The following is a 121,896-nucleotide window of genomic DNA, read 5'->3' as shown; positions in this document are numbered from 1 at the left end:
CCTCTCAGGTGATCTACCCACGTCGGCCTCCCAAATCTGAAACAACAGCCCTGGGCAAAGGCCCTTTCAAAGGAGTTGGTAAGGCAAAGGCAAGACAGAGGAAGAAGCTGTGACAGAGCTTAGCATCTTGTTCAATTGAGTAATTGTGTGAGATGATTCCAAATTGTATCTCTTTGCTATTGGGAATGATGGTCACTGGTGATTTCCAGGGTAAGATGTTCTAGGATCAGGTACACATTGTGCACCATCTCCCAGCACAGCTCTTTCCACAGGTGCCCTCCCCTTTCACATCTCTTTCCAAATGCCACCTCCTTAAACAATCTTCCCCAACCCCATCTCATTCAGCTTTTTAATTTTCTTCATATCACTACTGCAATCTTTTCTTTTTCCAAAAATTGTTTTTTAAAAAACAAAAACATGAAATATAAATATATAAAATAATATTTACAAAATATATGTATGGCATAAAAAGTAACGTTGCAATGAACATTCTCCCATTTACTCCCCAACCCCTCCCCTGCGTCTGACCCTCTGCCATTTCATGTTCTTCCTCCTATTGGAAAGAAACCACTATCCTAAGTTTCCATTTATCATCTGCTTTTCTTTTCTTTCTTGATTTTTCTTTTCTTTTTTTTTTTTTTTTTTTTTTTGAGACAGTCTTACTCTATCACCCAGGCTGGAGTGCAGTGTCACAATCTTGGCTCACTGCAACCTCTGTCTCCTGGGTTCAAGCTATTCTCCTACCTCAGCCTCCCCAGTAGCTGGGATTACAGGTGTGTGCCTCCACACCCAGCTAATTTTTTGTATTTTTAGTAGAGACGGGGGTTTCACCCGGCCTATCATCCTCTTTTCAATATAGTTTTACCCTGTGTGTTTGTATAAGGTAGGACTATATTATTTGTACTCCTAAATAATACACTGTGTACTTTTCCATATTTTAAAACTTTAGGGCCAGGCACGGTGGCTCACACCTATAATCCCAGAACTTTGGGAGGCCGAGGTGGGTGGATCACAAGGTCAGGAGTTCAAGACCAGCCTAGCCAAGATGGTGAAACCCCTTCTCTACTAAAAACTACAAAAATTAGCTGGGTGCAGTGGCAGGTGCCTGTAATCCCAGCTACTTGGGAGGCTGAGGCAGGAGAATCGCTTGAACCTGGGTGGCAGAGGTTGCAATGAGCCAAGATGGTGCCACTGCAGCCCAGCCTGGGCGACAGAGTGAGACTCTGTCTCAAAAAAAAAAAAAAAACAACAAAAAACTTTAGGCAAATGGAACCATTCTGTATGGTTCCCCCCGCCCCCACATTGAACTATTTGTAGCTCTAATTCTTTCATTTTCCCTGCTGTAATATATTCTTCTATATGCATTTACTCTCTTTTTTAAAAATCTACTCTTCTGTGTATGGACAGGTTATTTCTGCTTTCTGCCATTAAGAACAATGTTGCAGCACCTTACTGTAAACACTTGTTAATTACAAAAGAAAACAAATGAAGTAGGGAAAATAGACATCACCGTAATAAAGTGATCAAAATTAACACAGACAAGGGGTGGGCATTGTGCTATTTAGATTTTACCCTGAGCCAGATGGCACATTGCTTCTATGGCATTCTAGCCAAAGAGCTTACTCTGAATCTAGTCATGAGGAAACATCAGGAAAACCTCAAATGAGGAAGCTTTTATAAAGTTAACTGGCCTGTGTTCTTTAAAAAAAATAAATAAATAAAGGCCAGGCGCTGTGGCTCATGCCTATAATCCCAGCACTTTAGGAGGCTGAGGCGGGCGGATCATGAGGTCAGGAGTTCAAGTCCAGCCTGACCAAAATGATGAAACCTATCTCTACTAAAAATACAAAAATTAGCCTGGCGTGGTGGCACTGACCTGTAATCTCAGCTACTCAGGAGGCTGAGGCAGGAGAATCACTTGAACCCCAGAAGTGGAGGTTGCAGGGAGCTGAGATCGTGCCATTGCACTCCAGCCTCTGCGGCAGTGCGAGACTCCATCTCAAAAAAAAAACAACCAGAATTTGTTTTTTAGAGTAGTTTAAGATTCATAGTGAAACTGAGCGGAAAGTACAGAGTTCAAATATACTCCATGACCCTACAACATGCGCAAGCTCCCCCACTGTCAATGTCTTGTACTGGAATGGTACATTTGTTACAATCAATGAACCTACATCAACACATCGTTATCACCCAAAGTCCACAGTTTACATTAGGGCTCACTCTTAGTGTTGTACTTATTATGGATTTTAACAAATGTATGGCATGTATCCACCATTCTAGTACCAAATAGAATAGCTTCACTGCTCCAAGAATCCTCTGCCCTCCACCTGTTCATCCCTCCCTTTATCCTCAGCAACCACTGATCCTTTTACTGTCTCCATAGTTTTGCCTTTTCCAGAATGTCATTTGGCTATGTAGCCTTTTCAGATTGGCTTCTTTCAACCTAGTAACATGCATTTAAGACTTCTCCATGTCTTTTCACGGCTTGATAGCTGATTTCTTTTTGGCTTGGAATAAAATTCCATTGTGTATATATACCACAGTTTATGTATCCACTTACCCACTGAAGGACATCTTGGTTGCTTCCAAGTTATGGTAATTGTGAATAAAGTTGCTACAAACATCCATTTGCAGGTGTGTGCATAAGTTTTAACCCATTTGGGTAAATAACAAGAAGTGCAATTTCTGGATTGTATGAGTAGAGTATGCCTAGTTTTGTAAGAAACTGCCGAACTGTCTTCTAAAGTGTATGTACCATTTTGCATTGCCACCATCAACGAATGAGAGTTCCTGTTGCTCCACATCCTTGTCAGCATGTGATGTCAGTGTTTTGAATTTTGTAGTGGTATTTCATTGCTGTTTAGGCCTATATTTTTCAAAAATGCTAATGGCATGACCAGAAAAGCCGAGGAACCAGTTTAGATTAGATGATATGAAATAGACAGCGATCATGGATGGACTGCATCCTAAGAGAAAAAAGTGCTATGCAAGACACAATTGGAACAGCTGACAAAACTGGAAATGGAACATGATTAAAGTCTTCTATCAGTATTAAATTTCCTAAATTTGATTGGTAGTTTCATTCTAAGGACATACATACTGAAAGACTAAGGGGTTGGGCACGGTGGCTCACGCCTGTTTAATCCCAGCACTTTGGGAGGCCGAGGCAGGTAGATCACCGAAGGTCAGGAGTTCAGGAACAGCCTGGCCAACACAGCAAAACCTCATCTCTAGTAAAAAACAGAAAAATTAGCCAGGCGTGGTGGCACATGCCTGTGATCCTAGCTACTTGGGAGGCTGAGGCAGGAAGAATTGCTTGAACCCGGGAGGCAAAGGTTGCAGAGAGCCGAGATGGTGCAACCGCACTCCAGCCTGGATGACAGGGCGAGACTCCGTCTCAAAAAACAAACAAACAAACAAACAAACACCAAAATAAAACGACTAAGGGACAGTGGGCATGATATATGCAACCTATCTCAAATGGGTCAGAAAAAAATGTAAACATAGAAATGTGGTATAACATTAGCAACTTGTGAATCTTGATGAAGGGTATACAGGAACTTTTTGTACTATTTTTGCAACTTTCTTGTAAATTATTTCAAGATTAAAAAGTTTAAAGATTTTTTTTTTAAAGTGCTGCCACTAACATTCCATCCATATTTTTTGATGCACACGCGCAAGCTTCTCCAGCATATTCCACAGAATGGTGTCGCAGATTCACAAGGTGTGCACATCTTCAACCTGACTAGCTATACAGTTTACAAAGTGCCACTGACGTCCTTATTAATTTTATTTTTGCACTGTCTTTTTCTCTCACTAAAATTTAAGGTTGGGCAGTGCTATTAAAAGTGCAGCCCGTGAGCCCGCAGCATTAGCCTCACCAGGGTGCTGGTTAAATATACAAATCCTCAGACCTCCACCCCACACTTTCTGAATCAGAAACTCTGGGGGCACAGCCCGGGAATCTTCGTTTTCACAAACCTTCAAGCGACTATAAAGATTGTAGATTATATAGATCGTAGGGCCGCGTCGGCCTTGCAGGCGAGTCTCCAAGTGCATGAGCGGCGGAGCCCCATCACACGCATCAGCCTTCGTGAACCAGTGCGCAGCGCGCCTTACACGCGCACCCTCTCGGCGCTGGCAGCTGGCGCCCAGATCCCCCGCCTGGGTGGGGAGGGGCGGCCGGACGGGGCGGGCCGGCAGCTGGCGTCCCCGCCCCGAAAGCATTCGGCCCGCCGCGTCGAGCCGTCCTCTTTCCTTTCCTTCTCCCTCCCCTTTTCCCTTCCTTCGTCCCTTCCTTCCTTCCTTTCGCCAGGCGCGATGGAGCCGGGGCGTCGGGGGGTCGCGGCGCTGCTGGCGCTGCTGTGCGTGGCCTGTGCGCTGCGCGCCGGGCGCGCCCAGTACGAACGCTACAGCTTCCGCAGCTTCCCACGGGACGAGCTGATGCCGCTCGAGTCGGCCTACCGGCACGCGCTGGACAAGTATAGTGGCGAGCACTGGGCTGAGAGCGTGGGCTACCTGGAGATCAGCCTGCGGCTGCACCGCCTGCTGCGCGACAGCGAGGCCTTCTGCCACCGCAACTGCAGCGCCGCGCCGCAGCCCGAGCCCGCCTCCGGCCTCGCCAGCTATCCAGAGCTGCGCCTCTTCGGGGGCCTGCTGCGCCGCGCGCACTGCCTCAAGCGCTGCAAGCAAGGCCTGCCAGCCTTCCGCCAGTCCCAGCCCAGCCGCGAGGTGCTGGCTGACTTCCAGCGCCGCGAGCCCTACAAGTTCCTGCAGTTCGCCTACTTCAAGGCAAGTCCGCCTCGCCCCGTCCCAGGCCCCGGCCCCGCCCCTGACCCAGCCCCCAGGCCCTGGCCCCGCCCCTGCGCCCGGGACCGCGTTGCATCGCCAGTTCTAGACCTGGCTCCCTCCCACCCAGCCCTGCCAAAAGTCTCCCTCCAGATCCTGCCTCCTTCTTCATCTCAAGTAAAGATGAAAATGCCTTTCTTGAACGCTAGCTCTAAGGCAGAGCATATGTACACAGAACGCAGCACAGCGCCAGGCACCCAACAAAGTGCCTGATAAATGTTCTCTGTTATTTGAGGGCAGACGCCTCTTTTCTGTATATACCATTAAAGCCAGTCGCCTTTTTTCTGAGCGGTGACTTGCGATAATAAAGCAGAAGACCTGAGGAGCCGACGAGTACCTTTTATTTTTATTTTTAGTTGAGACGGGGTCTCACTGTCGCGCAGGCTGGAGTGCAGAGGCACGATCATGGATGGCTCACTGCAGCCTTCACCTCCTCAGGCTCAGGTCATCCTCAACCTCAGCCTCCTGAGTAGTTGGGATTATAGGCGCATGCAACCCCACCTGGCTAATTTTTTTGGTATTTTTTGTAGAGACAGTTTCGCCACGTTGCCCAGGCTGATCTCGAACTCCCGGACTCGAGTGATCCTCCCACCTCGCCTCCCAGAGTTCTGGGATTACAGGCGTGAGCCATTGCGCCCAGCTGACTAGTTATTTTTAAAGAGAATGAAATTGAGGCCAGGGAAGAGCAGGGACTCCTTGCAAGGACACATCCCTGCTTGAAGGCGAACTCTTGCACCGTGAGTCATCAGGATTGGCCCTCTCCGCTGTTTCTTTCATCTAGAATTTAACACAGTTCACTGCCTCCTTTTAATGGCTGCTTAAGTTCTCTCTGTGATTGCTGACTAAAAATAGCCACAAATTGCAGTTCTCTATCCTATGGGTTCTTACGCTGAGGACCCACAAGTTTTAAGAATGGGTCGAATTCCCTGTCACTAGATAAAGAGGCTCTAGCTTGGTGGGTCTTCACAGAGTTTGGCTAAAAAAGCCCTCTCAAAGCCCAGGTTCTACTTCCTCTGAGAAAGATTTTAAAAGGAATATATTGTGTTTATTTTAATAACTACAAAAATAGATTCATGGCATATCCTAGACTCTTGAGGTAGAAGATTTTTCTTGTTTTTAAACTTTGTTTTCAGTCTCTGGACTGCAAGATCTGTTTTTCATATTTCCACCGAGACAGAGCCACGTGTATTTTGTGTTTATATGAGCAATAAAATAACACAAAACCCCAAAGAGGAGAAAAGCTGGGTTACTTCTATACTTCTATGCTTAGTTACAGTTTTATATAAAATATCAATTTTGTGAATGTTTGTTCTGGCAATTAAAAAATAAGCAGTTTTAAAATAGAAGCAGGGAGTGGGATTAATAATAAAATTCCAGACTGTTGAAAAATGAGGGCTGGTTCAAACGAAGCATCATTTTTTAAGCTAAAAATGACTTATCTAATTCTTTTTTTGTATAGCTTTTGGCAAATACAGTCTGAACCAAATTTAGGTCACATAATCAAGAGGAAAACATTTTATTTTTAAACCTAGAGAATACTAGAAGCTCTGATTTCTTTAATATACAGATGAATTTGAACTGGTGATACAGGGAGGAGGGGAAGAACATTTTACTCAATATGACCATAAGGCATGGGTTTTCTCCTTCATGATGGTGGCCCCAAAAAGTTAGGATGGTCATAGCTTCTCTTCAAAACCCTTTACAGGTCTTGTAACAATCACTTAGTTGAAGGTCTGTAAAATATCCCCTTTTTTTGAGACACAGTTTCACTTTGTCACCCAGACTAGAGTGCAGTGACACGATCTTGGCTTACTGCAACCTCTGCCTCCAGGGTGCAAGTGATTCTTGTATCTCAGCCTCCTGAGTAGCTGGGATTACAGGCATGTGCCACCACGCCCAGCTAATTTTTGTATTTTTAGTAGAGATGGGGTTTCACCATGTTGGCCAGGCTGGTCTCGAACTCTTAACCTCAAGTGATCCACCGGCCACCCAAAATGTTGAGATAACAGACTGGGATTTGAGCCACTGTGCCTGGCCACCATCTTAACATTTTGAGATCTCTTAGAGGGCAGGAAAAAGCTAAGAATTTTATTGATAAACATGAATGTTACTTAATTATTTCAGTGGAAGATATAACTGAAAAAGTTATTTTTGGTGGAGATATTGTATGATTTATTTTTTCTCAATGATGTTTATGGCCTGGCATGATGGCTCATGCCTGTAATCCCAGCACTTTGGGAGGCCAAGGTGGGAGGATCTCTTGAGCCCAAGAGTTCAAGACCAGCCTGGGCAATATAAAGAGATCTCATTTCTGGCCGGGCGCGGTGGCTCAAGCCTGTAATCCCAGCACTTTGGGAGGCCGAGACGGGCGGATCACGAGGTCAGGAGATCGAGACCATCCTGGCTAACACGGTGAAACCCCGTCTCTACTAAAAATACAAAAAACTAGCCGGGCGAGGTGGCGGGCGCCTGTAGGCCCAGCTACTCCGGAGGCTGAGGCAGGAGAATGGCGCAAACCCGGGAGGCGGAGCTTGCAGTGAGCTGAGATCCGGCCACTGCACTCCAGTCCGGGCTACAGAGCAAAGACTCCGTCTCAAAAAAAAAAAAAGAGATCTCATTTCTACAGAAACATTAAAAAATTAGCCGGGTATGGTGGCGTGCCCCTCTAGTTTCAGCTACTCAAGAGGCTGAGGCTGGAGGATCGCTTGAGCCCAGAAGGCCAAGGCTGCAGTGAGCTGAGATCTTACCACTGCACTCCAGCCTGGGTGACAGAACAAGACTCTTGTATTTAAAAAAAAAAAAAAAAAAAGTGATGTTTACGTGTTTAAACTCTGTTTATGGATAGAGAGGAAAAGATGGGTGGCAGGCACTTACGTTCCACCTGGCACCTGAAGACTGGAGATCGATATAGAGGTAGCTAGTGCACTGTGGTAGGACATGGGTAAATGCTACTCTGCTGTTGGAGTTGCAGTTCTCTGTTTCGGTGATTAAGGAGAAATGCCTCAGTTGATAACCGCAATAGCAGTGGTGGGTTCCGACTGCCAGAGGGAGGCGAGGAGGCTTGCATGTGTGCTTTTGTAGAAAAGGGCCGGGCTACTGGTGTGCAGCCTCAAGGGCATCATAGGTTTCTCATCACCAGCCTACTCTAGTCGTTAGCTTTCTTTGGGTTCTCTTCATGACTATCATCTTCCATGAAAAACTAATTTTTTCCATAGGCCAAGTAAAAAGTAGGCCCAAGCACTTCATCAAATCCTTAATGACTGTTGAGCTCTGACCTGGACAGAGAACACTGACTCACAGGCCCTCTTACCCCAGGCCTTGCCTGGCAGTGGCCTCTAATCTCCCCGGAACCACAGGGCCTGCCTCTGTGTCATGGCTGATTTAGGGTGGCTCATGCTGGTGACTGTCTCAGGAATCTAAGGCAGGGTGGTTCCCCACATCTCTACCGCCTTCTCCAAAATCTGCCTGGGGTCTGTCAGAGGTTTAGCCGCCAAGATGTGTCTCCATGTTCCAGCTGCAGAACCTGAGTTGAAGTAAATAAAATCACACTTTTCTCTTCAGGAAGAGTTTCTGTTTTGTAAAACTCACATCCTAAGTTAGAGGCCTTAAAATCCTACTCTGTGCCCGTCTTTCTTTTCTTTCTTTTTTTTTTTTTTGTGATAAAGTCTTGCTCTGCCGCCCAGGCTGAAGTGCAGTGGCGCGATCTCAGCTCACTGCAACCTCTGCCCCCCTGGGTTCAAGCGATTCTCCTGCCTCAGCCTCCCGAGTAGCTGGGATTACAAGCACCTGCCATTGCGCCCAGCTAATTTTTGTCTTTTTAGTAGAGACGGGGTTTCACCATCTTGGCCAGGCTGATCTTGAACTCCTGACCTCGCGATCCACCCACCTCGACCTCCTAAAGTGCTGGGATTACAGGTGTGAGCCACTGCTCCCGGCCTCTGTGCCCCCTTTCTAAATGCTCTTCTGAGAATTAGCAACTCTGATTTCATTGGCAAATGCTTTAAAAGGCAGCATTCATACCCTCTCCCTTCCTTCTAGCTGAAATCCAGCCTTTTTCCAGCCAGGAGTATGAAGCTTTCTGTAGGGCTGTTTTAAAGGCAGCCCTGCCACAGACCACTAATTGGCATTCCCAAAACATCAGCATTGACATCTGGGAGTCTGCCCTCATCACCACCCACCACTTCTCTGATGTGGCCACTGCTATTGTCTCAAAATGACGTGGTTCCAATTCTGGGGCAATTCAGTACAGATATATGCCATCCTATGACTCTTAGAAATCTAGGGTATACCAAATATTCCTTTATTTTCTCTGTCTAAACCGAATTCCCTAATTCCTGCCTTGGAGCGTCCCTCTGGATTGGCTGAGTCTCTGTGCACATGCACAGGTGCCTGCCCTTCTCCCTAGCAGGTTGTGCCAAGAGTCCATCAGTGTGGGGGGCCCTCTGGTTGGTGGTCATGCGTCCCCACAGGGAGGCCTCTGCATCCCTATTTGCCTGCCCTCCTGAGGCCCCCCCATAACATACCTGTTCTCCCTGAGGACTTCTGCTCTCTTGGACACTGCCGATAAGTGCCAGCCCTGAAGCTCTGGGGCCCACAGGCCTGCTGCTCCCACAGATCCCAAGGGAAACTTTTTTCCTAGTCTGGGAGATTCCCTTTCTCCCTCTTCTTCCTCCAGGCCAGTCAGCTTCTTCCTGCAGCTCCTCCCTAATTTCTTTCTCTCCTCAAACCTGCCAGGTTCTTTCGGGAGGACAGGCTTTTTTCAAATGAATAATTTGCTGGTTCTGACCAGACACCTACCTTCCCTGAGGCAGTGAAACTCAGAATCATTGGCCCCCATTCAATGGAGAGAAGACTGAGGGGAAAAGAGAGGAAAATATAAATTAATTTTATTATATTTTATTGTCGTAATGTCATTATGTTCAAATCACAGACACTCATCGTGTCCTGCCTTGTCCTGAGGACAGTGTGAGGCCCTGGGAATCCAGACAATGAATGACACACAGCTGGGTAGGATCATAGTCTGATGGGGGAGATAGACATACCAGCTGAGATTGCAGGGTGGCGTAAAACGTGGGAAGACAGAACCCAGAACTAATACAATAGAGAGGCTCTTAATTGAGGCCACTAGGAGACAGGGAGAACTTAACAGAATATATGGTCCATGCAGGTGGGGATTTTTCTTTTTCCTGTTTTGCTTATTGTTATAGACCCACATCCTAGAAATGGTGCTCTTGTAATATGACATTTATTTGCTGCATGAATGGATGAATAAGTGAGGAGGTTAGCAGAAGGTCTGTGGGGGATTTGGGAAAACAATGTATTTGTCAAGTTTCCAGTGGGAAAGATTTGGTGCAGTCACACTGGGTAATTGGAGGAAAGTTTAAGAAGGTGGTTATTTATAAAGGCGTGTGCGGTACATGGGGAATCCACAGGGATAGTGTTGTGCCCCAGGGCTGGTAGCAGTGGGATATGACCACCCCTAGGCCAAAAGGGGCAGGGGAGAGAGCAATGATTGAAACCAGGAAGGAGGGAGACTCTATGGAGAGGGTCACCTTAAGAAGAGCTGTGACCTTCAATTAGGGGACTTAGCAGCCCAAGTTGACTGTGCAGCGAGGGAACCAGGAAATGAAATAATATGACCTTAATCTCTTCCCTTCCTCAGTGTCCTGTTGGGGCTCCTCATGGCTGAATCTCTTTGGAAGCCAGAGGGCGAGGGAGTCTGTTGTTAGAGTCCACACAGGCCAGCCTCCTGGGGCATGGACAGGCATAGCCAGCGCAGAGTAGATTGGGAAAGGCAGACCGAGGCCATCTAGACAGTCGCTTTTAGGAAATCAACACTCATCTCGCAATGCCTGGACTTGGTCTTGAGGGTCCCTGGAAGTCACGGAACCTTTAGCTGGAAAAGTTATAGCAACACAAAGTTTCTGAAGGCCTGAGCAGATATTCTTGTTTTACAAAAATTACCACTCAGCATCCATGGAGTAGCTTTTATGTTCTTCGTCCTTTTAGGCAAATAATCTCCCCAAAGCCATCGCAGCTGCTCACACCTTTCTACTGAAGCATCCTGATGACGAAATGATGAAGAGGAACATGGCGTATTATAAGAGCCTGCCTGGTGCCGAGGACTACATTAAAGACCTGGAAACCAAGTCGTATGAGGTATATTTGGATTTTTACGTGGCAATTAGTGGCAACCTGGACTGTTAAAGAAATGTCTCTCCATAAGCAGCTACTGATAGCTAAGGACCTCTAGTGATTTTTGGTGACATTTGCTGAATATTATGACAATAGAAATGATTGACTTTTAGCACAAAGTGATCCATTTAACAATGACATTTTGTATTCCATGATGATTTTAAAAGCCATGTTCCCTTTAAATGCTACATTTTAGAAATATGGTCATTTAATCATTTAGTTTTAAGAGAGTAAAGACATCTTGGAAATCATCTAAAAATGACCAGGAACACAAGAAATAGAAACATAAATCTCCAGTTTTGATGAAGATTGAAATGAGAAGGCACATGTTTTTATATACACATGCACACAAACATGCCCCAAATATATTAAAGTGGAAAATAAAGACGAGTTAGGAAGGCTGATGTGATAAGAGTAGAGGATACTTAAATCTGCGCATCTACGAAGAAGAGTTTTGATGAGAATTAGTCATAAGAACAACAATAAGAAAGAAGGATCTTGTCCTTTTGAGCACTCACTATTGTCAAGGTCTTCTGGAACTCAGGCACTGGGGGCCTGGGTAGCAAGCAAGGGCAGGGCATGGTTGAAAATGGGAATTTGGCTGGGCACAGTGGCTCACACCTGTAATCCCAGCACTTTGGGAGTCTGAAGTGGGTGGATCACGAGGTCAGGAATTCAAGACCAGCCTGGGCAAGGTGGTGAAACCCTGTCTCTACTAAAAATATAAAAAAATTAGCCGGGCATGGTGGCAGGCACCTGTAATCCCAGCTACTCGGGAGGCTGAGGCAAAGAGAATTGCTTGAACCCAGGAGGTGGAGGTTGCAGTGAGCTGAGATCGCGCCACTGCACTCCAGCCTGGGCAACAGAGTGAGACTCTCTCTCAAAAAAAAAAAAAAGAAGAAGAAAAAAATCCGCCCTCTTTATCTGAGGCCTTAAGCTTGGTGAAAATTTTAGGTCCAAGGGGGGCCCTCAGATACCCCCATTCAGGAAGAGCTGAGAAGGAACTCCAAATGGAGGGTCTCATGCTTATTCAGGGCCTTTCCTGGCCTCTGCAAGTTAGCAGGTTTTGTGTATATCCAGGATCTCTACTTATTTCTTGGAGACTAAGTTGCTTCCTTGGTCCTATTTATTTCTCTCTCTTTTTTTTTTGAAACGAAGTCTCGCCCTGTTGCCCAGGCTGGAGTGCAATGGCATGATCTCGGCTTACTGCAGCCTCCACCTCTCATGTTCAAATGATTCTCCTGCCTCAGCCTCCCTTTATTTCTCTTCTAATTGAGTCTAATTGGTCAACAATTAGCAGAAAGTCCTTGAAGTTTCCACTATCTGGCACATGGTTGCCCTTCCTAGTAACTAGTGCTGAGGTATGGTGGCATTTCTGTTTAACTACTAATTAATTGTTGGAGGAAGTGGGGTGACAGACAACTGCAGATGTGGTTTGTATCTGTGTCTCCACCTAAATCTCATGTTGAATTGTAATCCCCAGGGTTAGAGATGGGACCTGGTGGGAGGTGATTGGATCATGGGAGTGGATCGTTTATGAATGGTTTAGCACCATCGCCTCTGGGCTGTTCTCATGATGGTGAGTGAGTGAGTTATCATGAGACCTGGTTGTTTAAAAGTGTGTAATACCTCCCCCTCTCTTTCTTCCTTCTTCTCTGGCCATGTGAAGTGCTGGCTGCCCGTTTGTCTTCTGCCATGATTGTAAGTTTCCCGAGGCCTCCCCAGAAGCAGAAGCTGCTATGCTTCCTGTATAGCCTGCAGAACCATGAACCAATTCAACCTCTTTAATTTATAAATTACCCAGTCTTGAGTTTTTTTGTTTTTTTTTTTTGACAGAGTCTCGCCCTGTCACCCAGGCTGGAGTATAGTGGCACGATCTTAGCTTACTGCCACCTCTTCCTCCTGGGTTCAAGTGATTCTTGTGCCTCAGCCTCCGCAGTAGCTGGGACTACAGGTGTGTGACCACACCTGGTAATTTCTGTATTTTTAGTAGAGATGGGGTTTTGCTATATTGGCCAGGCTGGAGGTATTTCTTTATAGCAGTGTGAGAACAGACTAATATACCTGCTCTCAAACTTATATTTTTATTTTCGTTCCATTTTAAAAACCAGTTTTATCGAGGTACAATTTATTTACAATATATTTATCAGTTTTTAAGTGTATAATGCAGTAAGTGTTGACAAATACATCCAGTCCTGTAACTGCCACCATAATCATGACATAGAATATTTTCATCACCCCTGAACAATTTCCTCTTGTCCTTTTGTAGTCAAATTTTTGCTGTAACCCCTGACTCCTGGCAGCCGCTGATCTGATCTCTGTCATAGTTTTCCCATTTTCCTTGATTCAGATTATTATCAAGGGCCTGCTACTTTTTGAATTGAACTAAATAAGAAGTGTATCTATCATAAGCAGAGTAGAAAAATCTAGATATAAAGTAACTCACTGGTTGACTTCTTTAAGGGTCAGTGTGGCTTCAGAGCTAATGAGAGCAAACTTGGTGGTGGTCTTGGTTCCCTTTGAGAGCTCATGACTGTCTCCCTTCACACCAGGAGCGAGCTTCACTAGCTTCTCCGTGCTTTTCAGAGCCTGTTCATCCGAGCAGTGCGAGCGTACAACGGTGAGAACTGGAGAACATCCATCACAGACATGGAGCTGGCCCTTCCCGACTTCTTCAAAGCCTTTTACGAGTGTCTCGCGGCCTGTGAGGGTTCCAGGGAGATCAAGGACTTCAAGGATTTCTACCTTTCCATAGCAGGTTGGTGGTAGGTCAATAGGCTCGCTACTCCTATGGAATAGTCTTCCTTAGATGTCTGCTCTTTGCCTGCATGCCTTCTAGATGCCTGGAGTGGCCTCTGAGGAACTTTTGAGCATATTTATTAATGGGTAACTGAGGGTAGTCACCACCTGCATAGATAAACCTTTGACTTGGCAAGGGCTTCTAGTGAAATCACTGAGAGAAGGTTCAAGCACAGGCCTGCCAAGGTAGAATTCTGTGTCTGCCCTACTTACAGATTTCCTACAGGCATTTTGAAAAATAAAAATGGCCCAGGAGCACCTCAGTGACTTACATTACTGAGATAACTTTGACGATGGCAATTTTCCAACACATACAAAGGTAGAATGAACCTTTAAGTGGCCATCACTAAGGTAGCTTTTTGAAATTTTCTTCTCTGGTTATAAAACAATGTGTGCTCATTATAGGAAGTTTGGAAAACACAGAAAGGAAAAATGAAGAAAGGAAGAAAACATAAAACTCTACGCATAGGTAACCCAGATTTCTGTATAGTGCCTAGACATTTCCCAAGTGCATTTACTGGGCAGCATCACTCCAGAAACTGGGAAATGGCTGAGGGAGCTCTTTCCCAAAGTGGTTTGAGAACGCTGATCCTAGAACTGTGCCTCCCTGAAACAACTAGATAAGTAAAATCTGGACTGTACCTTGGATAAAGGCATCGTATCTATGCACTTGTTAAATAAGTCTGGGAATGGGCTGAGCACTGTGTCTCCTTCTTCAAGAGTCATTGTGCACTTTGATGGTTAAAGGCCCTTAGAAATCCTGCAGTAGAGAAGCTCGTTTAAAGTTATTGAATCCAGGGTTTTCGGTTTTGTTTTTTTTTTCAGTCACTTTTTATTCATTAATCTCTTTCTACAAAGTAGAGTTTTTTTTGTTTTGTTTTGTTTTGTCTTAAGAAAACTTTTTATTATGGCAAATTTCAAACATATACAAAAATCAGAGAGAAGAGTAAATAAACCACCATGTACCCATGACCCAGCTTCATGATTGTCAACTCATGGCCACTTGGGCTTCATCTAATTCCCACCTATTTTTCCTCTCATTTTTTTTTTTTTTTTTTTTTTGAGACAGTCTTGCTCTGTCGCCAAGGCTCGAGTGCAGTGGCGCCATCTCGGCTCACTGCAAGCTCCGCCTCCCGGGTTCCCGCCATTCTCCTGCCTCAGCCTCCTGAGTAGCTGGGACTACAGGCGCCCGCCACCGCGCCCGGCTAATTTTTTGTGTTTTTAGTACAGACGGGATTTCACCGTGTTTGCCAGAATGGTCTCGATCTCCTGACCTTGTGATCCGCCCGCCTCGGCCTCCCAAAGTGCTGGGATTACAGGCGTGAGCCACCGCGCCCGGCCTCCTCTCATGTTATTTTGAAGCTAATTCCAGATGCCATATTATTTCATTTGTAATATTTCAGTATATACTTTTAGAAGGTAAGGACTCTTTGTTTTTTAAACATAACACCAAGCTATTACCCCTGTAACAATTTTAACAATCATTATTTGATCTCATCATTAAATACCTAAACAGTATCCCAGTCGTTTCAGAAATGTCATAAATACATGTGTGTGCCTTTAATTTACCATTTGTTTGAGTCAGGATCCAATTAAGGTCCATCCATTGCAATGGGTTATCTTTTGAAAATTTTTATAGTGGTAAAATATACATAATATGAACTTTATTATTTTAGCCATCATTCAATGTACACTCCATGGCATTGACTACATTCACGTGATTGTGCAACCATCAGCACCATCCATCTCTAGAACTTTCTATGTTTCTCCAAATTGAAACTCTGTATGCAATAACTCCCCATTTCCCCTTGCCCCTTGCCACTGGCAACAGCCTTTCTACTTTCTGTCTTCAAGAATTTGACTGTTCTACATACATTACATAAGTGGAGTCATACAGTCTTTGCCTTTTTGTGACTGGCTCATTTCACTTGGCATACTGTCCTCAAGTTTCATCCATATTGTAGCATCCATATTGTAGCATCCATATTGTGGTTACATTTTACATCTCGTTTAATCTGTAGGGCCATATCTTTTCCGCCTTGCTGTTGAGGAACCTGCATTTTTGTCCTGTAGAGATTCCCATGGTCTGGGTTTTGCTGACTGTATCCCCATGTTCCTCTGTCTTCTGTATTTCTTGTAAATTGGTGATTGGATGTAGAGGCTTGAACAGGCTCAGTTTGATTTTGTTTTGGGGGTTTTTTTGATGGGAGTCAACTGCTTCATAGCTGATGCTGATGTTTCATCAGGAGGCACATAATGGCTGCGGTCTCTCTCCATCTATCTTTGATATAGCTAAGATATATGTGTATTGTAAATCAAAGACTATCTGAGACAAGTCTCAATCAATTTAGAAAGTTTATTTTTGCCAAGTTAGGAATGTACTTGTGACATAGCCTCAGGAGGTCCTGACAACATATGCCTAAGGTACTCAGGGCACAGTTTGGTTTTAAACATTTTAGGGAGACATGAGACATCAGTCAATATATGTAAGATGTATATTGGTTCAGTCCAGAAAGGCAGAACAACCTGAAGTGGGAGGGGGTTTCCAGGTCATAGGTAGGTAAGAGACAAATGGTTGCATTCTTTTGAATTTCTGATTAGCCTTTCACTGAATATGCAATTTAGAGGAATAGCCATTTATGCTTTAGTCTGGCTTAGTGAAACGACTAAAGGAAACAATTATATGAAAAGGAAACAATTATATGTACATTTGTTCCACATGAGCAGAGGGATGACTTTGAGTTCTGCCTTCCTTTGTCCACAAAACTTCCTTGTGGGCAAATTATAAGAGAGGTTTGTGGCTTTTTTTTTTTTTAATCTTTGTAGCTATCTTATTTAGGAATAGGATGGGAAACAGGTTTGTCCTACATGGTTCCCAGCTTGACTTTTCCATTTGGTTTAGTGATTTTGGGGTCCTGAGATTTATTTTCCTCTCACAGTGTAGATATATAGATATTTAGAGTTTCTTTAGTTTTTATTTTTTTGTTTGTTTGTTTTGTTTTTTGAGACGGAGTCTCGCTCTCCCCCAGGCTGGAGTGTAGTGGCTCCATCTCGGCTCACTGCAAGCTCTGCCTCCTGGGTTCACACCACTCTCCTGCCTCAGCCTCCTGAGTAGCTGGGAGCACAGGCGCCCACCACCACACCCGGCTAATTTTTTGTATTTTTAGTAGTGATGGGGTTTCACCGTGTTAGCCAGGATGGTCTCGATCTCCTGACCTTGTGATCCGCCCGCCTCAGCCTCCCAAAGTGCTGGGATTATAGGCGTGAGCCATCGCGTCTGGCCTTTAGTTTTTATTTTTAAATAATTTCAAACTTGTAGAGAAGACGGAAGAATCATACAAAGAACTCTCATGTACACCTTACCTAGATTCACCAATTTGTAACATTGATTGTCCCACATTTACTTTATTGCTCTCTCCGTATGTGCTGTGGGTATAATTATTATTGTTATTATTTTATTTATTTATTTATTATTATTTTTTGACATGGGGTTTCCCTCTTGTTGCTAAGACTGGAATGCAGTGGCATGATCTCGGTTCACCGCAACCTCTGCCCCCCAGGTTCAAGCAATTCTCCTGCCTTAGCCTCCTGAGTAGCTGGGATTACAGGCATGCACCAACACGTCTGGCTAATTTTTATGGTTTTAGTAGAGACGGGGTTTCGCCACGTTGGCCAGGCTAGTCTCGAACTGCTGACCTCAGGTGATCCACCCACCTCAGCCTCCCAAAGTGCTAGGATCACAGGCGTGAGCCACCACGTCCGGCCTATTTTATTTTGTTTTCGAGACAGAGTCTCGCTCTATCACCCAGGCTGTGGTGCAGTGGCGCGGTCTTGGCTCACTGCAACCTCCGCCTGCTGGGTTGAAGCAATTCTCTTGCTTCAGCCTCCTGAGTAGCTGGGACTACTGGCAAGTGCCACCACGCCTGGCTAATTTTTTGTATTTTTAGTAGAGATGGAGTTTTGCTGTGTTGGCCAGGCTGGGTTTGAACTCCTGACCTCAAGTGATCCGCCCGCCTTGCCCTCCCAAAGTGCTGGGATTATAGGGTTGTGCCACTGTGCCCGGCTGTGTATAATTATTTTTATTTCAGAACTATTTGGAAGTATGTTGCACATGCATTATTACTCTTTACCCCCCATAATGCTTCAGTTTACTTCCTAAGAACAATAATACTATCTAAATATCCATAGTAATTAATTTCACTAGATACTAGATACAATGCTTGTATTAATCTGTAGTTCATATTCCCCTTTTGTTAATTGTCACAATAATGTTCTTTCTAGCACCATTTTTTTTCCTGGTATAGTTTCCAGTTCAGAATCATGTTTCCTATTTATTTTATTTATTTATTTATTTATTTATTTATTTATTTTGAGACGGAGTCTCGCTCTGTTGCCCAGGCTGGAGTGCAGTGGCCGGATCTCAGCTCACTGCAAGCTCCGCCTCCCAGGTTTACACCATTCTCCTGCCTCAGCCTCCCGAGTAGCCAGGACTACAGGCGCCCGCCACAGCGCTCGGCTAGTTTTTTGTATTTTTTAGTAGAGACGGTGTTTCACCATGTTAGCCAGGATGGTCTTGATCTCCTGACCTCGTGATCCGCCCGTCTCGGCTCCCAAAGTGCAGGGATTACAGGCTTGAGCCACCGCGCCCGGCCAGTTTCCTATTTATTTGTCATCTTCCTTTCGAATTCTTTAATCTGGAACAGTCCTTTGGCCTTTCTTTGTCTTTTTATGCCAATGATATTTTTTAAGAATATAAGCTAATTACTTTGTAAACATTCCTCAATTTGGGTTTCTATGATGTGTCTTCACAGTTACATTCAGGTTATGTCATTTTGGCTGGACCGGTATATAAATGTCCTCCTCAGGATATCACGTCAAGATATGTATGATGTTTGTTTGTACCCTTATTGTTGATGTTAATTTTTTGTTGGTGGTGGTAGTAAGTATGTAAGACTTTTTTGTTGGTGGTGGTAGTAAGTATGGAGGTGTGTTTTCAAAGTCAACCAAAGTGGAATTAATAGTTCAAAGAGTAAATGTTTCTGTAAATTAATTTTAGTGTTTTAAGGTATCATTTCGTACTTCCTACCAGCAATGTTTGAAAGTACCTGTTCCTCCACAGTCTTACTTACAAAATGTGTGCAACCCTCCTGGAGTCTTTTGCTTCTAGCTGCATAAAGGGAGAAAAGGGAGGGAGCCAGGGATCATGTGGGAGGTCTTAGGGGTTAAGCCTGGAAGTAGCATTCCTTAATTGTTACTCTCAACATGTCATTGGCCATGACTAGTCATATGGCCCCAACCTAGCTGCATGGGAAATGTAGTCTTTGACTATATTTAGGTTCACCTTACTCTCTTTCAAAGGCTATATAGATTCTATTATTTTTATATACTGTAATTTATTAATCATCCTATTGACTGGCATTTAGGTACTTTCAAGTTTGTTTGTTTGTTTGTTGTTTTAAACAGTGTTTATGTATGCCTATGTCTAAAGAAAATTTCCTAGAAGTAGACAGCTGGGTTGGAAAATATGTGTATTTTAACCTTTGATAAATTTTACCAAATTGTTCTCCAAAAAGTTTGTTCCTGTTTTGCTTCCATCAACAGAATATGAGAGTGTAAATTTCACTGTTCTCTTCTTCATACTACATTATGAATTTTTAAAAATTTTGCAATTTAGTAGTTTAAATTATTTTGGGGGTAATTGTATTTCTTAATTACAAAAGAGGTGTAGCATCTCTCACAATGTTTTTTAGACATTTTAATAATTTCTGTTAATACCGTTTGGCCATTTATATAGTGGATGTTCATCTTATTGATTTGAAACAACTTTGTATATTAAAGATTTTCAGCTCCTTGTGGGTGTTGCAAATATTCTTCTTTTACCTTTTTCATTTGGGCAGGAGGCAGAAGTAGCATATTAAGAAAATAATGGATGCACTGCTCTGAAAATTTTACGTTTTGTTTCAGATCATTATATAGAAGTTCTGGAATGCAAAATACAGTGTGAAGAGAACCTCACCCCAGTTATAGGAGGCTATCCAGTTGAGAAATTTGTGGCTACCATGTATCATTACTTGCAGTTTGCCTATTATAAGTGTAAGTAATCTTCTGTGTCATTTTGGGTGAGTCCTTCTAAGACTGTAAAATAGAAGTAATAACTCTTAGCTATGGCTGTTGAGAGTTCATCGAGGTCACACTGACAACTCTGGTGCCATGCTTTGTGCAAAAAGGCAGCATGGCTTAGTGATTCAGGGCAGAGCCTGTAACCACACTGCCTGGGTTCGATTTCAGCCTTATCACTTACTAGCTTCTCTGTGCTTTAGTTTCCTCATTGTGAATACAGATTGTAGTACTAACCTTATAGGATTGTCATGAGGACTAAATGAATTCATAGATGTGAAATGTCTGGGGTATTCCCCCCACACTGGCACATAGCAAACTGTGTGTTTGTTTTTGTTACCATTATTTGCCTTCCTCCTCATCACTGGCTTTACTTTTCAGACTGTTTGAGTTTCTTTTCTTTTCTTTTTTTTTTTCTTTTGAGACTTGCTCTGTTACCCAGCCTGGAGTGCAGTGGTGTGATCTTGACTTACTGCAACCTCCACCTCCAAGGTTCAAGTGATTACCCTTCCTCAGCCTCCCGAGTAGCTGGGATTACAGGTGTGCACCACCACACCCAACTAATTTTTTGTATTTTTAGTAGAGATGTGGTTTCACTGTGTTGGCCAGGCTGGTCTTGAACTCCTGACCTCAAGTAATCCACCCACTTCAGCCTCCCAAAGTGCTGGGATTACAGGTGTGAGCCACTGCACCCATCGCCCTCCCTTGATCTGAAATGGGAGTTTCTCAATCAGAACGTTCTAGTGGACAATGGGAGGCAAACATGGGCGAGAAGGAAGTACAGAGTTAGACTTCAGAGGCTGTGTGTTTCGGCTTTTCCTCCTCTCCCTGTACCTGACTTTGCCAAGTGCCACTTGTTCAAGCAGTGTGTCCCTTGGCAGTTCAGTTCCAAGCATAGAAGAATTATTAGGGACAGTGGCAGCAGGAATGCTTCTGCCCTAATGAAGTGCCAGGGTCTAGTGGTGGCAGCTTTCTGGCTAGAATAGATCCCCCGGGTTGCCCCTTCACTCCCTTTGGGAGTGGCTGGTCTCAGGGTGCCGTGGGAAAAGTGAGAGAGGTGATCTTGGCTTTAGCCCTCCTTTCCCACTGTGATAATTGTGTTTTTTGTTGGGATTCCTCATTATCTCACCTCCCATCCTCTTCAGAACACAGGGTGAGCCTTGCACCCTGAAGGTCAGAAAAAGAAAAAGAATATGTATTATATAAATATAAAAAGCCATAAGGTCTTCTAGCTCACTGAGCATGGCTTGGTTCTAAATGTATAAAGCTAGAACACTAGGAATTTAGAAGTATTCTGGACACATCCGGGCTCTGGCAGCTCCCTGGCCCTCTGAAATCCTCACATGCCCTGAAAATCGCCCTGCATAACGGAAACTGGCAAACACTTATCAACACTGGTAGACTGAGGCCTCTAGCCATGCTTGCTGCTTCCCAGGAAATCTGCTTTCGGGGATCAACAGTATGAATGAAATGTACTTCCTGAAATGAGATTCCTGAAAATCTGCCCTGTTTTGAATTTTTCCTAGACCGTCTACCACACTACATTGCTTGAGGGCAGGTGCTGGTGTTTATATTTGAAGAGTAAATGCCCCTAAAGGCTGGCTTTAAAGTAGTCATTACAGGAAACAGTCACTGGGTGGCACAATTTATTCATACCCAAGCTTTGGCTACTCTGGCCAACCACAGCTTTAGCAGAGGTACTGTTGTGTAAATTAGAGTGGAATGTGCCGGAATAAATACGAGGGGCTTTGTGTCTCATCACCTCTTCCTCCTTATCCTGTACTCCCAAGACAAATCCCAAGCCCTGCAAAATCCCTCTGCTGAAGGTACTGTCTTAGGTGGGCAACACCAAACAGAGAGGTTGGAGGTGGGAGTTCTATCCTCAGGAGGTGTCAAAACCAGGCGGTTTTCCAAATCCCCTCCAGCCCAGAGGCTCCACCATCCTTTGGGTTTTCCAGGTCTGGTTTAGCCGTAGGGGAGCTAACCTAGATCTGGAGACTGTGGCCCCATCCATATGGGATCCAGATACTCTAGGCCCCAAATGAGAAACCTGTTTACTGAGCACATCCTCCCTATCTCCCTCAGCCCCAGGACAATCCAGCTTTTTCCAGCTCCTTCCAGGCACCTGAGACCAGCTCGGGTCACCAGAGCTGGAGGTGGAACATAGGCATTTCTCCGTAGGTATGTGCCTAACTAGAACTAAGTTTCAAGCCTGGCTTCTAGGCTACTGTGGAGACCCCATCTGTGGCGTGCCCACCCAGGGCTGCCAGTCGGCCCCAGGCTCTCTGAAGGAAGGACAGTGGAGAAGGGGCTTGTTCATATGACCTTTTGTTTAGAAGCAGAACCAGTGAGAGGAATTATAGGGCGTGGTTTGCTGATGTCTTCATTTGTCTTTTCTTCCCAACCCCAGTGAACGACCTGAAGAATGCAGCCCCCTGTGCAGTCAGCTACCTGCTCTTTGATCAGAATGACAAGGTCATGCAGCAGAACCTGGTGTATTACCAGTACCACAGGGACACTTGGGGCCTCTCGGATGAGCACTTCCAGCCCAGACCTGTAAGTCTGGTGCACCACACCTTCCCTTTTCTCTTCATTCTCGCCTTCTGGAGACTACCTTGTACCTTAAGAGAAAGGGTTATTTTGAAAATAAAGGGGCTGGGCACGGTGGGTCACGCCTGTAATCCTGGCACTTTGGGAGGCCGAGGCAGGCAGATCATGATGTCAGGAGTTCGAGACCAGCCTGGCCAACACAGTGAAACCCCGTCTCTACTAATACAAAAATTAGCCAGGCGTGGTGGCACGCGGCTGTAGTCCCAGCTACTTGGGAGGGTGAGGCAGAAGAATCACTTGAACCCGGGAGGCAGAGGTTGCAATGAGCCAAGATTGGGCCCCTGCCCTCCAGCCTGGAGATAGAGCGAGACTCTGTCTGAAAAAAAAAAAAAGGAAGTAAAGGAAAAGTCATTTTTTTCTGTAGTTTTGCGCGTGTGTGTGTTGTAACATTTTACTGCTTCATTCTGATTTCTGAATCTGTAAAAACTCTACAAATTTCGATCATTGCAGAAATATTTTACTTGGAAAGCAAAATTCTCTCATAATCCTACACCTTCTCACTCTCTCTCTTTTTTTTTGAGACAGATTCTTGCTCTGTCGCCTAGGCTGGAGTGCAGTGGCGTGATATCGGCTCACTGCATCCTCCGCCTCCTGAGTTCAAGCCTCCCGAGTAGCCTCCCGAGTAGCTGGGATTACAGGCATACACCAACACATCAGGCAAATGTTTGTAGTTTTAGTAGAGATGAGGTTTCGCCGTGTTGGCCAGGCTGGTCTCGAACTCCTGACCTCAGGTGATCTACCCACCTCAGCCTTTCAAAGTGCTAGCCACTGCGCCCAACCTGTGCCATCTCTTTATCCCCTGCTTTAAAGGTATATATTTACTCATATATATAGTAAATATTTGTGTATTTTTATAAAAACAAGATCATATTTACATAGTCTTACAACTTTTTGCAACTTTCTTTGTCTTTCTAACAATTAGTCGTGAATATTTCTCCATGTCACATCCATGTAACTTCTTAATTATTATCCTTTAACAGCTCCCTGGTAGTCTCTTTTGTGGATGGACCATCATTTAATTCCCTTGATAGGCAAACTCACCACTTAGCATGTGTTGTTAGCAAACCCCATTCATCATATATTACTTTCAAAAGATTTTTCCTAATTGATCTTTGCTCTTTACTTGTATTTTCATTGGGATTTCTGTATGCCATCTTGATTTTCATAAATTTGTCTTCCACTGAGGGCTGGCCACTCTTTTTTTTTTAAAAATCGAGATATAATTTATATAGGATAGAATTCACCATTTTAAAGCATACAGTTCACTGGTTGTTAGTATATTCAGAGTTGTACAGCCATTACCACTATCTAATTTTAAACATTTTCATCACCTTAGAAAAACCCCATATCCTGTTCCTCCCTCCTCCCAGTTCTAAGATGAAAACGTTGGTCCTATAAACTGTTCTCTGTTGTGTCTGAACAGGAAGCGGTTCAGTTCTTTAACGTGACCACACTCCAGAAGGAGCTGTATGACTTTGCTAAGGAAAATATAATGGATGATGATGAGGTGAGTTTTCATGCTTAGCACATGTCTGGTGGCTAAAAGAAAATATTGCTCACATCTTTGCTAAAAATCACTGGAAGGCCGAGTCCTCCCTGAAGTAAGAAACAGAGGGGACCTTGAGAAGAACAGTTACTGTGGGTGTTTCAATGACAGCCAGAACGCTGGCATGGGAAAGAGCAGCTTTCTAGGAAACCCAGGCAGGAGTGCCACATTTCCTGATAGTGAAACGGGTGTGGGGCGACGCTCCAGGAATTCACAGTGGTCACTCTTCATCTTTGCACTTTATATAAAAACGGTGAATTTTTAATTGCTCAGCACTCTGAAGATACATGGATACTCCCACCCCAATTTTTCTATTAGACTATTGCTATAATTATTTTTTCTAAATTGCATCTTTACTGTAAGCATTTTCTCATTCTCTAGAATTGCTTGAAATTCCTGATTTCACCTTACTCAGCTGACCCGTTTTCTGACCCCGATTCATCTGGTTATGGAGTGGTCATTTTGTGGTGGGGCAGCCTGGTCACAGAAAAGCCATCATTAGCGGTAGTATTTAGAGAGATGTGTTTGGAACAAACAGGAAAATGCTTACTGAGAAAGCTGGGGACGTGTCAGCTATTGGAGCTCTGAGAGAGCTGTGAGCTTGCTCTGGTCTGATCCTTCGTTTTGTAGATGAGGAGCATGGGGCCAGCAAGTTTCCTGAGCCTCCAGGTCTGCTCTTCCTATACCCTGGTTTTAGGTGAAGCACCTCTGAATAAGACATCTTCATGGAATTTGTTTTCTGTCTACAAATATGTGTGGGATGAACTCATCACTGGTATTAAACAACTGAGCCTCAGTTCTTTATCCATAAAATGGGAATAATAATACTGCCCTCCCAGGGTTGGAGAATAAAATACTGTGTTGCATGTGGAAATGCTTTCTAAACTGGAAAGTGATGCACATGCCTGTGTCTTGGGTTGTGTATCCTTGAAGCAGAGCCTGAGACAGGATCCCAAGATGCCACCGGGGCCATTCCCCCACTCCCTAAAGGGAGGAACACCAGCCAGATACCAACAAGATTGGCCACTGTGGTTTGGAAAGTATAGCAGAGGTTGGGTGTACTGGCTCACGCCTGTGATCCCAGCATTTGGGAGGCCAAAGCAGGTGATTGCTTGAGTCCAGGAGTTCAAGATGAGCCTGGGCAACATGGCGAAAACTTGTCTCTACAAAAAATACAAAAAAATTAACTGGGTGTGGTGGAGTGCACCTGTAGTCCCAGCTACTTGGGAGGCTGAAGGAGTCTGGGGAGGTTGAGGCTGATATTGCGCCATTGCACTCCAGACTCGGCAATTGGAGTAAGACCCTGCCTCAAAAAAAAAAAAAATAAAAGGAAAGTATAGAAAAATATATTTAGAGGCAGGGCACGGTGGCTCAAGCCTGTAATCCCAGCACTTTGGGAGGCCGAGATGGGCGGATCATGAGGTTAGGAGATCAAGACCATCCTGGCCAACATGGTGAAACCCCATCTCTACCATCTCTACTAAAAAAATACAAAAAAACTAGCCGGGCGAGGTGGCGGGCGCCTGTAGTCCCAGCTACTCGGGAGGCTGAGGCAGGAGAATGGCGTGAACCCGGGAGGCGGAGCTTGCAGTGAGCTGAGATCCGGCCACTGATCTCCGGCCTGGGCGACAGAGTGAGACTCCGTCTCAAAAAAAAAAAAAAAAAAAAAATATATATATATATATATATATTTAGAAAAGGTAGGAGGAGTTGAGTTCCCAGTTATCTAGAGGCAGGCTACTATGGATGTTTTGGTATATATCTTTCCATTGTTTTTTATTATTAAAGAAAAAAATTTTATAGTTTTAAATTTATGTTTTTCTATATATTTATTATAAACTCAGCTATAATTATGTCTCATGACTTTTTCACTTGATATTATAATATGAGCAGTTTCTCTTGTTATATTTTTCTAAACCAGCTTTATTTAGATGTTATTCACATACAGTAAAGTGCTCCTTTTTAAAGTATATAATTCAGTGGTACTTACTGTATCCACAAAATTTTGCATCCATCACTGTTATTTAACTTTAGAACATTTTTATCGCCCCCAAAAGAAACTCCATCGCTAAGTCACTTCCCATTTCTCCTTCGGGCCAACGTTCCCACTCCTGCCTCCACCTCTAGCCCCTGGAATATCCTAATCTACTTTCAGTTTCTGTAGATTCGCCTGTTGTGGCCGTTCTATATAAATGGAATGTGGTCTTTTGTGAGTGGCTTCTTTCACTGAGCATATATTTTCAAAGTTCAGCCATGTTGAACATGTTACCTGTAAAATTTCCTTTGTACTACCAAGTAATATTCTTCTGTATGGATATATCACATTCTGTTTATACTTTCTTCAGTTGATGGATGTTTGGGTTGGTTCCACTTTTTGGCTATTTTGAATAATGATGCTATGACCATTTGTGTACAAATTTTTGTTTGAACATAAGCTTTCCAGTTTTTTTTTTATACCTAGGAGTATATACATAGGTATCATGTTAGGCCATTTTTGCATCACTGTAAAGAAATACCTGGCTGGGTGCAGTGGCTCATGCCTGTAATCCCAGCATTTTGGGAGGCCAAGGCAGGAGGATTGCTTGAGCCCAGGACTAGCCTGAGTAACATAGTGAGACTCTGTCTCTACAGAAAATTTAAAAATTAGCTGGGCATGGTGGCACAGGAAGTGTGGCAACGGCATCTGCTCGACCTCTGGTGACGTCTCAGGAAGCTTATGGTCATGGCAAAGGGGGAGCTGGCATACGTCACATGGCAAGAGCAGTGCCACACTCTTTTAAACAACTAGATCTCATGTGAACTCAGAGTGAGAACTCACTTATTATCATGAGGAGAGCACCAAGACATTTTTGAGGCATCTGCCCCCTGACCCGAATACCTTCCACCAGGCCCCACTTCCAACACTGGAGATTACATTTCAACTTGAGATTTGGAGGGGACAAATATCCAAACCAAATCAGGTGCATACCTAGGAATGGAATTGCTGGGCCATATGGTAACGGTTTAACCTGTTGAGAAACTGCCAAACTGTTTTTCAAAGTGGCTGTACCATTTACATTCCCATCAGCAGTGTATGAGAGTTCCAACTTTGCAATGTCTTCAACAAAACTTAATATTGTCTTTTTTATTAATAGCCATGCCAGTGGATGTAAGTAGTATTTCATTGCGGTTCCAACTTGCACTTTGTTTGTTTGTTTGTTTTGAGACAGAGTTTCACTCTTATTGCCCAGGCTGGAGTGCAATGGTGCGATCTTGGCTCACTGCAACCTCTGCCTCCCAGGTTCAAGCAATTCTCTTGCCTCAGCCACTGTAGCTGGGATTACAGGTGCGCACCACCATGCCCAGCTAAGTTTTTGTATTGTTAGTAGAAATGGGGTTTCACTATGTTGGCCAGGCTGGTCTCGAATTCCTGACCTCAGGCGATCCACCCGCCTCAGCCTCCCAAAATGCTGGGATTACAGGTGTGAGCCACTGCGCCCAGCTTGATTTGCACCTTCTTAGTGACTAATTATGTTGAGCATCCTTTCATGATTGGCCATTTGTATATCTTTGAAGAAACGTCTATTCAAATCTTTTGTCCACTTTAAAATTGTTATTTATCTTTTTATTATTGTGTTGTAGAAATTCTTTAGATATTCTAGTTATAAGTTCCTTATCAGATATATGAATTGTAGATATTTTCTCACAATCTGTGGGTTTTTTCACTTTCTAAATGGTGTCTTGAAGCACAAGTTTTCAAATTTGATGAAATTCAATTTATCTGTTCTTTCTTTTGTTGCTTTTGTTTTGTGTGTTATATCTAAGAAACCATTGCCTAATCCAAGGTCACAAAGATTTACTCCTGATTTTTACTGCTATGATTTTTATAGTTTTATCTCCTGCATTTAAATTTACAACCCATTTGAGTTAATTTTATGTATGATATTAGGAAGAGGTCTAGTTTCATTCTCTTGAACGTGAATAGCCAGTTGTTACAGCACTATTTGTTGAAAAGACTTTTTCACCATTGAATTGTCTTGGTACCCTTGAAATAAATCATTATTTTGTCAAATGCTTTTTCTGCATCTATTGAGATGGTCACATGATTTTTGTTTCCCTTATTAGTTAATATTCATTATAAACATGACTTTTCAGTGACTACTATTATATGATATAGAATTTTTAGAAATATAGCCTTTTTGTAGGCATTTAGTTTGCTTCTAACTTTTTTGCTTTTACAAATAGCATAGCAGGGACTAAATTGTTTACTTCTTCTCTAATCATTTCCTTAGAAAAAATTCCCAGTGGTGAAATTCCTGGTCTAAGGCTGTGAACACTTTGAAGACTTCTGATGTATAAGAACAACATATATAGAAAGCAAATCGTAGATATTAGAACACGAAGAGATTTTTCACAGGATTCAGTAAAGCTCTCTCATGTCACAGATAAGGAAACAAACTCAGAAAGATAGAGTGCCTTGCTCATAGTCACACAGAGGGTTAGTAATCATCTAATGAACACACCAAGCTTATTGCAGGCTTTAAAATTCCTAGGATTCTTGGATTTGGCACTTTCAAGATAAAAGGACTTTGTTGAAGGTTCTGGAGTAGTTTGCTTATTAATTGAGGCTTTAGAATTGTGAAAGAACTAATCCATCTCTAAAGAATGAACCATTTTCTTACTATATACCAAATTATGGCAAGTAATACTCTGAAATGAAAATATAACCAAAATCATAAAATTCTTAGTTTAATCCTTCCATTTTCCAAAGGACATACTACTACTTTACCTGCTGATATGTGTGGCATTCTTCCTTATTATCTTTCTGGCATTGAAATGTGTATAAGCACTCCTGAAAGTCTACACACTGGTTCAAAATTTTGCAGAGGTTTATTACAGTTTCAGAAACTTTTTAAAACAGGCTGAAATAGATGCTTCAGGTTTCAAGTTCTGATGGTTGTTTGCTTCAGGAAAGTCCAAAGAAACAGAATATAATTTGTTGGAAGGATTTATTGAGGGAGTGCTCTCAGGTAAGAACAGAATGAGGGTCAGAGGAAGGAGCTCAACAAAGATGTGGTCTCAGCTGGAGTCAAGCTTCGCCTGCTCCCACGGGGGACTCTGGAGCATGAATTGCACCGCAGAGTTGTTCCTGCCTTTTGTAGTCCCCCTTATCAGTCTGTCATTCATTCTTTGTTGTCAGGAGGGGCTGGTGTGTAGCCTCTCTGGCAAGACTGCTGTTGTTTTTTTGTTGTTGTTGTTTGGCCAAAAGCAATTGCCCAGAGATGGGGCAGCTGCCAGCCATTAGCAAACAGCCCTTGCCGGAGTTGGGGATGGGTGCGCTGGGAAGGAGATCTGAGCGAGGCCCCAGCAGTATTCACTACAACAGCCATGCAGGGGATGCAGTTCTTTCCTCTGTGCTGCCTCGGGCACTCGTTACTAGTGAGCTAAAAGCAAGTAATACCATCATCCCACAAGTCACAACAGACACACAGCAGGATATAGTAACTCCCTAAGCAGAAGTTGTGGCTATACACATAATCCCTCTACTATGCTGTGTTTTCCTTTTGGGGTCTAGAAAGCAACTGAAAAACACTTTTTCCAAGCCATAGTGTTCTACTGTTACAATTTGAGTTTCTAATCTCAGGCATGACATAGTAGAAGTATTTGATGATAATACTAAGACTCCCATTTGTGTCTCATGTACTTGATAGGTTTTCCAGTTATTCCCAAATGCTGCAAGATTTGTATAAATTTCTCTGTGTTAAAACATCAAAAGGAGCCAACTCTGGCCTGGGATGGTGAGCTCAGTGAAGGGGTCGAGCTTTAGCAGGGGTGGTGGGGCCGGTCTGTGCTGACTCTTACGGAAGGTGCCTCAGCCTTGGTCATTCACTCATTCTCTGCAGAAAAGAGAAAGGGTGTCATCAGCTGGTGGTCCAGGAGGGTTATAGGAGAGAAGTCAATGCGGAGAAAGAAATTGGGAAGGGTGCTGGGCTGCTTCAAGTTGAAGTGTAAGGCTGATTGCAGGAGGGAGCAGGTGAGCTCCTGGTACCGACACTGGGCAAGTGGATCCCACTGTCCCTGTGTGTCTCTCCTGTAAGAGGGGTGATTGCTTCAGTCATACCAGCAATATGTATGCATGCACTCAATCATTCATTCTTCAACATATTTATTGAGCACCTTCTGTGTGCTGGGCTCTGGAGAAGAAGAATCAAGCCAGGCCCTGGTCCTTGAGAAGTTTGTGTTCTGGTGGTCAAGGCAGAAAGGGAACAGATAGACAGTGTTCCTGTGGGAGACCTGCACGTGAGAGGGGAGGAAGAGGAGTAGGCACAGATGCACACAGGAGGGGCACTTGGTAGAGCTGTTCACAGGCTGGGCTGTCTGCCTCACACAGCATGTTGGCGGATCTCGCAGAGCACTTGTTAGCAAGTTCAAATGGAGTGAAAGCCGAGGTCCCCTCCACAGGGAGAAATCAGGTCCTCTGGGCCCCAGACCAGCAGAGGAAACCTGTTTCAGCCAAAGCAGACAGTGGCAATGGCCTCTCGGGATACTCTTTCTGCTCATCAGCACTTTTAAAAGTCCAATGAGCCCATTTAACAAAGTTGTCCTGTTGTCTCTCACAGGGAGAAGTTGTGGAATACGTGGATGACCTCTTAGAACTGGAGGAGACCAGCTAGCCCACAGCAACCAGACTTCCTGTTGACGTTCAGGAAACACAGATTCTTCGTCCTTTTCCCAACAGCCCAGGCTGTTGATACCTCAGAGCCTTCCCTTTACTCTCCGAAGTGAACGGGAAGCCCCCATCTCTCTCACTACATGTCACCAGGGGTGAGCCTGCCTTTCCCGTCTTCACACCTGCCACCTCGTGTTCACACCTATCTTTCTTACCTTCTTTTTGAGATGGAGTCTCGCTGTGTCGCCCAGGCTGGAGTCCTTTGGCACGTTCTCGGCTCACTGCAACCTCTGCCTCCTGGGTTCAAGCGATTCTCCTGCCTCAGCCTCCCAAGTACCTGGGATTACGGGCATGTACCACCATGCCTGGCTAATTTTGTATTTTCAGTAGAGACGGGGTTTCGCCATGTTGGCCAGGCTGGTCTTGAACTCTTGACTTCAGGTGATCCACCTGCCTTGGCCTCCCACAGTGCTGGGATTACAGGTGTGAGCCACCGTGCCCGGCCTCTTTCTCACCTTTACACCTGTCTTCTTATCCTCACATCTGTTTTCACACCTTCACCCCTGTCTTTCTCATGTTCACACTTGTCTTCCCTGTGTTCATGCCTGACTTTCTCACCATTTTGGTTTGAAGGACAGTCTTCTCTGGCTTGTATTTTTGTTTTGTTTCTTTTTTTTTTCCCCAGAAAATCAGTATTATTTTTTAAATAAGAGAAACCTTCCTAAAAGATGATAATTGTGAAAACCTCCTTTGGCTTGTTTGCTCTTCCAGATTTTAGTCTCCTTTCTCCCCATCCAGGAAAGATGGTGGAAGACAAAGGCTAAATTTCTCCAGCCTCACAGTGGTCTTCACTTGGTCTGACTTGTACCAGTTCTAGCACCCACTGAAAAACAAGTTGAGTAGAGAGTGTAGAGTACAGAAATGTGGCTTTTGCCCCACTTCGCAGCTCCAAAATTACAACGGTTGGCCAATCCCATTTGAGGACAATGCTTAGTTATAAGTCTCCGACATGGAAAAAGAAGAAAGTCAGAGCTGTCTAGTTTCATTTATTCTTTCAGTAAATGTTTATTGAGTACCTACTGTGTGCTAGGCATTGACCAGGGAACTACAGATACTTCACCGAATAACGGGAAAGTTCCCTGTGCTCATGGAGCTTACATTCTACAGGGAGAAAGAGATAGCCAATACATAGGAATAAATATATACAAGGTATCATATAGTGATAATTGCTATGGAGAAAAATAAAGCAGGGGAGGGAGTAAGAAATCCTAGAGATGAGGCTGCAGTTTTAAATGGGGCCTCACTGGGAAAGTGACATTAGAGCAGAGACGGGAAGTGGATCCTGGCCAAGGCATTCAAGGCAGAGGAACAGGATGTGCAGTGCCCCTGCTCTGCATGGTCAGGGAAGAGCAGGGAGACCCAGCAGAGTCATGGGCAGGGGAGAATGGAAGGAGAGACGGCTGGGGAGGAGGTCAGGTGGTGGAGGGCCTTGACTTGGCTTCTGCTGAGTGAGATGGGAGCCACTGGAGGGTTTGAACAGAGGAGTGCCTTGATTGATTTATATTTTGCAAGGGTCATTCTAGCTGCCATATTGTGAAAAACTTTAGTGGACAAGGGCAGAAGGAAGAGGGAAGACCTGTTAGGAAGCTGCTGCAAGATTCCAGTCTTGGGCCTGGGCCACAGCAACAGAAGTGGCCAAATCTCTAGATTTATTTTGAAAGCAGAGCCAATAGGATTTGCTGAGAGGTTGAATGTGCAGTGTAAGAGAAGGAAGAGTTAATGATGACATTAAGGTTTTCGGCCTGAATAGCAGGAAAGATGGAGTTACCAGTTACTGAAACGGAAGGATGGGCTGGGTAAGTAAGGAATTTGGTGCAAAGCAGGCTGTCTGTGGTTGGAATGGGAGGTTCTGGCTGCAAATCAAAGTGGAGAGTTTTCTCAGGTCAGGTCTGCAGCAGAGCTCGAGACAGGGATCTTAATGCACTTGGTTTATTGTGGGGGGTGCTCTCGGAACCTGTGAAAGCCTCTATCAGTCATTTATTGGCTGTGAGAAGTTCTCTGGGAGTGCTGGTACATTTGAAGGCAAGTGGCTTCAGTTGAGGGCAAGTCTCTGGAAAAGAGGCTGTAGGCATCTGGCGGCTACCATGCATGGTAGTGTGTTGGTGGGTGTGGGGTCCTGGGAACTGGCTCTGTGAAGGGATCTGGAGGGCACCACAGCGCCCCCTACTGAACCATCAGCATGTCAGTGGCCTTTAAAGCCATGCGGCCGGAGGGGCCACTGAGATTGTCTCTGAGTATTACGGAGAAGCAACAGAAAAGAGCCATGGATGGAGCCCTTGGGCTCTCTGGGAAATCGGAAATCAGCCAAAGAGACTGAGAAGGAGTTACCTTAAGGTCAGAGAAAACCAAGAGAGTGTGGTGTTCTGGAAGCTGAGCTTTCTTTATTCAGGCTCATTCCCTTCCCCAAAGAAGCCACTTGCGTAGTTGGGCCCCTCCAGGGTTGAAGGCAAGAGGAGAAAGGCACAGCATTTGGGAAACAAGACTTTTCCTGCAATAGCCTGGGAAGGAATAAAAGGATAGAGTGTTTGGGTTTTTGTGTAATGGTGGTTAATTGGGGTGGAACACTCACACACTGTGCTTTTTCTGGGCTTTCCTTATCCCTCAGAACACTACCAACCTCGGGGAACTTGGGCGCATCCTTCTGTTTCTCCTTCAGTTCTATCCTGCTTCCCTCATCCCTCTGACACCATGTCCTCACTCACCTGCACAAGAATCCCTGCATCAGGTTCTCTTTTGAGGGTGGCCAACCCAGGACAGTCCCCTACCACTTCTGTCTTGGGCTGAAGTTGCCCATGTCCCCAGAGTCTGTACTCCCAGCGGGGGTGTTTGACCCGAAGAGTCAGTGTTATTACTGGTGGATGCACCATGTCCACAGCAGCCCCCCAATCCCAGCGATGCGTCAGATCTTATGTGGCTTCCTGCTGGGGGAGATGGCCTTTGCCCACGGGATGCCGGGTTCTCCTTTATTTCCTCACCCCACCCTCTACTCTACCAGAGAAACTTCCTTTTGAACTCAGTGGGGAAGAGGGTGATGAGACAGGACTAGAAAGTAGTGGAGGACCCAGCGAGTGGACGCCCTGTTCCGGGATTCCTGAGTCTGTAGATAGTGTGCCCAGCAGCTGTGAACTCCCCTTATAGCCCTGGGCTGCAATGTCCTTCCCAGCTGTGTGAGACAATGAAAGCCGACGTCCACAGGGACCCAGGCTGGGTTGGGTGTTGTGACTTACTCCACCTCTGTGCCCTGCAGAGGTCCCGTTGGGTCCTTGTCTTGTGAGCTTGGGGTGAGCTTTCTGTACATGATGTTGTTCCACATATGGGTTGAGTTGGCATGGTAGGGGGTCCTCGTTTACTCTCTGAAGTTGGCCTCCTTTCACTGGGGATTGAAAAGCACCTCCACCCCTACCCTAGCGATGTCCCCTGAGGACCCTGGTGATAGTACAGTCAATATTGTCAGTACTTTGCTTTGATTGAAGGCTGTGGAGCTGAGTTACCAAAATTTCTATTTCAAAGGAAACCAAACCTTAAAAAAAAAAAAAAAAAAAGTGGGCTGGTTCTTCCAAACCTACCGTGAAACCCTGATGTGCAGGCTGCACTCAATGACCTCAACCCAACACCTCCCTGTGTTTCTTGGAAGAGCCTAGAAGATTCCTGGATTGAGACCCCATTGGTTCAGCCTCAGTCTGGCCTGTCTTGAAAAAAACAAACACATTTGTAAGCTTTGTGGGAGCTTCCAGGCCCGCTGTAAGATGCCTCGCTTGTCCTTTGGCCCATCAGCATGGAGTTCAGTGGTTGCTCTTTGGTTCTGCAGGCTGGTGGGGAGGCCGCCCATCGTGGTGGGGCATCTGTCCAGCCCCATTGCCACTCAGGGCATCCAAGCAGGAGGCACCCGCTGGGAAGGGTCTAAACATACTCCTTGTGGCCACTGCTACTGTTCACATTTGACTTGCGGAGAAGTGAAGGGCTGAGGGGAGGTTTGTGTACACACATGTAATTAAAAGTGACTAACTGACCGAAGTGAGCACATACCAACATACGCAACATACTAATATCTTCCTGATTTTTGAGACTTTCTAATTACTACAACTAACCTGTTGTGCTCACCTCTGGAATTCAGAAAGAGAGCCACTGCGAGCACTGACCACAAGGGCTGCCTTAGGAAGGAAATGTGTGCTTTCAGTTCTTATTAGGGGAATTTTAAGAGCACAAAAATTTTATTGAACCCACCTCAGTGGCAAACAGAAAATGATTTGTTAGATTGTCAGTGCGAAGGGGTTTATTATGACTGCTGGTGGAATAAACAGTGACCGGTTTCTGCCAACATTTATGGAAATAACGTTTCTAAGTTTTAAATGTGAGCTGTAAACCGAAGCCACTTCAGTTTAAAAAAAAAAAATCAATACTTAAACTGTAGGGAAAAGGTGGATCGGTGCCAGAGAAAACATTATTTAATAGTGTCGGAACATGGAACTGCAACACAGTTTGTAGCAAGGCACTGAGAAAAACCCACAACTAATCCTTCATCGCAGCTGTCTGAACTCTTGATCATCTGCCATCCCCCAAACAGGGACTTCTTTTTTTCTGGTGACTCCAGGCCTGAATGACCTAGTGTGGAGAGTTTAAACTATGTACAAGGGAGCAAAGAAAAAACGGAAAGGAACCTTAAGTAAGCCTCAGCCAAAGGTTTTATGCATGGGACTTCCTGTGCCTGCAGCCAGGGGCAAGACCGATCCCCATGCCTGTCCCCATGACATCTCCCTGAAAGAGAAGACACCATGACAGCCCGGCTTTGCCTTGACTGACCCACTCCTACCCCAGAAATAAGAATCAAGAGCAGCCATGGTTATCCTTAGCCGGCCACATATCCTGGCACCTGACATTGTCCCCACACAAATAGCTGACTTTCGTTGCTTGTTGAATGAATGAGTTGGCTGTATATCCTCTTGGAGCTAGCAGGTAAGATATTAGTGCCTCATTTTATAAGAAGAGAATAGGAAGGAAGTAAGCAATTTGGCCAACAGACACAAGATAAAGATTCCAGAGTTTTATCTCCCACTTTAGGGTGGCAGTCAGTAGGCCAAACTCCAAAGGCCACTGCTGATGTCTTTCTCTGCCTCCTCTCTTTGGGTTAGTGTGGTATGTACAAGCTCACTCTTGTTGAAAATTAGAACTCAGAAAATAGTTGAAAACAAAAGCTTTTTGTTTTTTTACATCACATTAAATGTTTTACTTTGCTTATTCTCTATTTTCTGTTCTATCCACTGGACGGGGATGTCTTCACCACATTCTAGAAGCTGTGTTATAATGAGCTCTGTTTTCTCAGGTCTGTGAAATTTCTGACATTCATCTAACAAAGTAGAAACTTCACACCAGGGACTCCTGGATCTCATGCAGGAGGACTGGTCCTTGCTAGCCATGAGCTGGCTGAGGTCCTGTCGGGCAGTAGAGGCTCATGCCTCTCCCCAGGAAGATTGTCTTTCAGAGGAGATCTGGAATCCCACTAGGAAAAACATTTGGAATCTGTTTCAGACAGGGACCCAACACATCTTCAGGTGTGACTGTCAACAGCAACTATGCTCCATGCATGTCACTAAGGGGCAGGCAGGAGAAAGAATAGTAGAAGGAGGCAGGTGGAAAGAGTGAGGAACCAGCCAGCACAAAAAGAAGTCCACGTTATGGAGAGTTCAAACAGCTGTCTGAAGAAGAGGTGGAGGACATGGAGATGAGCCCAAGAATTCCAGAGGATGTGGTGAAAAAATCTGGACTGAGGAGGAGAGGAGGTGCAGGGAATAACAGTTGAGTTGATGGATGTCTTAGGTCAGAATCCTTTGAAGCAAGGGAAGTGATGCGGTGCTCTCAAGAGAAGGGGTGTGAGGGAAGCAGGAAGGAGCTAGTAAGGATGTGTCTTCAGTTGGAGACTGGCTTCAGCCTGATCTTATGGGAGCTCTGGAGCATGAATCACATTGGAGTTGGTCCCACCTTGAGGCAAGGAGGCCAGCCTTTTGCATTCCCATGACAGCTGGTCATTGGTTATAGGCTGCCCTAGCAGAGTATAAGGTGGTCTAACTTCTTGGGTGAGGGAACTCCCAGTAGGCCAAGGGCATTTCTCTGCACTGGAAGGGTACACTTATGTGCTTATGAGCATTTTAGCAGCCAACACTCAGGGCAGCTGGAAGATGGGTTCACCTACCTAGCAAAGGGGACCTGGGAGGGGCATCAACAATGTCCACAACATTGGAAGGCTTGGGAGGCATGGATCTGTGGTGGTCATGGACGTGAAAATGGACGTAAGGCAGATGGGATTGGTGCTGATGGTGTCTGAGCTGGATTTGCTAGTTGCCCTTCCACATCTCTTCCAACATGCCCCTCCAACATGCCTGGTGTCCCAGGAGCCTGACCTCTATGGTTCCATTGCCTGGACTTCTTCACCCTCTGATTTCCAGTTGCCACTGGGACATGCCAGCAAGAGATGGCAGGGTGAGACAAGGTCTGGGTCCTTAAAATCTTTGCTTCCTCCAGGCCACAGTTGGACACTGGCTGCATTCTCTTTGAGGCCAGAGCCCTTGTCCTGCAGGGCCTTTCCTATTGCTGAGCTCTTGTTGGCTCCCTAACAGGTCCCCACCATCCCTTGATGGTTCCCCTAACTCTCCCCACACCTTTGTGAACAGTCCCTTCAGCTAACCCTCTAATTACTCCTTTGAGTGTCCTGTGAAGAGAAAGGGGATAATCAGTTCTCTCTTAGGCCAGCGCTTCTCAAGCTTTACCATTCATGCCCGCCACCTGGGCATCCTGTTAGATGCAGATCCTGATTCAGCAGTCCTGGGGTGCGGCCTGAGATTGTGTACTTGCTTGCAGTGCCTGGGCTACCGGGGCAGGAGCCGCACTTTGAATAGTGAGGTCCTGGGTGTTTCGTTGCAGTGAAGTGAGTGGTCTCTGGTTGGGGCAAGGAAGAGGGAAGTAGGGAGGGAGGAGGGGCAAGAGTGCCACAAACTTCCCTAAAATCCTGCTGCAGGAGGTAACATAGCTGAGAGGTAGGTTTAGAAAGGACAGTCTTAGATCTTAGATATAGTAAGTATTAAGACATTATTTTCAAGATTACTAGAGAATTTTTTTTTTTTTTTTTTTTTTTTTTTTAGATGGAGCCTTGCTCTGTCCCCCCAGACTGGAGTGCAGTAGCATGATCTCAGTTCGCTGCAACCTCCACCTCCCCGTTCAAGCAGTTCTCCTGCCACAGCCTCCCGAGTAGCTGGTACTACAAGCGTGCACTACCACGCCCAGCTAATTTTTGTATTTTTAGTACAGAAAAGGCTTCACCATGTTGGCCAGGCTGGTCTTGAACTCCTGACCTCAAGTGATCTGCCTGCCTCAGCCTCCCAATGTACTGGGATTACCAGTGTGAGCCACTGTGCCCAGTGAGATTTTTTTTTTTTTTAAACCATGGTGCAGTAGCCTAGAAATAAAATACATTCAGCAACTGTTGGGGCAATAATTATTTATTTTAAATATCTCAGAAGCTTTGTGTTAATAGAACCCCCTCCCCCAATTTTCATGAGCATTAAACATTCACCATTCTCAAAACATGCATGATATACAATTTAGATTTATAGTATTTTAATCATTCCCTTTCAACATGCAGTTTTAGATTCTATAACATTAATTTAGAGGATACCACACCAATAAGATCTTAAAAACTGATGTGTTGGGTTTATTTCACAGTTCATGTCTACAAATAAAACATTTACATGTATTGATAATTTGTAATAAATTTATTAATACACATGTATTAATATTGCCTATTTATTTGTTGGTATAAATTCAATGTTTTGGGTTATTCCATAATAATAGTTACTAACACAGTCCCAATGCTGGAACAGAGGTTATTTTATATAGTTAAAAATAGAAAAGTTTTCTTGCAGTAGATTAGGATCTAATTTATAAATATATACAGTCTCTGGCTTTTATTCTATTATGTTTTGCTTTGGCTACATGCAGAAAGCATTTTATTCCTATTGTTCTTGACTTCATCTGATGCATAGGTATTCTAGTTGGTGCCTTCAGGCTTTATTTTACCCAACTATGGGGACTAAGATCTTCGATTATGCTGCTTTTCTTTATGGCTACTTCACCTAGTATTTTTCCAAAGCTTGCTGAAAAGAGGTGGCAGGGTAGAAAGCATGTTGTGAATTCTTTTTTCCTTAGGTAAAACACCAACAATTTTTCAATCATAAAAAAGATCAGGATTTCCCTCTACCACACAAAAACACTTAGACTCCTATGGTGTCTCAAAATAAATGTATTGTGTTCACCTTTTACCACTGGTAACTATTTCCAAGAAGGTGATTCATATTAGAAAAATATAACATGTTTCATTTCTGTGCCAACATACAGGAGACTATTGCAGGTAGCATTTGGGCAGCTTCAAATGCCACCTCAGCTGCACACAGCCATGCCTGACTTCCACACAACACACACCACATACTCATCTTCTGTGCCTTTAGGAGTTCAGCTGGCCTTGAAGTTCACATTTGAGCTTATTATAAACCAATAGGCTCTCAAACTTGAGTGCACATCAAAATCACCTGGAGGGCTTGTTAAAAACACAGAGAACTGGGCCCTACTCCCAGGGTTCCTGTTTCCTGAGTCTAGGGTGGGACTAGAGAATTTGCATCTCCAACAAATTCCCAGGTGATGCTGATGCTACTGGTCTGAGGACCACACTTTGAGAACCACTGCCATAAACCATACTGGCTGAGCCACCCTAAGAAATGATTTAGATGCCATGAAATCGGTTGCCCAACAGACAGGATGGATTCTGTTTCCACAGAGCTCCCGGTTTCCACACTAGAGAACAGACCAGCACAGATCATTTCATACTCTTTTACAGATTCCTCTGCTTCTCCATCAAATATGTGCCCATACTTGATATCCTGGTGTTCGGCCCTCTGAAAACATTTCTTTTTTTTTTTTTTCTCCCGTGTCATTCCCTCTACTGGAGTTCAGAGAAATGGTTAATCCTGAGAGAGGAAACCAAGGACTGAGTTTTGTTAGTCCTGGCAAAAATTCCAAGACATTCCTAGGCACAGACTGGTCAAGGACAACTAGGCCACTGCTTCTGAGAGGAAATGGTACTTACTGGTACAAAGCTAACTTTGTTTTTAAAAAATAATAGCAAATCCTTAACCAGGAAAGATTGAAAATAAAATATAATAAATGATAGGCTGTCCCACAAAATGGAGGGAACAGAGGGGGATGTGTGTTTCTTCATTCCTCACCTCCCCCAATAAAATGTCAGTCTTAAATTCCCTCTAATTTCAAGAAACAATGAAAAAAGAAACCTCAGAGCTTCTGGACTGTGTCCTGGCTCTTGGTTCATCTGCCCTCAGCAACATCACAACATTAAAAGGAAACAACCCATTATTCTTCCATATTCCTCTCCCAATAATTCAATATCCATGTCCTAAATAATACTGCTCTCATACACTTGGTTTATCATGGCTATTTATAAAATTTCAGGGCATGAAGCTGGTGATCTTCTTTCTTCAAAAAGGTAATACTGTCATGTGGCCCACACCTGGAATCCTAGCACTTTGGGAGGCAAAGGAGGGTGGATCACTTGAGGTCAGGAGTTCTTGACCAGTCTGGCCAACATGGTGAAACTCCATTTCTACTAAAAATACAAAAAAAATTAGCCGGGCATGGTGGTGCATGCCTGTAATCCCAACTACTTGGGAGGCTGAGGCAGGAGAATTGCTTGAACTTGGGAGGCAGAGGTTGCAGTGAGCTCAGATTGTGCCACTGCACTCCAGCCTGGGCAACAGCATGAGACTCCATCTCAAAAAACAAAAACAAAAACAAAAACAAAACAATAATAATAATAATACTGTGATGAAAGAAGGGGCGATTTTCAACCTCACACTGGAAGCAGGGCCCAAGCACAGGTCTGGGATTAGTGTAGTCAATTCCACGGCAGATGGTGAAGACACTGATGTGAGTGATGATGCCACCAAAGCCTCCCTGCCCTCCTAGGTGCTCCAGAGACACTTCTCAGCCTTTAAAACAAAGGGCTGAGGAAAACATGATGAGCCCCAGTCCACCTGCGTCATGCTCTAGTAAATTATCAGTGTGATGTGTCACAGTTATTTTCCTCCCCAGTGGCTTTGGGAGAACCCACTCCGAAGGTGCCTAGACCTTCTCCATCTCGATCTGCTGGTGGTAGTGCCGAGCCTGCCGCTGGCCAACATTCAGCTTGTACACGGAGCTCTTGTGCTGGTACTTGCGGTAGCCCCACACCATCCCCACACCTGCCAGGAGCAGCAGTAGGCACAGGACGGTGACAATGGTGGCGATCACAGGGCCTCTACTGAGGCCAGGACATCCGCCCCCCACACAGGACTCCAAGGTGGGATGAAGCTCCTCGCTCGTACCCGGCCCGGGGCCTTCCTGTCCGAAGAAGTCTTCAGACAGCAGGTATGGGAAGCTGTCCTGGATCTCAGGAGCAGTGGTTTCTCCTGGAGGCTGGGTGGTTGCCATGATCGTTGAGGGGATGTGGTTAGGTGTCTGCTTGACAGTGGTCGCTGTTAATATCTCCAGGGTGGAGCTGGTAAGCTCATAGGGCAGGGTGGCCATCGGAGACTCCTCTGTGGTGAATCTCCAGGATAGAGTTGACTGGTACTTGGTCAAGTCACCATCCCCATTGCCCTCAGTCTCGGACACACTCACGGGTCTGAGCGCCAAAGCTTCCACATCTAGCATTTGAGATGGAAGAACTGAACTATGGGTCATGCCCTCGCTTGGTGTGAGGGTGCTACTCCAGGGCTTCTTAACTTCCACAAGAATGGGCTGATCAGGAGTAAGTAGGATGTTTTCATCTAGTCCTACTGACCCATCCCCTCTGTCCCCATCTTCTTCCTCTTCTGCCTCTGTCTTCCTCCAAGCCCCATCTGTCACAGGGTAGCCATCTAACCAGGACTCATCACTGCTGCTCACCACTGGATCCCCTGCCTTGCTATCATTCTTGCCCACAAATGGCCCCAAGGGACCATCAGTGTTGTCATAGATCACCTTAGTTTCAGGTTCACCTGGGACCAATTTTACACCACTGTGGTTGTCTCCAGCAGAAAACTGCTTTTTGGTGTCATCATCCACCTCCTTTTCCAACCCAGGCTTGTGGAAAGCCTCAGCAGGAAACCAGAACAAGTGCTTCTGGAGCAGCCGCGATCCTGGCGAGTCTGCAGAGACACTGCTCCCAGCGCCAGGCAAGCCTGTGGTTGGCACAAAGCCTTTATCCTGGGCTATGTTTTCTCTCCCCACAGAAATGGAGACCAGATGGTCCTGTTTTGGAGCCTTCTCAGACGAGTCTTCCTGACTCCTGTCCTCTTCTGCCTCTGTCCGGGAATCCTCCATGAGCTCTCTGAATGACACAGATCTGTCATCAGGGAAGTTATCTTCATAGTCAATGTGTGCCTCAGCCTCATCTGGAAGGAAAGAGGGAAAAACCTCATTAGCTCCAAAGGCACAGAGCCAGTACAGAACACAAGAAAAGGAAATTAAAAGCATAAGGGCTGGGACAGAATAAATAATACTGTTATTATTCACAGATGATATGACTGCATATCATAGATAAACCCAAAGAATCTACATATGAACATTACAATTAATTACAATTAACATCTGAGCTTAGACCGGGCATGATGGCTCACACCTGTAATCCCAGCACTTTGGGAGGTCCAGGCAGGTGGATCACTTGAAGCCAGGAGTTCGAGACCAGCCTGGTCAACATGGCGAACCCCCATCTCTAATAAAATACCAAAAAAACAGCCAGGCATGGTGGCATATGCCTGTAATCCCAGCTATTCAGGAGGATGAGACATGAGAATTGCTTGAACCGAGAAGGTGGAGGTTGCAGTGAGCCAAGATCACATTACTGCACTCCAGCCTGGGTGACAGAGTGAGACTCAAAAACAAAAACAACAACTCAAAAACAACAACAACAAAAAACATGTGACTTTATTAGGGATACTAGGTCTACAGTAAATATAAACATCAATTGAATTTCTAAATCTTGTCAATAAATAGAAAATTAAAATTTAAAAGGATGCCATTTACAATAACATTAAAAAAAACCAAACACATAGGAATAAATCTAACAAAAGATGTGCAAGACTTCTACATGGAATTATATAAGACATTGCTGAGCAAAATTAAAGAAGACTTAAATGAATGGAGGAATAGATCATGATCATGTAGCAGAAGGCTCAAGATTGCTAAGTTGGCAATTCTGTCCAAATTGATCTATATAGATCTAATACAATTCTAATAAAAAATCTCAGACATTAACTGAATGCTAAAGTTTATGGAAATGCAATGAACCAAGAATAGACAAGGCAATATTGAAAAACAAGAAAAAGCTGGAAGACATATGCAAAACATTTCAAGATTTACTATAAAACTGAATTACCTTTTAAGGCTGTGGTATTGGCACAAGGACAGATAATTAGATTACATTAAAATTAAGATCTTCTGTTCATTAAAAGCTACCACGAAGAGAGTTACAATGCAAGGCAGAGTTAGAGAAGATATCTGCAACACATATAACTCCAAAGGGCTCGTATCCAGAATTTAAAAAGGACTCCCACAAATCTATACTAAGTAGATAGACAAACCATAGAAAAATTGGCAAGATATTTGAATTGGCACATCATCAGAAACATATCAGACTAGTCATTAAACGTGGAAAGAAGCTCAACCTCACTAGTAAGATAGTCATAATGAGATACCATTGCATAGCACCAGAATGGCTAAAATTAAACAGATCGACAATATCACATGTTAACTAGGATATACAGCACTGTTAGTGGGAGTGTGAACTGGAACAACCACGATGGAAAACTGTTTGTGCATCTCTACTAAAATTGAACATATGGATGCTCCATGACACAGCAATTCCACTCCTAAATATACACTTAACAGTAATGTGTGCATATGGGCACCAAAAGACATGCCTAAGAATGTTCATAATCGTAAAAAACTGGAAGCAATTCGAGTGTCCATTAACTGCAGAACCGGTACATCAATTACAGGATACTCAAACAATGCAAATCTGTACATCAATAAACATGAACCAACCACTGCTTCCCACAACAAAACAGATGAATTGCATGGCCATAATGTTAAGCCAGGCACAAAAGAGCACACTCTGTGTTGATTCTATTTATATAAAGCTAAAAAACAGGCAGAATTAATCTATGGATGTCGAAACTCAGGATGGTGGTTACACTTGGGTAAGAGAGAAGGGGTGATGATTGGGTCTGGTACAAACAGGACTTTTAGGGTGCTGGCAATATTTGATTTCTTCATTGTGTCAAGGCCTAAATATCTGTGTTTATGCTTGATAAACACCTGGTTTGTTGCCTTATGGTTTGTATGTATTTTATAATTAAGTTAAAAATGCATCTTTTTTTTTTTTTTTTTAAGACAGAGTCTCTCTCTGTCTCCTAGGCTGGAGTGCAATGGCGCAATCTAGGCTCACTGCAACCTCCACCTCCCGAGTTCAAGTGATTTTCCTGCCTCAGCCTCCCGAGTAGCTGGGATTACAGGTGCACACCACCACGCCCAGGTAATTTTTGTATTTTTAGTAGAGACAGGGTTTCACCATGTTGGTCAGGCTGGTCTCAAATTCCTGACTTCATGATCCGCCCATCTCGGCCTCCCAAAGTGCTGGGATTACAGTCATGAGTCACCACGCCCGGCCCCCAATGCATCTTTTAAAACACTGATTTGTTCTTTGTAAAACTTCCAAGTCATGGGATGATGCTGTAAAGTATTCTGAATCCAACTGAATAAGTTTCAATAGAGCCCCACAACTAGGAGCCCAGAATGTAAGGACAGTCCGACGAGAGGGGAATCAACTGGTCAGGAAAGCTCAAGAAGCTGGTGTCCTCAGAAGACAGCAGCAGCCCTTTGAGCTTCCCCTCTCTCAATGGTCTTTGAAAGCCAAGTCCTGCTGGAAGATACACTTAAATTATTAAAACAGACTGGTTCTCCCACTTAACTTTCAACTTTGGAAGAACAAAATGCACAGAGCTCCAGAGTCAAGGTCTAGATGGAATGCTGAGGTGTCATGTGGTGCACTCCTGGGTTCTGAAACTAGATTTGTGGGTATCTGGCTTATTTCTAAAGGCTATTAAGAGAATAAGACTCTGTATCTTGCTTATTTAATGACTGACAGAGTTATACATAAAATTTAACAATCTTTTCTGATCTGCTCCTGAAATGTAAGCCCATTCACTTTACATGTGTCCTCAGTCAGAAAAGGGAAAGAGTGGATGAAGAGCAAACATCACTGATAAATATCAAATGCATGTGTGTTTTATGCTTAGAAAAGGATGGCCAATGATTATACCCCATTGTGTCCTATTCACAAAACCTCACACAAAAAACACATCAGATGGCTGGACCATTCTTATCAGCCTTGTAGAATTCAAATACAGGCTCCCAGTGCTCAACCAGGCGCCTCCCTTCACATTCCCTGTTATATCCTCATTTCAAATTCTGCACTGACCCGCTCCTTCATTCAACAGACCTCACTGAGTGCTGACTATGTGCTAGAGCTTGGGATCACTGGTGAATAGGATAAATACTCCCTTCCCCCTTGGAGCATATGGGACAGAATCTCTCTTGCATCCTATAGGATTGAACTTCAATGATTTTGTGTGCACAAATTTTCACCCAATATTCTGAACGAACATCAGGTTTTGCATTGAAGTACTGTCCTTCCTTCAAAAACAACAAAATGAAATGAATGTCACTATGACAGAACTTTTCTCTACAATTTACCCAAAACATATAGACAAGTCACACTGAGATTTAACGTCATGACTTGTATCTTTGACCTCAGGATAAGGGAATTAGATTGCTTATGCACATGTGTGTCCTTACTGGCTGTGGAAGACAGATTGCAGTAATGGCCACAAATCTCCACTTTTTCCTGCATCAAGTCCTTTTGCAATGTGCCTTTGCATGACTTCCCATGAAAAGTTTGGGCCTGTTTTTCCATCTCTAGAATCTGGGCTGACCTCGTCCTTTGTTTTGACCTACTGAATGCAATGAAAGTGTTGCATGCCTTTGCTCTCTGCCTTGGAGCCCTGCCAGCTGCCATGTGAACAAACCGGGATGCTGAAAGATAAAAGACCCCATGAAGGAGAGGCAAACGTCCCAACTGAGGCCACCCTAGATCAGTCAGCTCTGGCTGACCACATTCACCTGAGTGAGCCCAGCCCAAACTGCTGACTCAAAGAACTGGAGCAGAATAAATGATTGTTGTTTCATGCCACTAAGCTTTTTGAGGATGGTCTATTATGCAGAAAAAGCTAACTGACACACTAGCAATAGTAATGAGCTGCTTGCGGGGCAGGGCCCAAGGCACTGTGTCCCTAAAGTACAACAGTGCTTATCTACTATAGGTATTCTTATAGGTATTCTTGACTGAGTGAAAAAGTAAATGGTTCCGGGAGGAAAATGGGGAAAATCTGCAACAGCTCAGATCCCAAGCTTCTCTTCATCCCTACCTTAAAACTGTTCCGCACTGAGATCAATTTCCAGGAGCACAGTCTCCCAAAACACAAGAGGACTATAGGCCCACTTCTAAATTACATGGAATGAATTACTTGTACCCATAGTCTCTCATAACACCCCAAAGACCCTCTGAAAAGACGCCATTGTTGAAGGACCAATTGAATACAAAAACACACACGGGTGTGCACCACATACATGCACACAACACACACCCTCACATACTGGTGAGCAAATCGCTGTCACAGCCTAGCTGGTGAGAGCATCTCTTCTCATCCCAGCCTCTCCTTGGTGCCCATATTCTTATCCATTTAAAACGGTGGCCTAGTAGAACTCCCTCCCCACTGCTAGTCAGTTTCAAGCAGAGTGGTGATCCTGCTCCATCAAAGTTTGCTCCTAATGCATAGAAACTTGGCATTCCACACGTCTGACCGGTCATTTTCGCCCCAAATCTGCCCCAACCAATTTGTTTTTAATTAAAGAAAATAATATATTCTGCGGTACTGCAGAAGAAATTATCTTTGCGAAACAATACACATTTGCCAGTTGTCTCCTAGAGGTTCTGCTGTTGAGGATGAATATCCCTGTCCTCAGCCAGAACCCAGCCCCCTTTCATGAGGGGATAAGGTAGGAAGCAGTAACTCTCCAAGATCATTTTTCCTCAAGAAGCTTCCACCCACTTGAAAGCATAGGTCACACTTCATGCACCAGCTGTAATGCCAGGCCTCTTTCCACATGTTATTTTACTATGGAATATTTTTTGTTGCCTCACTGCAGCCCCAAGACATCAAACCGTGAAGGACCCCAGATTCTATTTTATTCCATGGTATTTTTGTCATTTCCCGTTCTTGCTTGCACGAATCTGGACAGTGCATTAATTTTCTTTCAGGTCATCAACTCACTGACTTTCAGTTCACTGACTGTCGGGAGTAAACAAGCTGTTTGTGCTGAACTCAGTCAGCATGATGAAAGGGACCAACATCTGCACAGAGCTTTACCAAAGGCAGTCCCGGCTGATGGGAAAGCCAGCGGCCTGTTGGTGCCAATGTGGGTGCTGAGTCTAAGTGCTTCCTCACTGTCCTCACAGACCGCCATCTTGTCACCTCTGCAGATGCCAAGACTGATACGGTCCATAGGAAGGCAGAATTCTACCCAAATAACCAACAGCCAAAAGAAGTGTGACTGTAGGGATACTCAAAATCTTCCAGCACCTCAGAATATCTGTGGCCCTGATAAGTCTCGCTGTAACCTCTGTTCCGGCTTCTTCCCTGTCTCTTCTGCTCACACCCCACATTTCACTTCCATCCGCCCCAGTGCCCCCTGCTTTTTTGTTCTTGCTTCTGACTGCCCCTCCATCTGCTCTTCTTCCTCCTTCTTCTACCTCATCACTTATGTTCCAGACCACTTGAAAATGTACTGGGGACACAGGCCAAAATTGCCTTATGAACAGGGTGCATTACAGGCCATGCTTGAAAATATCTAAGTGTTCCAGTTGAAACTGTATCATATATTTTTCCTCCCCTGTACCTACCAAAATGGGAAAACACCACCAAACACACACACACACACACACACACACACACACACACACACACAAACACAAAACTAGGCTTACTGAATGTGAATTTCTAAAAATGAGGAAACTATACTAAACATCAGTAAAAACATTTTACCAATAGCAACCTCACGAAAAGGGAATAATATATTGCAATGAATTTCATACACTAGTTACCAAGAGGAGAAACAGAGGGTTCTAAAGAAGAGTAGAAAAGCATGGCCTGCCTTAGCTCCTCACCCACCCTCATCCTTCAGAAATGGTACTGGGAGTCAACAAATCCTAGAGAGAAGCAAAGTGGATGGAGAGAACCAGTAACCAGGAGGGCTGCTTCTTCCTGACAGAATAAAAAATGCCAAGACTTCACATTGTTCAGGGGAAGGAAACTTTGATATAAAACATTTAAAACATTTCTGAGGAAAAAGGAGAACCCAGAGTTTTAAATAAAATTTTTTTATGTTTTGTAGAGACAGCATCTCACTATGTTGCCCAGGCTCGTCTTGAACTTCTGGTCTTGAGCAATCCTCCCACCTCAGCCTCCCAAAGTGCTGAGATTACAGGCATGAGCCACTATGCCCAGTCAAGCCCAGATATTTTAAAGACAAACAAACAAACAAACAAGAGTAAATATCCAAGGCAGGGGGATCATTTGAGGCCAGGAGTGAGAACAGCCTCGGCAACAAAACGAGACTCCTTCTCTTAAAAAAAAATTAACTGGGTGTGGTGACACACACCTGTAGTCCTAGCTATTCGGCAGGCTGAGGCAGGAGGATCACTTGAGCCCAGGAGACTGAGGCTGCAGTGGGCCATGACGTGCCCCTGCACTCCAGCCTGGGCAACATACTACTTCAGTTGACTTGTCCCCTTACAGCCACCATTCCCTCTTCTGGATTAAAGGATTGTTTCACAATACAAAACTTAATAAGAAAGTGAGTGCAACAAAACAAAGCTCAAAGGTAATGTGTAAAATAACAGAATGTTATGAAAAGGGTGGTTATAAACTTTAGGCATCAAATTGAGGACCAATGTAGCATCATGACAGAGCTAAAAAATCAGTTAGAAACTTCAAAGAACAGAGCAGACTGAGAATTTTATAAAACAGAAAAAAAAGACAGAAGACATATTCAAGAATCACTACAAACCTCAAGCAGAATAAATTCACATAAATTGCCTATAGCCATACCAAATTAAAACTGCTAAAAACCAAAGACAGAAAAATGTAAAAGCAACCTGTGAAAGCAAATATATAATGTTTGATAAAGCAACAATAAGATTGAGAGGTGACTTTTCAAAAGAAACCATAAAAGCCAGAAGACAATGTGATAAAATCTTCAAAATGTTAGAAGAAAAGAACTGCCAATATGGAATTTCTTACTCTGAAAATGTCATAAATGGAAGCTCAGAGATGCAGGAAGGAAAGAACAATGAAATAGTAAATATGGAGGCAGAGCCAAGTGAATGTTGACTGCATAAAACAACAATATACACACACACACACAATATTCATTCAAAACATTTGACAATAGCATAGAAGCTGGGAGGAGGTAAATGGAGTCAAAGTGTTTGATGGCTTTAAATTAGCGAGGAAATGGTGTAACTATTCATTAATATTAAACTTGTATATGTCAAGGGTGCCTGTTATAATTTCTAGAGTAACCACTAAAAGGAGAGTAAAAGACGATTAGAAGGTAATAGAAGGGGTAAATACAGTAAGTAAAAAATGCTTAATTGCTTCAAAAGAAGGCAGGAAAGCAGAGAAAAAGGAACAAAGGACAAATAAGAAAGAGAGAAAACAAAAACAACAGTAATTTTAAACCCAAATCTACTGATGGTTAAATGTAAAATAGATTAATGCTACTATTAAAAGACAAAAGTTGTCAGCTTGGATAAAGAAACAGAACCCATGTACGCGGTACTTATAAGAGACACACTTTAAATATAAGCACACAGATGAGTTGAAAGTCAAAGACTTAAAAAAAAGTCATGAAGAGGCTAACCAGCAAAAAAGACTTTAAGGCAAAAAATACTAGTAGAGATAAAGAAGGTTCTTTCATAAAGATAAATGTTTCAATTCACCTGGAAGATATTAAATTATAAAATTGTATGTACTTAAAAATAAAGCCTCAAAATATAGGAATCTAACAGATATGAACTAAAAGAAGACACTGATAAATCCATGATCATAATGAGATATTTTAAACATCTCTATCATTAATAATTATAACAAATAGAAAAAAGGTAAGAATACAGATTTGAACAACACACTTCATAAATACGACTTCTTTGAAATACATAGATGACATCCAACAACTATAGAATAAATGTTCTTTTCAAGTGCACATAGAGTAATTTTTACAAAATTGACCATAAAAGAAGTATCAACAAACTTTAAAAGACTGAATCATACATACATTTTCTGGTCATAGTGAGATTAATTTAGACAAAAAATTACTTTAAAATTCCCCCCTATGTATGGAAATTAAACAAAATACATCTAAATAACTCATGGGTCAAGGGAGAAATTACAGTGGAAATCAGAAAACATTCTAACTGAATGATAATGGAAATATGACATATCAAAACATGTGGGAAACAGCAAAAGCTGAGCTCGGTGGAAGTTATATCTTTAAATATCTATGTGAGAAAAAAAGAAAGGCTGAAAAATCAAATTGATTTCTGGAAGCTGGGTAAATAAAATTAAGTTAAACACAAAGAAATAGAAGAAGGAGATTTTTAAAAGAACAGAAATAAATACAAAAACACACAATAGAGAAAATCAACATAGTCAAAAGTTAATTATTTGAAAAGACTAGTAACATTGATAAACTCCTAGCAAGGCTAATTAAGAAGAATTTAAAGAAGATGCAAATGAAAAACATTAGGAATAAAAGGGACATCATCACAGATGTTTCAGGTATTAGAAAAGACAATAGCAGGACCTCATGATAAAAATTTATATCCAGGAAGTTGGCTGGCCAACGTGGTTAAACCCTATCTCTACTAAAAACACAAAATTAGCAGGGCGTGGTGGCACATGCCTGTAATCTGAAACTGGGAGGCAGAGGTTGCGGTGAGCTGAGATCCTGCCATTGTACTTCAGCCTGGGAAATGATAGCAAAACTCCATCTCAAAAAAAAAAAAAAAAAAAAAAAAATTATGTCCAGCAAACTAAACATTCTGATGAAATAGAAAAATTTCTAGAGAAATACGACTTACCAAAAGTGACACAAGAGGAAATAGAAAATTTTTATATATACATCAAATGTTTAGGAGCATAATTCCAATCTTATACAAACTCCTCCAGACAACAGAGAAAGAGGAAATACTTCCCAATGTATTTTATACATACAGTGTAACCTTGGTACCAAAACCTGGCAAGGATATGATAAAAAGGAACTATTGCAGACCAATCTCACTGAACATAGATGCAAAAGTCCCATATAAAATGTTGGCAAACTGAATCCAGCAATAAGTTAATGTCAGTAAGCTGGGGTAAGCTTTAATATATTAAGTATATGTTAAAAGTTAATATATTAAAAGAATAATACTTATACCTAGTTAGATTTATCCCAGGAATTCATCATTGGTTTAACGTTTGAAAAAAAGGAGTTTCAGAAAAGCACCTGACAAAAGTCAACAAGATAAAACCCTTAGAAATTAGGAATATGAGGAAACTTCCTTAACCTGATTTTAAAAATATACCTTTTTGTTTCTTTTAAATATATATAGGCTGGGCCAGGTGTGGTGGCTCATGCCTATAATCCCAGCATTTTGGGAGGCCAAGGCGAGTGGATCACTTGAGGTCAGGAGTTCTAGACCACCCTGGTCAACATGGTGAAACCCTATCTCTACTAAAAAAATACAGAAAATTACCCAGGTATGGTTGCACCTGCCTGTAATCCCAGCTACTCAGGAGGCTGAGGAAGGAGAATCACTTGAACCCGGGAGGTGGAGGTTGCAGTGAGCCAAGATCTTCCCACAGCACTCCAGCCTGGGTGACAGAGCAAGACTCTGTCTCAAAGAAAAAAAAGATATAAATATAGATACATAGTTTCCTTTATATAAAGCCAGTCACAAAAATGAACCTAATACAGTGTGATTCCACTTACATGAGGCTTCGATAGTAGTCACATTTATAGAAACAGAAAGTAGAATGGTGATTACCAAGGGCTGAGGGAAAAGAGAAAAAGAAGAGTTTTTGCTTAATGGGTATAAAGTTTCAGATTTACAAGATGAAGAAGTTAGGGAGATCTGTTTCATAACAATGTGAATATACTTAACACTACTGATCTGTACACTTGAAGATGGTTAAGATGGTAAATTTTATGTTATGTGGTTTTTATCACAAGTTTTTTCAAAAAAAGGGAAGGATTAGTAAGTTATACTACATTAAAATTCTATTTATGAAAGATACTATGAAGAACATGAAAAGGCAACTTACCTAACAGAAGACATTTGCAACATAAATAACCTTGAAAGTTCTGGTATCCAGAATAATATAAAGGACTCCTACAAATAAATATAAAATAAACAGACAGCCCAGTAGAAAAATGGGCAAGATAATTGAATAGGCACTTCACAAATAAGGTATTCTAATAGCCAGAAAACATATGATAAGGTGCTTAACATCATTAATCAGGGAAACTCAAATTAAGTGATATCACAACATACCCGTCAAAATGGCTAAAAATTTACAAGACTGTCAATACCAATTGTTGGTAGGGAGGTAAGGCTCCTAGAACTCTTATACATTGCTCTTCAGAGGGTAAATTGTTACAACCATTTGGGCATTATCTTGTTGAGTATTATCTACTAAAGTTGAACACGCATATGTGCGTGTGCACACACACACACACATACCCCTGTATGATCCAGCAATTCAACTGTAAATTATTATATAGACAAAATTCTAGAAAACGCAAAACTCTAGAGGAATACGTGTAACATGGTCACCAAAAGACCTGTGCAAGAATGTCCTTATAATAGCTCCAAACATGAAACAATGAAAAATAATCCTAACGGTAAAATGGAATACCCCACAGCAAAGAAAAAGAATGAACAGCTCACAGAGCAACATGTATGTGTCTCACAGATATAACGTTGGGTAAAGGAAGCTGTATACAAGAGTACATAATGTATGCTTCCACTTAAATAAAATTCAAGCGAGGGGGGTGAATGTAATTTATAGTTTAAGTAGTGCAGATAGTGGTTACTCTAAGGGACGCTGGGACTGAAAGGGAGCACCAGGAGTGTTTCTGGGTGGCTGGTGAAGGTCTATTTCTTGACCTGGGTGCTGATTACATGGGTGTGTTTATGGTATGATAATTCACTGAACTCTATAATCTTTAATTTTGAAATGTTCTGTATTTATCTTACTCTTAAGTAAAAATATGAATAGACAATCAAAAGTGGACACCACGTACCAGGAAAAACTGGCCCAGTATTTGGCTGCTGAATGCCAAGGATGAAGAAACAATTTAACTGATATTCAGGAAGAAAAGGCAAATCCCATGCAAGAACAAAATTAAATCAGGCTTGCCTAAAATTTAACCTCATCATGTTCAGTGATAGAAAAGAACAATGACTATAATCTTTGAGGGAAAGAAAATGTAATTCAACAATATTGTACTTTGTTAAGATGTCATTCGATTTTATATTAACAGTAGGCATTCATTCATCTTAAGATGTCGGTGCTATCTCAAGAATAATATACTGTGTGACCAGGTGCAGTGGCTCATGCCTACAATCCTGGCACTTTGGGAGCCCGAGATAGGAGGATCACTTGAATCCAGGAGTTCAAGACTAGCCTGGACAACATAGTGAGACCCACTGCATTGCAGCCTGGGTGAGACAGTGAGACCCCCATCTCCAAAAGAAGAAAAAAAAAGAAAAAGAAAACACACGGTGTAATATTACGCATGTGTTACTTATATCACCCTGTAAGCCAGCTGCTGCTGGTATTCCAATTAAGAATTCACTCTGGGATGGACAGTTAGCATTCCCACTAGAAAAATTCATCCTCCATATGTGGCTAATACAAGTACTTCTTTATTTGTACCTTGACCAAAAACATTGCTTTGCTAATTAGTACCCTGAATATCTGAAATGGCTTTCTATTGGTAAAACTAGTGACCTAGGCCGGGTGCGGTGGCTCAAGCCTGTAATCCCAGCACTTTGGGAGGCTGAGACGGGCGGATCACAAGGTCAGGAGATCGAGACCATCCTGGCTAACACGGCGAAACCCCGTCTCTACTAAAAACACAAAAAATTAGCCGGGCGAGGTGGCGGCGCCTGTGGTCCCAGCTACTCGGGAGGCTGAGGCAGGAGAATGGCGGGAACCCGGGAGGCGGAGCTTGCAGTGAGCTGAGATCTGGCCACTGCACTCCAGCCTGGGCGACAGAGTGAGACTCCATCTCAAAAAACAAAAACAAAAACAAAAACAAAAACTAGTGACCTATTAACTACCAATAATAAACATTAGAAATGGGTTTTCACTAGTAAAATGAAAGGTATATATGATATGGGGATTGGGTAAAGATACCTTAGAAATACTTCATGCCCTTATACGGACAGGGTAAAACCAATTTAGATCTTGATGGTGCTTGACACTTGAACCCTAAAAGGTCTCATTTTGGGACTAATGTGTTACTCACCAGAACGTGGGGAACAGCATCCATCCAGAACAGAGTTCGCCGCTGTCACCCTGCGCGGATCGCACCACCCTGCCCTCGCTGCACAGCCTGCCCAACTCCCCACTAGCCCAGGCACTTCCTGAGAACAAGGGCATGTCCCCCCTGCCTTTGTATCCCACACACACACAGCGTGGTGTATGGCATATAGTAGGCACTCCACAAATGTTTGTTGAATAAATAAATTAGTGAAGAAATGAATTAGTGGATGTGAATTCCAGTTTTTACAAAGCTTGATGCATTCTGGAAGTCCATCAGCCAAGGCATCATTTGATTCGTGAGAGAGGCAAAGAATGATAAATGACTTTTGAGTTCCAGTATTGGGGATAATCAGTGTCCGCTAACTTCCACCTCCTGTGTTACCCATCCCATGAGCTTAAATACTGGTGGCTCATGCCTGTAATCCTGGCACTTTGGGAGGCCAAGGCAGGTGGATCACCTGAGGTCAGGAATGCGAGACCAGCCTGGCCAACATGGCGAAACCCTGTCTCTACTAAAGTACAACAATTAGCTGGGCGTGGTGGTGTGCGCCCGTAATCCCAGGTACTCAGGAGGCTAGGCAGGAGAATAGCTTGAACCCGGGAGGCAGAGGTTGCAGTGAGCCGAGATCACGCCACCACACTCCAGCCTGGGCAACAAGAGTGAGACTCCAACTCAAAAAAAAAAAAAAAAAAAAGATATATATATATATATATATATATATATATATGTATATATAAAAAACATAAAGTTAAAAGGTACCTGGAACATGGGCAGAAGATGAGTATGTTCTCCTCTCTCACCTTTTTTGTGCAGGAAACACTGGCCTAGTGTTTAATGTTAGAGCGAGGATTTGGGAAAGGTCAGCTCACCCTGGCTGTGGCCTTGACCTGGACACTTACAGTCTGAGCTGTGTGTTTGTGTGTGCGCATGCATGTGTGGGTATGTGTGCATGCATGGATTTGCACGTGATTGTGTCTGTATGTGTGTCTAAGGTTCTGCCTCCAGAGCTCCCTCAGGCTACAGCAACCCTGGGCAGAAGCCCAGGGCCCTGAACTAAGTTCTTCCTGTCTCCCCGGGTTCGCAGGTCAAGGTCCTGACTTAAAAACAGGTTGTCAGTATATCACAGTTTCCCCAAAACCTCAAATGAAGACAAGAATGAGTGTTTACAAATAGCCTACTTATGAAGAAGTATCCAAAGCTTATTTTTCTCCCCATGGGGAACAGTAACATTTGTTATTCATCAGAGTTCAACCAACAAGCACATTCTGCCCACAAGATGGAGAAGCCCAGCTCCGTGCCGGTGGAGGTGCTGTATCTCTCACCTCCGCTCTGCTTTCCTGAGTCTGCGCTCTGACTCAGATCATTCAGCTATCCTTCTAGCCCTGCCCTCACCCGACCCTCTCTGTGAAAACCTGTGCTAACACAACACGGGGCTTTCTGATTTAGACAAACAAGTCTAGGAAATGTAAGCTTTGTGGCTTCTCCTGGCAAAACCCAGGTCATTCACTGAGCATTTATATTTAACAGCTACTTTTGGAAAACAGAAGAGCAAAGAAAAGCACACGTCAGGACTGAAAAGCGCAGGCTGGCTTGCGCGCTGCTTGTGTCTCTTATCAGAGTGGGATGTGGCTGGGGGCTGCAGGAGACAGGCCAGAGCCCAAAATCCAGGGTTCTCCCAGGGCTGCTACTTTCCATCTTTTTTCACTTTGCTGCCTTTCTGGAAGCCCCACACGTACCCTCTTTTTTTTCCCCCTCTGTTCTTGGCTACACAGCCTTTAAAAATAGTAATTTTAAAAAAAGACAACCAGACAAGCCAGAAATAACCACTGGTTCAATGAACCTCTGAACAAATATGGCAATTTTTGTTCCTGACAAGGAAATTCTAAATTCAGTTTCAGTCTCATGCATTCTTCTATGAAGGAAATTAAGTCTAAAAGACAGAGAAAAACAGAAAGAGAAGTTAATTTAAGAAAACAAAATAATACCTGCAGAAATCAGAAAAGAGCAAAGGAACTGACTGAGGGGACAGCTAGTTTGCAAGTGGGCAGGTGTGCTGCCCCGAGGCCTCGCTCTCCTCCCCATCTCAGAGCCCCTGGAGGCAGCACATTGCATGATGCAGATATCAGGATAGGACATGCCTGGTTTTATTTTTTATTTTTGTGGTTTTGAGACAGAATCTCACTCTGTTGCCCAGGCTGGAGTGCAGTGGGGTGATCTTGGTTCACTGCAACCTCTGCCTCCTGAGTTCAAGTGAATTTCATGCCTCAGCTTCCCAAGAAGCTAGGACTACAAGCATGTGCCACCACACCTGGCTAATTTTTGTATTTTTAGTAGAGACAGGGTTTTGCCATGTTGGCCAGGCTGGTCTCAAACTCCTGGCCTCAAGTAATCAGCTTGCTTCAGCCTCCCAAAGTTTACAGGCATGAGCCACTGCGCCCGGTCAGACGTGCCTGGTTTTAAACCCTGGCTCTGCTTCTTTCTGGTGTCTGACACAGGCAAGTCACTGAACTGTCCTGTATCTCGGTGTTCCCATCTGTAAATCAGAACTCGCCATTTCTACTTCCAGACTTGTGAAGATTAAATGAGATGAAGTGTGTAAAACTATGGTAGAAAGGGGCACAAGGAAACTGGGGAATGATGGAAGTGTTCTATATTTTAGTTATAATGGTGGTTTCATGAGTGTATACACTTGCAACAGTTCAGATAAATTTATTTATTTATTTATTTTTTGAGATGGAGTCTTGCTCTGTCACCCAGGCTGGAGTGCAGTGGCGCGATCTCAGCTCACTGCAAGCTTTGCCTCCCGGGTTCACGCCATTCTCCTGCCTCAGCCTCCCGAGTAGCTGGGACTCCAGGCACCCACCACTATGCCCGGATAATTTTTTTATATTTTTAGTAGAGACAGGGTTTCACTGTGTTAGCCAGGATGGTCTCAATCTCCCGACCTCGTGATCCACCCGCCTCAGCCTCCCAAACTGCTGGGATTACAGGCGTGAGCCACCGCGCCCGGCTGACAGTTCAGATAAATGCATACTTTAAATGAGTACAGTTTACAGTATGCAAATTAAACCCAATAGAGTTGTTAAAAAAGCAGGCCCAAAAAACAACTCCCAGGAAAGAGACAGCATGGAGTGAGTGAGTGGTTTATAACAGCTTTGTTCTCAATGCCTAACTGGGGAATGTGTTTTGTTTCCATGGCTGTGTCAGATCAGGGAAGGGAAAAAGAAAAGTTGTGCATTTGCTACTGGACTCAGAGGTGGCGAGGCTGGTGGAGGGAGGTGCAGCTTAGGGTCAAGCACTTTCCTGATACTGCAGCCCAGAAAGCAATAAACAGAACCAATGGAACTGGGAGTAGGGGTAGGCCTTTCTGAGCCTGTCTTTACACGTGGCGGCAGATAGCCCTGCGGCATCTTTTCTTTTCCTTCCTTCTTTCTTTCTTTTTTTTTTTTTTTTGAGACAGAGTCTTGCTCTATCGCCCAGGCTGGAGTGCAGTGGTGTGATCTCGACTTGCTGCAATCTCTGACTCCCGGGTTCAAGCAATACCCCTGCCTTAGCCTCCTGAGTAGCTGGGATTACAGGCACACGCCACCACGCCCAGCTAATTTTTGTATTTTTAGTAGAGATGGGGTTTTGCCATGTTGGCCAGGGTGGTCTTGAACTCCTGACCTCAAGTAATCCTCCCGCCTCAGCTTCCCAAAGCGCTGAGATTACAGGCATGAGCCATCGTGTCCGGCCCCAGTGGCATGTTTTCAAGGTGTAATAAGGGGCAAATTATAGAGAAAGTCTATGACTCTCACTTCCTGGGTTCTCTGTGTTAGGCTACTGTTGCCAGCAGCTGTTCTCTCCCACCTCAGTCACAGAAAGAGGATAAATGGCCTCATCTGGAACCAGTAGCAGAGGCCATGGAACCCCTGAGTCCTGAAGTTAGGAGAGAGCAGAGGTGTTGAAGGCAAGGCGAGGCCAGGCTGGGAAAAGGGTCAGCATGTCCAGGGGACCATGAGGGCTTCTTAGGAAGGCCAACACTGGGAGCATGTGGCCAGGGGTGGTAATTTGGAGTGCTGGGAGGTCAGAGACTGTTGTTAGGATGCAATTGTCCAAGGAGAAAACATGGCCTTGAAGATAGATACGGGACTTGGCATAATAAGAAATAAGAGGCCCGAAGGAAAACACACCTAGCACGACAATCTGCTGCATTCATGCTTAAGGAGCAAAGCATGAGGACTTTTCTTTTCTTTTCTTTTTGAGACGGAGTTTTACTCTTGTTGCCTAGGCTGGAGTGCAATGGCACCATCTCAGCTCACCGCAACCTCTGCCTCCCGGGTTCAAGCAATTTTCCTGCCTCAGCCTCCCAAGTAGCTGGGATTACAGGCATGCACCACCACGCCTGGGTAATTTTGTATTTTTAGTAGAGATGGGGTTTCTCCATGTTGATCAGGCTGGTTTCAAACTTCCAACCTCAGGTGATCCACCGGCCTTGGCCTCCCAAAGTGCTGGGATTACAGGCGTGAGCCACCGCGCCCTGCCGCATCAGGACTTTTCTGTAATTAGGGCAACAACCAATTTTATTCAGATTATGAGTACATTAGAGAGGGCATGACAGACATTTCCTGCTGCCAGACTGGGAATGGAAACCAAGAAGAACATGTGTGGATTTTGACAGGAGTATGGAAGACTAAACGGCCAGAACCAGACCTGAACTCTAGGGACCAGGGCTAGGAAGTACCAACACACAGAGGGGAGAAAGTGGCAGTTAAATAAGTCCTCATCCATTTCAGTGAATGGTCAAGACGAAAGTCCCTGTGCTTAAGTGAGAGACTGCATCCCCACCACTTAAGCCTGGAATGTTGCTTGTGAACACACAGCCTGGGCGGCGTGTGGCTGAGGGACCCTCCTACACCATCCACTCCCTCACCTTTTGCTACCCACCAGGTATGCACGCCACACACTAGGAAGCTACCAGCTGCGTGGGTCTCTATCAAGTCCGAAAGTCACACTGGCCATGCCTTTCTGGAAAGACCAGCTGAGGCCGGGCGTGGTGGCTCACGCCTGTAATCCCAGCACTTTGGGAGGCTGAGGCAGGCAGATTACGAGGTCAGGAGATTGAGACCATCCTGGCTAACACAGTGAAACCCTGTCTCTACTAAATAATACAAAAAATTAGCCGGGCGTGGTGGCGGGCGCCTGTAGTCCCAAGTACTCGGGAGGCTGAGGCAGGAGAATGGCGTGAACCCAGGAGGCGGAGGTTGCAGTGAGCCAAGATTGCGCCACTGCACTCCAGCCTGGGCGACGGAGCGAGACTCCGTCTCAAAAAAAAAAAAAAAAAAAAAAAAAAAAAAAAAAAAGACCAGCTGCCGGTCTCCAGGATCTGAGAAGCCTGCTGGCAGAGATTAACTTCTCACCCAAGTAACAGACGGTTGAAGTCACAGGCTGCTGTTAGTTATTCATGGTAACAGGGGCTAGAGTTAATACACAAGGAAGCGAGCAGCCAGTGTCATGGTGCCATGCACAAATCCCTTCGGATACCTTAGGTGAAAGGGTCTGAATGGTCTCAATGATCAGCATAGAGGTGAAAGAGAATGAACATTTACTGACCCCCATACTATATTGTAGGTCCTGTTCTAAATGATGTATTCACAAGAACCTCACCTCTAAGGTAGCTCTGTGATAACTAGTACCTATTTTTAAATCATGGGTACTATGGGCAGTGGCTCACACCTGTAATCCCAGCACTTTGGGAGGCTGAGGCGGATGGACTGCCTAAGCTCAGGAGTTCAAGACCAGCCTGGCCAACATGGTGAAACCCCATCTCTACTAAAAATACAAAATTAGCCAGGCGTGGTGGCGCATGCCTGTAATCCCAGCTACTCGGGAGGCTGAGGCAAGAGAATTGCTTGAACCCGGGAGGCAGAGGTTGCAGTGAGCCGAGATTGTGCCACTGCACTCCAGCCTGGGCAATAGAGAGAGACTGTCTTAAAAAAAAAAAAAAAAAAAAAAAAAGGGAAAAAAAGGGTATTATGGGCAAATTAAGGCTCAGGAAAGTAAAGAAAATAGTTTTCTCTTCTCATCCTTTCTGTCATTGTTTAAATAAGCTCACATCACTTGTTGTAGGAAAATTTTTTTAAAAGTATCTTAAAAGAAATCACCTTAAAAATAACAACAGCAAGCAAGCAAACAAAACAAACCCCCACAACCTCTTTGGACCTCTGATCTTCTTCCAGCTCTATCCTTTGTGTCTTCCCTATTCCTCTTCATGAGCAGCAGAAATTTGAACCTGAGTTGTCTGTCCTTGGCCTTGTTCCTCCCTGCATCTCATTCCTGTATGCACTGCAGTGTGGCTAAGGTACATTCCCCACCCCCGACATATACACTGAAAACACAAGGCTGCCAGAACCTCCTTCACACAGTGAAGCCAATGCATACATGTGAGCTTTCATTTACTTGTTTTCTATAGCCTCTGGATTTACTGAGCACTTCCTCTATCTGGAAACACACTTCCTCTAAAATGTCACCTTCTGTGACACCTCACTTTCCAATCTCTATCTCATCATCTACTGCTTTTCTGTGTCTTTGAGGAACCTAGTTTACTAGCGTTTCCTTTAGGGTTGAGACAGTATTTACTCAACTTGTATAGACAGCACCTAGGATCCTGCCAAATGCTGGGATGTGGAATGAATGAATGGATCAATGTCCAATCAGCCAGTACAACAAAGAGTGATTATCCAAACCCAGATGGGTCCAATTCCAAAATCCTTGTTTGACCCACTCCCCCAAATCGACTTTTCTCCAATCTGAAGCAATTCATCTGGTGAAGGTATTCTTGAAATACACACACACACACACATACACACACACACACACACACACTCTTCTTACAATGACACAGATAGCTTAAATGTTAAATCCACAGACACTGTAACAATCTGTATATCCAGCCCAAGCGTATAAACCAGAATTCCTGCCCAGCAGCTTAAAGCTTTAACAACTGCATTGCAGTAGGAATAATCATTTTAGACCCACAAAACCCACATTTAGTGCTCATTCGACTAGAGCTAGCAAACAACCCATTTGGCTGTGGGCGTGGCTCATGAGATGGTGCAACTTCAGCACCTCATCGGAACATTAACAACTCAGGGTGGGTATGGGCCTGCTTCAAGGCAAAGCTTGGTGCTTATGCTTGATTTTCTTGGGCAGGTGAATGATCAGAATTGGCAAGTAGCTCCCGCCTGGCACAAAGCAACAGCAACAGCAACAGAAGAAAGATAAGGAAAGTTCTAGAAGATTGCTCGAATTGTGCTTTCAGTACTTGTCCCAGTCTGTAACTTGTTATTAGGTATGCAACAAGGCAAGCAGAAACACCCAGAAAGTTTTTAAACACTTCTGCAACAATTTGACAGGGGAATGGTATGTCTATTTAATTCAACAAAAATTGCATTTATATTTGGAATCTATTTTATTTTACATTAATTCATTTTTATTGCATTTTACTAAAGTATTAATCAGCTAATGACTAGAAAAAATGGGTAAGAGTCCACAAAGAGGCCGGGCGTCGTGGCTCACACCTGTAATCCCAGCACTTTGGGAGGCCGAGGCAGGCAGATCACAAGGTCAGGAGATCGAGACCATCCTGGCTAACATGGTGAAACCCCGTCTCTACTAAAAATCCAAAAAATTAGCTGGTCATGGTGGTGGGCGCCTGTAGTCCCAGCTACTCGGGAGGCTGAGGCAGAATGGCGTGAACCTGGGAGGCGGAGCTTGCAGTGAGCTGAGATTGTGCCACTGCACTCCAGCCTGGGCGACAGAGCGAGACTCCATCTCAAAAAAAAAAAAAAAAAGAGTCCACAAAGACTTTGAAAAGTAGTGAAATAGAAAACAACAAAACCAACTCATTAAAAGACAGTGCAAGTGTGAAAAGATAAGCCACAGAATGAGAGGAAATGCTTGCAACACATTAATTATGAATATTTCATGTAAAAAATTCTATAATATTTAAATCATCAAACTCAAATCAATTAGAAAAATGGGAAAAGTATCTGGACATTTTACACAAAGAAATTCTAATGCCCTATTAACATGTGATAAGTGCTTGACCTCACTATTATTAGAGAAATGAATATTACAACTACAAGTCACCACAGAGCCATCACCAGACTGGCAGTCCTAAAGCTGATGAGGTGCTGAACGACAAGGACTCTCAGACACAGCTGATGGGAAAGCAGACTGGTCAAATACTTTAGAGAACACTTTGGCAGCATCAGCTGCAGCTGAACACACACATACTCCATGGGCATCAATTCTACTGCTAGGAACCAACTGAAATGTGTTCACATGGGAACCAAAGGAGGCTGAGGACAATTATAGCAGCATAGTTTGTGACAGCCGCAAAATGTCCACCAACAGCTGACTGAATAAATAAATAGTGGCGTATTCACATTGCGGATAGTAAATACCAGTGAAGACTATAGTAGCAGTGAAACCACAGCTTCAGGCAACAACGTGAATGACTCTCACAGTCGTGACAGTGCCCTAGGTCTCATCTGAGTTCCCTCATGGGATCTGCAGGACATTCCAGGGACAAACTGTCCTATCAGTTCGGTAACATCATGGTGTGGAGTTATTTCCCTCCGCAGGACCAGCCTCCGCTTGTTACCTGGATGTCATGGGAGGCCAGGGCGGGGGTTCTTGAAAAAGTCTTGGAGTGAGAGGAGCACTGTGAGATCAGGGAACAATTCAGGGTTTGGCATGAGGTCCAAGGTATAGGAGTCACAAGCCAGGTCAGCCACGGGGCTGTCCCAGCCGCCTGCTGGCTGCTGTGTCCCTGTGGGGGTGGGGAGGCCAGGACTGGGTGTGGCTGGACACAGTGATTTCTGCTGCTGGAAAAATTCCCCAGGGGCTGGGCAGCAGGGGTTAAGGAGGCTGCAGTAAACTAGGACTCCTAGAAATGTGATGTTGATGGAATGGGGACATCTGCGGAAATCAGATCCGGTTTGGGGGACTCTGTCCACTAGGACTCTTTTTAGTTTCAATTAACTATTCAGACTCCACAGGTCACACCTGGCATTCAGAAGGCTCCAGGCCAGGGAGCAGAGCAAGGCCGCCAGGAAACAGCAAGCAAGTTTCATCCGTGGGAAGAGCCCTTGTATCAGTTCCATACAGCTGTCCTGGAGTTCCTCTCCTTGCTCCACCCCTCACCACCCCAGCCTTCCTCCCAAGATTGCTCAGGTGGATCAGAACTCATATGTGTGGTGTGGATCGATGATGCTTGGAAGTCCCATGCCCCATAAGAGTTTAAATGTCTTGCAACAACCCACAGAATAGTTCTCAGGGTCCCCACACAGGCCATGCTCAGATACAAGAATCACCACCCTCAGAGCAGCACAGAGCTGGGCTTCCTAACATGTGCGCATTATAGTCTTCCCAGCCCAGTTTACCAACCAGGGGTCATTTTCCCCAGAAAAATGCTGCTTTGTACCACAGCTGATGTTCCATCTTGAGCAGATTTCCAGGGAAATAAACTAGAAAGTTACCTCAAGGTCAACTGTGTACTTAGAGAAGAAGCGGGGATTTTAACTTGTTAACCCTTTACTCCCAGCACGGAAGATGAAGAGCTCAGTTGCACATTTGAAATGCTACAGGAATCCCCAAGTGGAGATGTTGCTAGGTCCAGAGCTCAGCAGAAAGGTCTGAAAGCCTCTTTTCAAAGGCACCTTGGTGGAGAAGAGCCCACGGCATGCAGCCAGCAGCCGCGGAGCCCTCTGCCAGCACTGTGTGGGTACGTGAAGGTGGCCCATCCCTGGGCTGCTTACCTTTCCCGCAGGCCTGCACCAGGCCGTACCACTCCCCACAGCTGTTACATAGCAAGGTGAAGGCGGTCTCCCGGTGGCCCGTGATGTGGCCTGGGGCGCACACGTACAGCAGTTCATCCCCCATCTCCAAGCCGGTGCGGCCCTGCAGGATGGTGTGTGGGAACGAAGGCGGGTCTCCACACGGCTTCTCTGAGGAGAAGGAATCACAGTCAGCTTTTCCAAACTGTGCGGAACTTTTTCAGCCTGTGAGAAAACAGACTTAAAACACAGCTCTCCCCTGCCGCCCACCGCACCCTCAACTGTGATCACAGGGGCTGTTTCTTGGTCACCCTGGCAACTCCAAGGCCTGGCAGAATGCCTGGAATAGAAGAGGCACTCAAAAATAATTGTTGCATGAATAAATGCGACAGAAAGTGCTACAACTTTGCATTTTTAAGCTGCCAAACAATGTTACCTTCTGATGTCTCCTTGAAAGGAGTGTCTGGAGATACATACCTAGCAGCAAGCTCCCTTTTGCCGTATTTCGATAAGTGAATAGGAACTCTGACAAAGGCTAAATGGTACAGACTACAGAGCACAGCAGAGGGTACCTTCCCCCCACCACCCTGCTCACAACCTCAACACCAACGGCAACAACGTCATCAGTTTGGTAAATATAAAAGTGACATACACGCATGCACACACTCACATACCCTGTATATACAAATATATATATACACACACATATATAAATACATACATATTTCTGTTTGTTAAACATAAATGGGATTTATATCATATGCATTACTGAGTACCCTGCTTTAAAAAAGTTGATAAACTACTTTTTAGGTTCACATCAAAGCTGAGCAGACAGTACAGAGAGCTCCCCATACCCCCGACCCTTCCACGCACACAACTTCTCCCACTATTAGCATTCTGCACCAGCGCGGTCCATTTGTGACAACTGATGAAACTCCACTGATACCTCATTATCACCCAAAGTCCATAACGTTGAGTGGTTATGGTAACCTTGGTCTTGTACATTCTATGGGCTTTGACAAATGCACAATGACACGTGTCCACCATTATTGTACCATACAGAATAGTTTCACTGCCCCAAAGTCCTCTGTGCTCTGCTTATTTATACCTTCCTCCTCCCTAAAGATTGCAACAGTTGATCCTTTTGCTGTCTCCATAGTTTGCCTTTTCCAGAATTCACATAGTTGGCATCATAGTATGTAGCCTTTTCAGATTGGCTTCTACAACTTAGTAACATGCAATGAAAGCTCCCCCATGTCTTCTTATGGCTTGAGAGCTCATTTCTTTTTAGCACTGAATATATTCCATTATCTGGAACTATCACAGTTTATTTATCTATTCACCTACTGAAGTACATCTTGGTTGCTTCCGAGTTTTGGCAACTATGAATAAAGCTGCTATACACATCCATTTACAGGTTTTTGTGTGAACGTTAGTTTCTGGTTCATTTGGGTAAATACCAAAGAGCATGACTGCTGGATTGTATGGGAAGAGTATGTTTAGTTTTGTAAGAACTGTCAAACTGTCTTCCAAAATGGCTGTACCATTTTGCATTCCCGCCAGCAGTGAATGAGTGTTCCTGTTGCTCCACATCCTTGCTAGCATTTGTTGGTTTGTGTTCTGGATTGCAAATATTTTCCCAAGTCTGTGACCCATCTTATTCTCTTATTGTCTTTTACAGACCAGAAGTTTTAACTTGTAATGAATCCCAGCTTATCAACTGTTTCTTTCATGCATCTTGCCTTTAGTCTAAGAAGCCATTGCCATACCCAAGGTCATTTAGGTTTTCTCCTATGATAACTTCTAGCAGTCTTACAGTTTTGGGTTTTACATTTAGGTCTATGGTCCCTCTCGAGTTAATTTTTGTGAAGGGTGTAAGGTCTGTGTCTAGGTAATGGTTTTTGTATGTGGATGTCCAATTGTTCCAGCAGTTATGTAAAAGAGACTATCTTTGCTTCATTATATTGCCTTTTCTCCTTAGTCAAAGATCAATCAATTGTATTTATGTGGGTCTATTTCTGGGCTCTCTACTCTGATCCCTTGATATTTCTCAGCTCTTTTACCAATAACACACTATCTTGATTGCTGTAGCTTTATAGACGTCTTCAAGTCCAACAGGTTCAGCCCTTTGACTTTGTTTTTCTTCTTCAATATTTAGTTGGTTATTCTGGGTCTATTACCTCTCCACATACACTACAGACTTTGTTTGTTAACCCATTTATGCCAGAGGTTGCAAATTTTTTTTGTGTGAAAAATCAGACCTTGGCAATGACCTGGAGCAGTAGGATATAAATAACTGCCACAAGCTTAGCATTCCAACAATGGAACACGAGGCGTAAATGGGTTAATATCCGTAAAAGTAACTTGCTGGGATTTTTATTGGGATGTGTCAATCTATAGATCAAGTTGGGAAAAACGGACATTTCACAATCCATGAACATAGACTATTTCTCCATTTATTTAGTTCTTCTTTGATATATTTCATCAGCGTTTTACAGTTTTCTTCATCTAGATATATAGATCTTGCACATAATTTGTTAGATTTACACCTAAGAATTTCATTTTTTCTTGGGGTGCTAATATAAATGGTAACGTGGTGTTTTTGACTTTTTTGTTTTTTTGAGATAGGGTCTCACTCTGTTGCCCAGGCTAGAGTGCAGTGGTGCGATCATGGCTCTCTGTGCAGCCTTGACTTCCTGGGTTTAAGTGATCCTCCCACCTTGGCCTCCTAAAGTCTTGGGATTATAGGCATGAGCCACTGCACCCAACCGGTAATGTGTTTTTAATTTAAAATTTCACTATTTAATTGCTGGTCCACAAGAAAGTGATTAACTTTTGTACATTAACCTTGTATCCTGCAATCCTGCTATAATTGCTTCTTTTAAAAAAAATTATACTTTAAGTTCTGGAATACATGTGCAGAATGTGCAGGTTTGTTACTATAACTCCTTATTAGTTCCAGGTTTTTTTTGTTGATTCTTTCAGATTTTCTATATAGACAATCATGTTATCTGCAGACAAATACAGTTTCAGTTGTTCCTTTGCAATCTATATTTTCTTTTCTTGTTTTATTGTATGAGCTGGGATTCCCAGTACAATGCCAAAAAGCAGTGGTGAAAAGAGACAGCTTGCCTTGTTTCTGATCTTAGCAAGAAAGCCTCAAATTTCTCACCCTTAATCATGATTTTAGCTGTAGTTTTTTTGTTTTTGTTTTTAGATGTTCTCTATTGAGTTGAAGAAGTTCCCCTCTATTCCTGATTTGTTAGGAGTTTTTATCATGAATGGGTGTTGGATTTTGTCAAATGCTTTTTCTGCATCTATCAATATAATTATGTGATTTTTCTTCCATAGCCTCTTGATGTGATGGACCATATTAATTTTGAAGACTAGCCTTGCACACCTGGGATAAATACCACTTGGTTTTGGTGTACACATCTTTGTGTACATTGTTGAATTTTATTTGCTAATATTTTGTTGAAGATATTTGCATCTATGTTCGTGAGATACATTGGTCTGTAGTTTGTTTTTTTGTTTGTTTGTTTGTTTTTGAGATAGAGTCTCCTCTGTCACCTAGGCTGGAGTGCAGTGGCACGATCTCAACTCACTCCAAGCTCCAGCTCCCGGGTTCATGCCATTTCTCTGCCTCAGCCTCCCAAGTAGCTGGGACTACTGGCGCCTGCCATCACGCCTGGCTAGGTTTTGTATTTTTAGTAGAGACAGGGTTTCACCGTGTTAGCCACGACGGTCTCGATCTCGTGACTTGCCTGCCTCAGCCTCCCAAAGTGCTGGGATTACAGGTGTGAGCCACTATGCCTGGCCCAGTCTGTAGGTTTTTTTTGTAATGTCTTTGGTTTTGGTGTCAGGGTAATACTAGCCTCATAGAACGGTATAGAAAGTATTTCTTCTGCTAACTTCTGGAAAAGATTGTAGAGAATTGGCATAATTTCTGCCTTAAATGTTTGGCAGAATCCACTAGTGAACCCTCTGGGCTTGGTGCTTTCTTTGGAAGGTGATTCGTTATTGATTCAATTTATTTATTTAATAGCTATAGGCCTGTTCAGATTGTCCATTTCTTCTCTGTAATGGACGATTTAATCTAGGTTATCAAATTTGTGGGCATAGAGTTGTTCATAATACTCCTTTACTTTCCTCTTAATGTCCATAGGATCTGTAATGATGTCCCCTCTAATTTTTTTTAAAAAGCATAACTAATTGTTTAATCAAAGTTTTATGTGACCTCTGAGCCTTCAGAAATAAATACCCAAAGAACCAGGGAAAACTGATTTTTATGTTTAGATTCAATGAAGAATGGACAGCTGTGTAGAAATGTGATTGGACAAAAAGTGTATGATCAAATGGTAATATACTGAAGGGGGAAACCCAGCCAGGTTTGTTTGTTGGTCTTCTTGTTGGCCTCTCTGTGTAGCATTCTTTTCTCCGAGATACAGGCAGAACTCCTCTGGAAAATAGGTCTTATGACCTATTACCAAAAGGTAGGTCAAGTTATTTCTTTCTGGCTAGGTGCTACACAGAAAGGTGGGAGAAAGTTAGAATAATATTTCTAGGTTTTACAGCTTGCTTTGGGGTTTCATTTTCAATATTAGTAATTTGCATCTTCTCTTATAGTCTGGCTAGAGGCTTATCAGTTTCAAAACGGTTATGCTTTCAAAAAACCAACTTTTTGTTCCATTGATTTTATTGATTTTATGTTTGTAATTTTACTGATTTCTAATTTTTATTACAGTCATGCGCCACATAACGACATTTTGGTCAAGGAGGAACTGAATATATGAGGGTAGTCTCGTAAGATTATAATGGAGCCGAAAAATTTTTAACACCTAATGATGTAGCCATTGTAAAACCATAGAGCAATGTATTATTTATGTGTTTGTGGTGATGCCAGTGTAAACAAACCTATTGCACTGCCAACTGTATAAAAGATAGCACATAAAATTATGTACAGTACAAAATAATAATGATACTAAATGACTATGTTACTGGTTTACATATTTACTATTCTATACTTTAGTCATTATTTTAGAGTGTACTACTACTTATTTCTAAAAAGTTAACTAAAGCAGCCTCAGGCAGGTCCTTCAAGAGATATTCCAGAGAAGGCATTGTTATAATAGGAGATGACAGCTCCATGTGTGTTACTGCCCCTGAAGACTTTCTACTGGGACAAGATGTGAAGGTGTCAAACAGTGATGATGGTGATCCTAACCCTGTGTAAGCCTAGGCTAATGTGCATGTTTGTGTCTTAGTTTTTAACAATAAAGTTTAAAAAGTTAAAAAAAATTTTTTTTGAGACATGGTCTTGCTCTGTCACTCAGGTTGGAGTGCAGTGGCATGATCACGGCTCACTGTAACCTTGAACTCCTGGGCTCAAGTGATCCTCTTGCCCCAGTTTCCTGAGTAGCTGGGACTATAGGCACATGCAACTGTGCCCAACTAATTAAAAAAATTCTTTTTGGCCAGGCGCAGTGGCTCACACCTGTAATCTCAACACTTTGGGAGGCCAAAGCGGATGGATCACTTAAGGTCAGGAGTCAAAGACCAGCCTGGCCAACATGGTGAAACCCTAAAATAACTTTTTATACTAAAAATACAAAAAAAATTATCCGGGCGTGGTGGTGCATGCCTGTAATCTCACTTACTCAGGAGGCTAAGAATAGCTTGAACCCAGGAGGCAGAGGTTGCAATGAGCTGAGGTTGCCTCAGTGATGGAGCAAGACTTTGCCTCAAAAAAAATTTTTTCTTTTTGTAGACATGGGGTCTTACTATGTTGCCCAGGTTGTTCTTTAACTCCTGGCCTCAAGAGATCCTCCTGCCTCAGGCCTCCCAAAGTGCTGGGGTTGCAGGCATGAGCCAGCACACCCAGTAAATAATAAAAATAATAATCATAATAATAATCATAAATTAAAAAAATAAAAATCTTATAGACTAAGTATATAAAGAAAATATGTTTGTACAATTGTACAATGTGTTTTTGTTTTAAGCTCTGTTATTACAAAAAAGTCAAGTTTTAAAAAATTAAAAATTATAAAGTAAAAAAGTTACAGTAAACTAAAGCTAATTTATTACTGATGAAAAAATATTTTCATAAATTTAGTGTAGTCTAAGTGTACAGCGTTTATAAAGTCTGCAGTAGTATACAGTAATGTCCTAGGCCTTCACATGCACTGACCATTCATTCACTGACTCACCCATGGCAACATCCAGTGCTGCAAGCACCATGCGTGGTAAGTGCCCCATATAGATGTATCATTTTCATCTTTTGTTTTTTTTCTTGCATTTGTTTGGTTTTTGTTTTGGGGGTGGGGAGATTTGAGATAAAATCTCACTCTGTTGCCCAGGCTGGAATGCAGTGACATGATCGTGTCTTACTGCAGCCCTGAACTCTTGGACTCTCAAGCAATCCTCCTGTGTAGCTGAGACCAAGAGCATATGCCACCCGGCCTAGATATATTTTCCCCCGTTGGAAAGACGGGAGCTCCTTATGTTGCCCAGGCTGGTCTCAAACTCTTGGGCTCAAATGATCCTCCCTCTAGGCTTCCCAAAGTGCTGGGATCACAGGCATGAGTTACTGTGCCTGGCCCATTTTTTTTGTTTGTTTTACCTTTTACACTATATTTTTTACTGTACATTTTCTGTTTAGATACACAAATACCTACTATTGTGTTACAACTGCCTACAGTATTCGGTACAGTAACACACTTACAGGTTTATAGCCAAGGAACAATAGGCTGTACCATTGCCTAGGTGCACAGTAGGCTATACTGTCTAGGTTTGTGTAAGTGCACTCTATGATGTTCACACAATGACAAAATCATCTACAATGCATTTCTCAGAATGTATCCCTTCTGTTAGGCAATGAATACTGTATTTTTTTCTTTTGTTTAATTTAGATATAACTTGCTCTTCTTTTTTGAGTTTTCTAAAGTGGAGGCTAAGATTACTGATTTTAGATTTTTCTTTTTTTCTAATATATGTATTCACTGCTATAAGTTTGCCTCTAAGCACTGCTTCTCACAACTTTTGAAAAGTATTTTCATTCTCATGTGGTTAAAAATGTTTTAAAATTCTCTTGAGATATCTTCTTTGACCCACGCATTATTTAAAAATGTGTTGTTCAATCTCCAAGGACTTTGGGATTTTCCAGCTATTGTTCGGTTATTGTTTTCTACCTTAATTCCACCGTGGTCTGAGAGCAGATGTCATATTCCTATTCTTTAAAATTTGTTAATTTGTGTTTTATGGCCCAGGATGTGGTCGATCATAGCAAATGTTCCACATGAGCCTGAGAAGAATGTGTAATCAGCTGTCGTTGGATGAAGTGGTCTAAATATGTCAATTATATCTACTTAACTAATGGGGCTGTCAAGGTCAACTATGTGATTGCTGATCTGCCTGCCAGATCTGTCCATTTCTGACAGAAGTGTGTTTAAATCTCCAACTACAACAGTGGATTCATCTATTTCTCCTTGTAGTTCTATCAGTTTTTCCTCATGTATTTTGGTATCCTGTTGTTAGGCACATATACATTAAAGATGGTTATGTCTTCTTAGAATATTGCCCTTTTTACCATTACGTAATTCTTCTCTTTATCCCTGATAACTTTTCTTGATCTAAAGTCTGCTCTGTCTAAAACTAGTATAGCTACTCCCACTTTACTTTGATTAGTGTTAGCATGGTATATCTTTCTCCATCCCTTTCCTTTTTTTTTTTTTTTTTTTTTGAGAAGGAGTCTCGCTCTGTTGCCCAGGCTGGAGTGCAGTGGCATGATCTTGGCTCACTGCAAGCTCCGCCTCCTGGGTTCACACCATTCTCCTGCCTCAGCCTCCTGAGTAGCTGGGACTACAGGTGCCCGCCACCATGCTTGGCTAATTTTTTGTACTTTTTTTTTTAGTAGAGATGGGATTTCACCGTGTTAGCCAGAATGGTCTCGATCTCCTGACCTCGTGATCCACCTGCCTTGGCCTCCCAAAGTGCTGGGATTACAGGCGTGAGCCACCGTGCCCAACCCCCTTTACTTTTTATCTATATGTGTCTTTATACTTATAGTGGGTTTCTTATAGACAACATATAGTTGGGTCTTGTTTTTTAATGCACTGTTATAATACCTGTCTTTTAATTAGTGTATCTAGACCATTGATGTTTAAAGTCATCATTGATATAATTGGATAACCACTATAATTGTTATTGTTTTCTATCTGTTACCCTATTTTCTGTTTCTATTTTTGTCTTCCGTTTTTTAAGTCTTTTATGGTTTTAATTGAGCATTTTATATAATTCCATTTTCTTTCCTTTCTTAGTATATCAATTATACCTTTACTTTTTATTTTTTATCTTTTTTAGTTGTTGCCCTGGTGGTTGCAATATACATTTGCAAGTCCAACTTCACTTTCAAATAACACTATACTACACTTCACAGGTACTGCAAGTACCTTATAATAACAAAATATGCCTAATTCCTCCCACCTGTCCCCGTATCATTGATGTCATTCAGTTCACTACTGAATTGCTGCTATTATCTCTCTGATCATTAAGAATATAAAAAAATAAGTTTTTACTTTACCTTCACTTATTTATTCTCTGATGTTCTTCCTTTATTTACATAGGTCTGAGTTTCTGACCTATATAATTTCCCTGCTTCCTAAAGAACTTCTTTTAACATTTCTTGCAAGACAGGTCTACTGGCAACAAATTCTCTCATTTTTTGTTTGAGAAAGTCTTTATTTCTCTTTCACTTTTGAAGGACGATTTCTTAGGGCATACAATTTTAGGTTGGTGGAGTTTTCTTCCTCTTAACACTTTAAATATTTTACTACCCTTTTTTTTTTTTTTTTTTTTTTTTGGAGATGGAGTCTCGCTCTGTCTCCTAGGCTGGAGTGCAGGGGCGTGATCTCAGCTCATTGCAACCTCCACCTCCCGGGTTCAAGCAATTCTCCTGCATCAGTCTCCTGAGTAGCTGGGACTACAGGCATGCGTCACCACACCCAGGTAATTTTTTTGTATTTTTAGTAGAGATGGCGTTTCACCATGTTGGCCAGGCTGGTCTCGAACTCTTGCCCCAGGTGATCTGCCCACCTCAGCCTCCCAAAGTGCTAGGATTAAAGGCTTGAGCCACCACGCCTGGCCTTACACTCTCTTCTTTCTTGCATGGTTTCAGAGATGAAATTGCAAATAATTCTTACTTTCGCTCCTCTGTAGATAAGGTAGTTTTTTTCCCTCTAGATTCTTTCAAGATTTTAAATTTATCTTTAATTGTTTTGTGTTTTTTAATGATATGCCAAGGTATAGTTTTTTGGGTATTTATCCTACTTGGTGTTCTCTGAGTTCCCCGGATATGTGGTTGGTTGTCTGATGTTAATTTGAGGAAGTTCTTAGTCATTATGGTTTCAAATATTGCTTCTGTTCCTTCCTTCTTTCTCCTTCTGATACTTCCATTATGTGTATGTTATAATTTTTTAGTATCCCATAGTTCTTGAATATTCTATTCTCTTTTTTTGTCTTTTATTTCTCTTTGTTTTTCAGTTTTTGGAAGTTTCTATTGCCATATCTTCAACCAGAGATTATCTCCTCAGCTGTGTCCAGTCTACTGATGAGCCCATCAAAGGAAGTCTTCATTTCTGTTATAGTGCTCTTGATTTCTCATATTTCTTTTTGATTCTTTCTTAGAATTGCCACCTCTCTGTTTCTATTACCCATCTGTTCTTGTATGTCATCCAATTCTCCCATTAATGCCCTGAGCATAGTCACCGTAGCATTTTTAAATTCCTGGTCTGATAAATTCAACGTCCCTGCCATATCTGAGTCTAGTTCTGATGCTTGTTTTCAGTCTCTTCAAACTGTATCTTTTGTCTTTTAGAATGCCTTGTAATTTTTGTTGAAAAGTGGACATGATGTTCTGAGCAAAAGCAACTGTGGTAAACAGGTCTCTGGGAATGTGGTGGGAAGGTGTGGAGGGGAGAGGAAGTGTTCTAGAGTCCTGTGACTAGGTCTTGGTCTTTTGTGAGCCTGTGCCCCAGGACTGTGAACTTCATCAGTGCTTCTCATTTTTTCCCCTCCCATCTAGGTGAGAGAGGATGGCTACAGGGAGCTGGAGTTGGGAATTTCCCTCCCCGCAGTAGGTTAGGCTCTGAAAAAATATTTCGTTCCTGACCACAGGCCTTGTTAAGAACAGAATATTCTGGGGTATTTTAAAATGGTTATTTTTCCTCTCTCTTCATTGAAAGCACGAGATTTTTCTCTGATATTTTCAGTAAGGACCTCATAGAGCTCCTGGAGGTAAAACTTTCAAAAGCATGGGGGCCCCTTGATGACTGGGTCCCCCTGGAGTTTTTAACTCACAAACTTGTCCACCCTGAGCTTCCAGCAATTCATCAATTAAACAGTTTAAGTTTTCCTACCCTGGCATTGGTTTCTTCCGATTGTTCTGCTTAGGTAACTTGTGATTATCTGTTTTCACCTGTGTCTGCAATTCTAGGGACAGCAGTTTGCCCTGTGACCTCACTTTGCTGATGGATCTAAGAAGAGCTATGGATGTGTCAGTTGTTTAGTTTTTTACTTATTATGATGGAGCAGTAACTTCTAAGCTCTTGACATGCTGGGCCAGAAACCAGAAGTCTTTTTTTTTTTTTTTTTTTTTTTTAATACTACACTTCTTTCCACATTAATACTATAATCTACTTCAATCTTTGGTAGCACACATTATTTAATCATTAGATATTTACGTTGATTCCAATTTTTCACGATTATAAACAATGCTTCAATGAACAGTCTCACATGCACATTTTTGTACCTATCTTATTTCTTTAGAATAAACCTCTAGAAGAAGAACTCTGCATCAAAGTAATGTCACAATTAAAAAAAATTCAAATTCAAATTTCCTCTTCTAATTTTACAGATTGTTTTCCTTTAGTCCATATGCAGTCAAGTTACCTAAGAAGCATATTGCTTAAAAGAAGATAGACTGAGAAATGATGAAAATAAAAAAATACGACTTGTGCTTTAAGCCACCCTGACTGGCCTCACAGCTTGTAGTTTGGTAGCACTTTCTTTTTTTTTTTTTTTTTGAGACGGAGTCTCATTCTGTCGCCAGGCTGGATGGAGTGCAGTGGCATGATCTTTGCTCACTGTAACCTCCGCCTTCTGGGTTCAAGTGATTCTCCTGCCACCATGCCCAGCTAATTTTTGTATTTTTAGTAGAGACGGGGTTTCACCATGTTGGCCAGGATGGTCTTGATCTCTTGACCTCATGATCTGTCCGCGTCGGCCTCCCAAAGTCCTGGGATTACAGGTGTGACCCACCGCACCCCGTCAGCACTTTCTTAAAGACACTTATTGCTATACATATCCTTTCAAATGAGAGAGATTTTGAATGAAGTGTGTGGCTGTACTTCAGGAAGACAGCACAGAGTGACATATTTTGACCAAAACTACCTTGGCTCTCTGAGTCAAGGAGCCTAGGAGATCAAGTGCTTATTTCACCTATATGGCCAGTCAGGACAGGCAGTCATCTGAAACCCTTGCCACAAATTCAGATGTACCCTCCACAGGGTGAGTAGAGGAAAATCATGTAGGTGAAGAATGAACCAAAGTCATCCACCTCAGTTATGTCAGGCTGGACCACCTTCCAGCTAGTATCTCAAAGGCAAAAGGCTTGGACTTTCCACCTTCCTCAGCTGCCCATGACTCACGCTGGATGCCCCACTGTTTTCTTACCAGGATCTACTGGAAGGCTTTTCAGCAAACACTATGAAAGGACTGATTAATACTTTCAGTCTCACATAAATCTACCTAAGGAACACAGGGAAACTGTTTTGGAAGTAGAGAAGGAGGGACTTCAGGCTAAACTCAGATCCCACCAGACTCATGAGATCTTCTCCTTCAGAATTAATGTTCAAAACGATACAGGCTAGAATGTGGCTCAGGAAAACCGCAATAATGCTGCTGAGAGTCTAGGTACATATACCATATGTTTCTGGATTTCCTGCAAACATTCAAGACAGGAAACACACTTCTGAGCTGGTGTGATTCGGAAGCTCCAGCACAACAGTGCTATGCGTTAACACAACCAAGCGCATGCCAGAAACACCACTCATATCCAAGTGCAACTTGAATTAGTTCTTTTCACTAATCTTCCCATTTTGAACCTCACAAGGGAGCTATGGAAAACAGCCGGCTATATACCTGGATCCTCTTCTCCTCTCTAGGGAAACTTACATTTCGTAAGTGTACTAAGTCTTAATGTTGTTTCTCGATTATTCTGTAGATAGAAATTGTGGTTTGTGAACACAGATTTAAGACCTGGGTTTCAACCATTTCAACATCAAGAGATATATCTATTATTTTTCCTTCCAGGAAAAGAAGATTTTATACCAGATTTCATCTATCAAACAAATGTTTATTCATAAGCACATTTATTTCACTCATTTTTCAATTTAAAAGGGCACATTTGCCTGCCAATCAGAGCTTCTGATAACCAGTGTTTCCACAGAGTTTAGAACTCATATGAAAGTTGATGCTTTTATTCTGAGAAATTGTTGACTTTCATCTTGACCTTTGAAATTTTAAAGAAGAGCCTGCAAAACTCAATTATTACTTTGCAAGCCAAAAATGTAAAAATTCTGAAACAAATGCTTGATCTTTCCTCCTTCCTTTTGGTGTTACCTAAGCTATGTGTCTTTAGGGCCCCCTGCTAGCTCCCTCCCACCCACTCCACAACACACAACCAGCATTGTCCTACCCAAGAATAGTTAGTTCTTACATTCCTCTACATCAGAGGTTCTCAAAGATGAACATGCGTCAGAATCACCTGGCAGGTTTGTAAAAATACATCTGGACTTCGTTTTGAGTTTCCGACTGCAGCTGAGGCCCCAAAATTTGTATTTCTTGAAAGTTCCTAGGTAATGTTGAGACTGCTGGTACAAGGACGACCCTTGGAGAACGGCTGCTCTAGATCAAAAACCTATCCTCAAAAACAGGCAAAACCTATATATGGTGATAAGAATCAGAATAGAGATGGGCCTCTGGCTCTGCTGGAGTAGGGAGGGGCAGAAGATTATTGGAAAAGGGCTCCAGGGAACTTTCTGGGGTGAAGGAAATGTTCTATATCATGACTGGGTGTTGATTACACAGGTGTATACATTTGTCAAAACTTGTGAGCTTTAGATCTGTGCATTTTGCTGATGTAAATTATGCCTTAATGAACTAAGTTAATTTAAAAAATACCTCCCCTTAGAAAAATCTGTAATTTATTCAGCATGAGGTTTAAGTGGTTGAAAATTATTCACAACCTCTCCCAAGGGATACTTCATAACTTAAGATAGTGATTTCCAACTTGTAGGGATTCTACCAGGGAAGCAATATGGTATTTGCAAGATGTAGGCAAGTTCATATGCAAATAAACCCTGTGTCAATCAATCAATAACTCTAAATCAATTACTAACACATGGAAATCTACATGATACTACTCCTTGAGTTTCTCCTCCTAAAAACTTGTTTAAAAAATCTTCTAGCCGGCTGGGCGCTGTGGCTCACACCTGTAATCTCAGCACTTTGGGAGGCCGAGGTGGGTGGATCACGAGGTCAGGAGTTCAAGACCAGCCTGACCAATATGGTGAAACCCAGTCTCTACTAAAAAAACAAAAATTAGGCAGATGTGGCAGCACATGCCTGTAGTCCCAGCTACTCAGGGACTGAGGTAGGAGAATCACTTGAACCGGGGAGGCGGAGGTTGCAGTGAGCTGAAGTCATGCTACTGCCCTCCAGCCTGGGTGACAGAGCAAGACTCCTTCTCAAAAAAAAAAAAAAAAAAAAAAAAATTCTAGAATGAAATGATATAATGCCCTGGATTTGCTTTAAAATATCTCAATGGGAGAAGAAAGCTTTGGGAAAAAAAATTAAATTTTTCCTTTAGCCTCATCAATGACAACCACTGTTTTTGTTTTGAGAAGTGTTAAATGTTCTTTATTTGATATTACATATAAATCACATTAAAATGCCTTTCGATAAGTAAAAAGAACCATTTTAGATACAGGGAATTCTAATTAGATTGGCATAGTTAAGACCAAAAATATAAAGTATACATTGCTACTTTATCTTCAGCCCTTGCCTTTAAGATGCAAATGAATACAAAACACAAGTGAGTCTTGCTTGGTTCTGAGACAATGAAGGAATTTCCCCAATATTTAAACATATTCACATAACCAGTTATATAAATCTATATGTAAAACCAATCTCCATTAGATTTTAAGATGACATTCACCATCTTTGTGAAAAGTTGACCATTACTAGTGAAGTACAATCATATTTTAAAAGTGGAATAGTGATAGCATTTACTGGATTGGAATTACTATTCAAATTCAAAAAACTGAACATACTCATTTAACCACAGCCAGTCTTAGTTAAATCAGGACTGCCCAACAAAAATATTCGTCAGTCACTCATATTCTGGTATATGAGATTTATTAAATTATGGTACACATAAAAAATTCGTAAGACGTTTCTGTTTTGTAATAAATAAGCAATGGCCAATTAGTACTTGTTAGTAGTTTTTTTGAGATAAGCTATCAAGTCTGCCCTTTCTGCCTTCTTAAGGCTGGCGAAGATCATTTTTGTTCCAGGGATATACTTCTAACATGGTTTTTACTCTTTCAGTTTTACACACATACACACAAATACATACACACAGCATTATGCTGTAATACGATATAACCATTTTGGTTTGTAGCTTGTTAATTTAACATTATATTGTGAAATCTTCCCCTTATCAACAAATATTTGTATTTTAAAACTTTATTGTAAATGACTACATATTATTCCATTTGTATGGATTTACCATAATGGGTCCCCTATGGTGGGACACTAACTCTGTTTCCATTTCTTCCTTACTAAATAATGAACATTGTAACATACCTTTATACTGAGGGAGTTCAGGAAATGCCACCCAAAAATATGCAACTCTGTTTGGCAAGCTGATTACTTCAAACCGAGGGCACATGGGGGATAGAAGACACAGGCAGAGGCTTTCCCTGGGCTTCCCTTTTCTGCCTAATGACAGATCCTTCAAAAGGAACACAGCTGTCATTAATCCCCTCCCCAGGAATTTCATTAACCAGAGAAGATTTACTCCTATCACAGCAGAGGACCTAGACAGACTTTGTTACACCTACTTTTCTGAGGGCTCATTCATCTCTCCCCAAAATCATTTAATCTCCCCTAAATTGTCTACATTCCCCCACCCCTGGCCCATCAGACTCCACTGTGAATACCCAAAATCCAGTAAGATTTAGGAGCTTATATACCTTCTTCATAGAGCTTATTATGTACCCTCTCCACCCTCTTCATAGAGTGTACATAAGCTCCTAAATCTTACTGGGTTTTGGGTATTCACTTTTCTTTCCTGTGATGCCCTGTGCATATAATAAATCAGTACACCTTTTTTCTTCCTATTGATCTGTCTGTTGTCAATGTTCATAGACTCAGTTACTGAGCCCTCACAGCGTAGGAAAGGCTTCCTTCCCCTACAGTACTAGCCATGCTAATATCCTTAGAATAAAATACTCAAAGTACTATTGATGGATGAAAGGGAATATGTAGTTTTTAAGCTTCTGATAGGTTCTGCCAAGCTGAATATGAGTGTTTAAGAATTTACACTCAGGCTGGCTGGGTGCAGTGGCTCACTCCTGTAATCCCAGCACTTTGGGAGGCTCAGGCAGCAGGATTGCTTCAGGCCAGGAGTTTTGAGAGCAGCTTGGGCAATATAGCGAGATCCCATCTCAACTAAAAAATAAAAAATAGCCAGGCACGGTGGTGTGTGCCTGTAGTCCTAGCTACTGAGGCAGCTGAGGTGGGAGGATCTGTTGAGTCCAGGAGCTGTAGTGAGCTTTGATCAAACCACTGTATTCTATCCTTGGTGACAGAGTAAGATCCTGTCTCTAAAAAACCAAAAGAATTTATATACCTACAAGTGGCATATAAATTTGACCATTTCCTTTCAGAACACTGAGTGCTATCATTCTTTGTAAACTCTGACAATTTTACAGGCTGACAAAGTGATTTCTCATATTAATGTGCATTTTTTTTTTTTTTTTTTTTTTTTGAGACAGAGCCTTGCTCTATTGCCTGGACTGGAGTACAGTGGCCTTATCTCAGCTTACTGCAACCTCCATGTCCCGGGTTCAAGCAATTCTCCTGCCTCAGCCTCCTGAGTACCTAGGACTACAGGCATGCGCCACCACACCCAGCTATTTTTTTTTCTTTTTTTTTGTGTGTGTGTTTTTAGTAGAGATGGGGATTTCACCATGGTGCTCAGGCTGGTTTTGAACTCCTGGCCTCAAATGATCTGCCCACCTTGGCCTCCCAAAGTGCTGGGATTACAGGCGTGAGCCACCCTGCCCGGCCTAATGCACATATCTTTGATTGGCAAGAGAGTTGAATATTTATTGACCAATCGTATTGCTTCAAAATACTTCTCTATTGTGGTCTTTATCTTTTCCTTTCAATCTAGTAAGATATCTACATATATCTATATAATAACCCAGGCTAGGTGCGGTGACTCATGCCTGTAATCCCAGCACTTTGGGAGGCCAAGGCAGGTGGATCACCTGAGGTCAGGAGTTCAAGATCAGCCTGACCAACATGGCGAAACTCCGTCTCTACTAAAAACATAAAAAATTAGCCAGATGTGGCGGTGCATGCCTGTAGTCCCAGCTACTTGGGAGGCTGAGCCATGAGAATCACTTGAACCCAGAAGGTGAAGGTTGTGATGGGCCAAAATTACACCAATGCACTCCAACCTGGGTGACAGAGCAAGACTCTGTCAAAAAGAAAAAAAAGAAAAAAAATATATCTAATAATCCATTGCCTTATTTTCCCATATTCATAACCAATTAGCCTAGTACTATCAAATAATCTGTCCACCCTTTTCCCTATATCTTGAAGTTTCACTATTCTTACCATATACTTATGTATATTGGGTCTATTTTGGTGTTTCCAGTCTTTTGCATTGAAGTACTTGTCTGTCTGTGTCTCAGTGCCAAACAACCTTTTTTGCTATCTGAGCTTCTTACATCATTGAAATAATGGCAATAAGTTGATAAGACTGAAGCAAGCAATGGGGGAGTTGCAAGTGATGAAGCTGCAGGGAGGCAGGCATGAGTTCATGACGGGCCTCACAAGCAAGGTAAAAAGTCTGGAATTCGTCCAGAGGAGAACAAGGAACCATTAAGGAGTTTAACACAGAAAATAACATGATCCCCTTGGCGGTATAGAAACACTATTTGCAGTGTAGAGGATGCACTGAGGAAACATGCCTGGAGACTGGAGGACCAGTGAGGAGGCCATTTGAGCTGTCCAGGATAGCAGCACAGGAGCCAAATGAGGTGCAGAGGGCAGGAACTAGGTGGATCTGGGAGATACTGAGAAGGGAAGTTTTTACAGAACATTTAACTGAAACATGTTAGGGGTGAGACGAGGATCAGGGCATAGGAAGCTGAGGGATATAAGTTTGGGACTTGTGGATTTTGATGGGCCACGAGCAATGTCCATAAGTAGCTGCATATATGGAATTCAGGGGTCTGGGGAGGAGATTAGGCTTGAGAAATGATTTGAAATTAATGGGCATTTAGATGAAACTGAAGCCTTTGAAGTGTTGAGCGAGTGAGGGGAGATGAGGGTGAAACCACCTTTGCAAAAATTTTGACAATGAGAAAAATCTGCCATAGGAAAATTATGACAGTGAAAGAAATCTGATCTAACCGACTCCATCTTGCTTCTAACCTACAAACTGCCCTTGTTCACTGCTGGGTATAGGCCAAACTAACTGCGAAGGATTTATAGTGTAACGTTGAAACAAAAACGGTAACAGCCCCTCCCTGAAACAACACCCCACCCCCACCCCTGCCACTTGCCTGGGGACCAGACTGCCTTTGCAAAACTAACAAAGTAGCCACAAGATTAGAAATTATGGCCCAGGAGACATGTGGTCAGAGACCTCAAGGTTCCTATCCTCCCCCATTGCTCCTATGAATAATATCAGTATTGTAAAACCTAAGATTGGTGTTTGAGATATTTCTCAGACTCTGTATTCTGATGGACCAGCTGGTGCCACCCAGACCACTAAACTGGCTCATCTGATCTTGTGGCACCAACCCAAGAACTGACAGAGCAAGAGGACAGCTTCAACTCCCTATGATTCCATCCCTGACCCAATCAACCCACACTTCTCATTCTCTTGCCTGCCCCCTACCCGTCAAATTATCTTTTAAAAATCCTAGCCTCTGAATTTTCGGAGGCTGATTTGAGTAATAATAAAACTCTGGTCTCCCATTTAGCTGGCTCTATGGGTATTAAACTCTTTCTCTATTGCATTTCCTCTGTCTTGACAAATTGGCTTTTTCTGAGCAGCAGGCAAGAGGAACCCACTGGTTGGTTGGTTACAAGGGGAGATGAGGGCCAGGTCAGAGCCCAGAGGAAGTCAGCAGAGAAAGAAGAGTTCACAAAGGACATTATTGTAGCCAGACATACACAAAGAAAACCTGGAGCAAGACAAGGCAGAACATATTTCAAGGAAGTGTGTGGTCAAGTATTTAAAACTTCAGAAACAATAAGCAAAGGGCAGGCTGAGAAACGGCCATGATATTTAGCCACAGAGAAACTACCAGTAGCCTTGGTGACAGTAGTTCCACTTAGGTGATAAGGCGGAAACCAGAAGGCAGTGGATGGAAGAATGAATGATGGAAGGTGAGATAATGGAGACCGTGAGTGCAGAGGATTTTGAGGGCTATGAAAGGGAGGACAGAGATGGAATGGTAGCTAAAGGGATACGGAAATATGAATTATATATTAATAATTAAATAATTAAATAAAATAAATTTAATTTATTTAATATGATAAAAAATAAATAATATAATAATCTAATTAAATAATTCATATTTGATGAAAATATGGATTATGAATAAATAATCACTTTCTTTGTTTAGCTCAGAGGCAAGAATAAATAGTCACTTTCAGCTGGGCGCGGTGGCTCACGTCTGTAATCCCAGCACTTAGGGAGGCCGAGGTGGGTGGATCACCTGAGGTCACAAATTCAAGACCAGTCTGGCCAACATGGCAAAACCCCATCTCTACTAAAAATTTAAAAATTAGCTGGGCCTGGTGGTGCGCACCTGTAGTCCTAGCTACCCGGGAGGCTAAGGCAGGGGAATCGCTTGAACCCAGGAGGCGGAGGTTGCAGTGACCCAAGACTGTGCCACTGCACTCCAGCCTGGGGGACAGAGTGAGACTCTGTCTCAAAACAAACAAACAAACCAACCAACCAATAAATAATCATTTTCTAAACAGCTGCAAGTGGTGTTATCTGTTCTGAGTCCTTAAAATAATTCCCTCCTTTCTGAAATGCAAACTCCTTTCACTTGTCCTATAATTCTTCTCTGCTTGCTTAGTCCCCAATTGATCAGTGATGTGCTGATAAATATTAAATATTAACAACCAGCTCTCTTGGGGAGGGGAGAAATTGCTTGGGGATGGGGGAGGGAATGGCTGTTGTGCAGGTAATTGACAAGGTCTGAGGCAGTGCACAATAGACAAGGTCTTAATGTAATTGCTGGCTCACAGTTCTAGATAAATTGAAACTAAAAAAAGAGCCTGAAGTAATTGAAGATGAGTAAAAAGATACATGCATGAAGATGTTCAATTGTGGTATTTATTACAGTGAAATCCATGGAATTACCAAAACGTCTAATAACAGGGAATGTTTAATTTATAGTACATTCATATAATGGATTATTATAGCCATTAAGAGTCACCCTTTGAAGCATATTCAATGTCATGGGGAGATATAAATCTATATCTATATAAATGAGAAATAAACAGAATGCAATCTTTTATGTTGTTCATATAATCCCAATTTAGTAAACTAAATAAACCATGTCCGGAACACAAAAGACTGATGCTAAAATACTTATATTAGGGAAGACTGATTATGAGAGACCTTAATTTTCTTTATACTTTCCACTAAAATGACCACATATTCATATTTATAATAGAAAAATCTATTATAACTGTAAAAATGGAGCTAATGACATTTATCTCATAGGGTTGTTACTAGAATTAAATGAACGTATGCCTTTCCCAGTGCCTACCACATGCCTGGAACTTAATAAGGTCCTGAATAAAAACAAGCTCCATTTCCCATATAAATAGTTGGAGACTGATGGTCTTTTGAATGGCCCTGAATAGATCTTCAAGTAATGATGGTAATTGAATACCCATTGTCCTTAAACCAAATAAAGCCAACCACACCATGGCTAAATTGGAATTGAATGCCACCTGGGGCCATGAAAAGGGGAAAAAGAAAATGCTCATAAAAAGATAAAACCAGATATGAACCTGTATTTGCCCACTATTGACAGAGCAATAATGGTCAGTGATGGAGGCTTGGTTCAAGGTGAGAAGAAGCCAGTAGAATTGGGAACACAGAGGATTACTGACGGATTCTCGGGGTTGAGCTCTGGTCCATGAATGCAGCAAAGAATCAGTTTAATTTGCAATGGTGATTTGCTGGAAGGTTCTCCTTTCCCTGACACAGACAAAGGTTCCCCTTGCCCTAACACAGACAATGGCTGCGTCTCTGGATCTGTAAGGATATCTTCGTTGTAACAAAAAAGAACTTCTGTAGAGAGCAGGGGAAAGCACAGATCCACATGTAACTACGCTACCATTCTCACACGCTCTACTTTTGGTAAGCAGGGCTCCCTGGGAAAGTTTTCTTCTAAGCAACAGGGTAGGCTGACCGTATAGTTTATCACCCATATAAGGACACTTTTGAAAATGAGTGGCACCCAGGTTAATAATTACCAGCACAAGAAAGAACAATGCTGAGCAAATTGGAAGGCAGGGCACCCTAATATGAGCATCGTCCATCCCGGCCCAAACAGCAGTGCCTGTGAAGGTAAGATATTCAAGAGTAAGAAGAAAGGAGCATCTCAGAAAACAAAAAGCCTATAGAGTCTGGGTTTGAGTCCTTGCTCCCCTGCTTACTTTGGATAAATTACTTAACTTTGTTGTGCCTCAGTTACTCATCTGTAAAATTTGGATAATAGTAAATTCCTGCAGTGTTGTTGTGAGGATTAAATGAGTGAACACTGGGTACTATAGCAGGTGTTAGCTATTACTATTTTCCTCCTGAGGTTGAGAATCTGAAGCAAAGCCCACAGTTAGAGCTGCAGCCTCAGGGTCAAAAAAAAGTGGTGGAGATGTTTGCATCAGGTTTAGCTGGATCTTGAGACTTGCTGCACAGGATTGGGATGGGTGGGGACAGGAATAGGAAGGTGCGTGGGTGAGAGGTCTCATCTGCATCTCCCAGGAGCTGTGTCACTTGAGACAAAGCACCAAATCTCTCTGTTCTTCAGTTTCCTCATCTGGATAGAGAGAATGATAACACCCTGCCTACAGTATTGCCTCGCTGATTAAATGAGATAACATTTGTGGGAACACTGAAAAAATACAATTTTGGAGTTATGTAACTGTAAAGCTGCTCAATAATTTTTTTCTCGTTTTTTGTGTGTTTTAAGGTATTATTTATATAAATAAAATTCATCAGTTTTAACTGTACAGCTTAGTCAATTTTGCTAAATGTATCCAATTGTATAACCACCACCACCACCACAATCAAGGTATAGAACAATTCTCATAAACCATATTCTACTTGCCTTTGGCCCTAGACACCCTCCCCTACTCCATACTACCCCAAGCAACTATTAAGCTACTTTCTCTCACTGGTAGTTTTACCTTTTCTAGAATTTCATTCAAATGGAATAATATAGTATGTATATTTCGTGTTTGACTTTTTTCATTTAGCTTAATGTTATAGAGCTTCATCCATGTTTTTGCACGTATTAATATTTCATTCTTTTTATTTCCAAATACTAATCCATGCTATAGATATACCACATATTTTGATCCATTCATCAGTTGATGAACATTTGAGTCACTTCCCGTTATGGGCTTTTCTGATAAAATTGCTATGAACATTTGTGTACGCATTTTTGTGTGGTCATACACTTCTCTTGGATCAATACCCAGGCATGGAATTACTTGGTTGTATGCATATTAGCTGTATGCATTATAAATATATATATGCATATTAAACTTCGCTGAATTATTTTGAAAGAAATTATGGGTTGATTTATTGAAAACAGTATAACATCAAGGTGAATAAACTGTACTATTAGTATCACTTTATGTTGTTAGACTTATGTGGTGCTAGATACTAATCACAGTCATAGCTCGTACTTATTGACGTGTTACTCTGTGCTATGCACTAGGCTAAGTGGCTCACTTGTATTATCCTATTCTGTCCTCTTGACAACTCTATGGCATGGGTTCTAATACTATTCCCAAGGCAAGTAAATGGTAGAGCCAAGATTCAAGCCCAGGTATTCTGGGTATAGAGCCCATGGTTCTAACCTATTGTGTTCCAGGTGTTTCCTTTGAGAACACCTTGGTTTAGCTCTGATTCACTTTCTTGTCATAAACATGGGGCTTGGAGGAATTTGCATAAAGGACAAGTTTGGGGGTTCCTGATCTACTGGACTGCACCACTAGCAGCCACAACGATTTTCAGAAAATGTTCAAAGCGTGCATCCTAGCTGAGAACCGGTTCTACAATGGTTTCCTGTTTCTCCTAAAAATTCAATCCAATATTCTCACCCCTGCATATCCAGCTGTTATCCCAACCTGTTCAGCCCGGTCTTGGACCGCTCGCTCTCACCTGAAACCATCTAGGCTCACTGTTTTCTCAAACACACCAAGCTCTTTCCTGCCTGCTGTCTGACATGGCTATGCAGCCTGGTCTCATCTCCTAGACCCACAACAGGGCCAGAGGACTGGAAAATCCACAAGAGATGTGGTGCACTGCAGAGGAAACCTTTTACTTGGGGGAAAGAGAGTTAGGAAGAATCACCCATATTTTACCCACTGCTGGGACACTGGAGTCAGCAGACACAGGAGTGTGAACATGGCACACCCAAAATATTGAAGAAGGCCCTGTTCTAAGCACAGACCCTGGCCTCAAGAACGCCCACGTAAAAGATAAAAGACAGGCTGAGAACAGACACATAGAAGGGAGATATTTTAAAGCTACATAAGAAATGCAATAATGCATGTGCACTATTAAAAAAAATCAAAATATACAAAATATAGAGCATGAACTATAAACATCTCCCTTCAGTCTCACTGCTACTCCCTTTCTAGGGTGTTTCTCCTTCAGATGTCTTTTTTTCTTGGGGGGAAATTTCACATACACACACACACACACACACACACACACACACACACGTTTACACATATACATAAAAATAAGTTTTTTAAAGAATAAATTGGATTATACTACACATATTCTGAGATCTGCATAATATGTCTTAGAAGAGTTTTCATGTCATAGCTGTCACTCTGCCATAGACTGAATGTCTGTGTCCTCCCAAAATTCATATGTTGAAACCTAATCCCCAGTGTGATGCTATTTGGAAGTGGAACTTTTGGGAGGCGATTAGGCCATGCTATGGTTCGAATGTTTGACTCCTCCAAACTTCATTGTTGAAATTTAATAGCCATTGTAACAGTATGAAGAGGTGGACCTTTAATAGGTGGTTAAGCCAGGAGGGCTCCACCCTCCTAGGTGGAACTGGTACCATTATAAAAGGGTGAGTTCGGTTCCTCTCACCTTCTGCCACGTAAAGAAGGCTCTTGCTAGATGCTGTCACCTTGATATTGGACTCATCAACCTCCAGAACTTTGAGCCAATAAGTTTCTGTTTATTATAAATCAGCTAGTCTCAGGCATTCTGTTATAGCAGTACAAGACAGACCATGAGGGTAGAAACTTCGTGAATGGGACTAGTGCCCTTATGAAAGAGACCTCAGAGAACTGCCTCACCCCTTCTACCATGTGAAGGCTCCACAAGAAGAGAGTTATCTGTGAATTGGGAAGTGGGTTCTCACAGACACTGAACTTGCCAGTACCTTATCTTGGACTTCCCAGCCTCCAGAACCGTGAGACATATATTTCTGTCATTTGTAGCTACCCCATTTATGTTATTTTTAAATAGCAGCCTAAACAGAAATTGGTAACAAGAAGTGGGGGGTTTGCTGTAACAAATACCTAAAAATGTGGATTCAGCTTTGGAATTAACAGGTAGAAGCTAGAAAAGTTTTGAGGTGCTAGAATGTTTTAGGTGCTTCCTCTGCAGTGCATCACATCTCTTGTGGATTTTCCAGTCCTCCAGCCTTAGTGTTACGGGTCTAGGAGATAAGACCAGGCTGGGTAGCCATGTCAATGTCAAGCATGCTAGAAGAAGACTACATTGCCATGAATGGACCATTGAGGGCAATTCTGGTGAGGGCCCAGAAGGAAAAGAGAGCTGTAGAGAAAGTCTTCATCTTCTTATACAATACCTAAATAACTCTGGACAGAATGCTGGTAGGAAGATGGACAATAAAGGCCATTTTGCTGAGGTCTCAGATGGAAATGAGGAACATGTTGGTGAATATCAGCAGAAAAGGAATACTTGTTATAAAATGGCAAAGAACTTGGCTGAGTTGTGTTTGTGTCCTAGGGTTTTACGGAAGGTAGAACTTGCAAGCCACGAAATTGAATATTTGGTTGAGGAAATCTCTAAGCAAAGTTTTGAAGGACTGGCCTGGCTCCTTTACTGTTGCTTACAGTAAAATTTGAGAAGAAATAAATGACTTAAAGATGGAATTGTTAAGCAAAAAGGAACCAGAACTAAAACATTTGGAAAATTCTTAGCTTATCGTTATTGAAAACAATGAGAAAGCCTGTCTTGGAAAGAACAGCATCAAGGCCCTTTCTAAAAAGGCAAATAACAGACTGTTACTAAGTGGTGCTTGCAGGTCCAGAGGCTGCCGTAGAACAGCATGTAGGCAGATATCTCCAAGTCCATGCTCACAGATCATGTGGACCCTCACTGGATCAGCAGAGGCTTAAGAATAAAGCTGTCCCCGGGCGCATCTAGCCCTGGGCACACATGTATGTGTCTGCAAGGAAGGGCTTTGAACTCCTCACATTTACCACACGCCAGAAAACCAAACCACAAGTCCCTGACCACACCGACAGGTCCAGATGTACAGCCCCAGTTCTTCTGAGTAGCACAGAAGTGGAGAAGTCTGTCTGGGTTGCTGGTGCCCACGGCCCCAGGCCACAAAGACACCACAGAGGTATCTGCCTTTGGGGCCAAAAGACCCATTGGCAACATTTCTCTGGCTGCCCAGACACCTGGCATTCATGGAAACTGGCTGTTGGTGCATCAGGACTGGTCTAGCCCACATTTTTGGAGCAGAAGACCTCAGGTCTGAGAAAACAAGACCTGATGCCCACCCAGGCCTGGGTGTGTGGGTGGCAGGAGAGAGGGCATCACTGCTTACTGTGTGGGAATTATTTGGGCTGCCCTCTGCAGCCACCTCAGCCTTGGCCAACAACTACTCAAGCCCCCAAGGATGTGCTGACCCAGCCCACTCTCCCAGAGCTCCAGTATAATGGCTCACCCACAGCTAGTCTCCCAAAGCCATTGGGATCTTTAGACTCCTAGCCCTTGCTACCCCTGTTCTTCCTGTCCTCAATGTCCTGTCCTCTCTTCCCTACCTATTATCCCCTCAACTTATCCATCTCAAATGCCACTGCTTAGGAAGTCTCCCTAATAACCTTTCTCCTTTGTGTCATGGAAAAATATTCCTCTCTTACCTATCCCGACACACTGTTAACTCCTTGAGAGAGGGGAGGAGTTATCTATCTGTCTGTCTGTCTGTCTGTCTGTCTATCTATCTATCTATCTATCTATCTATCTATCTATCTATCTAATCATCTATCTATCATCTATCTGAAGCACCCACAAGTCTCAGCATTGAACTTTGCCTGACCCTGGACAAATAAATGAACACATAAATGACTGACAGCAGGTCCATGGTAATGAGCTCAGAGGCTTTCACTCTTCCCTGGGAGACCCTGAACTAAGTGTTCTCTATCAGCTGTACCAACCAATGCAATTAACTGGTTCCAATCTGGTATTACAGCTGGAGAATTTCCCCAAAGTTATTCCTGAGACACCGGGCCTTCTCCAGGCAGTCCCGGAAATTAGCTCCTTTCAAAAATTCCTGATCACTCACCAAGACAGGGGAGCATCCAGCTGTCTTCTTAATGACATAAAGGACGGGAATAATTTCACTCCTGTTTTCAAGGGCAATAGAGGCAATCATAAAGTATGCAGGGGAGGAGGAATGCAGTACTAAGAAGGTGAAGTGGGCTAGGAAGAGGGAAGCAAGGCCAGACCTGTCTTAGATCAGGAGAAACAGAAGCATATACTCAGTGGAGGCTTATCAGGGCAACAGAGGGTCAGAGGAAAATCAAAGCCTCCAGACCCCAAGCTGCAGACCCCACAGACAAGCTGCCAAGAGCAGCAACGCCAGAAGACCCAAGAGGAGGCAGCTTATTTCATCAGAATCCAGTCGGTTAAAAATAACTTCACTTATTAGTTTAAGTGAGATCACCACAGGGTTGGAAATTCACTGTCAGTGAAACAAAAATACTGAAAGGAAACTGAGAAAAGTCTACATTCACGATGAACTTTATTTCTATAAAGAAACACAGGAGGAAGCTGCCTCAACATTCCACAGGCTCTGTTTTCCTTCTGGGCTCTTTATGAGGCACATGTCTGCCGTTTTTGGAATTAGCACTCTTCATTCTTCCAGTCTTGCCAAAGAGAAGCAGCTTAGCGCCACGCAGCATCACGGGGAAAAAGGCAAGCTTTGGAGGAACGCTGCACGGGGGCATCTGCTGAGCTGGACCTCACCTACACTCACACGGGAACCTCACAGCACAGCCTGTTCTCCTCTGCTTCCGCCAAGGCACTGCACCTTCCTTGGGCAAACAGATTTCCCTTGTTGACTGTGCTGTCAACAAAGGCTCTACTGAGGAAAAGCAGCAACTCTGCTGAGAAGGGCGGAGGGCCCTGCAGGAGCCGTTTACAAGCTCTTTCTAAAGGAGAAAAGGCAGAGGGGCAGGGATAGAACTCTCTCTGAGTAACTGTGGGAATCCATCCTGCTTTTCTGTTAGGCCCCAGGAGAACAGTCCTGTAGTCCTCGTGCCATCTCCGCATGCATTCCCGCGTCCTCTTCATGGCTCACCTGAAGCTTCCTCACCAAGTAGGCCCAGCAGGACCAAGGCTCCTGTCTTCCCTGTAACCCCTGCCCTGTGCAGCTCTTGCCCAGGCTAGGCTAGGGCGAGCTGCTCTGGGATACAGGGCCCTCGAGCACTGTAACAGCAATGAACCACACATAATGCCCGCTCCTTTCAAATGGCATCCAGTCTTCACACACATGCCAACAGGTGTCACGGGAGCCTCAGCACATGCCTCATCTAAAGCCTGCCATTCTGCTAGGCTCATGCATGGCCATGATGAGCTCAGGAAGCCCAAAAGCCGACAGCAACATGGATACTCTGCCTCTGGAACACATCCGGACAGTTCGCTGCCGAGCTTTCTGGCAGCGTGCTCTCGTTGTGCCCGGGTCTCCACACCCTCCCATTCCACTGGCTCTCTCCAACCGGCTCCCCATGACTCAGTGTTATTTTGTGTCTTAGGTTTATTTTTGTCTGCTGCTGTTGTTTTTGCTGTTTTTGGAGGAGTATGTAGACCGTTTCTTGTTGTTGTTGTTGTTTGAGAGAGACATAGGGACTCACTCTGTTGCTCAGGCTGGAGTGCAGTGGCATGATCATAGCTCACTGCAGCCTCAAACCCCCGAATTCCAGAGATCCTCTCGTCTCAGCCTCCAGAGTAGCTGGGAATACAGGGCGTGCCACCATGCCCGGCGAATTTTTTTACTTTTCAAAGGGATGGTTTTTAGGGACAAAGGGTATCATATGTACAACTTACTCTCCAATGGTTCAAAAAAAATTATAGATACACACATATATACATATTCACATATGTATATATACGTATCTTGCTATGTTGCCCAGGCTGGTCTCAAACTTGTGGGCTCAAGTTATCCTCCAAAGTGTTGGGACTACAAGCATAAGCCACCATGCCGGCCTGAGCTTTTTGCTTTTTTTGTTTGTTTGTTCGGTTTTCTTTTTTTTTTTTTCTTTCTTCAGACAGTCTTGCCCTGTCGCCCAAGATGGAGTGCAGTGATGTGATCTCGGCTCACCGCAACCTCCACCTCCCGGGTTAAAGTGATTTTCATGCCTCAACCTCCTGAGTGGCTCAGATTACAGGCATGCGCCACTACATCTGGCTACAGCCTGAGCTTTTCGAGATTTTAAATTTTTATATAATTTCAAAGTTATATAAACATTATAAAAGCAAGGAACCCACCCTTCTTGCAGGTTCACCAATGTGTTTTCATCTTCTCATTTGCTTTATCATTCTCTTCTCTCTCTTCCTCTCTCCATACCACACACACACACACACACACGCATACATGTGTGTATACATATATATGTGAATATGTATATATGTGTATCTATAATTCTTTTTTGAACCATTGGAGAGTAAGTTGTAGATAGGATGTCCCTTCGTCTCTAAAAACCTTGGTGTGCATTTCTAAAAACAAGGATATTCTCTTATATAACTACAGTACAGTTATCCAAATCAGAAAATTTAAACGTTGATACAATACTATTATTTAATTCATGATCCATATTCAAATTTCATCAATTATAACTATTTTTTCCTAGTTCAGGATACAATCCAGGATCATGAATTGCATTTCATTGACAAGTCTTTTTGGTCTATCTTAATCTAGAACAGTTGCTTAGCCTTTCTTATTCTTGACATTTTTTTTAAAAGAGTAGGATGTTCTTCAATTTGAGTTCGGTTAATGTTTCCTTGTGATTAGATTCAGTTACACATTTTTGGAAGGAATATGCAAAAAATGAATCACTGAATCAATGTGTTCCTCTGAGTGCAATGTATCATATATATTGAGTTACCCATGACTAATCTGGAGTCACTATCATGATGTTGACTTTGGTGTCCTATAGGACATGAATGGATGTTCTCAACCTCTGACTTCATGCACTACAGTTGTGGGCAAAAGGGGCACACACTTGCATACACATAACTTGCTCGATGGTCTGTGAGGTAGAAAGCCCAGGTTGGCCTGTTGGGTGAGGAGAAACACATGGTTCAGTTGCCCTTGTCACCCAAGCCAAAGGCCAGCCAACTCCTAGAAGCAAGGGTACCTAGCTAACAGCAGCTGACCACAGACTTATGAAGAAGTCCCACCAAGACCGGCAGAAAAACAGCCAAATCGGTGGTTCACAAAATTGTAAGCTAAATAAATAGTTGCTGTTTTAAGCCACTACATTTTGGGGTGATATGTTAGCTAGCAAAAGCTAACCAATACATCTTGTTTATTGGAGAAAGAAATAAGACTCAGAAGCCCTACGTATTTCTTTGACATTACTGAAGAAAAAATGTTGTCCTGTTTTTCTTCTGGCTCTGTCCTGTCTCCCTCAGGGATATGACCCTCTGTTTATGTTTAGAATTTAAAAGACTATTTAAATTTACTAATGTGAGCCAGGCGCAGTACTCTCAGCATGTCGGGAAGCCGAGGCGGGCGGATCGCCTGAGGTTAGGAGTTCAAGACCAGCCTGACCAACACGGTGAAACCCCGTCTCTAATAAAAATTCAAAAAAAATTAGCCAGGCATGGTGGTGCACGCACCTGTAATCCCAGCTACTCAGGAGGCTGAGGCAGGAGAATCGCATGAACCTGGAAGGCAGAGGTTACAGTGTGCTGAGATCACACCATTGCACTACAGCCTGGGTGACAAGAGTAAGACTGCGTCTCAAAATAAATAAATAAAAATAAAAAATTTACTAATGTGTGAGTGTCTGTGTGTGTGTGTGTGTGTGTGTGTGGGTGGGTGTTTTAAGAAAAAAAATAAACCACAGATACTGCTCTCCCTGGATTTTTTGAAAACCAAGTCACATCTCTCAGTTGCTTGATTGGATCAATGATGACAGGAGACTCTCCCAACACCCTTCCATAGAAACCAGCAGATGCAGAGCCCTTCCTAGAGAGGGACCCCAGAGCAGAAGGCCCTTAGGGATCACCATGACTCTTACTTTTACCAACTCTTCTGACCCCTTTCCTGGAGATAAGGATTTGGTGCCTCTGGGATGCAGTCAGATGATCTGTATTTTCAACAAGTTCTTCTGGTATTTCACACTATCAGGGGAGTCTGGGAAACACTACATTACAGAAGGAGTTCTCAACCTGGGCTGCACATTAAAATCACAGGGGAGTTTAAAAAAACCCAGAACATTTAAATCAGAATCTTTAGCGCTAGCACTGAGGCATCAGTATTTTTTAACACCCCCCCCCATGAGTCCAGTGTGCAGCCAAGAAGAACCTGTGCTCCTTGCTATGACTGATCAGTAAGAAGCTTGCTTCCCCTTCCCCATTCACACGAATATTCCTTTTTCAACCACACATGTTTCTGATAACAGAGGTGTACTTATTTGGTGCATACAAAATGCTGCCCTTGAGGCTTCTTTATGATTTTCTCCTCACCACTCAGCTGATTTCCCAATAGGAATTTGAATTTTCCTTACTGTGAACAGTTTCCTAAATCCTATACATTTCCTTTTTGGGAAAAACGTATTGTTTTCTTTTCAGCGTACTGTCCAATACGAAGAGAGACTGGAGGGCAAGCTTTGAACATCAGCCGCTGTATCATATGCTGCTAGGGCTCTACCCATATTCTCTAGACACCTTTACCATTCCCATGCACAGGGACTCCTGGTAGGCATCTTCGCCTCTTTTTGGAAGGTGGCACTCAGGCTACTGGAACCTTTTGCCTGTGCACACGCAAAAAACAGAAGAACCTCGGAATTTATATCTCCTAAAGCAAGCCTTCACTCATGCCTGACAGGTGTGGTATAACTACTGCAGCTCCCTCACCCCAATTGGCAAAACGGGGCTTACATCCATACACTATCTCCAGGGGTTTCCTGAGAGATTGAGCCAAAGTTACCCAGTGCCTCACCACCACTGTGAATTTCACTCAATATTGCACCGATGCTTGACCCCCTTCCCTGTCTTGTCCACTTCCCCACCATACTACTGGCTTTTCTTTGGAAGACTTCCTGATAAACCATGTCCAGTAAATCCTCACTTCAAGGTTTTCTTTTAGAGAAACCAACCTAATATAGCAACCCCCAAGAGCACACCCTCCAGCACCTTTAAGAAGACTCTGGCACTGACCTTCATCCTTAATACAAAGGGCACCGTATGTGCCACCAGGAACTGGGTTGCTCTCAATTCTCACATCGACAGCTCTCATGATTTGCTGTTCTCCACTTCCTTTGCTACACACAGTCGTTCTGAAACAGACAAAAAAAGCACTGAATGAGGAGAACTCTGGGTTGAAAATAATAAGGAGTAATTCTCTTCTGTTGTCAGCTCCGAATCGTGAGCTCTGAATTCATGAGCTCCGAATTCATGAGCTCTGTCTAAAAGCATAAATCTGGACACATTCTCTGCAAAAAAGTCTAAATTCAGAAATACAGGTGATGCTTCAGTTGAAGTAATAGGTATCAATTAGAGTTTCAAAGGCAATATATTGTTGATCTCTTCTAGATTATGTTGGTTTTTATTTCATAAAATTCTGCTCTTTTCTTTTTCTCTTATTTTGCTGTTCTTCAAATTTCTTTAGATCTTTAGTTCATGAACCTTCAGCTTTTTTCCTTTTCTAACAAACATTTAATGTTTTAGATTTCCTTCTATAGTTTTGGCAGCACCCCATGAGTTTGGTTATGTATATTTTTAATATCACTGAGTTCTAAATACATGATAATTTCCATTATAATTTTTTCCCATAATTTATTTAAGAATATTTTTTCTAAACAGCAAATACTTGAATTTTTAAAAGTTCATCTCACAATCTCTGTTTTCTAATTGGAGCCTCTTGTCTATTTATACTTAATTTAATCATCAATTAATTGAAATCTGCTTTTTATTAGTTCTGCCCATTCTCTCTTCCTTTCCTCTTCTTTCTTTTTTCCCACTTTGGATTATCTGAATTCTTCTTCTTCATTTTTGGAGGCAGTATTCTCTTTTTTCTCTGTATTGATTTGGAAGTTAAATATCCTTTCACTATTTTCTTCAGAGGTACCCAGAAGTTACAACTTCTTTTACTTATTGAAATGTAATATTACTTTTATCATTGCCCCTAATAATACAACTTGAATACTTAAAACACTACATATGAATACACTTAAAACACTTCCCACTTATATAAATCATTTTTTTAGCATCCAGTGTTACTATTACTGCTTCAGAAAATTACATAATTTCAATTGGTCCACATATTTACTCCTTCCATTTATTCCTTTTTGCCTTTCCAGTCTTCCTCATGCAATATTTTCCTCCTGCCTGAAGAGCACTTGTTTAAGTGCAGATTGGATGCAATGAATTCTCTCACCTTTCATCTGTCTGAAAATTTCTTTATCTCACCTTTATTATTGGGAGATATTTTTCATTGGGGGATAAAATTCTAGGTTAGCAGTAATTTTCTTCCTGTACCTTCAAAATATCAAAAGTCTTTGGGGTTTCATTGTCAGTTTATTGTTCCTCCTTTAAAGACAATCTCAGCATTTTTAATTTTTAAAAATATTCTTTTCTTCATATATGATTCTTCCAGTCTTACCATGATGTGCCTAGCTGTGAACTTCTTTGTATTTGTCTTACTTGAGCTTTGCAGTGATTCTTGAGTCTGTGTCTGGATGTTTTTCTTCAATTGTGGATCATTTTCATATTACTTTTATTCTATTTTCTTTTTTCTTTCTCTTCCCCTTTTATAATTCAAATTATATTGCGTCCTCTTTGTCTTTTACCCTTTGTTGTATAATTTTTCATCCTTTTCCCTCCGTTATTGATTCTGGATATCCTCCTCTGAAATATTTTCCAGTTCACTAATCTTCTCTTTGGCTCTTTTTTTTAAAGTCTTTCTTTCTTTCCCTCCCTCCCTCCCTCCCTCCTTCCCTCCCTTCTTCCCTCCCTTCCTCCCATCCTCTTTCTTTCTTTCTTTTTCTTTCTTTCTTTCTTTTCTTTCTCTTTCTTTCTTCTTCTTCTTTCTCCTTCCTTCCTTCCTTCTTTTCTTTCTCTTTCTCTCTCTTCTTTCTTTGTTTTCTTTTTTTTTCTTTTCTTTTCTTTCTTTTTGAGACAAGGTCTCACTATGTTGTCTAGACTGTATTTAAACTTTGAACTCCTTGGCTCAAGTGATCCTCCTGCCTCAGCCTCCCAAGTGGCTGGGACTACAGGCATGCACCACCATGCCCAGCCCTCTTTGGCTCTTTTTAATCAGCTATTAGGTCTATCCATTAATTTCTTAATTTTAGCTACTGAATTTTTCATGTCTAGAGTTTCCATTTAGTTATTTTTACAGTTTCCACCCTCTGCCAAAATTCTCCTTCTCATCTTTTATATCTTTGAACATGTCAAGGACAGTTATTTTAAAGTCTGCATCTACTAATCCTAATGTCTGGAGTTTCTATTACCTATTGTTTCTTCTGAATTTTATTCTACTTGCCTTGTCTCCTCACGCAACTAATTATTTTATATTGTGAGACAAATCCTACATTGGCTAAATTGTTTGTTAAAATAAATTGAGGTCTAGGATACTATCTCCCTCAAAAGATAATTTTTATTTGATTCTCCTAGATATCTGGAGCACTGGAAATTCAGGGTCATCTCAACCCAAATTCATGGCTATAGAGTATTTGAAGATGTGCTGCTTCTCCCAGGAGGGGCTGCGTCCAGTTCACTGTACAGTGTACTGTGTCCAACTTACCCTTAGGGCATAGCCCTGCAAGGTCCCAACCCAAAGCAAAACGGCTCACTGGGTCCTCTCCTACACAGAAGGTGAATTCAAATCTCCATCCTCCTGGTCCCATGTGGCTATTAAAACTGCTGTTCAGCTTTTTAGTCACCCTTTAGGGAATCTGCAAAAGTTTCCAGGAGACAAGTGGCCCAAAAGTCTAAATTCATCACTCTAGGCCTTTATCATTCTCTGGATTTACGTGTACACTCAACATAAATTCATAGAGATATAGGGCAGATGTGCTAGATGTCTACTATGCCATCAATTACAAGATGCACCACACATTTAATTATTGCTTTTCAGTGTGTGGTGAGGGAGTGGAGAATTATGCAGGAAAGGCCCACAGTGGAATGGACATACTAATGGTCAGATGCTTGTTTCCAGAAAATTAAAATGAAAGGATATTGAATAGGAATGGTGAAAAGAGAGTAATATATTTTAAAAAATAAAAAAGGGATAGAAAAACGATTTTTAATACATTTTGTAGTAAATATAACAAGTATATTTTCTTTATTTTCTTTCTTTCATTATTTATTTTGAGACGGAGTCTAGCTCTGTTGCACAGGCTGGAGTTCAATGGCGCCATCTCGGCTCACTGCAACCTCTGTCTCCCTGGTTCAAGCGATTCTCCTGCCTCAGCCTCCCGAGTAGCTGGGACTACAGGCGCCCGCCACCATGCCCAGCTAAGTTTTGTATTTTTAGTACAGACTGGGTTTCGCCAAATTGGCTGGGCTGGTCTTGAACGCCTGACCACAACTAATCTGCCTGCCGTGGCCTCCCAAAATGCTAGGATTACAGGCATGAGCCACTGCACCCAGCTGTATGTTTTCTTTGTAAGGTAATTATCATTTCAGCCTGCAGAGATCCACTAATATGCCTTAACACCTTATAGTAAACCCACAGAAGATGGACCTTTGTAATTGTCCAGTCCTGGCATACAATGCCTGAGAGACCTAAGCCTAGTTGCAAGCTGTCTCTTCAGAATCTGCGAATACTCTGGTTATCTGATGAAATTTTATAGTAACAGAATTATGAAAAAATATTCCTGCTTGACTACATTATGGAAATGCATGCACAGGGTATATTTTGTCTATTCAAGAGCATGGATATAAAACGTAAGGCAGAGAGGACCACAGTTCCAGATTCACCAAAAGGCTTTGGATGTAGCCTCAGTTGTCCCTTTATTCAGTTGCTGCTTCATACTAGGCACATTTGGAGACATGAGTCAGCATGGCTGTCTATGTTTTCCATGGCCACTTGCCAGCCAGACATCTTAGGATAATCATCTACCAAAGTAGTTCCTGGTGCCTTGTTTGCTTTCACATTTCCTGTGGCACGAAGGAAAAAGTGAAGTGGCTCCTGCCTTCTCTGAGCATGACTAAAGAAGTGTTTGTTTATTTCTGCTTTTGTTGCCTGTGTTTCTGAGATCTTATTAAAATATTTTCCCAGACCAATATCCAGAAGCATTCCTCCTATGTTTTCTTCTAGTAGTTTTACAGTTTTGGGTCTTACATTTCGGTCTATAATCTATTTTGAGTTGATTTTTATATGAGGTGAGAGGTGGGGGTCTAGTTTTATTCTTCTGCATATAGATATGCAGTTTTCCCAGCACCATTTATTGAAGATACTATCCTTTCCCCAATGAGAGTTCTAAGTTCTAGTGTTCTATACGACTGTAGGATGGCTGTAGTTAACAATAACATCATTTCAAACAGTTAGAAAAGGATATTGAATGTTCCCAGCAAAAAAGAAATGCTAAATATTTGAGATGACAGACATGCTAATTACCCTGATCTGATCACTATCCATTATGTGTGTCAAAACATCACTACGTACTCCATGAATATATACAATTATTATCTGTCAATTTAAAAAATAAAATTAGGCCAAGCATGGTGGCCCACACTTGTAAACCCATCACTTTGGGAGATGAAAGCCAGAGGGCTGCTTGAGCCCAGGAGTTTGAGACCAACCTGAGCAATATGGCAAGACTTCGTTTCTACAAAAAAATTAATAAATTAATAAATAAATAAAAATGTAAAACCAAGCAGGTTTCAGCACTATTGGAAAGATTTCTCCTAGCTGGCCATAACAATTACTTCTCTAAAGGATTCCACGGGTCAGGAACTCAGATAGCCACAGTAGGAATGGCTTGTCTTGCATCTAAGGTCTAGGGGCTGAGCTGGCAAGACTCATAGGCTGACAATAACTCAATGGCTGGGGACTAGAATCACCTAGAGGCATCTTCATTCACATTTTTGGCAGTCAATGCTGGCCACGGGCTAGGACATTGGTTATGGCTGTTGGCAAGAGCCCCTAACGGAGATATCTCCATGTGATCTGGCCTTCCTCACAGCACACCCATCTCAGCACAGTCAGACTCCTCATGGCATCTCAAGGCTACAAAAGTGAGTGTCCCCAGAAATCTAGACAGATGCAGCATGGATTTTTCCAGCCTAACTTCAGAAGTCAAGTAATTTCACTTTTGCTGTAGATGTGAACACACCTGTTGATGCCAGTGGTGTGAAAAAAATTGTGGCCATATTTTAAAACCTCCATGCCATGTTTATATATATATATAAACATGGCATATATATATATATATATATGCAGATGAGTGTCCACAGAAAAAAAGGGATAAAGAATGCATACCAAACAGTTAATAGTCATTATCTCTGAGATGGAGAAGAAGAGAGAAACTTACTTTGTACTTTATGTATATATATGCATTATTTGAAATTTTTGCAATAAGCATGTATTATTTTTATTACTTAAAAAAATTCAAGGCTAAGCAGGGTGGCTCATGCTTGTAATCCCAGCACTTTGGGAAGCCAAAGCAGGATTGCTTGAGGTCAGAGTTCGAGACCAGCCTGGGCAACATAGCAAGCATTTTCTATCTCTATAAAAAATAAAAATAAACAATTAGCTGGGTGTGGTGGCACATGCCTGTAGTCTTAGCTACAGAAGGCTGAGGCAGGGGAAACATTAGAGCCCAGGAGGTTGAGGCTGCAGTGAGCTGTAACCATGCCACAGCACTCCAGCCTGGTTGACAGAGTGAGACCCTATGTCTAAAACAAAAAAAGAAAATTCAACATAACAAAGTAAGAGGATAAAAGAATTCTGACAGAACTCCAGAAAAATGCTTTTATAAGCAAACTCAAAACATGAACACACGCCAGGCGCAGTGGCTCACACTTTGGGAGGCCGAGGCAGGTGGATCACCTGAGGTAAGAAGTTTGAGACCAGCCTGGCCAATATGGTAAAACCCCACCTCTACTAAAAACACAAAAATTAGCTGGGCATGGTGGCAGATGCCTGTAATCCCAGCTAGTCGGGAGGCTGAGGCAGGAGAATCACTTGAACCTGGGAGGCAGAGGTGGCAGTGAGCCTAGAATTGCACCATTGCACTCCAACCTGGGCAACAGAGCTAGACTCCATCTCACACAAAAGAAAGCAAAACATGAACACACTGGAGGCTACTGCCCACTGTACTCTCCCTGTACTGGTATCTCAACAGAACAATCACTGAGCCCTATATAAGCCTTGGTGGTGCAATTAGGGTGAGTTGGAAAAGGAGCGCTTGCCTGACTTACCCAAGAGTGCCATCTGCTAACCAGCCAGTGGCACACACCGCAAAGGAGCAATCCTGTACCACTCTCCGCAGCTCGTCTGCAGACACCAGGTGAGCGCCCCTGCTCTTGCAGGAAAGCCGAGCAGCCTCCAGTTCTAGGCCCTGAGAGCCATTCTGAGACTCCAGCACAAAGAGCTTTCCTGTGTGGGGACAAGCACAAACACATGTGGATTTCAGGATCCACGGGAAGTTAGTCTCAGCAAACTCATCCTCTGGCAGACGCCAGTTAGAACTGCAAGCCTTCCCTGAAGTTCGAAGTGCAGCAGCTACCACATTGCACACCATCCCTGGGATCAGGTGATGACAATTACACTAGCATTTTCACCCCTTTTTTTTTTTTTTCCCAAAATTAACCATCTGCTCCGGCGTGTCGATCTGGAAAAGCCCTTCAAATCTTTCTTTTAAAATGGTGTTTTACAAATATCATATGTCAAGGCTCAGTGTCCTGGGCTTCCCTAAGTTAGGTCACTTGATGTCTAAGGCACTGATTTAGGCCTCAGCTCTGCTTTCTTCTGCCTCCCTCAGCCCTAGGATGACCCCCTATACAACAGGTTGCTTCCCTTCTCTCTGTCCCTTGCCTTAGTATACTACCAGGCCCCTTTCACAATTCATTCATTTGTGTCTGCTGTACTTCTCTCCTACTGGACAAGAAAACAGGGATGATGTCTGGTACACCTTGGCTTCCTAAGCACAATAATGTATGGACATGTAGTGAGCCTTAAAGAATGTGTGATCAATGGGGGGATGGGAACATGAATTCAGGCAGAGGTGAAAGCCCAGGCTGAAAGCAGATGAGAATTTTAGGCAAGAAAACCATGGTACCGGAGGGAGCGCTGAGGTCCCCAGGAGCCTCCTGGAGGAATGAAGCAATGCCTTGGGTGGCCCTATCAAGTTAAGGTAAAGGCAGGGGGAGAAAACACCTACTTAGAATGAGACCATTTACTTACATCTGTCACCAACTTTTTCATAATACATCAGTTATTAGACTAAGACACAGCTAAGACACAAGTCATCTGCTTGCAAAAGACTAAGACAAGCCATCTACTTGCAAAATTATTATAATAAATATAATAATTCCCCAGCTTTGGAACCAAAAGTTATAATAATACAAAAATTAAACAAACATATCCATAGGTGACTGGTACTCCTACATTTAACTATAAAAAGGTAATATCAACAAAACTACAAGGAAAAACAAAAAAATTCAATCCTTGAGGAAATTTTAAACTACTGTCCCTCTCAGTAATTGTTAAAACAGAAAACAAAATTAGCACTCTTGATGTAAGAACCTACGTGCAGTACTGCATACCAAACTACAGAATACACATTCATTTTAGGCACACACAGAATATTTGTAACACTGATTAAATACTGAGCTATAAAGCAAATCTAAAAAAACCTTGAAAGACAAAAATCATACCAACCATGCCTTTTAGACTACAACAAAGCTAAAATCACTGATTTTATATATGACACACTTACATAGTATTTACTATGAGCCAGATGTTGTTCAAATTGCTTTACAAATACTCATTATATTAATCCTTATGACAACTCTATGATATATGTGGTATTATCATCCTCATTTTATAGTTAAGGTTTAGTATTAATACTTGTCCAAGATCACACAGCAGAGATACAAAATCAGGCAGTATGGCTCCCTGTTAGTGATTTCAATCACTTGGTTATACTGCCTATCAATAACAAAGCAATAACTAGGAAAATCTCCTTGTGCGAAATTACAAAATATACTTCTAAATAAACTGTGTTCAAAGAAGAAATCACAACTGAAATAAAACATGTCAATTCAAGGGCCAAAAACTTATGGAGAAACTAAAGTAGTTTAAGAGAAATTTATAGCCTCAGAACTCATATTATTAATACAAAAAAAAGTATGGTTGAGAATAAATGATCTAAGTTTCTAGCTCAAAAAACTAACACAAAAGTCCCACAAAATCAAATCTTCTAAAGTAGGAAGAGGAAATAATACAGATAGAGCAGAAATCAATAAAATGGAAAGCAGACATACAATCGAGAAAATAAAATGGATAAACCCCTAGTATGACCGATCAAGACAAAAAAAGAAAACACAAATTACCAATAGGAAAAACACAAATTACCAATATCAAGAATGAAAGGGAACATCACTACAGATCCCGTGGACCCCGAAATGATAATTAGAAATTATTACATTGCATATGCCACATTAGACAATCTAGATGAAGTGGGGAAAAAACTTTAAAAAACAAAACTTAGCAATATTGACACAAAATTAATTTTAAAATCTGAATATTTCTTTATCTACTAAAGAAATTAAATTTATTATTTAAAATCTTCCTATAAGAAAACCTTCAGACACAGATGATCTCACACCAAAACAAACAAACAAAAGCCCTCACCAGCAGAAACCCTTTCAGAGAGTTAAAGAGGGAACAACTTTCCAATTTGGTTTAGGAACCATCATAAGTTTGATATCAACACTTGGCAAAGATATTATAGAAAATGAAAATTATAGGCCAATATATTTCATGAACATAGATTCAATAATCCCAAACCAGCTTCCCTCACTCCAGGCTCAGTTCTATGTCTTCTTGCTGTAAAATTTTTCCTTAGGATTCTGCCCATGCATACAATTTCACAGACCATCCTTATACAGATGACATGTTTTTAGAAATAGTTTCTCTCCAAATCTCTCTCTTCAAATATCTGTAATTCATCATACTTGAGCTGAGCATTTCTTCTTCTTCCTCCCATCACCACAGCACACAAATAACTAAATGTAGGAACTGGTGGTAGTTAAGAATTTAGTACCAAAAAGAATCCTTTGATAATATAGCTTATAACTCTTCCTGGTTTTGGTATAAATGTTGGGGCTCAGAAAATTGAGTTTCTTTAAAGGAAATATGCCTATAATTGTCCATTGAGGAAGCGGGGAAAGAAAAGGAAGGAGACAAAGAATCATGTCCTCTGGTGTTGTCCTTACTTTCTCTTTGACCAGTGACATTTCTGCCTTTAATTTTCTATGACCCGTATCAAGCTAGAGAGGCACAAAATATTGATCCTTATCCACATGGCATTCCACTTAAACAGTTATAATGGGGTGAAACTCTAAAACCTTACGGATGACAAAAATATTTACTTAAAAGGAATTAAAATTGGCACAATATATCTTGTTCAAAGGTTAATATGAGCTCCAATTTATTCTACTTGCATTCTTTAAAATCAGCTTAATTTTCATGGTTCAATGTCAGTCAAAAAACACTACAGTGAAGAATTATCAGTAGACTGCTAGTAGGTATGGGATTCTTTTGGGGGTGATGGAAACGTTCCAGAATTAGATGCATGCAAACCATGGTTTTCACAACATAATGAATGTACTAAAACCCACTTAACTGTACATTTTTAAATGACGAATTTTATGTGAAATACATGTCAATTTAAAAAATTAACAGTGGTTACTAACAGCCTTCAAAGTTAACACTGTTTTGTCTCTAACAGTCTCTGAGGATATGGAGAAATAAGACATTCATCCTTAATTAGGAACGAAGAGCTTTTCAAGCCTGCACTTATACCAGAGAGCACTAAAAATTAAGACCTAGAGGGTTTTTTCCTTGGCTTTCCCCTTTCCCTGACAACCATGCTTTTTTTCTTTTCTTTTCTTTTCTTTTTCGTGTCTTCTAGTTGCACCCAATATCGTTGGCTAAACAAGAATCACATTTTAAAATACACAACGCATCCTAAATCGACGGAGGGCTTTTCTCTTTTATCAATCTAATTCGTCCTAAGCTAGAACTCCCTCATGGGTGTGTGAACTGCTGGTTTTAAGCTTGCTTCCTTCAGATGCTCCTGTACCATGTCAGCGGGATTTTGTTCCAATAGGAAAACACAGCTGAATTAGCTTTTCAAAACGGAATGGATACAGAGTTTCAATCCTGCTCATTCTAGGGCAGGTATTAAAAGCTAAATTCAGGCTCAAAAAACAAGCGAACAAACAAAAAGTGGATAAATTCTCAGAGAACCTGCCATAATCTGGCCCTTGCCCATTTCTCTACCTCATGTCTCAAGGCGTCCCCTCTCCTCCAGGTACTTTGCTTTATCATTTGTCCCGTTTTTCCTGTCACAGCCTTTGCACGTGCTATTCCCTCTGCCCAGGCTATTCTTCTCTCTCTCTCTTTGCCTCGTTGATTCCCACTTCTTTCACGTCTTCCTGGACCAAGCCAAAATATCCGAGGGAGTTTTCTAACCATCGGCGGTGTCCTCGGGGGCACATTAAATAGACGTTGAGAAACTGAGGGACTGCGGAAAATCACTCCTTAGCAGAGGAGGTTCCAGGGTACCTTAGAGGTGATTTCATTTGAGCTTTCTTGGAGACCTTAGGAAAGCCAGCGGCGGGACTGCGGGACCTGCGCGCTCCGCACTAAGGGAGGTCCAGGCACCAGGCGGGCGTTTGGGCGCACGGGCACGAGGAGACTTGGTGGGCCAGGAGAGGGATGCCGGGTCCCAGGACCGCCGCTTGCTCATTCCTCTCAGACTTGCGCTTGCCGCTTGCCAGGCTGGTCAGACGGAGCAGCCCCGGCGAGCTACGCCTTCCCTGCCCGGAACCCACGCTCCACCCCCCGCCCCGCCGCCTCCCGCACACTCACCATCCGCCCGCACCGAAAGGCGCGGCAGACCGAGCAGGAGCAGCGCCGCCGCCCAGAGCCCGGGCAGGCGGCTGTGCCAACGGGCAGGCGGGCTGGGTTCCTCGGCAGTCATGGTCCGGGAGTGCGCGGGCCAGCGGGCTCGGGTGAGGGCTCTGGCTGCGCTTGGGGTTGCCCAGGCCACTGCCCAGCGTGCGCCACTCGGCTCTGCGCTCTGCGCTCGGCTCGCGAATCGCAGGCTTCGCGCCGGGCGCGCCGAGAGGGAGGAGCGCGGAGAGCCGGGGGAGGCTCGGGACGCGGAGCCGGAGCGCCTGGGCCGCCGAACTCCCGGGGGTCTTCTCTGTGGCGCCGAGGAGGCGGCTGTAACCCGGCTCCGCCTTCGCGCTGGGCACCTGGAAACCTCGGTGCCAAAAGGGGCTGCGCCGGACCGCGCTCTCCGCGGGCACAGCGGGGCGGAGGGTGAGGGCGCAGGGAGGCGGGGAGAGTAGCGAGCCGGCCGCAAGGAGCCCCCGCCCGTCTTGGGGACCCTTGGCGAAAGGGTGACGCAGTCTGAGAGGCCGAGCTCCTCCGGCAGGACCGTTAGAAAACGGGTGTCTAACTCTGTCCTCAGCCTCTACTTTTCAGCTGGCCTTCTCCCCCTCCCCACCATCACTTTTTTTTTTTTTTTTTTTAATGAAGAGAGGAAAATCTTAACTTACCTACCACCCTCACTCTAAGGTATGAAACGCGTGGAAGAGCGAAATTCCTCTTTCGTAAAAGCGTAGTTTGAGAGTCACTGAGGAAAGGACAGCTTCAGGAAGGCTTCCTTCACCACTTTGCCTGGTACTAGTATTTCTCAAGGAGCAATAAGAGCGCTAATGAGGTTGTCACCATTATCACCCACCTCCCAAATCAGGGCTGTTTGACCTCGAAAGGGTCTGAGATTCGGACTCTTATCGGTCTGGTCTGGGAATCTACATTCTAAGTAAGTGTCCCAGTGGATTCTGCTGCAGGGGTCCCAGTTTGACTTCATTCCTTCTTCCTGCTGCCCCCAGCCTGTCTCCCCACCACCAGCACTTCCAGTGAGAGAAGAACTTGCTTTCTTCATAGGTGGAGTAATAAAGATAAGTATTGTTATAACTGAGGCATGCGTGGTGCTCTACAATTTGCAAATCCCTTTTATATTCATGTATGGGTCAACAAACATCTATTGAGTATCCACAACATGCCTGCCCCTGTGCTAGACCCTGAATGTGGCTGCAATCTGTCCTAAAAATGTTCACACTTAAGTAAAACATACTTACAATGGAACAAGTGATTGATGCTAAAGGCGCAGATGATTATCCTCATTTAACGAACCAGGACATAGACATTGAAAGAATTTACTTTCTTTTCACGGTAACAACTTGGATTTGAATCCACATCTGATTTACTACAGGTGTCATTTTTCAGCTTACATTAATTGTCAAAATGTACTGAAAAGATTTCTTCTCTCCTTATTACTTCCCATCAACTACAAGGGCTACTATTAGTGAGTAATTCTTTTGGATAATTAAACTTTGCTTTCAAAATACAAATACTGGCCGGACACGGTAGCCCACGCCTGTAATCCCAGCACTTTGGGAGGCGGAGACCGACCAGTCACCTGAGGTCAGGAGTTGGAGATTGGCCTGGCCAACATGGTGAAATTTCCATCTTTACAAAAATACAAAAATTAGCCGGGCGTGGTAGCTATTAATGCAATGAGGCATTAAATGCAGTGAGGCCTGACAAGTATAAATGAATTTACTTAGCTTCTTCCCTCTTTTTTTTTTTTTTTTGACACGGAGTCTCACTCTGTGGCCAGGCTGGAGTGCAGTGGCTCGATCTTGGCTCACTGCAACCTCTGCCTCCCAGGTTCAAGCGATTCTCCTGCCTCAGCCTCCCAAGTAGCTGGGACTACAGGTGTGCACCACCATGCCCAGCTAATTTTTGTAGTTTTAGTAGAGATGGGGTTTCACCATGTTGGCCAGATGGTCTCTATCTCTTGACCTCGTGATCCACTGACCTCGGCCTCCCAAAGTACTGGGATTACAGGCATGAGCCACCACGCCTGGCCAGCTCCTTCCCTTTTAACAGTTAGCTGGTAACCTAAGGAGTGAGACTCTACATGTCTGGACTGCAGGGGACATTTTAAAGCCTGGTTAGTGCTGAGAACAGAGGGGAGGGATCAGAAGGTACCTGCCAGAGCTACCAACTCACTCAGGAGCTTTGCCTAGTAACATTTTTATTTTTATTTTTATTTTTTTTTTGAGACAGAGTCTCACTCTGTCGCCCAGGCTGGAGTGCAGTGGTGCAATCTCGGCTCAGTGCAAGCTCCACCTCCCGGGTTCACACCATTCTCCTGCCTCAGCCTCCCAAGTAGCTGGGACTACAGGCGCCCCCCACCACGCCTGGCTAATTTTTTGTATTTTTAGTAGAGACAGGGTTTCACCGTGTTAGGCAGGATGGTCTCGATCTCCTGACCTCGTGATCCGCCCGCCTCAGCCTCCCAAAGTGCTGGGATTACAGGCGTGAGCCACCGCGCCAGACCATAACATTTTTAAAAGTCAATTGAGTATTACTACTTAATTCTACTGACATTTTAAAGAGTATGTTTATTCACAATTGTCTTGGCCTGTTCTGATGTGAGGAGATGGCATGCTCTAAGGGTAATTGGTATGGTTACTTTAGAAGACCGGCTGTTTCATCTGAACATATACCTGCCTTAGGACCCAGAAATTCCTCTCCTAGGAGTATATCCGAAAGAATGAGAACCTATATTTACAAAAACATTTGTGCACAACTGTTCGTAGCAGCTTTATTTGCAATGATCAAAAACTGGAAGCAAGTCAGATATCAACAGATGAATAGAAAAACTGTCGCCGGGCGCGGTGGCTCAAGCCTGTAATCCCAGCACTTTGGGAGGCCGAGACGGGCGGATCACGAGGCCAGGAGATCGAGAGACGATCCCGGCTAACACGGTGAAACCCCGTCTCTACTAAAAAATACAAAAAAACTAGCCGGGCGAGGTGGCGGGCGCCTGTAGTCCCAGCTACTCGGGAGGCTGAGGCAGGAGAACGGCGTAAACCCGGGAGGCGGAGCTTGCAGTGAGCTGAGATCCGGCCACTGCACTCCAGCCTGGGTGACAGAGCAAGACTCCGTCTCAAAAAAAAAAAAAAAAAAAAAAAAAAAAAAAAAAACTGTCATATTCACACAATGGAATACTGTTCAACAATAACAGGAATGAACTACTGAATGAACTACTGAACACATGAGTTAATCTCAAGGATAGCATACAGAGTGAAAGAAGCCTTACACAAAACAATTCATACTGTGTAATTCCATTTATATGAAGTTCAAGAAGGACAAAACTAATCTGTGGTGACAACAGTCAACACAGTGGTTGCCTTTGACGGAAAGGGAACACAAGGGAACAGCTGAAGTGATGAAAATGTTCTGTATCCTGTTGGGGATGGTGGTCACGTGAGTGTATATGTTTGTCAAACATCCCTAAACTGTACACTTGAAATCTTTGCATTTCGTTGAATACTTATACTTCAGTAACAAATACTTTAAAAATTGGAATTTCAGTCCTTGCCCTAAAAAATAAAAAAGGTTTAATAGAAGGCCGAGTGTGGTGGCTCACACCTTTAATCCCAGCACTTTGGGAGGTGGGTGGATCAAGAGGTCAGGAGATTGAGACCATCCTGGCTAACATGGTGAAACCCCATCTCTACTAAAAGTACAAAACATTAGCCAGGCGTGGTGGCACGCGCCTGTAGTCCCAGCTACTCGGGAGGCTGAGGCAGTAGAATCGCTTGAACCTGGGAGGCAGACATTGCAGGGAGCCAAGATCATTCCACTGCACTCCAGCCTGGGTGACAGAGCGAGATTCTGTCTTTAAAAAAAAAAAAAGGTTTAACAGAGGAGAGTTTGATGAAAGGACCACTTACAGTGATGTGGACAGGACTAAGAGAACCGATAAGGGATGGTGTAACTCCTGGGTCTAGCAACAGCTGGAAGCTATAGCCACGCTGAGGCCTGAAGGTGTGAGGGAAGATTGAGGTGTTACCAAACCAGCAATAGCTGTGGCCGTGAAAGAGGTAGAAGAATCAAGATGCTGCCACTGGTCTGGTAGGGAGGGAGTGAGGAAGAAAGACCCTGACTTCTCTCTCCTATCCTTCATATTCCTCTTTATGCCTTCCATTGGCGGAACCGTTTAAAAGCTAAAGGGTAGAGAAGCACAGGTGCAGTGGTCCTTAGAAGTCACCCTGTTAGGGTGCAGAGTTGGCCAAAGAAGGATAAAGAGTGGATCTGGAATGGCAAATGAGAAACAATCAGCACAGCGCATCTACTTTTTTCTTTCATTTGAATAAAAATAACTAGAAATAAAACAGGAGAAACACAAAATCCTGTCAGTCCTCTCTTGTATTACCTGGGAATAATGTCAACTCAATCAAATTTCCACTTGGAGCTAAACTGTGAAATTAACCTTCAGCGGTTACGTTCATATAAATACTGTTTCACATAAACAGAAAAGGGGAGAAGTAAACAGTTGTCACAAAATATAGATTCTACTGTCCCCACTTCTGTAACTAGTCATGAGGCCTTATTTGACAATCATTCCAATGTTCTCCTCTACTCTCTGAGCATTTTGGCCTGCATGAATAGTTTTTTTTTTTAAACTGATGAGAGGGGCCTAAAATTTCATTCTCGCCAAAGACTTATCTTTATTAGTTTGCCACTGACCATAATTATTGGATATGGGAGTCCTCTGAGGTCTAGACATAGTCATCCCATTATGAAGCAGGAATCCAATTTCCCCTTGGTAATCAGGATCAATCACCCAGTCAGCAAACTAACCTTCTTTTCTGCGTCTTTGTTCTTCCACACGAGGACTACAAAATTGCCAGAGAGCGGTCTCAGCTTCCAATTTACAAGGGCCATTCCTGTTGTTTACTGGTGGAAGCATTTCTGTCATGGGCACCCAAACCTCCCAACTCACCAACTTTTTTTTCTTGTTTCATCCACCACTAAGAGTTGTATCCCAGCTCACCAATCTAAAGGATGTAGGGATATTATGCAAAACTTTGATAGGTGGGTTATTATATGTAATAGAGAGGTCCTACTTCGACCTTGGTCCTTAAACCAGTCTATTATGTCTGTAAGAAAAATTACACTACATATTGGCTACTGGTTTAAGGCATATCTTGTAACTTGAGTGAGTGCCCCAAACTCCCACAGTGCTGTATTCTAGCTGGTATCCTAACTATGACTTATCTTTCTATCAAGCCACCTGCTTCTAGGTAAATATCATGAAATGAGTCTATTGTCCCACTGATTTCTACACAATCAGCTTCTTGATTAGAGATGCTGTAATGTGTGCTGCTATGGCCACAGGTGAGAAGACGTTCTATATACATCTACATATAGTGGTGCTAGTAGAAGAAAGCCAGACAAGGAAGGCAACATCAGATCTAGGATAAGAATTTATTTCAACAAATAAAGCAAGAAAATAAAATAATTTATTCCAATAAGGACAAATAACTGCAGTCTCTGTGAAAAAAAAAGATCCAATTTAAATAACCTTTCTCTACGTAGCCACCAGGAGAGGCTGGCTGGGGAACAATGCCATGTGAAGACTCACGGTGTGTGCTCGCTCTTTCTCCCTCTCTCTCTCTCTTTCTCTCTACACACAGACACACACACACACAGGCTGTGCCCATCCCAAGAGAACCACACTGACATCCTTGCTATCGGTCTCCTAGTTCTGAACTTTTCAAGTCACTGACTGATGATTAGGCATTGTCCATACATCAGTGAAGATCCATAAATGAGGCCATCTCTCCTTTCATGTGGAACAAAGCTCCACCCATTGGGAGGATTCTCTTTTGCTAGTTTTTACTTTTCAATAGAAAAATGTTACTCTAATAAAATATGCATAACATTTATTATTGTAATCATTTTAAGTATACAGATCAGTGGCCTTAAGAACACTTACATTGTTGTGCAACCATCACCACCGGCCACCTCCAAAAGTTTTTCATCATCTCAAACGGAAATTCTGTACCCGTTAAACAATAACTCCCTATTCCCTCCTCCCTCTAGTGGCTAGTAAGCACTGTTCTACTTTTTGCCTCTATGAATTTGACTATTCTAGGTACCTCTTATATGTGGAATCACATAATATTTGTCTTTTCATGCCACTGTTTTTAGTGCTATACCAGTGTGAGACTAACTAGTGCTACCCCATGGACACCCAAGCATAAAGCAGGTTCAAGTTTTTTCTCTTCCATTAAGTAAAGCTCCCCATGAGGCCATAGGTGTGGGTTGAGGGAAAGGCAGAAAAGCAGTGGAAGCAAGTGCCACAGAGTCTAAGCCTCCTGTTCATGCAATTTACATGTTCATTCCAAGCCTACTCTTGTATGTACCATTTTCATTTAATAGTAGAATTTTGCTTTGTGATTCAAAATACCTCATTCATGAGACCAACTAAGGTGTCATACTCATGCGGTTTCTTGTGGTCAAGCTGTCAATCTCTACCAGGGCCAGCAGCAAGGTAGGAACTGCTTATCGTATGGCGAATAATTGACTGTACACGAAAACTGTAGGAGTCTTCACTGCAATTTTTTTTCGTTTGCACAAGTGCTTCATACGCCACAGTCACTTAAAGTGTTGTACCTCTTGTAACGTAAGGCCAAAGCAGCAAGGCAGCTTGTGCTGCAATGTAGATGGTGCACAGTTCCCTCTTGCTTTCAAAACTGTAAACCTTACGGATTACCACATAGTAAATGGCTTCAGAAATATCGTATCTTTTTACATGTGAGAGTAGTACATGGGTATCAATTTGTCTCTGGATACAACCCTGAGATAAGATAGTAAAAGTAGGTTGCTATCCTTGGTAGGTGAAAGCCAGCTGTTTCTGTTTGCTGATTGAATTAAAAATAAAGCATTTAGACTGGGCATGGTGGCTCATGCCTGTAATCCCAGCACTTTGGGACGCCGTGACAGGCAGATCACTTGAGGTTAGGAGTTCGAGACCAGCCTGGCCAACATGGTAAAACCCTGTCTCTACTAAAAATACAAAAAATTACCTGGGCGTGGTGGCGGGCACCTGTAATCCCAGCTACTCAGCAGGCTGAGATGGAAGAATCTCTTGAACCTGGGAGGTGGAGGTTGCGGTGAGCTGAGATTGCTCCACGGCACTTCAGTCTGGGCGACAGAGTGAGATTCTCTCTCAAATATAAATAAATAAATAAATAAATAAATAAATAAATAAATAAATAAAATGAAGCATTTACTGGGTCAATAGCTACATAACAAGTACCAGAGACAGTGTTGGTTTTTTCTAGTCATGACAATACACCTGGAAGAACAGTCACAGTTGGAATCAATGATTGATTAAGTTGAAGATAAACAAAGAATCTTTCCCAAACTCTTCTGGCTTTTGCTTTTGCAAACTGGAAAGAAAACATTGAATAGCCAAATATCCTGGTTTATAGCTCACGTTTACACCTGTTGTCCCAGAATTCCATCCAATTTCATATTTGACCCAGATTTTTCATTGTTTTAAATATATGTTAACAGTAGAATTAGCATAAACCAGAATGGTAGTCCTCAGTTTTGCACTTCTAGCTTCTGTATGTTCTCATCTAGTAGTGCATGAGATATATGTGCAGTTGTCCCTTGAAAACATGATTAAACATGAACAGTAATCAGAGACACATCTCATTTTCCCTGATCTGTTCCTGGTGTAATGTAATTAACTTCTCTCTTTCAAGGACAGTATGCAGAATGATCAACTACATAAATCAAGTGCACTCAGACACAAATATCTAGGGACAGCTCGCTCTTTATGGTCTCTGTTCATGGTGGAAGAATGTTCAAAGCCTCTGCCAGCCACTCAGTTCATTAGGCAGTTTTCAGTAGCCTCTAGAAATGCTGCAGGCCAGTAGGAAATGTGAGACATTATAGGTTAGGTTTCCGTAAAATATGTGCAGAAAATAGAAACTAATGAATCCTGTCCTGGAGCCATTAGTGTGTAGTTTGAATGCTCTTGCTACATCGAATGATCACTTAACTTATGGTATAAACCTACAACTATTTATTTACTTTATTGTTTGATAACCTATTTATTTTTTAGTAAGTCCTTATGATATTAAGTTTAAGAATAGAAGTACATATTTAATGTAAAAAAGTATTCTATTTCCATTTTTAAGATAGTTAATAATAAACATATACATTGCCCAAAATATTTGTCAACATTTACTATCCATCATGGGACTAAGTGACAACGTGAACATCAGAATACATGAATCTACTGAAGGAGTTTCAGCAACCATTTCAAAAGTTGGCTATTTTTCTTTTAGAGATAGGGTCTCACTCTGTTGCCCAGGCGGGGGTGCAGTGGCACAATTATGGCTCACTGCAGCCTCAAACTCCTGGGCTCAAGTGATCCTCCCACCTCAGCCTCCCAAGCAGCTGGAACTACAGACATGTACCGTAGCTTTATTTATTTATTTATTTTTTGTATTGAGGGTCTTACTGTGTTGTCCAGGCTGGTCTTGAACTTCTGGGCTCAAGTGATCCTCCCACCTCAGCCTCCCAAAATGCTGGGATTATGGGCGTGAGCCACTGTGCCTGGCCAAAAGTTACGTTAAGAGCACTGTGTGAAGATAATATTTTAATAGGTGCAGTGCAGAAGATCCATTTACATATCATTCTATGAAACATGACTTTTCAATTAGATCAAATGGCTATTCTTCTAAATTAATTTCATTCATTTTTTTTTGTACACATATGTTGGTTCCATGAACACTTATATGATGCCAGTTTTACACAGTGTTATCCGACACTTTAAACAGGAAATCGGTTAACTTCAATAATGATTCAATTATTTCATCCAATACCCAAAATTAAGATAAATCTTTTTGAAGCTCATTCTGTCAGAGAAGAAACAACTGATATTACTTAAAGACTATATGAAATTCACCTCATTTTTTTTTCTGGTGATTATACAAATACAAATTTTGGTAGTAAAAGTAATATTCACACTAAGAATCCTCTGGATATTTCTTGAATTGTTGATAAGTTATGATGCACACATAATTCATCATTTCAAACAAGTTGTGATATTTGTCAGTTTTGGAAACTTTTATTATATTACATATTTGATGATGTTTCCTCTCCCCTTTATAATCTCTTGTATTTTATTTTATTTATTTATTGAGTCAGAGTCTCACTCCATCACCCAAGCTAGACTGCAGTGGCTCAATCTTGGCTCACTGCAACCTCCATCTCCCGGGCTTAAATGATTCTCATGCCTCAGCCTCCCTGAGTAGCTGGGATTACAGGTGCGTGCCACCACGCCCGGCTAGTTTTTGCATTTTTAGTAGAGATGGGGTTTCACCATGTTTGCCAGGCTGGTCTCGAACTCCTGACCTCAGGCGACCTGCCTGCCTTGACCTCCCAAAGTGCTGGGATTACAGGCATGAGCCACCACACCTGTCTTGCTATCTCTTGTATTTTAAAAAATTTCCTACTTTTAACATGTTGAATCTCCTGACATAGTTCTCTAATTGTCTTATTTTTTCTCCCCAATTTTCCATCTCTTTGTCTTTCTGCTATAGTTTCTGGGAGACTTTTCTCAACATTATTTTCTAGTTCATCTATTGAGTTTTTCACTTGTGACATGAAATAATATTTTAGTTTCCAAGAAATATTTTTTTATGCTCTGAACATTTCTTTTTGTGATAAAACCTTTGGTTCTACATTTTGGAGTAGAGTGTCTTATCTCCATGAGGAAAGTAAGGTTATTGCTTTCAAAATTTTTATGCCCCTGCATGATTTCTTCTAGACTGCTCTTATTTCCTGTTTCTTTAGTTAGAACTTTATCTATCATAGTATAGCTATTCCTTCTATACCTGGCGATCCTGCATTGTCTTCCCATCAATATATGAAGTCGTTAAGGGATGTGTACTGTAATGATACTTACACACAGGGAGCCATCTGAATCGTGAGACATGCATGCCCGTTTTACACTTAAATGATTACATAATTTGCATGATATTTCCTAGGGTCCGTGCCACATAAATCCATAGATTGCAGGTTTGTTTACCATAGGCAATCCTAGACAATCAGGTACATCCTTCTGAAAACATTCCAGGAATACACACTCTCCTGCTGGCAAATACCACCAGTTTGCGTACCAGGAGGTCTGTCATTAACATGTTTACAAGGAGATTTGACTACATCACCTTCTTTCTTTTTTGATTGTGTCTCCCAAGCAATTAAGAAAATGAATTACAGAACTGTTGCTTAACCAATTACTGCACTGTGTTTAAAATGTGCTGGGACCTCTATAATCCCAGCACTTTGGGAGCCGAGGCGGGTGGATCACCTGTGGTCAGCAGTTCGAAACCAGCCTGACCAACATGGTGAAATCCCATCTCTACTAAAAATACAAAAATTAGGTTGGGCGCAGTGGCTCACACCTGTAATCCCTGCGCTTTGGGAGGCCGAGGCAGGTGGATCATCTGAGGTCAGGAGTTTGAGACCAGTGTGGCCATGATGGTGAAAACTTGTCGCTACCAAAAATCAAAAAAGTAGCTGGGTATGGTGGCAGGTACCTGTAATCCCAGCTAGTCGGGAGGCTGAGGCAGGAGAATTGCTCAAACTCGGGAGGCAGAGGTTGCAGTGAATGGAGATCGTGCCATCGCATTCCAGCCTAGACAATAGAGCGAGACTCCATCTCAAAAGAAAGAAAGAAAGAAAGAAAGAAAGAAAGAAAGAAAGAAAGAAAGAAAGAAAGAAAGAAAGAAAGAAAGAAAGAAAGAAAGAACTCTATGAGTGTAGTATTATTGTATTATTATCCCCATTTAACAGATAAGGATGTGAGACTCAGTGCTTACAGTTTCCCCAAAGTCGTGATACCCAGTAAAATCTCCAATGGCCTAACCTCAAGTTTTCCTCCCCATTGTATTCCCAAAGATAAGGTCCCCTACCCAAATAACCCTTCTTATCATAGGGGCCAGGCACAGTTTCTGTGTAACCCTATGTCTGCTAACCCTGAGTAGTGGGCTTCAGTTCTCTGTCAGTCTGAGGAATTGTTCAAACAAGCCAATCACACCCTCCCTCAAGAACCAGGAGTCACCCCACTCTCTTGTTATTACAAAGCCTGTGGCCCGTAGCCCTCGCTTGTTCACTGTGTTCTCTGTTCCCAAATGCAATCTCTGTATAGCCCTGCATGGCATGCGGTGTCCTCTTCCCCTAGACTGTGACCATATGTACCCAATAAACTGTTGTCAATGTCATCTCGGGTGTCACATGTTCAGCCATCCTCATAACCCTAGGGTGGAATCTCTTGCTCACTGATGGGGTGAAGATGAGGAAATCAAAACAATCGGCAAATCTGACTTCTAAGTCCATGTGCTTTGTATTACATTACACTGCTTCCCACAGCTAGAAGTCATGCTCCCTTCACCATCTCCAAAATGTAGACTCAGGAAGAGACCCAGACATGAAGCTTGAGACTAGAGAGGAACGATACACCTGGGATATTGACTTTCACCTTGCCTGGGCTCTCAGCAAAATATATCTAGGATTTCTGTAGGTTGTTACCAGTTACTTGTATCCAGCAAGAAGGCAGACTTACAGCCAGAGTCTCTACAACCAGAAGAACCAGAAAAATGTCAAAAGGCACATTCCTAAATGACTCTGATGAGGCTGTTTCATTGGCAGTGGGCCCTTTCATGGGACTTGAAATCCAGGAGAGCTCCTTCTCCTACGGGAAGTGCTGCTGGATTCCTTTTTCTCCGTGCGTGTCCATATATAGGTAAGGTGCATCTTTTACCTTGAACAGCATAATTGATGTCAGTTTTTCCATCACGTTGACACTTCCTGTCACGCGATGATCACAAGGATGATGTGAGTGGTGTATTTATAGTAATGATGGGAAGCTAAGGGAGGCAGGGACCTGAAACAGGGGGAGAAATTGGGGGTAGGAGAGAGCAAAGAAGAGGGGACCTGGGGGAGGAGTGAAGAACAAAAGAAGATGACCAAGGAGAATGACAGACTGGACAAAAAGAACTGTTAAGAATAGGGAAGCCTCATACCCAGTTTTAATAATTGTTTACATTCACGTGACAAAACTCATCACTTTTCTAAAAGCTTTGATAAAAGGCAGTTTCATAGGTAAAAGCCTTCCGTGAATTTGGCTTAAGGATTTTGAATGGAAATAGAAAGTACTCCAAAATGAATTTTACATTTGGGTGAACATCATGGTGGAGACAAAGGAACAGCCATTTTCTGAAGAACCAGTAAAGAAGGGTAAGGAATTAGAAACTAGAGGTGATTCTGATAACCCAAGTGCTTCAAAAATTTTCAGAAACCTTTGGGTAGACTTTGGACTTTTTGCAGAACTTAGTAGATAATTGAGCTAACCATGTTTCAATCTTGCAGAACAGGAGGACCTTACCTGACAACATGCAAATAATAAAACTTGAGTGTGTTTCAAGCGTCAGGGTAGTTATGCTGATGGCAATGGTGGGGGTCCACTTCTTAAATAAAACCATGTAGCAGGACATCTATTAGGTCACAATTATTAAACTAGTTTTTTTTAAAACATGTAGCAGGGGTTTCCTGTCATGTGATGATCACAAGGATGACCATATCATCTTGTTACATAAGATTAAAATATGCTTATCTTTTGTTGTTGTTCTTATTGTTTTGAAATGGAGTTTTGCTCTCGTTGCCCAGGCTGGAGTGCAGTGGCGCAATCTCGGCTCACTGCAACCTCTACCTCCCGGGTTCAAGTGATTCTCCTGACTCAGCCTCCCCAGTAGCTGGGATTACAGGTGTGAGCCACCACGCACTGCTAATTTTTTGTATTTTTAGTAGAGGTGGGGTTTCACCTTGTTGGTCAGTCTGGTGTCGAACTCCTGACCTCAGGTGATCCACCCGCCTCGGTCTCCCAACTTGCTGCGATTACAGGCATGAGCTACTGCACCCAGCTGGAAATAAGTTTATCTTTCTTAATTCAGTATTAGCATCACCTCTGGGAAGTCTTCTTTTGTGACTAAGCCCAGTCACTCCACTGATAACTGTATCCTTTGTGCGTCTACTGTGCCCTCAACAGTTGTCTAGCAACTGTGGCTCTAATGGAACTGTAGATCTGTCCCTCCCAATAGTCTGAATGTCCTTGTAGGCAGAGGCCACATGTTTTCTGTGTTTTGAATCTCTAGTGCCTTGAGAAGTGCTTGGCTAATGGTAGGTCCTCAGTCTATGTTTGATGAATTAATCATATACCCGATCTGTCAGGGTAATTCATCAAAGGACTCCAATGAGAGAGCAAGGATCATGGCAAGGCTGTCATTAAAATGAGGAACTTGCCAAGAGATTGCATGGGTCTTAGCATCTTCTTTTTAGGACATTGACTCTGTCTGTCATGTTTTTCTATCCCTAGTGGCTACTCTAGTGCCTAGCACATAATAAGCATTTATTTGATCAAGCTTTGCCAAATGGAAAGGTGAATAAGTGAGGCTCAACAGCAACATATACCAGCCTGTGTAGAATTTCAAAAGCTGATGGATCTGTAGCAGTCTCACAAATCATCTGCTACCAGCCTGAAGCCCCTGAAGTAACTGAAAAATCACTGCACAATGTGGCATTTTCATGCTGGCTGCCTTCAGGGCTGTGGAGGTGGTGGCTGCTCCTGAGTAAACACAGGCTGCACTGAAGAGCCATTGTGGCCACTGGTAGTTCTTTTAAGTTCCCCTGGGGTCTGAAGTTGATTTGCAGCCAGAGCCAAGTCCCTGCCAAGCCCTCACACAACCTCCAATTTACCCTTCCCTTCTTCATCTTCTTTTTTTTTAAATTAACTATAAGAAAAATAACCAGGGTGTAGCAGTTAGCTGTGGGCTGCCAATGGTAGAAAATTTTCTTTTGTTTACTCAGAGTATTTGCACCTAATCTACTGAAAAACGGTAATGAGCCCTCAGAAAGCAATTCAGATGCCCTGGCCCCAAAGGAAGACAGGCTTTGAACTTGGCGGGAAGGCGTCCAGGACAGCAAGGAGTGGGGCTGTGGCGTCCCTCTTCAGCATGAGTCTCATTTCCAGGTGAGTGTTGTCCACAGGCTGCTTCTGTGCTGGCATTCCCAGGACCCTGGGAAGTCTCCAGTGCTCCAGTCTCCCACATATTTCCTGTTGGCCCTAGTTCGAATCCTGCTGCTTTCTTTGTTTCTTATTGAAATACAAATGCCACTGAGAAGGACAACCCTAGAAAGGAGTCAGACGAACTGAGTTTAATTCTGGCTTTTGCAACTTAACTTTTGGAAATATGAACACAACAATTTACATCTCCGGGCCTCAGGTGCTTTACTCATTAAATAGAGTTGATTATGCCACGTGACATATAGGATTTTTGATGTTGGAATTATTTTGTCAATTAAAGAAAACTTTCTATAGATAAAAGTAGTATCGGTAATAATTTCTACATGCATGGTACCTCAGCACATTGCAACATTGTATCTCTCTATAAACCGCTTGAGGGCAAGGACTGTGTTTCATTTTGTACTCACGGCAACTAGCTCAGTACAGGGGGAAGAACAGGTGCCAATAAAGGACAGGCAGATTGAGCAGGGCTAGTTTACAGCAGCAGGAGGTTTAAGTATACTCTAACCTTCTATCATGCCTAACATTAAGATCTTCACTTCTTTAAAGATAACCACTGAACTATGTCTTTTCGCTCTGGGAAAGCAGGGCAAAGTGACCATCTCCACTGAATTCCCTGTGGAACTCTGAGCCATTGAACACGATGAGTATTCTGGCATCTTCATCCCAGATCTTCATCCCAGATCTTCCCCAGATAGTCCACGGGTTAATATAGGTTGAGTGTCCCTTATTAAAACTGCTTGGGTCCAGATGTTTTAGAGTTCAGATATTTTCAGATTTGGGAATATTTGCATTATCCCAATTGAGCATCATAAATCTGAAGATCCAAAATCTGAAATGCTCCAATGAACATTTCCTTTGAGCATCATGTGCACAATCAAAAAAGTTGTGAATTTTGGAACATTTCAAATTTTGGATTTTTGGACGTGGGATGCACAACCTGTGGACAGTCTTACTGTACTCTTTGGTATAGACGTGCTTGTCAGGCTATGCAGCAAATCTTTGTTTCCAGAAGAAGACTTATCATGTACGAGGGACATGGTGAGACAGCAGGAAAAGCTAATCATGTGACATGTTAAAAACACTCATGTGAACCCATATGCTGATTT

General features: G+C 42.7%; 2 protein-coding genes across 2 annotated transcripts; one reads left to right on the top strand and one right to left on the bottom strand.

The window, feature by feature from the left end:
- The first annotated feature begins 4,228 nt into the window (after nucleotides 1–4,228).
- On the top strand, nucleotides 4,229–31,064 carry CRTAP (cartilage associated protein). Its single transcript, NM_001261752.1, is given in 7 exon segments — nucleotides 4,229–4,791; nucleotides 10,858–11,007; nucleotides 13,630–13,801; nucleotides 19,807–19,935; nucleotides 22,370–22,515; nucleotides 23,993–24,076; nucleotides 30,715–31,064. Coding segments are annotated over 7 exon segments (1,206 nt in total). The 5' UTR covers nucleotides 4,229–4,320; the 3' UTR covers nucleotides 30,769–31,064.
- A 7,232-nt stretch (nucleotides 31,065–38,296) lies between these two features.
- On the bottom strand, nucleotides 38,297–107,049 carry SUSD5 (sushi domain containing 5). The gene is made up of 5 exons (XM_015132382.3): nucleotides 106,621–107,049; nucleotides 101,940–102,117; nucleotides 95,730–95,848; nucleotides 64,421–64,609; nucleotides 38,297–42,295 (listed from the first exon to the last, which is right to left on the bottom strand). The coding sequence occupies exons 1-5, from the start codon at nucleotides 106,730–106,732 to the stop codon at nucleotides 41,004–41,006; spliced, it is 1,890 nt and encodes a 629-aa protein (XP_014987868.3). The 5' UTR covers nucleotides 106,733–107,049; the 3' UTR covers nucleotides 38,297–41,003.
- Between the last annotated feature and the right edge of the window lie 14,847 nt (nucleotides 107,050–121,896).

Source organism: Macaca mulatta, chromosome 2 (genome assembly GCF_049350105.2).
Source record: "Macaca mulatta isolate MMU2019108-1 chromosome 2, T2T-MMU8v2.0, whole genome shotgun sequence".
NCBI classification, from domain to species: Eukaryota; Metazoa; Chordata; class Mammalia; order Primates; family Cercopithecidae; genus Macaca; species Macaca mulatta.
This window is presented reverse-complemented; position numbering and strand designations above follow the sequence as displayed.

What these genes read in the sequence shown, in the direction of transcription:
- SUSD5 (XM_015132382.3), bottom strand. Translation starts at nt 106,732, where the DNA reads ATGACTGCCGAGGAACCCAGCCCGCCTGCCCGTTGGCACAGCCGCCTG. An exon ending in TTAGCAGATGGCACTCTTGG is followed by an intron (nt 95,849 to 101,939) that starts GTAAGTCAGGCA and finishes TGTCTGTTTCAG; the next exon opens with AACGACTGTGTGTAGCAAAG. An exon ending in CCTTTGTATTAAGGATGAAG is followed by an intron (nt 64,610 to 95,729) that starts GTCAGTGCCAGA and finishes CCTTCTCCTCAG; the next exon opens with AGAAGCCGTGTGGAGACCCG.